Genomic DNA, 144,179 nt, shown 5'->3' with positions numbered 1-144,179 from the left:
TTATGGTATATATTTCAATCTAGGAAGTACAATATAGTGCAATCTATTGATACAGCTATACCGCATTCAATCCAGCCTATAAATACATAGTGCAGGATACTTTTTATGTTACAAACTTATCACTAGATAAAGATCCAGCTTTAACTTGGATCAAATGGCACGTAGGACTTTTTAGGTCCAATTACCCATTCAAGTTTTGCTAACAGCAATGCCATTCTGAATTCTTGCTTTTTGATTTTTATTTTATCTAAATAGCATCTTATAATTAAGCTATATAGCATTCACACCAAATAAGCTTAGTTAACATTGATCACTATAGTTAAAATTAATATATCCTATTTAGAAGAAACATACTAAACCAACCCATTTTTGCTCAAATAACCAATTCACATTTATCCCCGTGCTGTTTATGCGCATTCACACAACTTTTCTACTAATAATATCTTCTTACACTGTATTTTTTTGGGAACAGGGTAGTGTTTATGCAGGGGTAAGATTTGCGCACCAATAACCTTTTTAAAATTAAACTGATATTTTATAGGACCACTCAGTCTCATACCTTACCTCGAGCTCATTAAGATCTAACTTATAGAACCCTGTTGTGCTCATAGATCTGAGGGTCACTACTGTAAGGATACAGTGTGAAGATGTTATTAGAGAAATATAAGGAATGAGTCAATCCTATGATATGGCAAATGAAATAGAATTGTTCTAATTCCAGAAAAAGTAACAATCAGAATAAATGAAAATCTGTTCCCAGAGTAAATTTCAGTCTTCAAATCCAGACATATAAAATATATACAGTTGTTTACACACTCTCATACAGACACACTATCTTCAGCCTTAATTGTGCAGGCTATTAGCACTGTAATTGATTTATCTTCATATGAGCAATATAAGTCTTAAGAGAATTATGCAGGGTTAGTTTCAGGCACAAACATCAAGCTTATGGTTAAATGCTTAAATGTGAGAAGCGTGATAAGTTGTTTGCAATCAAGTAAAAGTCATTCAACAAGCAGCAATAACAAGCAGACAGATTTGTTTACCAGAAGCTGTGTATAAGCATGAGAGGAGTAACATATGAATCCACAGTGATATTGTTATTATACAGACCGGAGTATGCTGTGTGAAGGTGAGTACAGACCGGCATCAGAAACTTGTCTAGCAGTTGTGTGAGCTAATCCGGAGAGACAGGCAAGCTATCTGTAATGAAAGGCAGTGTGTGCGCTGCAGCAGCCGTTTGAGTACACAGAGGAGCTGGGAGTGATGTCAAAGGCCAGGCTGCAGTGCAGAGAGTAGAGATCTGTGAGCAGGCAAAACCAAACGATATCCAGAATTGGAGTTATGTGACAATCTTTCAGAGGAGACTCAGGAGAGATGCTGCAATGTCACAGAATACTAGAGATTCAGATATCCAGGTAAGTGTAATACAAAGAGGAATCCCCACTTAGACAGCAAGGAATGGCTGGGTCAATATCAAACAGCATACACAAAGGTACTGAATTAAATTACCAAGCAAAGGGTAACACTAGGTGGAGCCTTAAATACTGCTGTGGTAATTAGAATTTAAAGACACAGTGAAATATATGATGACAACCCTGACAGAACTCCCCCCTTAAGGAGCCGCTCAGCGGATCAAGGACCAGGACGGTCAGGATTTCGGCTATTGTATTAACAGTGTCATTCACTGTAGGTAATGTAGACTCAGAAGTAAGAGTAGGATAAGAAGGATGAAATCCATAATTGATATAGAATAGTGTGGATTTCATGGAAGAATGAAGAGAATTGTTATGAGCAAATTCAGCAGTAGCCAAAAGTGAGTACCAGTTATCTTGTTCCAAAGTGCAATAACAACGGAGATACTGTTCAAGAGATTGATTAGTTCTCGCTGACTGCCCGTTTGTCTGAGGATGGTAAGCTGAGCTCAATTTACAACTGATATTGAGGGTGCGACATAAATGTGTCCAAAACCTAGATGTAAACTGCGACCCTCTGTCCGTGGTAACTGATTTAGGCAAACCATGAAGTTTGACTATGTGATTTAGGAATAAAGTGGCAGTTTATGAAGCTGTTGGTAAACCACTGTGGGGAATGAAATGGGCCATCTTTGAAAATAAATCAACTTCTACTAGTATAGTGTTATAATTTGCTGATGTAGGTAAATCGACTATATAGTACATAGCAATATCCAACCATGGTCTGTCTGGTATTGGAAGGGAAAGGAGGAAACTGTAGGGGCGCTTGTGTTGATGTTTCTTGGTGGTACATATGGAACAGGTTTGGATATACCGTGTAACAGTGTCAATCATCCTAGGCCACCAGTAATTTCTTTTAAGTAAATGCAAGGTCTTATGTACTCCTGGATGACCTGCAAGGAGAGAATCATGTGCAGTACCAATAATTTCATTTCTGAGAGGATCTGGAATCTATAACTGATTCTCATGGTAATACAAGTCCTCAGTACGTTTACTTAAAGCAAGATGTCATAAAGAAGGGTCATGTGTTAGTTGTTGTTTTAAAGCAGTTGTAAAACCTGTAGTCAAACAGATAATTCTATCTGAGGGTATTATAGACTCAGGGGTGTTTACATTGAGAGGTTTAGGATCCTTTCGAGAGAGAGAGTCTGCTTTAAGATTCTTTGAACCAGGACGGTATGTTATAATGTAATCAAATCGGGAAAAAAAAAGACTCCATCGGACCTGGCGTGAAGTCAGGGTCTTATTAGATTTCAAAAACTCCAGATTCCGATGGTCTGTGTATATAAGAATGGGATGTTGTGTTCCTTCCAAAAGATGCCTCCAGAATTCCAAAGCAGACTTGATAGCCAGGAGTTCCTTATCACCAATACCATAATTTATTTCTGCAGAGTTCATAACCCTGGAGTAGTAAGATATTGGGTGGAGAGGTTCTTTAGGAGATTTTCTTTGAGAAAGAATTGTGCCTAATGCATACTCGGAAGCATCACCCTCAAGCGTATATTGACGACTGGGATCTGGGAATTGCAGAATTGGTGCTGTAATAAATTTATGTTTAAGAGTTTTAAAGGAATCATCAGCTGATTGATTCCAAACATATTTTACGTGCTTACGTGTTAAATAAATGAGAGGTTGAACAATATGTGAAAAACCATTAATGAATTTCCTGTAGAAATTCGCAAATCCTAAAAATCTCTGGATTTCTTTATTGTTTCTGGGGACAGGCAACTTTGTTACAGCATCTACTTTATTAGACTCCATAGAAATACCTAGAGGTGAAATGTGATAACCCAAGAATGAAATGGTATCTGTGTTGAATATACATTTTTCAAGTTTAGCAAAAAGACGGTGGATTCTTAAGCGTGACAAAACTTCTTTAACATGGGACAGATGTCTTTCATAGGAATCTGAAAAACAGAATTTATGCTTACCTGATAAATTACTTTCTCTTACGGTATATCCAGTCCACGGATTCATCCTTACTTGTGGGATATTCTCATTCCCTACAGGAAGTGGCAAAGAGAGCACACAGCAGAGCTGTCCATATAGCTCCCCCTCAGGTTCCGCCCCCCCCAGTCATTCAACCGACGGTTAGGAGAAAAAGGAGAAACCATAGGGTGCAGTGGTGACTGTAGTTTTAAACAAAAAATGTTTTATCCTGACTTAAATGTCAGGGCGGGCCGTGGACTGGATACACCGTAAGAGAAAGTAATTTATCAGGTAAGCATAAATTCTGTTTTCTCTTACATGGTGTATCCAGTCCACGGATTCATCCTTACTTGTGGGATACCAATACCAAAGCTTTAGGACACGGATGAAGGGAGGGAACAAGTCAGGTCGCCTAAACTGAAGGCACCACTGCTTGCAAAACCTTTCTCCCAAAAATAGCCTCCGAAGAAGCAAAAGTATCGAATTTGTAAAATTTGGCAAAAGTATGCAGTGAAGACCACATCGCTGCCTTACAAATCTGTTCAACAGAAGCCTCATTCTTGAAAACCCATGTAGAAGCCACAGCTCTGGTGGAATGAGCTGTAATTTGTTCAGGAGGCTGCTGTCCAGCAGTCTCATAAGCCAATCGGATGATGCTTTTCAGCCAGAAGGAAAGCGAGCAGTTGCTTTCTGACCTCTCCTCTTACCAGAATAGACAACAAACAAGGAAGATGTTTGTCTGAAATCTTTAGTTGCTTTTAAATAGAATTTTAAAGCACGAACCACATCAAGATTGTGTAATAGTCGTTCCTTCTTAGAAGCTGGATTAGGACACAGAGAAGGAACAATGATTTCCTGGTTAATATTCTTATTAGAAACAACTTTCGGAAGAAAACCAGGTTTGGTACGCAAAACAACCTTATCTGCATGGAACACCAGATAGGGTGAATTAAACTGCAAAGCAGACAATTCTGAAACTCTTCGAGCAGAAGAAATAGCTACCAAAAACAAAACCTTCCAAGATAATATCTTAATATCTATGGAATGTAAAGGTTCAAACAGAACCCCTTGAAGAACTGAAAGAACTAAATTAAGACTCCATGGAGAAGCCACAGGTTTATAGACAGGCTTAATTCTGACTAAAGCCCGTGCAAACGCTTGAACGTCAGGTACTGCTGCCAGACGCTTGTGTAACAGGATAGAAAGAGCAGATAACTGTCCCTTTAAGGAACTAGCAGATAAACCTTTCTCCAATCCTTCTTGGAGAAAAGACAATATCCTGGGAATCCTAATCTTACTCCACGAGTAACCCTTGGATTCACACCAACAAAGATATTTCCGCCATATCTTATGGTAAATCTTCCTGGTGACAGGCTTTCTAGCCTGGATCATAGTATCTATAACCGATTCAGAGAACCCACGCTTAGATAGAATTAAGCGTCCAAGCAGTCAGTTGCAGAGAAACTAGATTTGGATGCTTGAATTGACCTTGAATTAGAAGATCCTGCCTCGATGGCAGTGTCCAAGGTGGAACAGATGACATGTCCACTAGGTTTGCATACCAAGTCCTGCGTGGCCACGCAGGCGCTATCAGAATTACTGAAGCCTTCTCCTGTTTGATTCTGGCTACCAGCCGAGGGAGAAGGGGAAACGGTGGAAAGACATAAGCCAGATTGAAGGACCAAGGCGCTACTAGAGCATCTATCAGTGCCGCCTTGGGGTCCCTGGACCTGGATCCGTAAAGAGGAAGTTTGGTGTTCTGATGGGACACCATCAGATCCAATTCTGGAATGCCCCATAGCTGGGTCAGCTGAGCAAAAACCTCCAGGTGGAGTTCCCACTCCCCCGGGTGAAAAGTCTGGCAACTTAGAAAATCCGCCTCCCAGTTGTCTACTCCTGGGATGTGAATGGCAGATAGGTGGCAGGAGTGATCCTCCGCCCATTTGATGATCTTGATTACTTCCTTCATCGCTAGGGAACTCTTTGTTCCTCCCTGATGATTGATGTACGCTACAGTCGTGATGTTGTCCGACTGAAATCTGATGAATTTGGCCGCCACTAATTGAGGCCATGCTTGGAGCGTGTTGAATATCGCTCTCAGTTCCAAAATGTTTATCGGGAGAAGAGACTCTTCCCGAGACCATAGGCCCTGAGCTTTCAGAGGGCCCCAGACCGCGCCCAAGCCTAACAGGCTTGCGTCGGTCGTTACAATGATCCACTCCGGTCTGCGGAAGCACATTCCCTGAGACAGGTGATCCTGAGACAACCACCAGAGAAGAGAATCTCTGGTTTTCTGGTCCAGTTGGATTTGAGGAGACAAATCTGCATAATCCCCATTCCACTGTTTGAGCATGCATAGTTGCAGTGGTCTGAGATGAATTCGGGCAAAAGGGACCACATCCATTGCCGCAACCATTAATCCGATAACCTCCATGCACTGAGCTACAGAAGGCCAAGGAATGGAATGAAGAACTCGGCAAGTAGCTAAAAGCTTTAACTTCCTGACCTCCGTCAGAAATATTATTAGGAAGGGAACCCTTGTGAGCGGGGACAGAGAACTTTTTTTGACGTTCACCTTCCACCCGTGAGACCTTAGAAAGGCCAGAACAATGTCCGTATGAGCCTTGGCTCTGTGAAAATACGACGCCTGTATTAAGATGTCGTCCAGGTAAGGTGCTACTGCAGTGCCCGGCGGCCTTAGTACCGCTAGGAGGGACCCTAGCACCTTTGTAAAAATTCTGGGAACAGTGGCCAACCTGAAAGGAAGGGCCACGAACTGGTAATGCTTGTCCAGAAAGGCGAACCTTAGGAACTGGTGGTGATCTTTGTGGATAGGAATATGTAGGTACGCATCCTTTAGATCCACGGTAGTCATATATTGACCTTCCTGGATCATTGGCAAAATTGTCCGAATGGTTTCCATTTTGAATGATGGAACTCTGAGGAATTTGTTTAGAATTTTTAAATCCAGGATTGGTCTGAAAGTTCCTTCCTTTTTGGGAACCACAAACAGGTTTGAGTAAAAACCCAGTCCTCGTTCTGTAATTGGGACTGGATATATCACTCCCATCTTGAGTAGATCTTCTACACATCGTAAGAACGCCTCTTTCTTTGTCGTGTCTGTAGACAGACGAGAAATGTGGAACCTTCCCCTTGGAGGGGAGTCCTTGAATTCTAGAAGATATCCCTGAGCAACTATCTCTAATGCCCAGGGATCGGGAACATCTCTTGCCCAAGCCTGAGCAAAGAGAGAGAGTCTGCCCCCTACCAGATCCGGTCCCGGATCGGGGGCTACCCCTTCATGCTGTCTTAGTAGCAGCTGCAGGCTTCTTGGCCTGTTTACCCTTGTTCCAGCCCTGCAAGGGTTTCCAGGTTGCCTTGGGCTGTGAAGAGTTACCCTCTTGCTTTGCGGTCGCAGAGGTTGAAGCAGAACCGCTCCTGAAGTTGCGAAAGGAACAAAAATTAGCCTTGTTTTTAGCCTTAAAAGGCCTATCTTGCGGGAGGGCATGGCCCTTTCCCCCAGTGATATCCGAAATAATCTCTTTCAACTCGGGCCCAAAAAGGGTCTTTCCCTTGAAAGGAATATTCAGTAACTTTGTCTTAGACGACACATCGGCCGACCATGATTTAAGCCAAATCGCTCTGCGCGCCATGATGGCAAAACCAGAATTTTTCGCCGCTAACTTAGCTAATTGAAAAGCGGCATCTGTGATAAAAGAATTAGCCAGCTTTAGCGCCTTAATTCTATCCATAATTTTGTCATATGAGGTCTCCGTCTGGAGCGACTCCTCCAGCGCCTCAAACCAAAAAGCCGCTGCAGAAGTTACAGGGATAATGCAGGCAATAGGCTAGAGAAGGAAACCTTGTTGCACAAATATTTTCTTTAGTAAACCTTCCAATTTTTTATCCATAGGATCTTTGAAAGCACAACTGTCTTCAATTGGTATGGTTGTGCGCTTGGCTAGTGTTGAAACTGCCCCCTCTACCTTAGGGACCGTCTGCCATGCGTCCCGCCTGGGGTCAATAATGGGGAACATTTTCTTAAAGATAGGGGGGGAACAAAGGGCACACCTGGTCTCTCCCACTCCCTATCCACAGTATCCGCCACCCTCTTCGGGATCGGAAACGCATCAGTGTATACAGGGACTTCCAGATATTTGTCCATTTTACACAATTTTTCTGGGACCACCATGGAGTCCCAATCATCCAGCGTAGCTAATACCTCCTTAAGCAGCACGCAGAGGTGTTCCAGCTTAACAGGGCCTATGAATACCCAAAAACTCCCCTCGCCCATCGGGCGAGTAAATCACAAAACTTACCAGCCCACAAGAAACTTTAGTCACCCGTGCATATCTGCATGTAGTGTGTATATATCTTATGTAAAAATGCAATATAAATAGTGTTATTGTAATCTCACATGCATTGCAGACAGAGGTCCCAATTTGAATGCTTTGCAAGCTGCTTACTACTTGGGACTTGAGCATTAATAAAAAGGCTTTAACTTTAGAAAATATTTTTCTATCACCAGGTAGAAAAAAAACAGGGATATTATCTTTGAAAAACTGTATGTACAGTCTTGACTTATTTTCTCCTAAGGGAAAAAAAAAGATATAATTGAGCTTTTTTTTAATTTTCCTTCAGCATATGTGGGGTTACGATTGACTAAGCATATTTAATTCTGCCACCCTTTAACCTATAGAGCTTTGAGTGGTACTGCATAAATAGGTGAGATAACGCGCTAGCAGATTTGACTGGGTGCATGGAGATGGTATGTTCTCTACTAATTGGTAAAGTCAGTTTTTGGAGCATTAATAGCATCCAGAAAAATTGTGCACTGCTCTATATTGTTATGGTAGGCAGCTTGATCGTGTACATTGTGCTGAAGTACTGCAGAGGACCCTGGAGTACTTCAGCATAATGTACGTGAGCAAGCTGCCTACCATAACTATATAGTCACTTACTTCATTCATACACACACACACAGAGAAGAAACACTCACCGCTCTAGCAGGATGTCTTCCCGCGCAGATAACCTTAGGGGTGGGAAGTAGACACTGACAAGGAAGAGACCAAGAGCCATGGAGATAAGGGGAGGTCTTTGAATGCATTAAACAGAAAGAACCTCCCCTTTCTTCCCTCTATTCCCGTGTGTGCGCATATGTGGAAGGCAATTTGACATTTTTAGTTATTGCTTCTTATATCTCACTTAAAATGTCAGGTCGCCGTTCGGGCTCGTAACTTAAAAATTTTACTTGCCCACAAGAATTTTTACTCGCCATTGGCGACCGGACCGGTCTATTCATATTCCCTGCTTAAATTTAAACGCTAAGGAATCTGATTCTGCCCGCTGAGAAACCTTTCCAGTGTCAGAAATTTCTCCCTCGGACAGCACATCCCTCACCGACACCTCAGAGTGTTGTGAGGGTACAACAGATAAATCCCCCAAAGCTTCTGATTGCTCACACTCTGTTCTTAAGACCGAGCTATCACGCTTTTGAGGAAAAACTGGCAGTTTGGATAAAAATGCTGCAAGGGAATTATCCATGACTGCTGCTAATTGTTGTAATGTAATAGGGGCCAATGCACTAGAGGTACTAGGCATCGCTTGTGCGGGCGTAACTGGTGTCGACACATGGGGAGAGGAAGGTGGGCTATCCTCATTACCTTCTGTTAAAGAATCATCTTGGGATACATTTATAAGTGAAACATTGTGATCTTTAAAATGCTTAGACACATTAGCACACTTAAAACACAAATGTAAATGAGGTTCCACCATGGCTACTAAACACATAGAGCAACGTCTATTTGTAGGCTCAGACATGTTAAACAGACTTAGACAGCACTCAAATACAGAAAAAAACAATTTTAGAAAAAACAGTACTGTGCCTTTAAATAATAAAAAGCGCACACTTTTTTATTAATCTCCAAAATTAACCCAATCTTTCTGAAATTTTCACCATATGATCCCAATGCTTTGAAATGATTGCACAGTGAATTTCAAGTCAATTAACCCCTTAATGGCCAAACCGGAGAAAAGTAAAGCTGGCAACCGGTTAGCAAACTACAGCACCATGCCACAGCAATCTGCTGTGGCCCTACCTTCCTTGGGGATTAGTTTTGATCGAAAATAAGCCCCTATGAAGTACTCAAGTAATCTTTGGACCCTCCACGTGAAGCTGCATGAAGCTGTCTGCAATAACAACTGCGCAATTGAGGCGCAAAATTTAGGCCCCCTCCCTCTCCACTCTGGAGTTGTGGGGCCTTCACAAGCCTAAATAGGTGTCTAAATATATGCCATGTGGAAAAAAAAAAAAACCATAAAACATTCCCAATGTAATAAAAACTTGTAAAAAGATCAGATTGTTATTATAAAATAATCGATTGCCCCTTAACAGTGTCCACCAGTGTTTTGAGCCCTTTTAAATAAGCCTTCCTTCTATACTAAGTCTCAGAATATGGCTTACCTTTCCCACATGGGGATTCTTGTCAGTCTTCTAGCATTACTAAGTCTTGACTAGAATAAAATGACTGAAACATACCTTATAGCAGTTAAGCCTGCAAACTGTTCCCCCCAACTGAAGTTTTCTGGTACTCCCCAGTCCTGTGTGGGAACAGCAATGGATTTTAGTTACAACATGCTAAAATCGTTTTCCTCTCAGCAGAAATCTTCATCACTTTCTGCCACAGAGTAAATAGTACAAACCGGCACTATTTTAAAAATAACAAACTCTTGATTGAAGAAATAAAAACTACAAATCTAACACCACATTCACTTTACCCTCCCGTCGAGATGCTACTTGTTAGAGCGGCAAAGAGAATGACTGGGGGGCGGAGCCTGAGGGGGAGCTATATGGACAGCTCTGCTGTGTGCTCTCTTTGCCACTTCCTGTAGGGAATGAGAATATCCCACAAGTAAGGATGAATCCGTGGAATGGATACACCATGTAAGAGAAATATGAGAATGTCATCTAAATAAATGACTATACAGACATCCAAAAGATCGTGAAATACATAATTTATGAAACACTGAAATGTCGCCGGGGCGTTGCATAGCCCGAACGGCATAACCGTGTATTCCTAAAGTCCGTAGCGCGTACGGAAAGCTGTCAACCACTCATCCCCTGCTCTCATCCTGATCAAATTGTAGGCTCCTCTAAGATCTAATTTTGTATAAATTTTGGCACCACGTAAACATTCAATTAGTTCAGGGATGAGAGGGTATCTGTTCTTTTTTGTACATTTATTGAGTTGTCTATAATCAATGATAGGTCTTAAACTACCGTCTTTATTTTTGACAAAAACCATAGCTGCTCCAGCTGAAGAAGTGGAAGGCCTAATAAAACCTTTCTTTAAGTTTTCGTCTAAGTAATCTTTCAAATAAACTAATTCTGGCTCGGAGAGTGGGTATACATGGCCATAGGGAATGGTACTGCCCGGTATAAGGTCAATAGGACAGTCATAAGACCTATGAGGTGGCAGAGTTTCCGCCTCAACTTTATCAAACACATCAACAAATTCTTTGTAACAATCAGGCAGGGTATGTACTGATATATGGTTTATGTGATGTATACAGGGAGTGCAGAATTATTAGGCAAGTTGTATTTTTGAGGATTAATTTTATTATTGAACAACAACCATGTTCTCAATGAACCCAAAAAACTTATTAATATCAAAGCTGAATAGTTTTGGAAGTAGTTTTTAGTTTGTTTTTAGTTATAGCTATTTTAGGGGGATATCTGTGTGTGCAGGTGACTATTACTGTGCATAATTATTAGGCAACTTAACAAAAAACAAATATATACCCATTTCAATTATTTATTTTTACCAGTGAAACCAATATAACATCTCAACATTCACAAATATACATTTCTGACATTCAAAAACAAAACAAAAACAAATCAGTGACCAATATAGCCACCTTTCTTTGCAAGGACACTCAAAAGCCTGCCATCTATGGATTCTGTCAGTGTTTTGATCTGTTCACCATCAACATTGCGTGCAGCAGCAACCACAGCCTCCCAGACACTGTTCAGAGAGGTGTACTGTTTTCCCTCCTTGTAAATCTCACATTTGATGATGGACCACAGGTTCTCAATGGGGTTCAGATCAGGTGAACAAGGAGGCCATGTCATTAGATTTTCTTCTTTTATACCCTTTCTTGCCAGCCACGCTGTGGAGTACTTGGACACGTGTGATGGAGCATTGTCCTGCATGAAAATCATGTTTTTCTTGAAGGATGCAGACTTCTTCCTGTACCACTGCTTGAAGAAGGTGTCTTCCAGAAACTGGCAGTAGGACTGGGAGTTGAGCTTGACTCCATCCTCAACCCGAAAAGGCCCCACAAGCTCATCTTTGATGATACCAGCCCAAACCAGTACTCCACCTCCACCTTGCTGGCGTCTGAGTCGGACTGGAGCTCTCTGCCCTTTACCAATCCAGCCACGGGCCCATCCATCTGGCCCATCAAGACTCACTCTCATTTCATCAGTCCATAAAACCTTAGAAAAATCAGTCTTGAGATATTTCTTGGCCCAGTCTTGACGTTTCAGCTTGTGTGTCTTGTTCAGTGGTGGTCGTCTTTCAGCCTTTCTTACCTTGGCCATGTCTCTGAGTATTGCACACCTTGTGCTTTTGGGCACTCCAGTGATGTTGCAGCTCTGAAATATGGCCAAACTGGTGGCAAGTGGCATCTTGGCAGCTGCACGCTTGACTTTTCTCAGTTCATGGGCAGTTATTTTGCGCCTTGGTTTTTCCACACGCTTCTTGCGACCCTGTTGACTATTTTGAATGAAACGCTTGATTGTTCGATGATCACACTTTAGAAGCTTTGCAATTTTAAGAGTGCTGCATCCCTCTGCAAGATATCTCACTATTTTTGACTTTTCTGAGCCTGTCAAGTCCTTCTTTTGACCCATTTTGCCAAAGGAAAGGAAGTTGCCTAATAATTATGCACACCTGATATAGGGTGTTGATGTCATTAGACCACACCCCTTCTCATTACAGAGATGCACATCACCTAATATGCTTAATTGGTAGTAGGCTTTCAAGCCTATACAGCTTGGAGTAAGACAACATGCATAAAGAGGATGATGTGGTCAAAATACTCATTTGCCTAATAATTCTGCACACAGTGTATTGAAACATGACTGTTTACAAAAATCAGAATCAAAGGTCACTGAACCATTACTCCAAGAAATAGAGGGGTTATGTCTTATCAACCAATTTAAGCCAAGTATCATAGGATAAACAGAAGTAGGAAGTACATCAAAAGATAACTGCTCAATATGTCCAGAGGCTGATATTAAAGTAATGGGAATAGTGTGATGCGTTATAGGGCCTGAACTAAACAGAGAACCATCAACCAAACGTATAGCCAGTGAAACTCTTTTTTATTAGTGGAATCTTATTTTTCTTTCAAAAGAAAAATCCAAAAAATTCCCAGATGCGCCAGAGTCAACTACGGCCTGTGCGTCTATCTTCCGACGATGCCACTGTAAGGAGAAAGGAAGTGATAAATGAGAAATTGAATTGTGTACCAAATTTACTATATGATCATTGGAAGGTATCTTACCCTTCTTTTGACGAAGAAGTGATGGGCAATCTTTGACACCATGATCTTTATCAGCGCAATATAAACAAAGATTTAATAATTTGGGCCTGGCATTTTCTTCAGGTTTCAAAGGGCCTCTTATAATTGCCACATCCATTGGTTCATCAGAAGACCTTGTTGGTATAGTTGAAGGGTTTGAATGGAACGTAGGAATTCTCCTGAAACTAGAATCAATAGAGGATTTCTCTGACTTCCTCTCCCTTAATCTTCGATCAATACCAATGCTGAGTGTCATTAGAGCTTCTAAATCATCTGGAATTATACCACGTGTGAGCTCATCCTTTACAGCTTCAATGAGACCTAACCGGTACTGATTCCTCAAAGCTGGCGTGTTCCACTGAGTATCAGGTGCCCAACGCTTGAAATCTGTTATATACTCTTCCACCATTCTTTTTCCCTGACGCAGGGACCTAATAGCTGTTTCTGCTGTGTTCTGTTTATTGTGATCTTCATAAAGCAGAGACATAGCAGCAAAAAATGAATCCAAAGAATTCAAAATAGGATCTTCATTCTCATAAAAAGTGTTAGCCCAAGATCTGGCCTCACTGCGTAAGAATGAAATAACAGTTAGTACCCGAATCTTATCTGTTGGGTATGATTTAGGTTTCAAAGTAAACATTAATGTACAAGAATTTTTGAAGTCTCTGAACATAGCTCTATCACCAGATAATTTTTCAGGAGGACTGATGATAGGTTCAGGAGTGTTTTTCACTACAGGAGGTTTATTAGCAAGATGTTCATTAATACATTTCTTAATGTTTTGATTTTCCAATTGTATCTCCCTTAATCCCTGTATCATGTGGTCCATGCTCTGGGCAAGGGAGCCAACCCTGTTGGAAAGTTCTGTAACAGGATACTAGTAATTTTCTTAGGCTTGGTAATATGTAATGTTCTGGTATAAACTAGTATCCTGATATTTTATAGGACCACTCAGTCTCACACCTTACCTCGGGCTCATTAAGATCTAACTTATAGAACCCTGTTGTGCTCATAGATCTGAGGGTCACTACTGTAAGGATACAGTGTGAAGATGTTATTAGAGAAATATAAGGAATGAGTCAATCCTATGATATGGCAGATGAAATAGGATTGCTCTAATTCCAGAAAAAGTAACAATCAGAATAAATGAAAATCTGTTCCCAGAGTAAATTTCAGTCTTCAAATCCAGACATATAAAATATATACAGTTGTTTACACACTCTCATACAGACACACTATATTCAGCCTTAATTGTGCAGGCTATTAGCACTGTAATTGATTTATCTTCATATGAGCAATATAAGTCTTAAGAGAATTATGCAGGGTTAGTTTCAGGCACAAACAGCAAGCTTATGGTTAAATGCTTAAATGTGAGAAGCGTGATAAGTTGTTTGCAATCAAGTAAAAGTCATTCAACAAGCAGAAATAACAAGCAGACAGATTTGTTTACCAGAAGCTGTGTATAAGCATGAGAGGAGTAACATATGAATCCACAGTGATATTGTTATTATACTGACCGGAGTATGCTGTGTGAAGGTGAGTACAGACCGGCATCAGAAACTTGTCTAGTAGTTGTCCTGTGAGCTAATCCGGAGAGACAGGCAAGCTATCTGTAATGAAAGGCAGTGTGTGAGCTGCAGCAGCCGTTTGAGTACACAGAGGAGTTAGGAGTGATGTCACGGGCCAGGCTGCAGTGCAGAGAGTAGAGATCTGTGAGCAGGCAAAACCAAACGATATCCAGAATTGGAGTAATGTGACAATCTTTCAGAGGAGACTCAGGAGAGATGCTGCAATGTCACAGAATACTAGAGATTCAGATATCCAGTTAAGTGTAATACAAAGAGGAATCCCCACATAGACAGCAAGAAATGGCTGGGTCAATATCAAACAGCATACACAAAGGTACTGAATTAAATTGTATCCAGGCCGAATTATAAAAACAGTCCTTTATTAAAGTTCCACATGGGATAAAAACAGAAAAGACACATGGGGGTCCGGCACAAACAAAGTGAACTGATACTCAAGCTAACATGTTTCCGGTAAAGACCGTAATCATAGCATATATATATATATATATATATATATATATATATATATATATATATATATATATGAATATCTATTTACAAATACATAGACAGTCACACACACACACATATATATATATATATATATATATATATATATATATATATATATACACACACTGTCAGGGTACAGGTAAATGACATATATATATATATATGTAAATAATATAAAAAGGATGTGTGTATATATGAGGCCGTATATTTTATCAGATGTGCTGTAGAATCGCAATTCTGATGTAAAGGATTGATTTAAAACCCAGTCAGTCCTCCCCCACTTCTTTCAATTACACAGTACACTCATAGAAATTATTTCAAAAGAGACATTTCTAGCTAGGGTGTGAAAATGAAGTCCATATCAGATTGTAAATGAAATTTTCTTCTGACACTAAACATTTGGCCACCAACCCCTTTTAAACACTTCAAAATACAACATTTGCTCCTTAATTGGAAGTGCAAACTTCAGAACACTCTTTAAACCCATACAGTGAGTGAAGACGAAGTGTCTGGGATATGTCTTTAAGGCCTAATGAGATGTAAATTAGCATGCTGGAATCTCAAAAGTACATGCCCATATATGTAGCCGCTCTGTCTAGGTAAAAGGCTTGAAAACACAAAACATTCTCAGGGATTATAATGTTAACAGCCATGTGTAAATTATCTCCCATGGAGTTTCCCATGTACCAACAAAACAGCAGAAAGTATGTTGTATTATAACTTTGAAATTCACTGAAAATATAACTGGTATAATTTTGTTTCTTATAGGACAAAATCCGGTGTTGCGATGCAGGTATAACAACCAAAAGATGATTGGTTGTTACAAAGATGCATCTCCTTGACAACATACATTCACAAGGTGAACCAATGGGAAGGGACAAGGTTCCGAAGGGCCGCCCATATTTCTCACCTTAGATTAAACAATATAAGTTGTAGGCAGGATAGGAGATGGACTGACTGGCTGCTAAGGATTTTGCTAAACTGACTGAAAACTGTTGCGTGGGAGACAGTCAAACTATAAGCAAAGTGGGCCATACTTTTTCTTATCAATTGCAATTACACTTATTTTTATATGAGGTCAGATTGTTCCTATTAAGAAATACTGGATATCAATTGGTGTTCATCTTGGTAATGTATTAAAAAATGCTGTAGTAAATAAATTTAAAGAGCACTTTATATTTTAGCTCATATTGATAGTCTATGTATTGTTAAACATATATCCTTAATGCTAAATTGTTTCATCTGTGCAAATATAGAGTTATAATTCAGAGTTTGGCTATTGGCACAAATAATATATACAATTTCTGATGTTTTAATAGAAGTGTATATTGTACTATTGTTTAACTTGTATTGCTGAATATTAGTAGCTGCTATCTTAAGTCTCATTGTGAAATTTTAAATGCAACTCTGAATGAAAGGATATTGTGAATAAGGTAAACGTGTATGAACTCTGCATATTTTAATAGTTTTTAAACGCGTATAATATTGACTCATATTCTGGTTCCCATAAATATATTCCAATGTGTTCATAGATATTAACTAATAATAAAGAATTCAGGAATTTATATTAATCTTATTGTCTTAGTATATGCATATTTGATTGTGGGTTTAGTTTAAAGAAAGATTGTTAAATATATTAAGTTGTAACCCTGCCATATACTCACATATTATTTGGAGAGTACTGCTAAGATTCTTATAAATATACTGACAATACTGTATGTATATATATATATATATATATATATATATATATATATATATATATATATATATATATATATATATATCCCTAGCGCTGCAGAAACTGTTGGCTCACTACAAATACCTGATAATAATAATAATAATATATATATACATATATATATATATACACAGTCATGTGTAATGCACCACTTCGCCCAGAAAATTGTTGCAATTACAAATGTTTAGGCATTCTCAAGTTTATTTCTTTTGTTTGTATTGGTATGACATAAAAAAGAGGAGTAAAAAAAGCCAAAATTTGACACATTCCATGCAAAACTCCAAAATTATTGGCACCCTCAATTTAATATTTGGTAGCACACCCCTTGGAAAAAAATAACTGAAATCAATTGCTTCCTGTAACCATCAATGAGTTTCTCACACTTCTCTACTGGAATTTTGGACCACTCTTCTTTCGCCAACTGCTCCAGGTCTCTCAGATTGGAAGGGTTTCGTTTTTTTTCCCCAACTGCTGTTTTGAGGTTTCTCCACAGGTGCTCTATGGGATATAGATCTGGACTCATTGCTGGACAGTTCAGTACTCTCCAGCGATTTGTCTTTAAACCATTTCTGGGTGCTTTTTGACGTGTGCTTTGGGTCATTGTCCTGCTGTAAGACCCATGACCACTGACGGAGACCCAACTTTCTGACACGTGCACCACAGAATTCTTTGATAGTCTTCCGATTTCATAATGCCATGCACACAGTCAAGACATCCAGTGCCTGAAGCAGCAAAGCAACCCCAAAACATCAGTAAACCTCCACCATGTTTGACTGTAGGGACTGTATTCTTTTCTTTAAAAGCCTCATTTCTTTTTCTGAAAACAGTAGAATGATGGACTTTACAAAAAAAATGTAATTTTGTTTCATCTGTCCACAGCACATTCTCCTAAAAGGATTTTGGCTTCCCCAAGTAAGTTTTGGCAAACTCCAACCTGGCTTTTTTATGTTTCTGTGTCAGCAGTGGGGTCCTCCTGGGTCTCCTACCATAGCATCCTTTTTCATTCAGATGGCGACGTATAGTGCGAGATGACATATTTGTACCCTGTTCCTGAAGGTCAGCTTGAATTTGTCTGGATGTTGATCGAGGTACTTTATTCACCATTTGAACAATTCTTCGTTGCAATCTTTGATCAATTTTTTTCTTTGGTCCACGTCCAGGGAGATTAGCTACAGTGTCACGGGCTGTATACTTCTTGACAATGTTACGGACAAAGGACACAGAAACATGAAGATCTGTGAAGATGGACTTGTAACCTTGAGATTGTCCATGCTTTTCCACAATTTTTGTTCTCAAATCCTCAAAACAATTCTTTGCTGCTCTTTCTCTTCTCCATGCTCAGTGTGGCACACAGAGACACAAAACAGAAAGGTTGGAATATTGATCACTTTCAACAATGGTATAAGTTTTTCCAACTTCAGCACTATATTAACACACACCCTGATAAACAGCAAATTCTTAGAACACGTACACCGTTTGAAAATATATGCTTCTCACAAATGGCAACTAAGGGCCACCTCTCTATGACCTACCAACAACTACTAAGTTATCACTCACGCAAGCTACCATCATATACAGAGAAGTGGGAGAAAGATTTAAACTCCCCTCTTACAGAAAAGGATTGGCTTACCATAATTAAACACATGAACTCTTCTACCACATCTATGAAATTCAGGGAGACAAACATGAAGTTACTAAGTAGATGGTATTTGACACCGCATAGGTTATCCCTGATTTACCCTAACACCCAAGCCTTATGCTGGAGAAATTGCGGCCAGACAGGTACACTGCTTCACGTGTGGTGGCACTGTCCAAAAATACAGGAATTTTGGAGACTGGTGACCTCTGAGATTCGCAAAGCCACACACCATAACATATCCTTAGACCCACAGACGTGTTTATTCCATAAGCCAACCAAGATTAGATGCAGGCTTAGAGCGGTAATACTGAATATGATGCTGAATTGTGCTAAACAGTTAATTCCAAGACGATGGAAAAGTGTTGATGTTCCATCTAGAGAGGAATGGATAAACTCCATCACCTTAACATTAGCCCTAGAGAAATACCATTATGGTTTAGTGAACAAACTGGAGGAATACTATTCTATTGTGTTTCTATGGGAGGAATATTTGAATGCTGAAAAAAGGAAAAGAACTTAGCATGCCTTAGTCACTAACCTGTTTAAGAATACCACCTCTGTAAATAAGCCCAGTTTTGAAGGACTAGAACATTATTGTTAATTTAATGCCTGTGAATTAACTGAGACCTGAACTGCATTATTGTTTTATAACTGTAATTGTTTGATTTCTATTAATAAAGAAAATTTTTAAAAAAACAAAACAAAAAAAAAACAGAAAGGTTGAGTACATTTTTCACCATTTTAACTGGTTGACAGTGTGATTTCTATATTGTCAGCACCTGTTAATTGATACAGGGGAGTTTAAAGGGACACTAAACCCAAAATCTTTCTTTCATGATTCAGATAGAGAATAGAAATTTAAACAACATTACAATTTACTTCCATAATATATTTTGCTTCATTTTTTAAATATCCTTACTTGAAGAAAAAGCAACGCACATGGTGAGCCAATCACATGATGCTTCTATGTGCAGCAACCAATCAGCAGCTAGTGAGCATATCTAGATATGCTTTCCATCAAAGAATATCAAGAGAATAAAACAAATTAGATAATATAAGTAAATTAGAAAGATGTTTAACATTGCATTCTCTTTCTAAATCATAAAAGAAAAATGTGGGTGGAATGTCCCTTTAATTATAAATTACAGGAGCATCACAACTTGGAATGCAATTATTTCTTACAATTTTGAGAAGGTGCCACAATTTTGAGAAGGTGACAATAATTTTGTCCAGTCCATTTTTGGAGTTTTGCGTGGAATGTGTCAGATGTGGCTTTTTTTTCTCCACTTTTTTGTGTGTCATACAAATAAAAGAAATAGACATGAGAATGCTATAACATTTGTAATTGAAACAATTTCCTGGGTGAAGTGGTGCATTATCTGACAGAAATGCAGGGGTGCCAATCGTTTTTGCCATGACTGTGTGTATATATATATATATATATATATATATATGTGTATGTATATATATATATATATATATATATATATATATATATATATATATATATATTATATATATATATATATATATATATATATTATATATATATATATATATATATATATATATATATATATTATATATATATATATTATATATATATATATATATATATATATATATATATACCTACATATATATATATATATATATATATATATATATATATTTATAATTATATACATACATCATCCAAAAAAGAGGTGAAGCAGCGTTAAATATAAAACATAGCATTTATTTAACAAAAGTTAAAATTCCAATGGAGGGCTGGAATCAGGTACAAGAAACGTATACTCGTTTTGGCGTGAAGCCGTACTCTACTACTGCTAAAAATACACAGACATGCTGATTTAAAAAGGGTGTATTCAACACCCATTGGGTAAAAAGAGACACACCCCTGTCATACCCATAATACCTGATGAAATGCTTGTAATTACTATTGCATTAAACATATCATATAATACAAAGTTAAACCTCCTGTAGATACAGAACTGAATGGCATGGATATTATATATACATAAAGTTAAACATGAATTGAAATAAGAAACAAACAAAATACTAATACATACTGAGTGTATCATATTAGAGATATGTAAAATGATATAAGAAACATATCATGATCTGGAGAAGTCAAGATCCTAAACTGAGGCAATGGGTAAAAAAAGAAAAAGAATAATAATAAGGCTGAAATAAAAAGGATAAGGTAGGATCAGTCCATACCTATTCCCAATAATTGATCAAATCATATTTGGCATTCAAACCTAAGGGCACCTTAGTGGATAGCTTAAATATCCACAGCATTTCTAGCTTTTCCAGGAGTCTTTGTCTATCACCACCTAGTTTTGGGTAGGGTTCCTTGTCAATGGCTAGCCACCTAAAGCTAGAAACATTTTTGTCGTGTTTTGTGACAAAGTGTTGCACTATTGGTGAAGTGGACTTGCCCACATTGATTGTGGACAGGTGTTCTCTGATGTCACGAGTCCAACATGTTGGATATTGCACAAAATACAAGTTATTAAATAAATAACAAAATTGGACGTGCAATTCAAACAATACTTTATGTCAAACGTCTGATTGGTGACAGCAGATGTAAACACATACATCAGAGATGACAATGTAGTCATAAACCTTACACCTACTACTACCACACCTAAACATGCCTTTATTGGTAAGCCAGGAACTTGTTGTGGCACAAGGGCTACTCAATACTGTAGGGGACAAGTAGTTGCCCAATGATTTATTTTGGCGATAGGAACACCTAATGCCATTAGCCACACAGTCAGTGAATTTATCCTCTGCCACAAGGTGTTTAAAATGTTTTCTTACAATATTACAGATATGGGAATATTCGGAACTGAAATCAGTTACAAACATAACCTGACTATTGTTTTGTGTACTGTTGATTTTAACCCTGTCAGTCAGAAGGGTATGTCTATCAATTCCCTGTACTTCACGAATTGCTCATTTGAAAAACTTGCTTGGGGTAACCCGTCTTTTCCAAACGATCAACCAAATCTTGTTGATGTTCCAAAAAGGCATTGTGGGTGGAACAGTTCCTTTTAGCCCTAATTAGTTGTCCCTTAGCTATAGAGTAGGTTATATTTTTGGGGTGGCAACTGCTGGCGTGTAGCACCAAATTTCCTGATATGGGCTTTCTGTATATGCTGGTCTCATTCCTACCCTCCAGAGTACCTTTCAGTGTGATATCCAAAAAATTAATAAATTACTCATGTATCGCAGATGTAAATTTGAGGTTGAGGTTGTTTTGATTGATGTAAATTATGAATTCACCCATGCCAGCCTTGTCAAATAAAGAGAAGGTCATCTATAAACAACACAAAATAAATTATATTAGTCCTGAAGGGGTTAGTATCTACATAGATGTGGGACAGCTCCCACCAACTCATGTATAGGTTGGCATAAGAGGGGACAGATTTTGCACACATAGCTGTCTCACACCTCTGGAGATGAAAAAAAACCCCTTGAACTTGAAATAGTTGTGGCATAGGAGAAAACCAGTTACATCAATTACAAATTTTTGGAAGACAGGACTTAAAGTGGAGTAGTGGGTAAGAATATATTCCAGTGCTTGTAGACCTTGGGCATGAGGAATGGAGGAATATAGAGCAGTAACGTCAACTGTCATCCAACTATAAGTAGAATCCCATGGCATACTGTTCTTGACCTTAAAGGGACAGTATACACTCATTTTCATATAACTGCATGTAATAGACACTACTATAAAGAATAAGATGCACAGATACTGATATAAAAATCCAGTATAAAAGGGTTTAAAAACGTACTTAGAAGCTTTCAGTTTAGCTCTGTTGAAAAGGCAGTTGGAAAGCCCACTACAAGTGGGAAATAAGACAGTCCCCCCCTCCCCCTTCTTTTGCATATGAAAAGACCGTTTACACAAACAGGAGCAAGCTGGAGAAGGTAGCTGACGGTATTCAAATAAAACTTTGGGGCTTGGTTAGGAGTCTGAAAATCAGAGCAATGTTATTTAAAAATAAGCAAAATTATACATTTAAAAAAAAAAACTTTATGGGCTTTATAAATAGATGATCTACAAAACATTTATGCAAAGAAAAAATTAGTGTATAATGTCCCTTTAAGCACATGTTTGGTATCTTGAAGATAACTAGCAAGTGCTTGAACCAAATGATGAAGTATTGCATCAAGCCATTCGGAAATGTGCTCAAAGAGCCTATTCCACTCACAATAGGACGACCTTTACCTTGTAACAGGGATTTGTGCACCTTCGGGAAATGGTGAAACACCGGAATCACAGGGTGTTCTACATATAAATATTCAACGGTATTTCTATCCAGAAATCCCTGTTCTAACCCATCATCCAGAAGGTGCACAAGTTCTACCTAGTAGCCATATAGAGGGATTAGCAGGAATGACAGAATACTGCACAGAATCTGTTAGTTGACGAAGAGCCTCTTCCCTGTAAGCCTGTCTATCCAAAACCACAACAGAGCCCCCCTTGTCAGCGGCCCGGATCACTATGTTTTCATTGTTCTGTAGCTCAAAAAGAGTCTGTCTTTCAGATATGGATAAATTATCCATCATCCTTTTCTTATCTTTGTTGAAAGCTAGATCTTTAAGATATTTTTCTACTCTATTGTAGAATTTTTCAATAAGGGGGCACCTGCTGTGGATTGGATAGAAGGTGGAAGTTTTCTTGAAACCCACATACTGTGTATCCCTCTCTAGCCATTTTGTTGAATACTATTACATCACATGTTTCAGAAAAGGATAAGTCGGTATAAAGGTTTATTCTGGCCGCCTTGCTAGCAGTCAACAAGATCAGGTGTGGATTGTTGGTCACAATCAAAAAAATGTTTTTTTAAAGTGATATTACGAACCAAACGATTCACATCTATCATGGTCTTAAATAAGTCAAATCCAGTCATAGATACAAAACCTAAGCCTAAACTCAAAAGTTTTATTTGAGATCCATTTAGCAAAAAGTTAGATAGATTAATTACACTGAGGGTTTGTACTTGATGGCTGGTTTCATTCCTCTGTGAGGATATCTGTTCTGTGATGCTAAAGTACTCCCTCCTCCCTGCAAATTCGTCAGGATTGCTGAAAAAACCTGTTCAAACTGACCACTACTATGCTCATGACTTGTGGCCTGTTGTTCGTCTACAGTGCTGGTACCCAGCATATTAGAGGTACCACTAGCAGTGGTGTGATATTTGCCCTTTTCTTTTGGTCTAACAGTAGGTTGTATTACTGTGTTATGTGCATGTGTTGCCTGAACTGCACTTTCCTGATTGTGTTTCAAGATGCCTGGTCTGTCTTTGTTTAGTGCTTCTCTATCCGAGGAGTAACGATCTTCCCCTGATTCAGCGTCACTATCTGAAAAGGTAACATGGTGACTGCTGTTAGACCTAGGCCCTTGATTTCTGTTACGTGATCTGCCACGGCTTCTATTATGGTATCTACGTGTGTTAAATCTTTGTGTTCTGTTCCAGACATGTACTGTATTAGTGTCATAATCTGCCTGGTCATGCAGATATTTGGTGTGTTTTACATTACTATGGTTTTAGTGTCAGCAACAGATTTTCTAAGTACCTCATCGAATCTGGGATAATCAATTTCATGTCTGCGTTTGTTCAATTCAATCTGTATGTCATTAATATGATCCCTTACAATGTTCAACAATTTAATTTTGTACGTCACTAACAAAACCATCAATATAGCGCTGTAGCTGTGGATGCCAGCAGCTGAAGAGATTCCGTTATCTTCCTATTGCCCATTGAGGGGTCAGGACTGTAACAGGTACCTCTGGCCATTTAACCTACATAGTAGGTCTGTATCTTCCGATGGATTAACTGTTTATAACCTCCTGATCACTATATACAGCAGTTACATAACCCGCCATTCTTTTAGGTTATTGTTTTTTATATATATATATATATATATATATATATATATATATATATACACACATATACACATATACATCTTTAGAGCTGTATATGTATGTATCTCTATGTTAAATCCCTATGCCTGTCTTTTTTTTTTTCTAACACCCGAGACCTCATATCTTTGAGCCCTTATAACTTTTGTGTGCAATATTTTATAATAATTTTTATTAGATAGTGTTATTATGAGTATAACTGTACTCTGTAATGTATTCTTTATGTGTTTTGTGAGCCTTTTTTGTTTTGCGAAACAGTAAAAGAAATAGTCTAGTCAGAATTAAACTTTCATGGTTCAGATAGAGCATACAATTTTAAGCAACTTTCTAATTTACTCCTATTATAAAATTTTCTTCATTCTCTTGGAATCTTTATTTAAAAAAATCAGGAATATAACTATAGGAGCCGGCCCATTTTTGGTTCAACACCTGGTAGCGCTTGCTGTTAGCAAGTGCTAACACAAGTGCTGAGCCAAAAATGGGCTGGCTCCTAAGCTTACATTCCAGCCTTTTCAAATAAAGATACTTGGGGGCATATTTATTATGTGTCTGTCCGACATGATCCGATCAGCGGATCATGTCCGACAGACATTGCTGAATGCGGAGAGCAATACGCTCTCCGCATTCAGCATTGCACCAGCAGCTCTTGTGAACTGCTGGTGCAATGCCGCCCCCTGCAGATTTGGTGCCAATCGGCCGCTAGCAGGGGGTGTCAATCAACCCGATCATAATCGATCGGGTTGAATTGCGGCGATGTCTGTCCGCTTCCTCAGAGCAGGCGGAAAGGTCATGGAGCAGCGGTCTTTAGACCGCTGCTCCATAACTTGTGTTTCTGGAAAGTCTGAAGGCTCGCCAGAAACACTGGGCTTCAAGCTCCATACGGAGCTTGATAGATAGGCCCCCAAGAGTACAAAGAAAAATTGATAATAGGAATAAATTAGAAAGTTGTTTAAAATTGCATGCTCTATCTGAATCATTAAAATGTAATTTTGACAAGACTATCCCTTTTACCACAGTTTTTAAAAACACGTTAACCCGACAAGCGCTAACGTGCACTCAAGCAATCGCGTTTACTTTTAACTTACTATACCCGCGCAATTAAACTTGCGCGCAAAAGGTCGCGAAAACCCAATATCACTTGCGCACAAACTTTTGCTCTCCACTCGTAACTGGACCAATATATATGGCAGAGTTATATTTTATTTTATTATTGTCCTTTTAAGTTCAGTTAAATCAGTGTTCTTATTTATTAGAATTTGAATGCTATAATGGACTTTTTGACATATACTTGTGTCTTGGGACTATGCGACTATAAATTAAGACAGTCATTCATTTAATCTTCGGCTATGCACTTGGACTTATTATATCAAACGTTATTTCTATGTAACTTTGAAACATCTCCAATATGTATTGTATTTTGTTCATCTTTTTGATCATTCAATTAAAAAATGAAAATAATAAAAAAGGGACATAATCTGCTAGGTAGAAACTACAGTAGCAAGGTCACTACTCACTGTTCTAGAAGAGAAATAAAGAAGAGTGCCTCATGGTGCAAGGACTCAAATAAATATGTGTGTATTAAAGGACCAGTAAATACGGTAGATTTGCATAATCAACAAATGCATGATAACAAGGCAATGCAATAGCACTTAGTCTGAACTTCAAATGAGTAGCAGATTTTTTTCTTACAAATTTGAAAGTTATGTCTATTTCCACTCCCAGAGTACCATGTGACAGCCATCAGCAAATCACAAATGCATATACATATATTCTGTGAATTCTTACACATGCTCAGTAGGAGCTGGTGACTCAAAAAGTTTAAATATAAAAAGACTGTGCACTTTTATTTAACCCCTTAATGACCAACGACGTGCAGGGTACCTCCTCAAAAAAAATACAGTTAACGACCAAGGACGTATCCTGTACGTCATCGGTCTGGGAAAGCGATCCTGATCGCTTCCAGCCGCTTTCCGGTTATTGAAGTGATGCCTCGATATCGAGGCATCCTGCAATGACAGTCCTTGGCCATTCGATGCAGAGAGAACCACTCTGTGGGCCTCTCTGCTCCGGACATCGATGGCGGGTATCGTTGGTGGGTGGGAGCCGGTGTGGGAGGCAAGTGGCGGCCATTGATGGGCCTTGTGATGTGGAGGGGGGCGGGATTTGGGTGGGGTAGCTGTGGGTGCGCACGGGGATCGGGGGTGGGAACCGCTACACTACGGAAAAAAATTTAAGTTAAAAGTGGGAAAAAGGGGGGGAATAAATAAAAAAAAAAGATCAGTCAGGGGGTGGGGAAGCTACACTACAATAAAAAAAAATAAAACCCCTTTTTTTTTTTTTGCAAATTGGGTACTGGCAGACAGCTGCCAGTACCCAAGATGGCCCCCATTACGGCAGAGGGGGAGGGTTAGAGAGCTATTTTTGGGGGGATCAGGGAGGTTGGGGGCTAAGGGGGAATCCTAAACAGCAGCATATGTAAATATGCTAAAAAAATGGGGAAAAAAATTCAAAGATACCTTTTATTTTAGTGCTGGCAGACTTTCTGCCAGTACTTAAGATGGCGGGGACAATTGTCGGGTAGGGGAAGGAAGGGGGCTGTTTGGGAGGGATCAGGGGGTGTGATGTGTCAGGTGGGAGGCTGATTTCTACAATAAAGCTAAAATTAACCCTGAAAGCTCCCTACAAACTACCTAATTAACCCCTTCACTGCTAGCCATAATACACGTGTGATGCGCAGCAGCATTTAGCAGCCTTCAAATTACCAAAAAGCAACGCCAAAGCCATATATGTCTGCTATTTCTGAACAAAGGGGATCCCAGAGAAGCATTTACAACCATTTGTGCCATAATTGCACAAGCTGTTTGTAAATAATTTCAGTGAGAAACCTAAAATTGTGAAAAATGTAACTTTTTTTTTTAATTTGATCGCATTTGGCGGTGAAATGGTGGCATTAAATATACCAAAATGGGTCTAGATCAATACTTAGGGTTGTCTACTACACTACACTTAAGCTATAATTAACCATAGAAGCTCCCTACATGCTCCCTAATTAACCCCTTCACTGCTGGGCATAATACACGTGTGGTGCGCAGTGGCATTTAGCGGCCTTCTAATTACCAAAAAGCAACGCCAAAGCCATATATATCTGCTATTTATGAACAAAGGGGATCCCAGAGAAGCATTTACAACCATTTATGCCATAATTGCACAAGTTGTTTGTAAATAATTTCAGTGAGAAACCTAAAGTTTGTGAAAAAAATTGTGAAAAAGTGAACAATTTTTTTTATTTGATCGCATTTGGCGGTGAAATGGTGGCATGAAATATACTAAAATGGACCTAGATCAATACTTTGGGATGTCTTCAAAAAACAAAATATATACATGTAAAGGGATATTCAGGGATTCCTGAAAGATATCAGTGTCCCAATGCAACTAGCGCTAATTTTGAAAAAAAATGGTTTGGAAATAGCAAAGTGCTACTTGTATTTATTGCCCTATAGCTTGCAAAAAAAGCAAAGAACTGCAAACATTGAGTATTTCTAAACTCAGGACAAACTTTAGAAACTATTTAGCATGGGTGTTTTTGGTGGTTGTAGATGTGTAACAGATTTTGGGGGTCAAAGTTAGAAAAAGTGTGTTTTTTTGCATTTTTTCCTCATATTTTATCATTTTTTTATAGTAAATTATAAGATATGATGAAAATAATGGTATCTTTAGAAAGTCCATTTAATGGTGAGAAAAACGGTATATAATATGTGTGGGTACAGTAAATGAGTAAGAGGAAAATTACAGCTAAACACAAACACCGCAAAAATGTAAAAATAGCCTTGGTCCCAAACGGACAGAAAATGGAGAAGTGCTGTGGTCATTAAGGGGTTAATGGAAGTAAATAGGAAAGTTTTTTAAAATGACATGCTGTATCTGAATCATGAAAGTTTAATTTTACCTGAGTGTCCCTTTAAGTGCTGCCAAATGGCTACTCATAGGGAAATGCACTGTAATGTAGTGCAATTAACACAGGCTGGGCTTTGCAGTCTCCAGCTGACTGTTGTAAGTGTTGACTCACAGGATACAGGACAAGACACCAGTCTCAGGGAAGATGTGATTATAAACTCTTCATTATATAAAAAGAGAAAAGGCTTCTTATGGTGCAGATAAAACAAAAACTAGAGACATTTTAGACAGTGATCACAAATGAGTACTCACATTTAAAGGGCCATTATACACTTTTTTCTTTGCATAAATGTTTTGTAGATGATCTATTTATAAAGCCCATAAAGTTTGGGTTTTTTTAAATGTAGAATTTTGCTTATTTTTAAATAACATTGCTCTGATTTTCAGACTCCTAACCAAGCCCCAAAGTTTTATTTGAATACCGTCAGCTACCTTCTCCAGCTTGCTCCTGTTTGGGTAAAGGGTCTTTTCATATGCAAAAGAAGGGGGAGGGGGGAGTGTCTTATTTCCCACTTGTAGTGGGCTTTCCAACTGCCTTTTCAACAGAGCTAAACTGAAAGCTTCTAAGTACGTTTTAAAACCATTTTATACTGGATTTTTATATCAGTATCTGTACATCTTATCCTTTATAGTAGTGTCTATTACATGCAGTTATATGAAAATGAGTGTATACTGTCCCTTTAAGTTTGCACTATGAAGTTGTGCAAACAAAGCAAGCTGGACTTTGTAGACTACAGCTGTTTAGTCACAGTGGGTCTCCCAGGAGTGGTGTTCTAATGTGGTTCCAATAAAAATTGGTGGTGTGCTCCAAATTTGAAAACAAATTGAGTCTGATAGACTGCTTAACCCCTTAATGACAACTGACATACCAGGTACGTCATGCATTAACAAGCAGTTAATGACAATGGACGTACCTGGTACGTCAGTTGTCTAACAGAGTGCTGGAAGTGATCACAATCACTTCCAGCAGCTCTGAGGGTATTGCAGTGATGCCTCAATATTGGAGGCATCCTGCAATACCCCTTTACAAGACTCCAATGCAGAGAGAGCCACTCTGTGGCCCTCTCTGCACCGGTAGTGATGGTGCCGATGGTGCCTTTGACCGGTGGGAGGAGGGAGCGTGTGCGCGCACGTGCACGATGCGCGCACGTGCATGTGCACGATGCGCGCGCGCACATTAGCCACACTGACACCAATGAAAAAGTAAGGGGAAAAAAAGTTATTTTATTTTTTTTATATTTAAAAGGATCTGTGAGGGGGAGGGGGTGGGGGTATTGTGGGGGGGCTGCTACACTACAGAAATAATTAAACACAAATAAAAGTTATAAATACAATTAAAATAAGTTTGGTTTGTGGGGCCAAACTGGGTACTGGCAGACAGCTGCCAGTACCCAAGATGGCGGTAATTAGGTAGGGGAGAGGGTTAGAGAGCTGGAGGGGGGGATCAGGGAGGTTGGTGCTAAGGCAGGGGTCCATCACAACTAAAATATTTTATAATTTTTATTTAAAAAAAAAAAAACTCTTTTATTTAGTACTGGCAGACTTTCTGCCAGTACTTAAGATGGCGGTAACAATTGTGGGGTGGGGGAGGGAAGAGAGCTGTTTGGGAGGGATCAGGGGGTGGGATGTGTCAGGTGGGAGGCTGATCTCTAAAATTAACCCTGCAAGCTCCCTACAAGCTACCTAATTTAACCCCTTCACTGCTGGGCATAATTCACGTGTGGTGCGCAGCAGCATTTATCGGCCTTCTAATTACCAAAAAGCAACGCCAAAGCCATATAAATCTGCTATTTCTGAACAAAGAGGATCCCAGAGAAGCTTTTACAACAATTTCTGCCATAATTGCACAAGCTGTTTGTAAATAATTTCAGTGAGAAACCTAAAATTGTGAAAAATTTTAAGTTTTTTTTTTTATTTGCTCGCATTTGGCGGTGAAATGGTGGCATAAAATATACCAAAATGGGCCTAGATCAATACTTGGGGTTGTCTACTACACTACACTAAAGCTAAAATTAACCCTACAAGCTCCCTACAAGCTCCCTAATTAACCCCTTCACTCCTGGGCATAAAACATGTGTGGTGCGCAGCGGCATTTAGCGGCCTTCTAATTACCAAAAAGCAACCACAACGCCATATAAGTCTGTTATTTCTGAAAAAGGGGATCCCAGAGAAGCATTTACAACCATTTGTGCCATAATTGCAGAAGCTGTTTGTAAATAATTTCAGTGGGAAACCTAAAGTTTGTGACAAAATTTGTGAAAAAGTGAACTTTTTTTTTTTTTTATCGCATTTGGCGGTGAAATGGTGGCATGAAATATACCAAAATGGGCCTAGATCAATACTTTGGGATGTCTTCTAAAACAAAATATATACATGTCAAGGGATATTCAGATATTCCTGACAGATATCAGGGTTCCAAAGTAACTAGCGCTAATTTTGAAAAAAAGTGGTTTGGAAATAGCAAAGTGCTACTTGTATTTATTGCCCCATAAATTGCAAAAAAAGCTAAGAACATGTAAACATTGGGTATTTCTAAACTCAGGACAAAATTTATAAGCTATTTAGCATGGGTGTTTTTTGGTGATTGTAGATGTGTAACAGATTTTGGGGGTCAAAGTTTTTTTTAGTAAATTATAAGATATGATGAAAATAATGGTATCTTTAGAAAGTCCATTTAATGACGACAAAAACGGTATATAATATGTGTGGGTACAGTAAACGAGTAAGAGGAAAATTACAGCTAAACGCAAACACTGCAGAAATGTAAAAATAGCCATTGTCATTAAGGGTAAGAAAATTGAAAAATGGTCCGGTCATTAAGGGGTTAAAAAAACAAATTTATTAAGATAAAAAGTCTAACATACATGGGACACGTTTCTCAGCTATCTAGCTGTTTCTTCAGGCATGTTGTGGAATTAAAATGGGGCGCTTTTTATATGCATCATATAGGTGGTTGCTATGGTGATGAAGGTAAACATAACATATCTATCTATTGTTATGCACGTGTAATTGCATCTAAAACTCATAGATCACAAATGAAGTACAAACAAATTGTCAGTCCAAGTGTTGTAAGAAACCATAATAGGGACATATCATTAAAAAATTACATACATATATATATATGAAAATACTTAATCCCGTTTTTCAGACACTGTGATTTTTCCTGAAACGGTCATGTGACCACAAAGGAAGTAGTAATGGTCATGTGACAGGATCTGTTGATTTTTTTTTCTTTGTTTTGTTGACACATTGAAACATTTAAGTGACTGTTTAAGCTTAGTCTGATTGGTCTCCGGCTAGTCATGTGATAAATCACAAAATTGATTTGATTGGTTTGTGTATCCATTATGGAAAAAAGGGTTAAGGAACAAACAATTGTCAAGACGGATTATTGACCAATCGGTGCGCTATAACAGATGTAAATAAACAGATGTCAATAAACATTTTGTTAGCCAATCAGTGATTCGAAACGGAACTAAAATATAACGGAACTAAAATATATATTCATATCAAGTGACAGCACTGGTAAAGATGATGAGGATGCCCCGGTGGCACATCATTTTACAAGAGCTTCACATAATAAAAACCAGCTTAGATTCCAGATAGTAGATGGGGTACCCCCACTATGTCGCGGAGGAGACAGATAGAAATTATTATTCAGGAAGGAGGCACAATGGATTAGGAGACTAGATACACTGGTACCCAGGGGTCTCAATAGGGATATCTCCTGGGGTAACTTTATTTAAAGAATCTGATAGAATGATTCAAATAAGAAAGATTATTACAATGCATGAGTAAGTCAGTAGCATATGTAAATATTTTTTGTATTGTCCCTTTAAAAATGGTTCCTTAATAAATTTTGCATATATAACTCTAAGATCCCAAAAAATTTTTTTCCAGGAGCACATCAGAGACTACAACTATAGAGACACTAGTGTCTACGGTGCACTATGGATATATGAAGGTGTTGTGTACTGTTCCTTTAAAGATTGTCCTTTGTTAAATCTTGTACATATAATCTTATTTAAAGGGACAGTCAAGTCCAAAAAAACCTTTCATGTTTCAAATAGGGCATGTCATTTTAAACAACTTTCCAATTTACTTTTATCACCAATTTTGCTTTGTTCTTTTGGCATTCTTAGTTGAAAGCTAGACCTAGGAAGGCTCATATGATAATTTCTAAACCCTTGAAGGCCGCCTCTAATCACATGCTTTTGTATTTGCTTTTAACAGCAGGGGAGAGCTAGTTCAAGTAAACCCTATAGATAACATTGTGAGCACGCCCGTGGATTGTGGCAGACACTGCACTAATTGGTTAAAATGAAAGTCAAAAGATAATAAATAAAATGTCATGTGATCAGGGGGCTGTCAGAAGATGTTTAGATACAAGTTAATCACAGAGGTAAAAAGTGTATTATTATAACTGTGTTGTTTATGCAAAACTGGGTAATGGGTAATAAAGGGATTATCTTTTAAAACAACAAAAAAATCTGGTGTTGACTGTCCCTTTAAAGATACTATTGTATTTTTTTTTAAAAAATGCTGTGATAGAGACCTTTATTTCTTAGAAATGTTGCATATCCTAGGCAGAAACCGCTATTATGATATACTTGAGGTTATCCGTTGCAGCAAGTTTACAGATACACTAATTAGGGACATCTAGATGTAAATAACTCTATAGGGTGCTCCTAGAGATTGGTTTATCGTTAATATGTATATGCAGTGGATAGACAATATAATACCCTTCTGGCCCTTTACATAATATGGGAGAGTTATAGTGTGATATATATGCATAGTGTCTATTTTGAACACTCAATCCGAGAGTTAATGAAATGTTGCAAATAAGCAATATATCCTTGGATTGTGAATTGAAAAAGGTTCTTTAATAACCTTTGCATATATAACTTTGATTAGGATCATTATACTCTTTCCAGAAGCACACTAAGGACTACAACTCTAGAGATACAAGTGTCTACAACACACTATTGAGGTATTTGCATATGCGAACACTTTGTGCATTATCCCTTTAAAATTGTATCCTATAAAAATTGTTTCTTGTTAAATTCTGCATACATAAGTTCAATTGAAGATACTATTCCTTTAAAAAAATGCTGTGATAGAAAGTCTGTTAGAAGTTTTGTATGTTATAGGCAGAATATCGCTATTAGGACATTTGGGGTTGTCCGTTGAAGTGAGTTTGTAGATACAAATATTAGGGATCTATAGATATAAGTAACTCTATAGGGTACCCTTAGAGCAGTGTTTTTCAACCAGTGTGCCATGGCACACTAGTGTGCCGTGAGAGATCCTCAGTTGTGCCACGGCAGACTGACAACAGTGTGACATATTTTTGAAACTTTGCTTGTTTTTTACTCCCAGTGAAGGGTAGTTTGTAGGAGGCATGGCATAACAGCACAATACATACAGTATGTGTGTGTTTGTGTGTATGTATATATATATATATATATATATATATATATATATATATATATATATATATATATATATATATATATATGCTGTATTAGGCTACAATGTGTGATTTTTTTAAAACTTTGGGATGGTGGTGTGCCAAAGGATTTTTTTAATGTAAAAAAGTGTGCCACGGCAAAACAAAAAGGTTAAAAATCACTGCCTTAGAGCAGTGATTTTCAACATGTTTTTTTGCCGTGGCACACTTTTTTACATTAAAAAAATCCTGCGGCACACCACCATCCCAAAATTTTACAAAATAACACATTGTAGAATAATACAGCATATATTATACATCATAATGATTGTCTGTGAATGAATGTCAATATGTCATGGTTGTAAATGATGCCTGCCTGTCTGCCTGATGAGCCTGTCACATCAAAACAAGCAAAATTTAAAAAATATGTCACACTGTTCTCAGTCTGTCGCGGCACACCTGAGGATCTCTCACGGCACACTAGTGTGCCGTGGCACACTGGTTGAAAAACACTGCCTTAGAGATTGGTCCTTTGATGATATGCATATACAGTGAATAGATAATATACTGTTCTTCTGGACTTGTATAGATACAATATGGAAGAGTTATAGTGTGATATATATCTGCACAGTTTTTTGAATACCCAATCCGGGAGCTAACGAAATGCTTTAAATAAGTAATATACTCTGGGATTGTGAATATATTATAATGCAGATTAACATTTTCCTTTTTTTATTTTTCTTTGTATGATGTGTGAATGTATGCACTTCACTAATATTTCTTAGCTCAATTGAGCGGATTCGCATGGTGGTTGGGGTTTGTGTGAATAAGAGTTGACGAGCATTTGTACTCTTCAGATTATGTATACTATTTGACACTCTTTTTTGGAGAATAAAAATCATGAAAGATTTCTAAGACTCGATTGCTGGGATTTATTGATTTGATATTTAAAAAATATATTCATCAAACGATATCTAATAAGGACTTAGATTGTTATTTCTAACAATGTCTCTTGCACTTATCAGAAACAGTGGAATTAATTAATTATATAAATTAATAAATAAAATATTAGTGTATACTATACTCTAACCTAATGTTTTCTGAAAGAAAAATTGAACAGATAACTATGGAATTGAGAATAGAAATGAATAATGAAAATTAATCCAGTCATCTCATTGTGGAATTGTAATTAGTCAGAGAAAAAGGAAGGAAGTGAGATTAACGTGGGGGTAGAAAGTGTGGGTAAATGGTTAGTGCAATGTTGTGAATTGGTGAGAGGTGTGTATAGGTATAATTGGTTTTCTGAAATGTGAATGAGAGCTGATATGGATGGGAATGATCCTATGTTTGAAGTGAGGTGAGGATCGTGTGGTGTGAAAATGAGTGTAGACTGTATAAGAGTAAATGGTGTGCTGTAGAAAATGGGGCGTGAGGAGTATTGTTGGGGCGTGAGGAGTATTGTTGGTGGAAGACGTATCATACCACTGTATGATGAGTGTAGAGGGATATGTTCTATCGGTACTGAGATACACTTTGTTTAAGAAAGCATTTTTGTAATATTCCTATAGTGCTCTCCCCATCTAATGTGTAATTTATGGCTAGTGCAACCAATGTATTGGGCCCCACATAAGCACTAAATAAGGAAAATGACAAATGTGCTCTTACAAGTGAGGAAATCTGAGATTACAAACTCTTCCTTTGTGTTATTCTTTGTCCTGTGTCTGCTGCACTGTTCAGACCCGTTCCCTTATTTTATATTGAAATGATTTTTATTGATTATTGAATATACTACAATTGAACATAAACAACTTCATTCACATTTACATAATTGTACAGGTGTCTTCTGAAAATTAGCATTCCACAACAAACACTTTAAAGTTTTCAAATGAAGATATTTCTTGGCATTATAATGGTGTGTGTCCTTAAGCTTATTAAAGAATCATAACTCCCTGTACTCTTATTGCATTCAACTGTTACCTGACCCTAAAACCCCCCCTCCCCAACTAATACCCACCCCATCCCCCCTCCCCACCAGGAGGTGCCATAATTTCTATACTACTTATACCTATCTCCTATTCCTTCTAAACGGCATTCTACCTAAGTTAACTCCCACTATCCACCCGATTCAGATCTTCTCTTGATCTTATCATCTCACTTATTGCCCTATTTCTACCTATCTCTGTTGATGTTCCGCCCTCAACATCCAGTAAAACCAGATCTTATTAAATTGTTCTAGTTGTCCCTGTGACCAAGCTGCTAACTCTGACATAGTGTACGTTTCCGTAATCTTCCCCATAACCTCTTGCCACGATGGTACTCCGACCTTCCAATGCCGGGCTATGCAAATTCTCATACATGTGCAAAGGGTTCTAATGAATTTGTTAATTGTTGTGTTAAATGGTTTCACATTTTCATGAAGTAATGCTTGTGACAATGTAAGGGACACTCTCTCCTTCAACAGATTCCCTATCAATTCTGAAAGTTTTCCCCATAATGTTTGGACATCCTGACATTCCCACCACATATGTTTAAACGTGCCCCTTTCTGGACACCCTCTATAGCAGTTTCCATTATGTGTCACAGAATAGTGAGTGGTCCTTACTGGCGTCAAGTACCATCTGTACATTACTTTTATACAATTTTCTCTCATGTCTGCACTTATCAGACCCTTATAGGAGGTCAACGTCAGCTCATTCCAGTCATCTGTCCCCCAGGTTTCTAATGTGTCTCTTTCCGATCTCTCAGTTACTTCTAATTTGGATTCGTGTTTACTTTTCTGAATTAAGATATAGAGTCGAGATATCATTTTTTTCCCTCTAGTTCCTGTCATTACCATTTTCTCAAGTTCTGTAGGGTGTTGACCCTGTGTGTGCAACGTATATGTTACTATTGCTGACCTAACCTGTAAGTAAATAAACCAATGCAACTGTTCCGGTTCTATTTGATCTCTAATGTGATTGAACGTGAGCATCTTGGAGCCCGGCAGAAAATCAGCCACCCTATATAACCCCTTATTGTCCCATTTATCTACCAATTTTCTTATATTTTTTGGTAACAGGAACCTAACAGCTCTCGCCAGTGATACTGGTCTACACAGATTCAACCCTTTCGTGGTCTTATTCTACAACCGGATTGCTTCCATTGTTATCGGTGACCTATATTCCTCTGGTTTCACTAGTGCCTCCGGGTCCAAAATAATGTCCGTTGCCCTCAAACTACCTGCTATTTCTGCTTCTATTTGTGTCCACACCAATCCACTATGTAATTTACTTAAAGTTACCGTCTGTGCCAGCCTTGCAGCCTGATAATATTCAACTAAGTTCGGGACTCCCACCCCCCCTGCTTGCCTATGCAATGTTAGCAATTTTGACGCTATTTTCGGCCTCCCTGCCCCCCTCAAAAATTTCAAAAGATCCGTTTGCAATGCCTCCAGCTCTGGTAAGGGGATATTGATTGGTATAGCCCTGAACAGGTACATTAATCTAGGGAGAACATTCATTTTGATAGACATTAATCTCCCATACCATGAAAAGTTACCTTTTCTCCACATTCTGAGGTCAGTTCTGATAGCTTTATAAACCGGGATGTAATTTAAATTATACAAATCTGCTAATTTTCCGCCTATCTTAATTCCTAGATAGGTAATAGAGCTTTTTGCCCATTTGAATTAAAAATTCAGCTTGATCGTTTTTTTAGTATGGAGAGGTAAATTGATTGCCAGAGCTTCACATTTATCGGAATTTATCTTGTACCCTGAGATCTCTGCATAGTCATGTAAAGTTTGATAGAGGTGTGGCAGAGAGCTCATTGGTCTAGTGATTGTCAGCAGAACGTCGTCCACAAACAACATAGCTTTATACTCAGAAGAACCAATCTGTACTCCCGAGATATCTCTCGAGTTCCTTATACACGCCGCTAATGGTTCAATACATATTGCGAATATCAACGGTGACAGCGGGCAACCCTGTCTTGTTCCGTTCAGAATGTCTATCTGCCTTGACAAATATCCCGCCGCCCCCACCACTGCCGTCGGTTTCGAATAAATGCTCCCTAACGCCTGCATAAAAGCCCCGCGAAAACCCATGCTCGATAATACCTTAAACATAAAATTCCAGTCCACCCTGTCGAACGCTTTTTCTGCGTGAAGCAACAGGAGTAGAGCTGGAATTCCTTTGGCACTCACATAGTCCACCAAAGAAAGCGTTCTTCTGACATTATCTGGCGCCTCTCTTTCTTGGACAAAACCCACCTGGTCTTGATGGATCAGGGAGGGCAAAATCAGCTTTAATCTATTAGCCATAATTTTGGCAAAATTTTTTATGTTGTGATTAATCAAAGATATAGGCCTATAATTTTGACACAGTTGTCCATTCTTTCCACTCTTCGGTATCACTATAATCTTTGCCTGAAGCATTTCCCTAGGTATTTCCCATCCCTCCAAAATCCCATTGCAAAAGTTAGTCAGATGGGGAAGCAATTCTGTCTTAAAGAGTTTATAATATTCGCCCGTCAACCCATCAGGGCCCGCTGTCTTGCCTATTTTCAAATCTTTAATTACCCCCATTACTTCTATATTTGATATTTTTGAGTTTAGGCTTTCTAAGTCCTCGTTCGAGATAGATTTCAAACTCGCCTTATCTAAAAATTGTGTGATTTGGTCATCCAACTTTCCAGCTTTCACTTTATTCCCATCATATAATTGTTCATAATATTGGGCAAAACTATCTGATATCTCCTGTGGTTTCGAGGTAATCTCCCCCTTTGAGGTCATTAACTTAGGAATGGAGAAAAATTTGTTGTTGTCCCTTAACTTACTTGCCAGATACCTGTCTGGCTTATTCGCAAACACAAAATAATGGGCCTTCAACCTCAGGGCAGCTCTAGTTGATGCCTCGTTCAGTAATTTAGCTAATTCCTTTCTCTTATCGACTAATATTTTATACGTTTTCTCTGAAAGTGTGCGCTGATGCTCCCTCTCAAGCTGTTCCACCTCCCTTTGTAGTGTTCTAGCTAGTGTAGTCGTTTGCTTATTTCTCATTGTCTTTTCCTTTATTAGCAACCCCCTTAACACTGATTTGTGGGCTGCCCACGCCATCAGCGGGTTATCAACTGAACCTGTGTTTATCTCCCAATATTCGGTCAGTGCCTTCTGAATTCTACTAAATATTGCAGGGTTTTTCAGCAAAGTCGGGTTATATGTCCATGATCGCTGTCTAGCGAAATTTATAATTCCCCTGAGTTCTAGATAGATAAGTGAGTGATCAGACCAGACACACGTCTGAGTGTCCACCTTCACTAAGTTCGGTGTTAGGATTTGGCTGACATAGATGTAATCGAGGGTTGTGTAGGTCTCGTGTGCTGGCGAGTAATAAGTAAAGTCATGATCTAAATTACCCAAAGCCTCCCATGCGTCTACTAGCCCATGCTCCTCCAAAGACCTTCAAACAGATTTAATAATACTATTATGTCTATGTTGTTTAGTAGTGACTTTCGAAGTTTCTGAGCCCTTGAAAGAGGACATGTTAACATTAAAGTCCCCAGCTACAATCAGCCTAGTTTTTCCCCAATGTGTGAGTAATGTTGATATTTCGCTAAAGAACAAGTTCTGAGACTCGTTGGGGGCGTATACATTACACAGCGTGACTTTCGTGCCCTGTAGCGTGCCCTGAATTATTACATATCTCCCATTCTTATCCCTAATTACCTTGTCCGTCGCAAAATCTAATGACTTATGTAGCAAGATTGACACCCCTCTCTTTTTGGAGTCAGCTGTGGCATGATAGTGTAATGGGAAATGATGTGACCAGAATTTTGGGATACTGTCTTTCACAAAATGCGTCTCTTGCAGAAATATAATCTTAGCATTTGTTTTTAAATATTGAGACATTGCTGTCTTCCTCTTGATATCTGTATTAAGACCTCTCACATTGTGTGAGAGGAGAATAAAATTATGTGTCATTGGTATAAGTTTCCCCGCATCCGTGTAGCTCTTGTCCCTCCTCTCCCGACCCCACATTTACTGTGTAGTGAAGATAATGCATCCCGCTATATTTTGCTTTCTCAACCCTTTCCTGTCTCTCTCTTATATCATTCCCTCCTTTTCTATCATTAAGTGGCACCTCCTGGTAAAGAACATTGAATAACAAACAATAACATAACAAATAAACTGTACATTTCACAATTTCAACCAAACACTGCCTCATAGCAACCTAACAGGCAGTAATATTAACACATCACAAAATCTTAATAACATTGAAGACTACGTTTGGTATTTAAATGTAGGACCTCCCAGTCATTTTTGAGATAGAATATTCCACAATGTAACCTATTCGCCCTTCCTGCAATGTCTGGCGCCATTATATTTGATCAAATACATCAGTTGACCTTTGTCACATAAGTATGAAAGTCTTTTTTGTGTCCTTCAAAAAGTCTATTCCTACCTCCTTCAAATCAGGAGGAGGGAGCACAACAGCCAAAGAGAAAAGAAATACACAATAAAGCAACAAAACATTTTGGATAACAAAAAACTATACTCATCTATCCGATGATCTGCTTATGTCTCTGGCTTCTTAACTTTTCTTCCTTCAGGCCATGTTGGCCCTAGTCCCGCTAAGGAGTTCTTATCAGCTCCCAAACACCTTTAACACAATTGCTTCTTTGCCTCTTTAGTTTCCTCTCAAAACCTTTTCACGGTTTTTCATGTCTTCCTTCTTTTCTCAGGCACCTTGGCCCATCTTTTCTGTAAAGGCAATCTGAACTGCTCCTCTTTTCCTGTGGGTGAATGTTGCTGTTGTTGATGCACTGGTAAATCTATCTTCAGCTTTCTACATATTTCAGGTATTTCTTCTGGGTCTTTGATGGTTAACAACCTATTTTCCCAAGTAATAAGTAGAGCAAACGGGAAGCCCCATCTATATGGTATTTGAGCTTTCCTTAGTTGCGCCGTTATGGGCCTGAGTGCACCCCGTCTCTGCAAAGTCCTCGTACACAAATCTTAGAAGAATTGCACCACATTTCCTTGATGTTTAAATGTAGGGTTTCTTTGTGCTGCCGCTAAAATTTCCTCCTTTTCCTGATATCTAAGCATCCTGATAATGATGTCACGTGGAGGGTCATCTCCCTTAGGCTTAGGTCGTAGGGCCCTGTGTGCCCTTTCCATTTGAAATCTGTGCGCGTCCTCAGTGCCCGTTATGCCTTGAAACAAGGAGAGTAGATATGTGTTTAACTCTTTCTGGGTCACCGACTCTGGCACTCCTTTCAACCGTATGTTACACCGGCGACTCCGGTTCTCCAAATCCTCCAATTTATCATATATTTCCTCTATATCATGTTGATGAGCACTTGTATGATTCGAGACCACATTTAACCCTTCTGCTAAGGCCTCACCGTTTTCTTCAAGAGAGTTCACTCTGGTTCCTATTTCTCCCAACTCTTGTTTAAATTCTGACAAACTGCTAGCAACCGTGTTCTGCAACATTTCCATTTTTTCAAGAAGCTTTTCAAAATTTATGGATATGTCTTGTTTCGACACCAAGTTATCTAAATCTGCTTTTGTTAATGGCGTCAACCTGTCTGCTTCTTTTGAGTGCCCTGCAGCAACTTCCTGTTCCCTATCTGCTCTAGGTGACTGCTGCTCTGGGGATTTATCTCCTCTACTAGTTTTGAAAAAAATGGGAGCAGTGGTTTGTTTACTTCCTATGCTAGCTTTGGAGCTTCTTTTGGTTGCCATTTTAAACACTGTTGATTCTATAGTCCCCCTCTCTTACAATAGATTGTCTGGAGCTGCTTGGATTCTGTTTATATATTTTACTAAAGTCACTGTCCTTTTATTGTAAGAAAAGGTCCCTTATCAGAATTTTACACTCTTGCTCTTTCTGATTTATGATAATAAAAGTCCTTTGCATAGAACTGTTACCTTACTTTTAGTGTTCTTATAAGCTTGTCTTGACTCAGACAGAGGGTCTTATGTTTTGTTAGAGAAGTTCGATTATACTGCTCTCTCCCCTTGCTCAGGTCTCTGAGTTCAAGCTCTGTTTTCTGATAGAGGTTATCTCTTTTACTATCTGTCGGTGGAGGGATATTACTTCAGGGCCTCTGCTGATATCGTTATTTTTGCACCCCTCTTCACTACCATGTGACCCCTTTAGGCTATGCCACTTATTATCTTCACTTTCATGACCCCTTTAGTGACCTGTCCTAAACTTCATTTGTCCGGTCTTACCCTCTGCTTGCCCCTCTCTGCTGGTGACCTCTCATTTCTGACAATCGGGTAGTCCGCGGTCTGAGCCGCGCCACATGCGCTTCCGGCATTTACTTGCGCTGGCCTTTCTATGCCGCTCCGTCTGTTCCACTCTTTTAGCAGGCGCAACTCCTCCCGGCTTCTTTTAATTTCAGCTCAAATTGCTCCCCATAAACTCCGGTGAGCAGTTTGTAAGTTGGGAATCCTATGTGTTATTCTTAATAGCCCATTGCAGTCTTGATGCTCTTTGTACTGCCTGGAGCTCCGCTATTAAGCAGCCATTTCTTGGCTTCCCCAGGCTCCACCGTTCCCTTATTTTAAAGAGACACTGAACCCAATTTTTTTCTTTTGTGATTCAAATAGACCATGCAATTTTAAGCAACTTTCTAATTTACTCTAATTATCAAATTTTCTTCATTCTCTCTGTATCTTTATTTGAAAAGCAAGAATGTAAGTTTAGATGCCGGCCCATTTTTGATGAACAACCTGGGTTGTTCTTGCTGATTGGTGGATAAATTCACCCATCAATAAACAAGTGCTGTCCAGGGTCTGCACCCAAAAATAGCTTAGATTCCTTCTTTTTCAAATAAAGATAGCAAGAGGACGAAAAAAAATTGAAAATAGGAGTAAATTAGAAAGTTGCTTAAAATTGCTGCTCTATCTGAATCACGTAAGAAAAAATTTGGGTTCAGTGTCCCTTTAACCTTTACAGGTGTTGCTAGGTAAAGCTCTGCATCTTTACACTGGGCGCCGCCATCTTGGAGCTGAGGTATTCTTACCCCCTGTTACAGAAGCACAGATCAGTGATGTTGCTGGCTGTTTTGACAGCTGTATTTATCTACAGTTTTGCAGCTGCTGCATTGCTCTATATTATTAATATGAAATGTATTATATATTATGTAACTTATAAACTGTGTATAAAAACTTCAAAATTGTAAAGCTCACACCCTGTATTGTGTGTGCTAACCTGACGCTCACAATACAGCTGTGAAAAAGCTGCAACATCACTAATCTGTGTATGGTCAACACTTCTGTCACAGGAAGTGACAATGCATGAGTTGTCACAGGAAGTGACAATGCATGAGTTCAAAGATGGCGGCATCTAGTATGAAGATGCAAACTTCCCCAACTGGCACCTCTAAAAGGGTTAAATAAAAGAAAAGCTCTGAAGAGAGCTGCAGATACAGGAGACAAAACAACAGCATGATGTGTAGTGACCGTTGTAGTTGTGGCCAGCATTTCAATGTGCCTGTAACAATAAATGGTAAAGATATATCTGACCATATAAGATGAATTAGTAATGAATCTCTTCTTGAATAATTTCCAATAGCAACACTAGTATTGTATTCATTTAGGATTCTTCTTTCAGAATGTTTGTATTTATGTGTTAGTGTATAGCACCAGCTGAGAACAGTCAAATGGTCACCCAACCACTCTGTGTGTGTATCACTGGCATACAATGGGTTAAATGCATCTGATACATGTCATAAAAGAAGTTTAAGTGGTATATATATATATATATATATCAGGGGAGAACCTTTTTGAGAGCATGTGTTGAAACTGGTGACAATCTTCTAAAAAATGATCTTGCTATCTGTTCACTCATTATATTACACTGCAGTGGGTGGGGAGAAAATAGTCTTTATTATTTTTACCAATGCCTTCTCTGTAGTCGAATCAGATCAGGCTTTATTTATTATTTTGCAGTACATTGTTTAATTGCAGAGCTAAAACTAAAGTCTGAGGTACTGCAGGGGGTAGGATAGATTGGTGCCATGTACAAAACATATAATATTATAGAGAGGTTCCCTATGCCTCACACACACAGCCCCCGCCTCCCCAGTTTCTTATATACAGATATATAATATAGAGAGGTTCCCTCTGCCTCACACAAACATCTCCCTCCCCAGTACCTTATATACAAATATATAATATAGAGAGGTTCCCTCTACCTCACAAACACATCTCTCTCCCCAGTCTTATATACAGATATATAATATCATAGAGAGGCTCTCTCTGCCTCAAACACACAGCCCCCTCCCCAGTACCTTATATTCAGATATATAATAGTATAGAGTCTCCCTCTGCACTGCATCACACACACATCCCCCTCCCAAGTTTCGCTCTGAAAAACACACGTTCATGTGCCTCATAGACACACAGTCTCACACATACAAACAAACTTTCTTTAGTACAGTATGTACAGGTATTTACCAGTATACAAGCGGGGTGCTTTGTTCTTATTTACCGTTGAGCACAGAGACGTAGCATCTAGTTCCTAACCAGTTAAAGGTCCTGCGTTGTCATAAGTTACATGACTTCTATGACCAATAAGATCTGCTGTGACATCACTGGTCCGTTAGCTTATTGGGAACAAGCTGCCACGGTTTTATGTTGGTAATTGTGTGTAAGGAGGGTCATCTCTATTGTTTGTATAATATTTATATGTATATCATTTACTGGGGAGGGGGCTTTTGGTGTGTGTATGAGGCAGAGGGTACCTTTGTATAATAATATATTGTAAGATACTGTTTATAAGTTACTGGAGAGTAGGGATATGTGTATGTGTGGCTGCGCGATCTCTTTATAGTGGTGTGTTCAAGAGGCAGAGGGCACCTTTTTATAATAATATATATCTGTTTATATGGTGCTGGGGAACAGGGCTATGTGTATGTGATGATAAGGAACTTTACTGGTGTGTGTAAGAGGCAGAGGGCACCTATTATAATAATAAAATATATATATATATATATATATATATATATATATATATATATATATATATATATATATATATATATATATAGGGAAGGGGCTGTTTCTGTACAGAGGAGAATGAGGGAACATATCTAGAATATTACCTAGCTTTATATAAGACATTTGTACTTCTGCTTTTCTGTATATGACTGCCCCCCTATAAACCTCCCTCTCACACACAGCACAGCCCCTGCTCACATTCTGAAACTGTTCTCCTTCACTTAAGACAGCCTCAGGCTCCCCTCTCTTCTTGCTTTGGCTAGTATTAAACCAAATCATGTTTCTCATCAGTTTAGTTTTAGTGTCTGGAGTATAAGTAGGTATGTTTGTATATGTTTATGTGATAGATAGAGGTATGGCTGCAAATGTGTATTTGTTGGTGTTTGTATGGCTATTATTCCCATATGTGTAATTTCTGTCATTTATGTGCCACTGTTGTAGGTCTCACTGTAACACAATATTACTGACCATGAACAAGATGAAGAAGTTGCCTGATCGGATCCTGAATCACATCCTAGAGATTCTCTACCTGCTGACAGGAGAGGTGAGAAAACATCATAATGACACCATGGTAACCTCCTGCAGTGAATATGTGTATTAGTTGCTTAGCAACAAGAGGTGGAGACAGTGTTTAAGGTGTTTGTACAAATACAAAAGTGTAGCGTTGTTTTGGTAATGTTGTGTTGCAGAAATTCACCCGAGGAGACATTTATTTCCCAGCAGCCTTTTGTTGTTTGATCCATCACCCCCATACACTGGCCACCAATGGGCAGCTCTTTAGTTTTTCTTCAGCATTTATAAAACATTTATTATGTGAGGAGACCTTTTGCAATGCTTCTATATAAAAAATGACATACTCTAATTCAGTGGTTGTCAAAGTCTTAGGACTTTGACATTGCCCCCTCCCACCCCTATAATAGATTTGACTTTATGTTTTTATTTTTAAAGAAAATTGTAATATTTATTTTTGTTTTAATTTGGGTTAATAACATTTGAACGAGGGTTCAAACACAAGTCTCAAGAGCTGATTCTGTTTGTAACTCCTGTGTTAAACCTAAGTTCCTGATCATGGCAAACGCAACACAGTTTCAGCAATTTTGACCTCGGTGCCTTTCTTACACCTACATCCCTCACTTTGCTTTATTCCATCACAACATGGCAAGTTTCCTTGTTGGCTCTTAAATGACAGTCTACTCCAGAATTTGTATTGTTTAAAAAGATAGATAATCCCTTTTTTACCCATTCCTTAGTTTTGCACAACCAACACTGTAAAATGAATACACTTTTTACCCCTGTAATTACCTTGTATCTAATTATTTATTTTAACAGACTTACATTTTAGCCAATCCGTGCTAACTCCTAGGTAACTCCACAGGAGGGATTGCAATGTTATCTATATGGCACACATGAATTAGCACTTTCTAGCTGTGAAAAAATGTCAAAATGCACTGAGATAAGAGGTGGCCTTCAAGGGTTTAGAAATTAGCATTAAAGGGACAGTCTAGGCCAAAATAAACTTTCATGATTCAGATAGAGCATGTAATTTTAAACAATTTTCCAATTTACTTTTATCACCAATTTTGCTTTGTTCTCTTGGTATTCTTATTTGAAAGCTTAACCTAGGAGGTTCATATGCTAATTTCTTAGACCTTGAAGGCCACCCCTTTCAGATTGCATTTTAACAGTTTTCACCACTAGAGGGTGTTAGTTCACATATTTCATATAGATAACACTGTGCTCGTGCACGTGAAGTAATCTGGGAGCAGGCACTGATTGGCTAGACTGCAAGTCTGTCAAAAGAACTGAAAAAGGGGCAGTTTGCAGAGGCTTAGATACAAGATAATCACAGAGGTTAAAAGTATATTATTATAACTGTGTTGGTTATGCAAAACTGGGGAATGGGTAATAAAGGGATTATCTATCTTTTAAAACAATAAAAATTCTGGTGTAGACTGTCCATTTAAGCCTACCTCGGTTTAGCTTACAAGAAAGAATACCAAGAGAACAAAGCAAATTTGATGATAAAAGTAAATTGCAAAGTTGTTTAAAATTGCATGTTCTATCTGAATCCTGAAAGTTTAATTTTGACTAGACTGTCCCTTTTAAAACTGTTTTGCTCATGGTTTCCATAGGATAGTGTGAAGTGTCACTGCTCCCATGCCTCCCCTTATTTGCTCTAACACCCCCCTGGGATGGTCTGCCTCAAATTTTGAAAACCACTGCTCTAATTTGTTAGATCATGTAATTTTACCATTAGTGACGCTATAAGTCTGTGGTTATCCCCCACAAAGGACTTAATTGTTGTTTTATAATTTACAAATATTATACATATTGGGCTAGATTACAAACGGTGCGGAAATCGGTTTTGTGGGATTTTCGCAATTGTTTGTGCTCCGTTTAAATTGCACTAATATTACACGTTGATCGCAATCATGATTTTTTTTTTTTTTTTTTTTTTTAAATCTCCTTTATTGTTGAAAAAGTGCATAACAATCAGCGGAAAAACAGCACCGCTAGTAACATGACATTAAATAGTAAGTACAAATTGGAAATTGCAATTCTAATACAATTCGTAGCTATCATTGAAATAATAAATCATTTGTTTACTCTGACGCCAAATAGTCCTCCCATATAAACTTCATATTGCCACAGAAGTCCAGTTATTGGGATTGGACATAATGATACCTCTCTAGAATCATTAATTGTGTGATGTGGTCTTTCCATACAGTTATCGTGGGGACATTTTGATTTCTTCCATAATCGTGGTATCAACTGCTTAGCCCCATTTATCATTATGTATAATAGTTTTAATCTCAGTTTACATTTCAGCTTAGGAGGGTAATTAAAAAGTAAAAACAACAGGTCTTTCACAATATTAAAGGATATACATTTTTCTATTTCTCTGCCAATTTCCACCCAATACTGTCTAATGTACGGACAGTTCCACCATATGTGGACCATTGATCCTACTTCACCACAACCCCTCCAGCATGTATTATCAACATTAGTGTATATCTTTGAAATTCTCAGCGGAGTTAGATACCATCTATATAATAGTTTCAGATTCGTTTCAGTAATACTTAGCGAAGAGGGGGACTTTCCCATATTAGTAAAAATTATGGCCCATTCTTTTTGTGAGATTTCTCTTTGCATCTCAGATTCCCATACCTTGCAATAAGCGGGTAAGGATCTAGAGTGATGGTCAATTAACAATTGATACAGTAGTGACAGACCTCCCCTAGTAGGAGATTGGGAGTAGCAGATATTTTCAAACACAGTAAGGGGTCTATGTAGTCTAGACTTCTGTGAGTTGCGAGTTATAAAATGTGACAGTTGTTGTCGTATATACCAATCATTTGCGAGCAGTGGGGTCAGTTCTGATATTTCTTCCTCAGATTTCAATTTACCTTCATGTATGAGTGTGTATATATAGGGATGAGTGAATTAATGGTGGGTAAATCCTCCCTAGCAGGCTGTCGTCCCAAAGGGATCTCAGGATTGTACAGAATCGGTGTTAGTGGGGAGGGATTTGATGAAATACCTGTAGTTTTATTAGAGATGTAATCCCATATTTTTTGTTTCTGTCAAAATTCGGGGGAGCGTCTTATTCATGTTCCTATGTATCTTATTGGTCCAACATATCCCACTCACATTAGGGCAATCAGCTAGTTGTTGTTCCAATTTAACCCATTCCTTATTTTCCCCATGTTTACACCAGTCTATGACTCGGTTAAGAATAGCCGCTTGTCTATAGTAAGCTACATTGGGTACGCTTAGTCCCCCATTTTTTCTGTTTCGATACATAATTTTTTTAGCTATCCGTGGCCTTTTGTTTTGCCAAATATACGTGTACACAACATTTTGTAGGGTGTTCAGATAAGATTGCGAGATTGGAATGGGTACTGTTTGAAACTTGTAAATAATTTTTGGTAGGCTGGTCATTTTGAATGCCTCCATCCTTCCCATCCAGGATAATTTTTTGTGTTCCAGCTATGTAATTCTTGCTGAATTTCGTCCAGGAGGCATTGATAATTTTGTTGGAATAAAAGCTGTTGATTATGTGATATTTGAACCCCTAGTTATTTTATAGATGAGTTTTGTATGTGATAATGGTACTTATGTGCAATCTCTTGCAATTCTGCTCTGGGGATATGTACTCCCAATAGCTCTGATTTAGTGGGATTAATTTTAAAACCGGAGAATTCACTATATATATCTAATTCGGTATTTAATGCTGTGATGGATTGTTGTGGGGACATGAGCGACAATATGACGTCATCGGCATATAATGCCTGTTTATATTGAGTATTTTGGACCAGAATACCTTTTATATTTGGGTTGTTGCGGATCGCTGCAGCTAGAATTTCAATTGTCAATACAAACAAAATGGGTGATAATGGACAGGTTCCGTTATTGATCAGGATCTTATTGAAAAGGGAGTCATTTAATTTGATTTTGGCTGTGGGGGCATTGTATAGTGTAAATATTTTATTTATAAAAACCCTCTCCCGCACCAAATCTCATTAATGTACCTTTTAAAAAGGCCCAGTTTAGTCTATCAAAGGCCTTTTCGGCATCCATGGCCAGGAAGATTGATGGGATGTTGTGGGATTGTGTGTATTCCAGCAGGGTCAATATTTTAATAGTATTGTCCCTCGCTTCTCTGTGGGGGATGAAGCCTACTCGATTTGTATGTATTAGTTGCGGTAGAATTTTATTTATCCGTAGGGCCAGAATCTTTGCAAACAATTTTACGTCCACATTTAAAAGTGAAATGGGTATGTAGTTTTGGGGCGTGTCAGAGGGTTTCCCAGGTTTCGGAAGTGGGTTATGGTCATTTACCTTATTAAAAAATTCGAGTACGTGAGGGATCAATATTGGAGCAAGGGTTTTATAGTATGAGGTGGAAAGACGTCTGGACCAGGGCTTTTGGCGGGGTTGAGATCATGGATTGCGGCTTTTATCTCTTCTGAGGTGAATAGGGGCCTCTAAATCTGCTGCTTGTTCACTCTCTAATATAGAGAGGGGGATCCGCTTCACAAAAGTTTGCATGTCTAGAGCGGTATATGGGAAATCTACTTTGCGAGTAATGTTATGTAGCTGTGTGTAGTATTCTTCAAATTGTGAGAGAATATCTTTATTCGAGTGGACTTTTAAGTTTTTAGATGGTTTTTATTACATGCACAAAAGTTTTTAATTTTTTAATTTTAAGGGCCCATGCTAGCAGTTTGCCTGCCCTATCGCCTTCGTAGAAAAAGCGTTGCTTAAAGTTAAATGTAGTGGCTATATGTTTTTGCAGCAACATATCATGGAGGGCCTTTCTAGTGTTCTGGGGTAGCTGTTTCACGGATTGGTCCTCCTGGTTCTGTCTATGTTTATGTTCTAAATCTGACAATTTTGAGGTGAGATCTAAGTATTTCTGTCTCTCTATTCTTTTAAAGTGTGCTTTTCTTTTTATGAATTCCCCTCTCATGAAGCATTTGTGTGCTTCCCAGACTGTAATGGGATTGGTGTCCCCTGTGGAATTAAATGTAAAGTATTCCTGCAGTGCCTTCTGAGTTTTGGTAAGTTGTATTTCCCCCTTCAGTAAAGAGTCGTCCAATTTCCAAATATATGGGGTGACTGGGGTATGGGGCCATACAATATCAAAGAAGACTGCTGAATGGTCCGACCATACTGTGTGAGTGATCCCAGCATTCTTAATGTATTCCAAACCTATCTGGTTGGTAAGCATGTAGTCAAGTCGGCTATACATCCTATTTGGGGAGGAAAAAAAAGTATATTCTGTCTTATACGGGTTAATGAACCTCCAAATGTCATAAAAATTGTAATTCCTCATCATTTTCCATAAATGCTTGAGCGTGCGTTTAGATGTGCTGGGGTTTGGGTTGGAGCTGTCTACCTCAGGATGTATGGGAATGTTAAGTTCCCCTCCTATAAAAATTAGACCCTTAGCTATGTCCAATATGCGTCAAAATATTTTCTTATAAAAAGGAAGTTGTTGGGTATTGGGCGCATATACATTAATTAAGGTCACCGGCCTACCGTATAACAGTCCAAAAAAACCCAGGAATCGGCCATCTGTATCATTGTGAGTTTGAATGTGTTGGAAGGGAATAGCCTTATGTAAAGGAATGTTTACTCCGCAACTCTTTGAGGTGCCAGAGCTGTGGAAATGTCGATTATAATGGGAGCTCATATATTTTGGCTTGTGGGAGCGCTTAAAGTGCATCTCCTGCAGGAATAAAATATCTCCTTTTCTTTTATGGAAATCTGACATTGCCACAGATCTTTTGGCAGGTGAATTAAGACCTTTAACGTTTTGTGTGATAAATTTAAGTATTCTATTTGGGGTATCCACTGGCGAGTAATATAAAGGATTTCAATAAATCATACCATGTACAATATCCATCTTTATACAGTATCATTTTCCCACCTTGGTATCTAACTTGCAGATAATGCAAACCTTTTAGGAAATTAACACAAAAAAGCAAACATGAACATAACAAATGTATAACAAACGAAAATAATGAATTAATGCCTCTCCTGTATCTGGAGATGGGCATTGGGACCATGTTTAACCACAGAACCATATTCGAGAGGGGGTCAGGCCTAATAAGTGTAGGTTTCAGTGAACCCACTGCATGACTGTATGGTGGGAAGGGCTGCCACCCCTTCTTTTATATTTATATATATATATATATATATATATATATATATATATATATCTCTCTATCAGAACAAACTTTTAAATCTTAGGAATAAAAGCAGGTTAAATCAGAAATATACCAAATAGTCTATGGTTAATTACCCTTTTCCAGTAGAAAGTCCTGCTTGTACCCTTGAATTATGTAAGGTTCAGTCAAGTTCCGTCTCCAATAGTGGACTGTTGCCTTTTTCTTCTTTGGCGGAGCTCCGTGATTAGAGGGTTTTCTGTTTACTCTTGAGGGTGCTGGCAGCCATTTCTCTGATTGTGACCTTTTTTCTTTTCTCATTGAGGGGTATTGTTGGTTATCTGTAGGTGGGAAGTCTAGTGGGTCCATGTCTAGGTCGCTACAGAATTCTGGGACATCTGAGATTTTCCTACACTCCAGTCTTCTCATGTCTCGTAGCACGTACAGATGAAAGGGGAATCCCCACCAATATAAGATTTTCTTGTCTCGTAGCAGCTTTGTCAAAGGTGCCAATTCTCTGCGTCTTTGCAGAGTCCTTGGGGACAGATCAGTATAAAATTGTAATACCGTCCCCCTGAACCTTACTGGTTGGTGTTTCCTAAATAGTGTCAGAATTTCATCCTTGTCCAGAAAACTTTTAAATTTCATGATGACATCCCTGGGTGGTACCGTGTCAGGGGGTTTCGGTCTCAACGCTCTGTGGGCCCTGTCCCATGGCATGTCAACTGTCTGCTCATCTAAAAGGATCACAACAAACAGAGATGCGAAATAGATGTAAAAATCTTTGGGGAGTACTGTTTCGGGAATCCCTCTAATGCGGAGATTCTTTCGTCAACCCCCTATTCTCAAGATCCTCAAGTTTGTCACTAAGGTCCTCGATAACAGATGCCTGTTTGGATACTTGATCTTGTATGTTTGTGATCTCCTCTTTTACTATATCTGACTGGTCTTCCATGGCTTCAACTCTAAAAGAGCTCACTGAGTGTTCTCTCCCTATTGTTTTCAGCTGCTTATTTAGCTTGGTATTTTTCTTTGCAGCCATAATGTCCCAGTTTTTATGTCCTCTTGTGGCAATATGCCCAGGGTAGGTGTTTATTTTATATTAGAATGACCAGCCTTTAATCCTATGTACGAGTGCTGTTATACTTCCCCTTAATATAATTTTTCACATTCCTCTCTCCCTCACTTACGGAGATATATTTTTCTGTGGGATATATGTTCACTATTAGTGTGATCCTCTAAGGCTAATTTGCCTTGTATTTAAAGGGGCAAGAAACTAGTTGTTGGATTATAGTCTCCTAAATCCGTTATGTGACAGTCAGCGCTGTGCTCAAATATGATTTTGCTGCGTGTATTAGGGAAGCGCCATTTTGTGTCTTGCTTTAGGGATCTTGCATCAGCACACTGTGGCGTGTATCACGCAGGGGACCTGACCTCCTGTTAGAACGATCTGCTTTATGGGTAAGCACTACAATTGTATAACTAGTGCTGCAGGGCTTTTTCCCTGTGTAATTGAGGTATTCTTACCGAGTATGTTTATGCTGCTGGCCCAAGCAGTCTCCTGTTCCGCTCCTCTGTATTCCACATTGGTGGGTGAACTGTTAATGTTCGGACAATGTTGTCACCTTGATTCTGGAGGTTTGAGCAGTTGTTGCCACTGAAATTTGTACACTTTGGGTCACTGCTATTTGAAATTATATACTTTGAAAGTGCCTGACACTCCGGAGCTCTGGATTTATGCAGCCATTTTAGCTGCGGACAAACTCCGCCCCCCGAGCGCAATCCTTATTTACTCTAAAATCATTACTGCTATTTCAGAGCTGTGATTAACACATCAAAAATACATTACAAAGTACAGTTACACTCATAATAACACTGTCTAATAAAAATTATTTTAAAAAAAATATTGAACACCAAAGTGATAAGGGCTTGAAGATATGAGATCTCGGGTGTTAGTAAAAAAAAAAGCCTCCAAAGGGCTTTAAAGGGACATGAAACCCAATTGTTTCTTTCATGGTTCAGATAGAGAATACAATTTTAAACAACTTTCTAATTTACTTCTATTATCTAATTTTTTTTCATTCTCTTGGTATCATTTGTTGAAGGAGCAGCAATGCACTAATGGTTTATAACTAAACTCATTGGTGAGCCAATCACAATCGATATATATATATATATATATATATATATATATATACAGGTGGCCCTCGGTTTACGCCGGTTCAATTTGCGCCGTTTCAGAATAACAACCTTTTTTTTCACTCATGTGACTGCTATTGAAAAGCATTGTGTGCATTGATTAAAATAGCCAGTAGGTGGAGCTGTCCTCTTGTGTTGCAGAAAAGATACACACATGCAGGCTGAAATGAATCAGTGTACACAGATCACAGACATTAACTATCGAGCAAAGCTTTCATAGGAACAAGATCTTCCTGTCTATGAATCAGTCCATACTGGAATGCATATAATTGCTACAGACCCAATTTTATCTAACATCCTAACAATACAAAGAACTGTTTGCAGAAAAATGCAAATAAAGTCTGTGTTGTGTGATTTTTTAGTAGGATTATAATGCTGTTCAGCAAAAGTTTTTGTTCATTTAAAGGGACATAATACTCATATGCTAAATCACTAGAAACTGATGCAGTATAACTGTAAAAAGCTGACAGGAAAATATCACCTGAGCATCTCTATGTAAAAAAGGAAGATATTTTACCTCACAATCTCCTCAGCTCAGCAGAGTAAGTTCTGTATAAAAAGTTATACTCAGCTGCTCCCAGCTGCAGGTAAAAAAATAAATAAATGAAGAAATGAACAGCAGCCAATCAGCATCAGCAGTGCTGAGGTCATGAACTCTTACTGTGATCTCATGAGATTTGACTTAACTCTCATGAGATTTCATAGTAAGCTTCCTTTACCTGATTGGTGAAATAATATGAGAGTGCACGAAGCTCATCCTTTCAGTTATCCCGGGACAGACACACTAATATGCTGCTTAGAAATCCTTTACAATGGGAGGTGGCTACTGAGGAACTTTTGAGGTAAAATATCTTTCTTTTTTACATAGAGATGTTCAGAAGATATTTTCTAGTCAGCTTTTTACAGCTATGCTGCATCACTTTCAAGTGTTTAAACATTTGGGTATTATGGCCCTTTAACTTAGTTTGATGATGATACAATCTGTTGTGTAATTATTTTATTAGGTGCTGTTCAGCAAATGTTTGTTCATTTAACTTAGTTTAATTATATATTCTGTGTTGTGTGATTATATTATTAGGTTTATAATGCTGTTTAGCATTTAAAGTCTTTATTTCAAAGCTTTAAAAATAATGTATTAGGTGTTACTTATGACAATTTTGAGAGGGGCCTGGAACCTAACTCCCTTCCCATTGACTTACATTATAAACTGGGTTTCAATTTACAACGGTTTCGATTTACAACCATTCCTTCTGGATCCTAACCCCGGCGTAAACTGAGGGCTACCTGTATGTGTGTATGTATATGTATATATGTATATATGTGTATATATATATATATATATATATATATAATACACATACACACACACACGCCAATCAACAGCTAGAAGCTAGATTCCCTGCTGCTCATGATTGCCTAGATAAACCTTTCAGCAAAGGATAACAAGAGAAGAAGCAAATTAAATAATAGAAGTAAATTGGAAAGTTGTTTAAAATTGTATTCTCTACCGGAATCATGAAAGGAAAAAATGAAAATTTTGGGTTTCATGGCCCTTTAACTTTGAAATACATACATATACATGTCTAATGATGTGTGTGTGTATATATATATATATATATATATGCATTTAACTTGCAGCACTAATATTCTATTAAAAAATAAGCAAGCCTCATAAACTACAGTAATATTCTTATTTCGAGAGTGAGCAATCTCTGTGCCTGTAGAAATATTGCAAGTAATCATGCTCCATAGCATGCAATACTCTGCAGTAATGTCTCTATAGCAAACAATAATAGTGTAAAGTAAGCCAGCAGAGCTCTATAGTTTGCAGTATGATTCTAATGCAGATGAGACAAGCTCTTTATCTTGCAATGGTGACCTATGCCAAGTGAGTCCCACTACACAACACTACCACAGTCACTCACCACCCCCCCCCAAGCAGCATTTTCTTGTCCAGTGCAGCAGCAAGCACAGCGGCTCCCATACACCATGAATAGAAAGCTGCCCAGCAGGATGCACGGTCTGCGCGCGCAAATACATTTTGGCCAGCTTTCTATTCATGGTGGGAGGGAGCTGCTGTGCTTGCTGCTGCACCAGACAAAAAAACGCTGCTAGTCCATTCAGCGCTGCTTGGCTGGCTATCCCTCCAGCTAGATCCGACATGGCTGCCACCGGCCCCCCCTCAGCCTGAGCTCAGTCAGTCACCATGTGCTAGTACAGCACTGGTAAGTCACTGCCACCCCCCTTACCCCCATGTGGCCGCTGCGGAGCCCTCCTGTACGTCATAAGTGACATCATAGTGGACGGGGTTATAAATCGCATACTCTCGCGGTTTTTAAAGCGCGGCGATTAATCGCTGGTTTAAAACCGCATCCGTGATTACACAACCTTAGCTCTCACTGTAAGGTAACAATGGCCGGTGCAGAGTCTCCAAACACACTCCAAAGAAATAACTTACACCTGATTTCTTCAATAAGGATGTTACCACTTTATTCACATATTGTGGTACACTTCACATGTTTTTGGGTGTGAAGTGTACCACAATATCAGCTAGATTACAAGTTTTGAGCGCTATAAGGATTTTAACGACCGCCACAAAAGCGGCATTATTTCACCTCCCTATAGTGCTGGTATTATGAGTTTTAAAAAAGCAGACTTGTTCGGGCGAAATTGTTGCGTTGAGCTCCATACTGCACCGAAAACAAGCGCTGCTTTGACGTGCTTGTGCACGATTTCCCCATAGACATCTATGGGGAGAGCCGGCAAAAAAGAAGCTTAACATCTGCGATCGCGGAAACAAAAGCTCTGTAACGCAGCCCCATTGATGTTTATGGGGAAATAAAAAGTTAAGTTTAAACCTAACACCCTAACATAAACCCTGAGTCTAAACACCCCTAATCTGCTTCCCCCGACATCGCCGCCACCTACATACAGTTATTAACCCCTTATCTGCCACCTCCATTATCGCTGCCACCTACATAAAACTATTAACCCCTAATCTTCTGCTCCCGATGTCGCCGCCACTATACTAAAGTTATTAACCCCTAAACCTCTGGCCTCCCACATCACTGCCACTAAATAAATCTAACGTAACCCTAAGCCTAACACCCACTAACTTTAACATAATTAAAATACAGCTAAACTAAAGTTACAATTATTAACTAAATAATACCTATTTTAAACTAAATTCAAACTTACCTGTAAAATAAAACCTAAGCTAGCTACAATATAACTAATAGTTATATTGTAGCTAGCTTAGGTTTTATTTTTATTTCACAGGCAAGTTTGTATTTATTTTAACTAGGTAGAAAAGTTATTCAATAGTTATTAGCTATTTACTAACTACTTAGTTAAAATAAATACAAACTTACCTGTGAAATAAAACCTAACCTGCCTTACACTAAAACCTAACATTACAAAAAATAATAAACACTAAAATTACTAAAAATAAAAATAACTAAATAACATAAAAAAACAAACACTAAATTTCAAAAAATAAGAAACAAATTATCAAAAATAAAAAAAGAATTACACCTAATCTAATAGCCCTATCAAAATAAAAAGCCCCCTAAAATAAGAAAAAAAAAAACGTAGCCTACAATAGGATGAGAGCTCAATCCTATTGGCTGATTGGAACAGCCAATATGATTTTAGCAGCTCTAATCCTATTGGCTGATTGAAATCTTTCAGCCAATAAGAATGCAAGGGACGCCATCTTGGATGACGTCACTTGCATTGAAGTTCCAGTGTACGGCGGAGACCTATGAAGAGGATGCTCCTCGCTGGATGTCTTCAGGATGGATCCGCTCTGCGCCGGATGAAGATAGAAGATGCCGCCTGGATGAGGACTTCGCCGGCTGGATGGATCCTTCAAGCGGGACTTCAAGAACTGTAAGTGGATCGTCGGGGGTTAGTGTTAGGTTTTATTAAGTATTTTTTGGGTGGGTTTTATTTTTAGTTTAGGGTCTGGGCATGTAAAAGAGCTAAATGCCCTTTTCAGTGCAATGGGGAGCTTAGGTTTTTTAGATAGTGGTGTTGGTTGTGGGGGTGGTGGGTTTTACTGTTGGTGGGGTGTTTGTATTTTTTTTTTACAGGTAAAAGACCTGTTATCTTTGTAATTAGATACTTTTTGTAATTACTTTTTGTAATTTTTAGTAGTAGTGAGTAGTGTTAGGATTTTTTTAATGTGTAGTTTAGTTTAATTTAATTGGTAGTTAGTTTAATTGTAGTTTAAAAATTATCTTAGTTTAATTGTTTAAAATTAATTTATTTAATTTGACAGGTAAGATTTAATTTAAGATAGGGAAATTGTAATTTTAATATAAAGTTAGGGGGGCTTTCGGCTTAGGGGTTAATGGTTTATTTTAGTATATCGTTGTGGGGGGCTTGCGGTTTAGGGGTTAATAGGTTTATTATAGCAGCGGTGTGGGGGACGGCAGATTAGGGGTTCATTATATTTAAATAGTGTTTTCGATGCTGGAGGGTGGCGGTTTAGTGGTTAATAGGTTTATTATATTGGCGACGATGTCAGGGAGCGGCGGAATAGGGGTTAATACATTTTAATAGTGGCGGTGATGTCCGAAGTGGCAGATTTGGGGTTAATAAATTTATTATAGTGTTTGCGATGCGGGAAAGCCTCGGTTTAGGGGTTAATGGGTAGTTTATGGGTGTTAGTGTACTTTTTAACACTTTAGTTATGAGTTTTATGGTACAGCTTTAGATGACGGTACGGATCTTGTGGTTATAGAGTGTACTGCTCACTTTTTGGCCTCCCAGGCAAACTCGTAATACCGGCGCTATGGGAGTCCCATTGAAAAAGGACTTTTTTAAAAATGCGGTACTGACTTTGTGTGGCAGGCTAAAAGCTGAGCGGTACACCTATACTGACAAGACTTGTAATAGCAGCGTTGGGGAAAATGAAGCGTTATGGGCTATAACAATGCTTTTTCACACATAACGCCAAACTCGTAATCTAGCTGTTAGTGAATAAAGTGGTAAGATCCTTATTGAAGAAACCGGGTGCAAGTTATTTCTTTGGAGTGTGTATATATATATATATATATATATATAACATATTCCAGTTTAACCCACCAATTGTCGACAGCCTGGGTGCAAAGATAAGGCAATATTCAGGAACAAACGTTTGCACTCACAGGTCTTTTTTAACTTTTTATTGTGGAACGTTTTCGGGGTATTACAACCCCTTCATCAGCATACAATAGTGAATACAATCAATCCTTTTATAGTGTTTTACAAAATAGTGAAATAAACACAAACCTCACATCTCCCCCAGTTTTTGCGCCAAAAATATTGTCAGTGGAACGCACAATGCGTTCCACCATCATGGCAGAAACCAGAAGTTTAAAAACGTCACTTCCGGTTTTTCGCCGAGATTAGAAAAAATTGCATAAAATAAATAATTGTGTCAAAGAGTCCCAATTGACATATAAATTATACACACAGTGTGAAAATGTAAAAAAAGGAGATGCCACAAACTTATTTAACAAATAACATCAATATAGCAAGCTCAGTGTATCATAGCAAAACTCATGTTTGTATTTGTTTATGTGGTCATGGCAACCGCTGCCATGGAAATAGTGATAGCCAACAGCTCAAATACGTAAGTGCACTGTAGTAAGTGACAGCAACCGTGTTACTGAAAAAGTTGTGAAACCATTCAGACTTATAAATGCTAAAGTGTCATAAAAACGGGATGTGAAATAATTCATTATCCCTAAATATAAACATTGTAATGATTAAAATCAAATTGGGTCACAACTGTGTGCCATTATTAACACTTCCCCAAGATGTATAAGGGGTTAATCTAAACTTAATTGCAGGGATAAAACAGATAGAGATATACTGGGATAGATCTGCACTTGATTGCAGGGATTAGATAGATGGGGTTATAATATGAACAATAGGGCTAATCTGAAAAAGTGTGTACAAAATACAACTTGGTCAAAACCCTATGTCCAACTGTGACAATCACAAATAATACATTATATCCATTGATAAATACATTTTCAGGATCAAAGATAAATATGCTGCATATACACTCGCAGAATAGGTGTCAATATGCCATTAGAGCGACAGATGTATCAGACATAAATTATGAGAAAGTCCCCAAGAGTATCAGGTATTTCAACCCACATTGCCTAGATTGCTAAGGTTTTCAGAGCAGGTACGGGTAACTAACACAGGTAGGCCAGGCTTCCACGTTGTGTGTTGGAATCATATCGATCCCCACCCACAGTGCTGAGAGAATAGTGCGGGCCACCCCCTATACAGGAGGGGCACAACACCATGCAACTCAGAGCCACAATGCCACCCTGACAGTACCCCAAGTATGTAGCACATTAGAGAAGATTTTTAAATTCTGGCATAGTGTTCAAGCCACCAGGTAGAATGGTCCCTAAGCGGAACATCCACTGTGCCTCACATTTGAGGAGCTGTTTGTTGCGATCTCCGCCTCGTTCCAATGGAGGTATGTGATCTATCAATATGTAGCCGATTGAGGAAACCGAATGTCCCTCATTAGCGCAATGGCGCAAATTGCCTACTACATTCGAGCCTGTTAACTGTAGTCCCAGTACTAAAACTTTTTTTAGATTAGTTTCTCAAGATCTTGATACTGAGAGAATTGAAACACCATGGAAACACAATCTATCTAGGGACAAACAAAGGGCTATCCAAACTCTCCAGGCTGACTCCTCTATTGTAATTAGGCTCGCCGATAAGGGCGGGGCCATAGTGTTGCTTAATTACACTGATTATAGGGCTGACATCCTGGACCAGTTGTCTGATGCAAATACATATACACCATTAACTACTGACCCCACCAGTACTTATAAAACACAATTGGATACCCTTTTAAAATTGGGGTTTGAACAAGGTTTTCTATCTGAGCACATTCTAGATTTTTGTACTACCAAATATCCCAAGGTACCCATCCTGTACTCTATCCCCAAAATCCACAAAACTTTGGACCATCCACCGGGCCGTCCGATAGTTTCGGCACGTGATTCATTGACACAACCTGTAGCTCAATTTGTGGATGTGTTACTCCAACCAGTGGTTAAGGGGGATACGCTCTTACATTATGAATACAAATGATTTCATTAGGAAGATATGGTCTGTTGACATCCAACAAGGCGATTTACTCGTGAGTCTGGATGTCAACATTCTATATACCATCATACCCCACCAAGAGGGACTTAAGGCAGTTCAGGAGCATCTCATTGACAACCCCCTGTATGAAGGCCCCCCGATAGAATATCTTTCTTCACTGATTTGAGTACTGTTTATTCAAGAACTATTTCAGATTTGAAAATAGGTTCTACCTGCAGGTAGCTGGTACCGCCATGGGTTCCTCCATGGCCCCCGCCTATGCCAACATCTACATGTCACAATTTGAGAATGTGCACTTGTGGTCACATACGGGCACATCTATTATCTGTTATTACAGGTATATAGATGACATTTTTCTGGTATGGCGGGGGGGGGGGGGGCATGGAGGGACTCCAGGCCTGGTACAACACTTACAATAGCTGCACCAACAACGTAAAATTCAATATGACTGTGGATGAACAATCCATCAATTTTTTGGATCTGACAGTCTTTAAAGACACAGATAAACTTGGCACTACGTTATATCATAAGCCAACTGACCGCAATTCCATACTCAGGGCTGATAGCTGTCATCCCCCTGCATTATTGAAGGGTATTGTCAAATCACAATGTATAAGAACTATGAGAAATAATTCAAATGTAGCAACTGGGGTCTCCAAACTGGTTGGAGTGGGTGAGAGGTTCCGCTCAAGAGGGTATAAGGCATCTGTGATCCAAGAGTCTATAGAAGCTGTGTCTACCTTGACTCAAGCTGAACTGATACAATCCAAGCAGAAACGGGATACCGCAGACAAATTGATTATGTTTACCACCTTTACTCCGGCCACAAAGGGCACTGGTCAAATTCTACGCCAACACTGGCCTATTATGTCCTCCGATCCAAAACTTACATTTACCAATAATCTAAGACCTATGGTGGGCTTCAAGAGAGGTACCAACCTCAAAGATCTATTAATGAGAACAGATCCCAAAGCAAGTTACAACACTGGCACTAAAAGAAACATCAGGGGCTCATACCGGTGCTTAGGTTGCACTACATGCAACGGCCAAATTGGCACGAAGGTCTTTCACCATCCACACACGAACCGGTCCTCCACAATCAGACACTCAATAACATGTACTACGACGCACGTAGTGTATCTTCTGTTTTGCCCTTGCTCAAGGTTCTATGTTGGCAAGACGTCTGGCACGCTATGTGAAAGGATGGCTAACCATCGACATGCCATAAGGACGGCCATTAAGGAAGGAAATTCTGAGCAGCCTGTGGCGCTCCATTGCGCTAATGAGGGACATTCGGTTTCCTCAATCGGCTACATATTGATAGATCACATACCTCCATTGGAACGAGGCGGAGATCGCAACAAACAGCTCCTCAAATGTGAGGCACAGTGGATGTTCCGCTTAGGGACCATTCTACCTGGTGGCTTGAACACTATGCCAGACTTTAAAAATCTTCTCTAATGTGCTACATACTTGGGGTACTGTCAGGGTGGCATTGTGGCTCTGAGTTGCATGGTGTTGTGCCCCTCCTATATAGGGGGTGGCCCGCACTATTCTCTCAGCACTGTGGGTGGGGATCGATATGATTCCAACACACAATGTGGAAGCCTGGCCTACCTGTGTTAGTTACCCGTACCTGCACTGAAAACCTTAGCAATCTAGGCAATGTGGGTTGAAATACCTGATACTCTTGGGGACTTTCTCATAATTTATGTCTGATACATCTGTCGCTCTAATGGCATATTGACACCTATTCTGCGAGTGTATATGCAGCATATTTATCTTTGATCCTGAAAATGTATTTATCAATGGATATAATGTATTATTTGTGATTGTCACAGTTGGACATAGGGTTTTGACCGAGTTGTATTTTGTACACACTTTTTCAGATTAGCCCTATTGTTCATATTATAACCCCATCTATATAATCCCTGCAATCAAGTGCAGATCTATCCCAGTATATCTCTATATGTTTTATCCCTGCAATTAAGTTTAGATTAACCCCTTATACATCTTGGGGAAGTGTTAATAATGGCACACAGTTGTGACCCAATTTGATTTTAATCATTACAATGTTTATATTTAGGGATAATGAATTATTTCACATCCCGTTTTTATGACACTTTAGCATTTATAAGTCTGAATGGTTTCACAACTTTTTCAGTAACAAGGTTGCTGTCACTTACTACAGAGCACTTACGTATTTGAGCTGTTGGCTATCACTATTTCCATGGCAGCGGTTGCCATGACCACATAAACAAATACAAACATGAGTTTTGCTATGATACACTGAGCTTGCTATATTGATGTTATTTGTTAAATAAGTTTGTGGCATCTCCTTTTTTTACACTTTCGCACTGTGTGTATAATTTATATGTCAATTGGGACTCTTTGACACAATTATTTCTTTTATGCAATTTTTTCTAATCTCGGCGAAAAACCGGAAGTGACGTTTTTAAACTTCCGGTTTCGGCCATGATGGTGGAACGCATTGTGCGTTCCACTGACGATATTTTTTGTATTTTTTTTTATATATATATATATTCCAAAGCAATAACTTGCACCCGGTTTCTTCAATAAGGATGTTACACACACATATATATATATATATATATATATATATATATATATATATATATATATATATATATATATATATATATATATATATATATATACCAGGGTGCTCTGTAGGTAATATAAAAATTCATGAATAAAGCACTCGTTGGTCCAACAACATCTGTGGCAACAAAAACCTTTAATGTGTGTGACGTTTCTGGATAGAAAGGAAGGGACTTGTTATATCTATATATATCTCTATCTCTGCACTCTCAATACAATTTGGTCAGCGACCAGGGTGCCCAGTCAATATATCAATAAGTATCTACAATCATGGACTGCACTCACTGGATTCAGATAAATTATAAATTATTTAATAAGTGGTGACGTTTCGGGGTTCGCAGACCCCTTCCTCAGACCCAACACAGTGCAACTGAAACATGGAGATTTTAAACCCAATAAGCCCCTCCCATCTCACAATACAAAAAATTGCGCCAAAAAATGTAACCATGGCAACCAGGTGGTTGCCTGGATACCATTATACACAAAGCTATATAATATAATAAATAAAGCACAACATAAGTGACATATTTTCCATCACAGCAGTTATTTCTATATAAACAAATACTTAAAACCCAATAGTGAAATAAGTGTATATTAAAATCTTGCACAATATCATTCATTCTTGTTCAGTATCATAGTCACCTAGCAAGTCCTATCTTGCATTAGTGTTTATATTAGTAATGTTCAATCAAGTGCAATGAGGCATAACAAGTCCTCTCTCTCAATAGTGATGGCAATTAGAACAGCTTAAAACCAGGGTCTGAACATGTCAAATGACTGGTACTGTTTCCTTTAAACCCAGGACCTATGGGTGAGTAGTATCAAATGTTATATGGGTTGAGAATTCGGACTAGGGTACACACCATGTTATGGTGGGGTATACACTAGATCTGACCCAATAAATCCTATAGCACACACTTGGCTGACTATGCACGCTAGTGGCCCATAATAGTGGCCCACAATAGATGTCAAGCATATTTGACATACTATCCGGACTTAAGACTAACATAAGTGGGGCTGAATAATGTGACAGGTCTCCCATATACCACTGACATGTGTTGCCTGACTGCCACCAATTTACAATCTGACACCTTTAAAGCCATCTGCTTTGGACGCATAGTCATCTTGCTATTATGTATAACAGATGTTTGTCTGTTATACCACTGGTGCACTGAACACTATGAGGGCAAATTAAGAGAGATAGTCCCGGTTTTGGACATATGTTGTGTAATATAATCATATAAACTATACCATGATTGTCACTTGTGATTAGACAGACCAATTATTCTGTTTGAGGTCTGTGACTAAATATCCCCAGCTTTGGGGAGGCGCACATGGTTTAATCATTGCACTAACATGATGCTACAATATGCAGCACTATATATGTTATCTACAATAAGCATGATTTCTAATGGTTTTAAATGATAATGTAGGGTGATACCACACAGTGATTAGTTACACTGCCAGCTTTGTGATGGGAGTGCTACGTAGCATTGGCCAATATATATTCAACATATGCTACAATATACCTATAGTGATCTATATTTATAGTTTGTCTCCACTTTCTCCTCACTATAGTAACAAGTGTGTAGTGCACTTTATAATGCTACCTGAATATCCGATTTGATACTGTTCCCCAATATAATAATATACACACAAGTGAAACATAGTGGGACATATATCCACTAAATGTTTGCTTGCTGCATTGAATAAACCTATAGCAACACGTAAACCAAAGTTGATTTATATCATGGTAATTGTTAAATACTATGTGCCTAGAATGGAACACTCCGTATATGTATATGTAATCCTGATAGTATGTTGCTGCCCTCTGCTCACGCTAATAAGAAACATCTAGTACTGCATACATTTCTGAGCAGCTTCGCCTCTGTAAGCATCACAAGCCTCTTGGGGAACGACCCACACGCATTCAGAATATGCTAATTATCCATGCGTTTTCCAACTGAGCCGCTGACTGGCTGGCTCCTTAATTGCGCCCAAATAACTGAAGGGATTGTTTGCAGTCCTACACCTAACTGAACTATTAGGATCTCACTAAGTAAGTGGCTATATTGACACTCATGCTAGCTTTATATACTTGAGTTCTTACACACTCTGATGAATAGTTTTGCTCTACATATATTACATGATCTATTTGTGACACTAGTTAATACCAGAGCATCCCGACTAGCGTAAAAATCTTAATTCTGGCAGAGTTTTTGCTATAGTGAAAACGCAAAATACAGCTCCACTTGTAATCTAGCCCTTATTGTATGTCCAGACCTTTTGTAATGCTGTGCAGACCTTTTGTAATGTTGCACTTAATTGCTTCATGTACTGTGCATATATAACATTTATTGTGTGTGCAGACATCTTGTAATTTGGCACTTAAAGGTACATCATTTTTATTTTATGATTCAGACAACATACAATTTTAAACAACTTTTCAAATTACTTCTATTATCAAATTTGCTTTATTCTCTTGATTCCCTTTGTTGAAGGAGCACCAATGCTCTACTGGTAGATAGCTGAGCACAGCAGTTGAGCTTATGACAACCAAATATATGCAGCTACCCATCAGCAGCTAGTTCACATGTGCAAATTGCTACTCTTGAGTGTACCTAGGCATGCTTTTCAACAATGGATACCAAGAGAATGAAGCAACTTAGATAACATAAGTAAATTAGAAAGTTGTTTAAAACTGCATGTTCTATCTGAATCATTAATGTTTAATGTTTCTTTAACTAGGACGGTGTTTCAGTCACATTGTGCTGTTTACTGTTGTGCTAAACTCACTAAGTTTTACATAAGCGCTCAGAATGTGACCATGAAAGAGAATATGATGACAGGATACACCCAGGTTATATGAGAGGGGTCAGTGAGTCTGATGTTTTTATGTTTCACTCTTGCAGCGTGTGACTAACTCACTGACAGCGAGTCACATGACCGGGGACAAGATGACAACAGAGAAGATAGTGACCCACACCCTGCAGATTCTGTACCTGCTGACAGGGGAGGTAAGAGCTGATGGAATATGTCATAGTAAGAGCTGCATGTCCCAGCAACCGGCTATATTTGTTTTCTTTTTTTTTAATTTTATTATATATATATATATATATAAATAAAGATAGAAGGCACTCTCTGGTCTTTTTAAGTGTACTTTATTAGAACAAATGTGACGTTTCTGCTGGACACTCCCCTTCCTCGGACAAGAAAACACAAACCCCAGGAGTCTATTTAAACAACATAGGCCCCTCCGACAGTGAAGGGAAATTGCGCCAAAACCGTAGTCATGGCAATCCTCCAAAACAATAATATCAGTGAATGCATATCATACAAATAAACTTATCTAGGTGCACTTTATGCACTTTATGAGATATGGTAGAAAAATAGTCTATGATCCATATAAATGTGTGTAAACATTAAGAATTAAAGTGAAATATCAAAAGCACCTATATCAATAAAACAATAGAACAAAATGAAATAATATGTGCATATAAACTTATATGCATATGAACTTGTAACAGCAGCATCAGGTACCACTAATAAAAGTACCACTAATAAAGTCAAACAAAAAGTGACCGAAGTACAACTACTGGTAGTATATTTAGCATATAGGGTATAGATAACAGTCCTGGCGATATATTCTAATAGGGGAAAAGCAAAACAATGAGACAGCCAAGTATTATCTAATCAAACATGAACTGAAAGTTTCTACTACCTTTTATAGTATAGCATATGTAACAAACACAGATACATGTACTGTATTTATGCACATAATTGACATTTGATTTATTTGGTCGGTATATGGCCCTTTAACATTGTAGGCGATTTATTTACCAGTAGATCTCTTGTCACCTCGAGAGCACGATACCTCTAGACAGTTTCTAATATAATTATTGCCACTGATCAGTTAGTCTGGTAGTAATAGCACGGAATAAATTGAGGCCAAGTACATGTCCTCATATTTATTATGGAGCATCTCCCTTATGTGTGTATAGATTTATTATAGCCCTGGACATGCAGATTATGCGGTGTGCTCTATGTACATATAGCATTCATTTACCTATTCATTTACCATTGAGTAGTTAATGCTTATTCAGTATTTTTCTACCTTGTTATTTTCTTCGATAGCCATTAGTTTGAGCAAGCTATACATAAATCTACTGTAGAGGGCGCAGGATCTCTATGGTAACGGCGTGTAACATCTCAGGAATGTCCCTGTGCACTGACGTCAGCTTCTTGAGCAACAGCAACCGTGTAAGTGGATATGTTGCATGCTGTTGTCATGCAAATTCCAGAACTGCTCCGTCTTTGCCTAAGATGTTTTATAAAGTAATACTTGCCTGTTTCATGTTTGATTAGATCATGCTTGGCTGTCTCATCGTTTTGTTTTTCCCCTATTAGAATATATCGCCAGGTCCGTTATCTATACCCTATAGGCTAAATAGTTGTACTTCGGTCACTTTTTGTTTGACTTTATTAGTGGTACTTTTATTTTTTAGTACCTGATGCTGCTGTTACAAGCTCATATGCACATAAGTCTATATGCACATATCCCTGCACAGCATATTATTTCATTTTGTTCTATTGTTTTATTGATATAGGTGCTTTTTATATTTCACTTTAATTCTTAATGTTTACACACTGAGGAAGTCCAGCACTCACTTGCAAGTACTCAGCTAAGATTAAAAGCAAAACTGGATGATTTAGTTACCACATCTGGCCAAATGGGACAAGCCCAGGTACCACGTCAGGTCTCTCACAAAACTTGAGTCCCTAATACACCCAAAAAATGCAAGCTCTCAATTAAACAGACTGGGAAGAAGTCAATGGTTCACAGACTTATGTAATCACATATACAAAACACGGAAGGGGACTGCACTCTCAGACTAGACTGGGTGCACATCCTTTGACCCTGCAACATGCACAGCCCTGTGTGCTCAATAGCACTCTCAGGTAGCTGTACCGTCCCAGACAGTTAAAGTGATGGTGAACCTTAACTAATCAAATGAAATATATTTAATCTTTAAAAAAGTATATGTGTACCTTTTTATGTTTTTAATCCATCTGTTAAATGGTTAAATTAGTGCATGTAGTAATGCTTCTAATGCGATGTTATGCCGGCCCACTTAGATAAACTTTTTTTTTTTTTTTTTTTTTAATGACAATTCTAGTGAACATCCAATAAGCTTGTGTGTCATTTGACAATTTGAAGTCCACCCCTTTAAAGCCTTTAGAAAACCAATGTAGAGAGTGGATTTGACTGCTCTATACATCACAGCCCAGCCAAAAAAAGGAAATGAAGGGGGCGGAGTAACAGACAATATCAATTAGGATTATAAATCTTTTATTATAAAATATATATACACTTTAAAAAAAAATTATGTGGTTTTTCTTGTAGACTCATTTATTTTTCATTGCAACATTCTTATAGTCTGAAATTTAACATCACTTTAACCCCCAGACAAGTCTGGGTGCAAGGCCCATAGAGAAAATTATAAAACAAATTAATACAAGACATAGCTAAGAAAATATAAATAAATAAATAAATATATATATATATATATATATATATATATATATATATATATATATATATATATATTCCAAAAATACCAAGTGAACAAAGAACATTTTATAATAAAAGTAAATTTGAAAGTTGTTTAAAATCACATGCTCTACCCGAATTATTAAAGAACAAATTTGGGTTTCATATCCATTTTAACTAATGAAAGAACATTAAATTATATTGTACTATATTAAATAACTTTAAAAATATTCAAGAATTTACAAACATTTTTTTAGCATTTCCAGTCACTAATGATGAATAAATTTGTTTATGTTTACAGAAAAAAATTAACTCTACCCCACACACACCTAGCAGCATTCACCGTATGAGCACTGTTAGGGAATGTGACATTATACCATCGTCCGGGCACAGTGACTCCCTTTACCAGATATGTGCATTCGGAAGTTTTGGATATCTCCAAAAGCAGAAGAAGGTGGCTACTTGTGGTGTTCTGCTATGTTCAGAGCCAAATTTATTCTTGTAACAATGCAACACACTAAGATCTATACAAATCCAGATTTTAGTGTGTTGCAGTTTCACAAAAACAAATTCTGTTCCAAAAATAGGCGAACTGCGCGAGTGGCCGCCTTTTTCTTTATTATCCAAAACCTCAGAATGATAAAACAAAAAATGTTAGTGAGGGCGATAAACATCTAAAGATATCAATAATCCAATAGTTTAAATAATAAAAACTGGAATCATTCCTTTAAAAATAGGGATGTCTCCCTTAAAAAACATCTACAATATATCACATAGGGCAATGTACATTTTTTAAACTGTTTCGTATTTATATTGCCATATGTGATACATTGTAGATGTTTTTAAAGGGAGACATCACTATTGTTTAAAGGAATGATTGCAGAGAGATTAATAAATGTTTTTATTATTTAAACTATTCGATTATTGATATCTTTAGCTGTTTAGCGCCCTCACTACCATTTTTTGGTTTATCATTTCATTTAACAATTAGAAGGAATTGTATTTTGTGAGGTGTATGATATCTATAGCCTTAGCACACCACTATACTTTCTAAATATTGTTTGAAAACCTCAGAATGCACATATCTGCCCTTTACTGACCCATCTGGTACTGTATTTTCCTACCTTCTATCTCTGTCTCTGCATCTTCTCAGTAACATTACACACACAGTAGTAGGGCTGCAACTAACGATTTTTTTTCAGAATTGATTAGTTGGCCGATTATTTTTTCGATGAATTGGATAACGGAAAAATAAAATTTTTAGATTACTTAAAGGGACAGTCTTCACCAAAAATGTTATTGTTTAAAAAAAATAGATAATTCCTTCCGGCTAGATTACGAGTTGTGCGTTAGGTTTAAGAGGTCCTAACGCTGCTTTTTAACGCCCGCTGGTACAGGTCTACCGCTCACTTTTTTGGCCAGACTTGGAAATACCTCAAATTTACTTACGTAAATTGCGTATCCTCTTTTTTTCAATGGGACTTGCATAGCGCCGGTATTAAGAGTCTGCCAAAAAGTGAGCGGTTGACCCTCTCCTGTCAAGACTGGTACCGCATTTTAAAGTCAGTAGTTAAAGGGACAGTATACTGTAAAATAGTTTTTCCCTTAATGTGTTTACAATTGCTTTTTTACCAACTGCAGAGTAAAAAAATTATGAAAATTAGCTTTTTAAGGTTTATTTGTGTATATTAAAGCTCTGATTTTGTGTTTTGAAGCCACAGCCTAATAAAATAGGTTGAGCTTGTAGGTATAATCAGATCTCATTACTGTATCACATTGTGCACATATACCTGCTTCTTTATCTTATATCTGTCCATAAAACAATCACCAGTAATTTTAGAGAACAATGGAAAATCCACATTGTATTACCTTATCTCTGCTATAGCCCACTGGGAGTGTAATTTATTCTGCTGGCTGTGTTTACAAAGCTTATCTATAGCTGGGACCTGCGGCCACAAACTTTCAGAATAGGTGGGGATACCACATGCTAAATCAACTATTTCAAATGCCAATATAAGGGTAAAGGAGCTACTTGTAAACAATTTAATACACTCCAGCAGGTAAAGTGGATCATTGGGAACAAATTAAAGGGGAGAAGATTTTTGAGTAAACTGTCCCTTTAAGAGTTTTACACTACAACGCCGTAGCATAAAGCTCTTAACTAAAGTGCTAAAAAGTACACTAAAACCCATAAACTACCTATTAACCCCTAAAACGAGGCCCTCCCGCATCGCAAACACTTAATTAAAATTTTTAACCCCTAATCTGCTGTCCCTAACATCGCTGACACCTACCTACATTTATTAACCCCTAATGTGCCGCCCCCAACGTTGCCGCCACTATACTATACTAAAGTTATTAACCCCTGAATCTAACTCTAACCCTAACACCCCCTAACTTAAATATAATTTAAATAAATCTAAATAAATATTCCTATCATTAACTAAATAATTCCTATTTAAAACTAAATACCTATAAAATAAACCCTAAGCTAGCTACAATATAACTAATAGTTACATTGTAGCTAGCTTAGGGTTTATTTTTATTTTACAGGCACGTTTGTATTTATTTTAACTAGGTAGAATAGTTACTAAATAGTTATTAACTACCTAGCTAAAATAAATACAAAGTTACCTGTAAAATAAAACCTAACCTAAGTTACACTACACTATAATTAAATTAATTCCCTAATTTTTAAACTAATTACATCTAATTTAATCCCCCTAACAAAATAAAAAAGCCCTCCCCCAAAATAAAAAAAAGCCCTACCCTACACTAAGTTAGAAATAGCCCTTAAAAGGGCCTTTTGCGGGGCATTGCCCCAAAGTAATCGGCTCTTTTACCTGTAAAAATAATTACAAATCCCCCCCCAACATTAAAACCCACCACCCACACAACCAACCCTACTCTAAAACCCACCCAATACCCCCATAAAAAAAACAACACTAACCCCTTGAAGATCACCTTACCGGGAGAAGTCTTCATCCAACCGGGCGAAGTGGTCCTCCAGACGGGCAGAAGTCTTCATCCAGACGGCATCTTCTATCTTCATCCATCCGGCGGGGAGCGGGTCCATCTTCAAGACATCCGACGCAGAGCATCCTCTTCATCCGACGGTTAAGACTGAATGAAGGTTCCTTTAAATGACGTCATCCAAGATGGCGTCCCTTCAATTCCGATTGGCTGAATTCTATCAGCCAATCGGAATTAAGGTAGAAAAAATCCTATTGGCTGATGCAATCAGCCAATAGGGTTGAGCTTGCATTCTATTGGCTGATTGTAACAGCCAATAGAATGCCAGCTCAATCCTATTGGGTATTGGGTGGGTTTTAGAGTAGGGTTGGTTGTGTGGGTGGTGGGTTTTAATGTTGGGGGGGGGATTTGTAATTTTTTTTACAGGTAAAAGAGCTGATTACTTTAGGGCAATGCCCTGCAAAAGGCCCTTTTAAGGGCTATTTGTAATTTAGTGTAGGGTAGGGCTTTTTTTTATTTTGAGGGGGCTTTTTTATTTTGTTAGGGGGATTAGATTAGATGTAATTAGTTTAAAAATCTTGTAATTTGTTTATTATTTTCTGTAATTTAGTGTGTTGTTTTTTTTTGTACTTTAGATAATTTTATTTAATTGTATTTAGTTTAGGTAATTAATTTAATTGTAGTGTAGTGTTAGGTGAAATTGTAACTTAGGTTAGGTTTTATTTTACAGGTAACTTTGTATTTATTTTAGCTAGGTAGTTATTAAATAGTTAATAACTATTTAATAACTATTCTACCTAGTTAAGATAAATACAAACTTGCCTGTAAAATAAAAATAAATCCTAAGATAGCTACAATGTAATTATTAGCTATATTGTAGCTAGCTTAGGGTTTATTTTATAGGTAAGTATTTAGTTTTAAATAGGAATTATTTAGTTAATGATAGGATTATTTATTTAGATTTATTTAAATTATATTTAAGTTAGGGGGTGTTAGGGTTAGAGTTAGACTTAGGTTTAGGGGCTAATAAATTTAGTGTAGTGGCGGCGGTGACGTTGGGGGCGGCAGATTTGGGGTTAATAAATGTAGGTAGGTGGCGGCGATGTTAGAGCCGGCAGATTAGGGGTTAATAATATTTAACTAATATTTGCGAAGCGGGAGTACGGCGGTTTAGGGGTTAATATGTTTATTATAGTGGCGGCGACGTTGGGGGCGGCAGATTAGGGGTTAATAAGTGTAGGTAGGTGGCAGCGACATTGGGGGCGGCAGAGTAGGGGTTCATAAGTATAATGTAGGTGGCAGCGGTGTCTGGAGCGGCAGATTAGGGGGTAATAATTATAATGTAGGTGGCGGCGGTGTCCGGAGCAGCAGAATAGGGTTTAATAATTATAATGTAGGTGGCGGCGATGTTGGGGGCGGCAGATTAGGGGTTAATAATTAAATTATAGGTGGCGGCGGTGTCTGGAGCGGCAGATTAGGGGTTAATAATTAATGGATCAATGTTGGTGGGGTGAAGAATCTGGGGCCCGATCCGATTAAAAATCGTCGCCCGCAAAAGCTGGCAACGCCAATATTTGCGCTGGTTTGGTATCCTATATATGGCGTAACTTAGAAGTTACGCGCATATATTTCTTACGTCGCCCGTAGTTTTTTGGGCCATAGACAGGTATACCAAACCAGCGCAGTTTGGTATCCAATATACAGCGTAAGGACTTACGTGGCGAAAATGGAGTAATCTTACTCCATTTTCACCTCGCCACAAAAAGCAGCCGTAAGAAGCCTTACGCTGACTATTGGAGCCCCGTAACTCCCTAAACTACCTGCTGAATAAACCTAACACCTAACGCATGCGCAATGTCTATCTACCTGTCAACCGCGATCCCCCGCCACAATCCCTAATAAAGTTATTAACCCCTAAACCGCTGCTCCCGGACCCCGCCGCCATCTACATAAACTAACCCCCTACTGTGAGCCCCTAAAACCGCCACCATCTAACTGATCTATCCCCTAATGTGAACCCCTTACACCGCCGCCATCTACCTTATCTATCCCCTAACCTGACCCATTACACCGCCGCCACCTATATAAAAATTATTAACCCCTAATTTAATCTACCTACCCCGCCACCAGCTATATTATCTATATTAACCCTAAGTATATTATAGTTAATATAGTTATTATGTTATATATATTAACCCTAATTATATTAGGGTTAATATAGTTACTATAGTATTTATATTAACTATATTAACTCTATCTAACCCTAACACCCCTAACTAAATTCTTATTAAATAAATTTAATTCATATTATAAACTAAAATATTCCTATTTAAATCTAAATACTTACCTATAAAATAAACCCTAAGATAGCTACAATATAATTAATAATTACATTGTAGCTATGTTAGGGTTTATATTTATTTTACAGGTAAATTGTTAATTATTTTAACTAGGTATAATAGCTATTAAATAGTTATTAACTATTTAATAGCTACCTAGTTAAAATAATTACCCAATTACCTGTAAAATAAATCCTAACCTAAGTTACAAATACACCTACACTATCAATAAATTAAATAAACTACAAATATCTATCTAAAAATACAATTAAATAAACTAAACTAAATTACAAAAAAAAAAAGATTACAGCAATTTTAAGCTAATTACACCTATTCTAAGCCCCCTAATAAAATAATAAAGCCCCCAAAATAAAAAATTCCCTACCCTATTCTAAATGATAAAATACCCAGCTCTGTACCAGCCCTTTAAAAGGGCTTTTTGCGGGGTATTTACCCCAAGTTAACAGCTCTTTTGCCTGTAAAAAAAAAAGAACACAACACCCCCCCCAACATTACAACCCACCACCCACATACTCCTATTCTAAACCCACCCAAACCCCCCTTAAAAAAATCTAACACTACCCCCCTGAAATTCTCCCTACCTTGTCTTCACCTAACCGGGCTGAACTCCTCATCCGATCCGGGCGATGTCGTTATCCAAGCGGCAAAGAAGAAGTCTTCATCCCGGCGATGTCTTTATCCAAGCGGCAGCAAAGTCTTCTTCCATCCGGCAGCATCTTCCATCAAGCGGCATCTTCAATCTTCTTTCTTTGCTCCTCCGACGCGGAGCATCCATCCCGGCCGACGACTGAACGAGGAATGAGGTACCTTTAAATGACGTCATCCAAGAGGGCGTCCGTCGAATTCCGATTGGCTGATAGGATTCTATCAGCCAATCGGAATTAAGGTAGAAAAATCTGATTGGCTGATTGAATCAGCCAATCAGATTCAAGTTCAATCCGATTGGCTGATTGGTTCAGCCAATCGGATTGAACTTGAATCTGATTGGCTGATCAGATTTTTCTACCTTAATTCCGATTGGCTGATAGAATCCTATCAGCCAATCGGAATTCGACGGACGCCATCTTGGATGACGTCATTTAAAGGTACCTCATTCCTCGTTCAGTCGTCGGCCGGGATGGATTCTCCGCGTCGGAGGAGCGAAGAAAGAAGATTGAAGATGCCGCTTGATGGAAGATGCTGCCGGATGGAAGAAGACTTTGCTGCCGCTTGGATAAAGACATCGCCGGGATCGGATGAGGAGTTCGTCCCGGTTAGGTGAAGACAAGGTAGGGGGATTTTCAGGGGGGTAGTGTTAGGTTTTTTTAAGGGGGGTTTGGGTGAGTTTAGAATAGGGGTATGTGGGTGGTGGGTTGTAATGTTGGAGGGGGGGTGTTTTTTTTTTTTTTTTTACAGGCAAAAGAGCTGTTAACTTGGGGTAAATACCCCGCAAAAAGCCCTTTTAAGGGCTGGTACAGAGCTGGGTATTTTATAATTTAGAATAGGGTAGGGAATTTTTTATTTTGGGGGGCTTTATTATTTTATTAGGGGGCTTAGAATAGGTGTAATTAGCTTAAAATTGCTGTAATCTTTTTTTTTTTGTAATTTTTTTTTTTTTTTTGTAATTTAGTTTAGTTTATTTAATTGTATTTTTAGATAGATATTTGTAGTTTATTTAATTTATTGATAGTGTAGGTGTATTTGTAACTTAGGTTAGGATTTATTTTACAGGTAATTGGGTAATTATTTTAACTAGGTAGCTATTAAATAGTTAATAACTATTTAATAGCTATTGTACCTAGTTAAAATAAATACCAAGTTACCTGTAAAATAAATATAAACCCTAACATAGCTACAATGTAATTATTAATTACATTGTAGCTATCTTAGGGTTTATTTTATAGGTAAGTATTTAGATTTAAATAGGAATATTTTCATTAATAAGATTAATATTAGATTTATTTTAATAAGAGTTTAGTTAGGGATGTTAGAGTTAGATAGGGTTATTATACTTAATATATATATATATATAATATAATAACGATATTAACTATTTTAACCCTAATATAATTAGGGTTAATATAGTTAATATAGCTGGCGGCGGTGTAGGGGGATTAGATTAGGGGTTAATGTGTTTAATATAGCTGGCGGCGGTGTAGGGGGATTAGATTAGGGGTTAATACATTTATTATAGGTGGCAGCGGTGTAGGGGGATTTAGATTGTAGGCAAAAGAGCTGATTACTTTGTGACAAAGCCCCGCCAAAATCCCTTTTAAGGGCTGGCAAAAGTGCAGTTTACTTTGGGGTAATGCCACGCAAAAAGCCCTTTTCAGGGCTATTTGTAGGGTTAGACTTGGGTTTAGTGGTAGGGATAGTTTAGTATTTTAGGGGTTAAATAATTTAATATAGATGGCGGCGGGGTAGGGGGATTAGATTAGGGGTTAATAATTTTAAAATAGATGGCGGCGGGGTAGGGGCTCACTTTAGTGGGTAGGTAAGGTAGATGGTGGCGGTGTTAGGGGCTCACTTTAGGGTGTTATAGATTTAATATAGCTGGCGGCCGGGTCCGGGAGCGGCAGTTTAGGGGTTAATAACTTTATTAGGTTGCAACGGGGTCCGGGAGCGGCGGTTTAAGGGTTAATACATTTTTTATTGTTAGGATAGTGAGGGGGGTTAGCGGATAGAGGGTTAGACGTGTCGGGCTATGTTTAGGAGGCGTGTTAGACAGTGCGGGTGATTTCATACTTTAGTCAGGTTTTGTAGGCGCCGGCAGTTTCTAACGTGGCGCAAGCCACTGGCGACGCCAGAAATTTGTACTTACGCAGATTTCTGGACATCGCTGGTTTATCCGACTTATGCCAGTTTAGCATCTGACGGCGCCGTATATTGGATAGCTCGAGTTGCGAGCTGAAACTGCGGGCGATGCGGGTTCCCTCGCTTGCGCCGCAAACTACGCCATATATCGGATCGCGCCCCTAATGAGAAACTACTAGTTACCCCTTTCAATGATTGTACATATTAGTTATGAATAACTGGATATATGTAACTATACCATCATAGACATACATATCTATAACACAAATATATGGACAGGGGGGTGCTGACTGATGTGAGATACAAGAAGGACAAGAAGTGGATTACCAGTAACTCAGCACTCAAAGTAGTTAATCTAGGGAACATATGTTACATAAACCAGGGTGGGGAGAGTGCCACAAAAAGGGGGGCAAGGTAAAAAATAAAACTTAACTTTTACTAAACTCTATTAAAAATAATAACCAATGTGTGTAATTCGTAGTGTGTTTAAAACTTAGATTAAGAACTGAAGAGAGAAACTGTCTGTAGCCACCACTAAGTTATAACAATACCAAAATTAGTAAACATAAACAGCCCCACAGCCCAGCTCAGACCACTACAAAGTGGTTCACGGATTGCAGGATAAGCTATCTAAGAAAGGGGATTGACCCCATCACATATTAAACTGCTCTATGCAATACTGGAACCCAGGTCAGTGCTGTTCTGAGACACTGTGTAAAGATCAATCTTGATTAAATAGAGGACATGGCCTCCGATATATCAATTTGCAAGCAAAGTAAACGGTATTGTCATACTATGCAAGGGAGCAGGTTCAGGAGTTGGGAGCTGTTGTGCAGAGGTGTCAGGTTCTGGGGTTAAAGTTGTGTTTTGTCTGCGTGTGTCTTTCCTTTTTGGCATAATTAAACAGGTACAAGGTTTTAGGAAATAAAGGTGATGGTTTTATTTATAGGATAATTAGCAATGCAGATATATGCAATTAGATAAGGCAATGTCTATAGGCTTTAGTATTAAGCAGGAATACAGATCTTTGTAATAACAGGCAGGATACTTGCATATGCTGTAGACTGGAACTGTGTAATAACAAGAAGGAATACAGAGCTTTGTAATAACAGACAGGATACTTGCATATGCTGTAGACTGGAACTGTGTAATAACAGGCAGGAATGCAGGGCTTTGTAATAACATGCAGGATACTTGCATATGCTGTAGACTGGAACTGTGTAATAACAAGAAGGAATGCAGAGCTTTGTAATAACAGACAGGATACTTGCATATGCTGTAGACTGGAACTGTGTAATAACAGGCAGGAATGCAGGCTTCGTATAACAGGCAGGATACTTGCATAAACTGCAAACTGGAACTCGATAGTATCAGGTAACAAGCAAGCAAAAGTACCTGAGTCAGTCTTTAGGAAATAGAGAATTAGGCAAGATCAATTGCCAGGAAATCAGTCCAAAAACGAAACACAGTGCCAAGGGAATATCCAGAAGAGTAGTCAGGAAATGAAGCAGAAATCAGGAACCAGGAAATCCAAACAAATCTGTATTTCACTCAGGAAACAGGACCAGAGGGTCTTTCAGAGTATAACACTCAATGTCAAGGCCTAGAACTGCCAGCAAACCTCCCAGATATAGCAGGCTGCTGATTAAATGATTTGTTTCAGCTGGTAAGCAGGTGGAGCCAGAGAGCCAAAGTTGCAGCGAACAGAAAAACCCAATATTCTTAGCCTGTGATCAATCCATCTGGTGGCAAAGTGGTAAAACAACAGGCTGGGAAGAACAGTAGTAGAAATAGAGACAGGTCCCAGGTTCAATTCTAGGCTGGATCATGACAGGTATACAATAAAAGTGGCTACAGGACACACAAAACACGCCTAATGCGCATTTCGCCGCTAGCACGGCTTTTTCAAAGGGGTTAATAATTATAATGTAGGTGTCGGGGGCGGCAGATTAGGGGTAAATAAGATTATGGGTGTTTAGACTCGGGGTTCATGTTAGGGTGTTAGGTGTAGACATAAAATGTATTTCCCCATTGGAATCAATGGGGCTGCCTTAAGGAGCTTTACTCTGCTTTTTTGCAGGTGTTAGACTTTTTTTCAGCCGGCTCTCCCCGTTGATTCCTATGGGTAAATCGTGCACGAGCACGTTACACCAGCTCACCGCTAACGTAAGCAGCGCTGGTATTGGAGTGCAGTAATGAGCAAAATTTTGATCAACGCTCACTTCTTGTCTGGTTTGTAAAAACACGTAATGCCAGCGCTGTCTGTAAGTGAGCGGTGAGCATAAACTGCTCGTTGGCACCGCACAGCCTCTAAGGCAAAACTCGTAATCTAGGTGATAATTAACCATTTCCCATTTTGGCATAACCAACACTGTTATGTATACTTTTTACCTCTGTGATTACTTTGTGATGTATAAATCTTATAACGTTAAAATGAATCAGGGACCAACTAACTTTGAGCAATACAGTATGTCTAAATGACAAAATAATAATATCTTTTTCACTCATGACTTGGAGATATCCAGAACATGTAACTGAATGGGGTTTAAACAACTTCATGACCAGGTCTTTAACAGGTCAATATTAAAGTCATCATGCATAAAACAATATTATTTATAATCTTGGCAGTACAAACTATTAGATCATCTTAAAGAGACATTAGGTAGCTGGTGCAACACAATGTTAAAAAAACAAAAGCTTGAAAAACCCCCCATAAAAGCTGCTTCTAGAAAATACAAAATATATAAGACATCTAAAGAATGTGGTAGTAGATGCAGACTCTAACCATTAGTAAAATCTCAGACATGGGAAAGTCTTCATAAACATAACAGTTAGTATGCCCTGTAGAAAAAAACCCCTACAAGAATTATCACTCACAAATGGTGTAATATAATTGAAGTAAGCAATGATAAACCTAATTTATAGGTTGTATCCTACTGCAGTAACTTTGATAGATTATAATGCATATGGACCCATACGAGCATTAAGGCGCAATTAGTATATCGGTACCCCTTAGCTGGATAAAGTCTTGCCTTGTTCTGTTCCCACAGTCCAGGGAGAAAAGTCTGCCGGACAAGCATCTCAGAATTTATAGGCAAACTTCATGCGCCGTTTTGGGTATTTCACTGGGGAGGGTGAACAAGCAAGCATCCCTTCAATTTGGCGAGATCTTCTCGTTCTTGTCTGGAGTTAGATGCCTGAATTATCAGTGATTCCATCTGCCGGCTGTTCTCTTTGCTAGTTCAATATAAAAGATGCAAACCGGGGAGTCTGTTTAATTAAAATCCAAATTCTTTATTTCTTTAGCATTTAAAATCCGCTAAACAGCGTTTCCATACTCCAAAATAACCTGGGGAATGTGACATTAAAACAGCATCAGGGCACAGTGTCTTCCTTTTCTGACCCATCTGACCCTGAGTGTATTTCCTACCTGCTGTCTGTGTATCTGCATGTTCTCAGTAACATTACCCTGGCTCTGTCAGTAAAAGTGTGTGACAGAACCAGTCCCCGTGTCAGTGCTGAGTGAGATGGTTTTTTGTTCCAGGCGCCTATAAAGTGTGATGATGTTGCTGTGTATTTCTCTATGGAGGAATGGGCATATATAGAGGGACACAAGGAGCTTTACAAGGACGTCATGATGGAGACTCACCAAGCACCAAGGACTATGGAGATCCCAAGAAACGAGAGCTCAGGTAACGCAGTGCAGTAATAAATATCTCACTCAGGAAATGCACATACACTACTGACGTGACAGAGTAAATCTGAGTATAAACATCTTTTTTACTCAACTTATATATAATACAAAAACACAATTTATGCTTACCTGATAAATTTATTTCTCTAGTGGTGTATCCAGTCCACGGATCATCCATTACTTATGGGATATTCTCATTCCCAACAGGAAATTGCAAGAGGACCCACAGCAAAGCTGTTATATAGCTCCTCCCCTTCCTACCATATCCAGTCATTCGACCAAAAACAAGCAGAGAAAGGAGAAACCATAGGGTGCAGTGGTGACTGTAGTTTAAATTTAAAAATAACCTGCCTTAAAATGACAGGGCGGGCCGTGGACTGGATACACCACTAGAGAAATAAATGTATCAGGTAAGCATAAATTGTGTTTTCTCTAGTGAGGTGTATCCAGTCCACGGATCATCCATTACTTATGGGATACCAATACCAAAGCTAAAGTACACGGATGAAGGGAGGGACAAGGCAGGAACTTAAACGGAAGGTACCACTGCCTGTAAAACCTTTCTCCCAAAAATAGCCTCCGAAGAAGCAAAAGTATCAAATTTGTAAAATTTTGAAAAAGTATGAAGCGAAGACCAAGTCGCCGCCTTGCAAATCTGTTCAACAGAGACCTCATTTTTAAAGGCCCAGGTGGAAGCCACAGCTCTAGTAGAATGAGCTGTAATCCTTTCAGGGGGCTGCTGTCCAGCAGTCTCATAGGCTAAGCGCATTATGCTTCTTAGCCAAAAAGAAAGAGAGGTTGCCGAAGCCTTTTGACCTCTCCTCTGACCAGAGTAAACAACAAACAAAGCAGATGTTTGTCGAAAATCCTTAGTAGCTTGTAAGTAAAACTTTAAAGCACGAACCACGTCCAAATTGTGTAATAGACGTTCCTTCTTTGAAGAAGGATTAGGACACAAGGATGGAACAACAATCTCTTGATTGATATTCTTGTTAGATACCACCTTAGGTAAAAACCCAGGTTTGGTACGCATTACTACCTTATCAGAATGAAAAATTAGATAAGGAGAATCACATTGTAAGGCATTTAACTCGGAGACTCTACGAGCCGAGGAAATAGCTACCAAAAAAAGGACTTTCCAAGATAAAAGTTTTATATCAATGGAATGAAGAGGTTCAAACGGGACACCTTGAAGAACCTTAAGAACCAAATTTAAGCTCCATGGTGGAGCAACAGGTTTAAACACAGGCTTGATTCTGACTAAAGCCTGACAAAAAGCCTGAACGTCTGGAACGTCTGCCAGACGTTTGTGCAAAATAATAGACAGAGCAGAAATATGTCCCTTTAAGGAACTAGCTGACAAACCTTTTTCCAAGCCTTCTTGGAGAAAAGATAATATCCTAGGAATCCTGACCTTACTCCATGAGTAGCCCTTGGATTCACACCAATAAAGATATTTACGCCATATTTTATGGTAAATTTTCCTGGTGACAGGCTTTCGTGCCAGTATTAAGGTATCAATGACTGACTCGGAGAAGCCACGCTTTGATAAAATCAAGCGTTCAATCTCCATGCAGTCAGTCTCAGAGAAATTAGATTTGGATGGAGGAAAGGACCCTGAAGTAGAAGGTCCTGTCTCAGAGGCAGAGTCCATGGTGGAAAGGATGACATGTCCACTAGGTCTGCATACCAGGTCCTGATGCTTTCTCCTGCTTGATCTTGGCAATCAGTCGAGGGAGCAGAGGAAACGGTGGAAACACATAAGCCAGGTTGAAAGACCAGGGCGCTGCTAGAGCATCTATCAGCGTCGCCCTGGGGTCCCTGGACCTGGATCCATAACATGGAAGCTTGGCATTCTGTCGAGACGCCATGAGATCCAGTTCTGGTTTGCCCCAGCGATGAATCACTTGTGCAAACACCTCCGGATGGAGTTTCCACTCCCCCGGATGAAAAGTCTGTCAACTTAGAAAATCCGCCTCCCAGTTCTCTACACCTGGGATATGGATAGCTGATAGATGGCAGGAGTGAAACTCCGCCCAGCGAATTATCTTTGAGACTTCTAACATCGCTTGGGAACTTCTTGTTCCCCCTTGATGGTTGATGTAAGCCACAGTCGTGATGTTGTCCGACTGAAATCTGATGTACCTCAGAGTTGCTAACTGAGGCCAAGCCTGAAGAGCATTGAATATCGCTCTTAGTTCCAGAATATTTATTGGAAGGAGAGACTCCTCCTGAGTCCACAATCCCTGAGCCTTCAGGGAGTTCCAGACTGCACCCCAACCTAGAAGGCTGGCATCTGTTGTTACAATCGTCCAATCTGGCCTGCGAAAGGTCATACCTTTGGACAGATGGACCCGAGATAGCCACCAGAGGAGAGAATCCCTGGTCTCTTGGTCCAGATTCAGTTGAGGGGACAAATCTGTGTAATCCCCATTCCACTGACTGAGCATGCATAGTTGCAGCGGTCTGAGATGTAAGCGTGCAAACAGCACTATGTCCATTGTCGCTACCATTAAGCCGATTACTTCCATACACTGACCCACCGAGGGGTGCGGAATGGAATGAAGAACCCGGCAGGAATTTAGAAGCTTTGATAACCTGGACTCCGTCAGGTAAATTTTCATTTCTACAGAATCTATCAGAGTCCCTAGAAAGGAAACTCTCGTGAGTGGGGATAGAGAACTCTTTTCCTCGTTCACTTTCCACCCATGCGACCTCAGAAATGCCAGTACTACGTCCGTATGAGACCTGGCAATTTGGAAGTTTGACGCCTGAATCAGGATGTCGTCTAAATAAGGTGCTACTGCTATGCCTCGCGGCCTTAGGACCGCTAGAAGCGACCCTAGAACCTTTGTAAAAATTCTTGGGGCTGTAGCTAATCCAAAGGGAAGAGCTACAAACTGGTAATGCCTGTCTAGAAAGGCAAACCTGAGAAACCGATGATGATCTTTGTGTATCGGAATGTGAAGGTAAGCATCCTTTAGATCCACTGTAGTCATATATTGACCCTCCTGGATCATAGGCAGGATAGTACGGATAGTTTCCATCTTGAATGATGGAACCCTGAGGAATTTGTTTAAGATCTTTAGATCCAAAATTGGTCTGAATGTTCCCTCTTTTTTGGGAACCACAAACAGATTTGAGTAAAAACCCTGTCCTTGTTCCTCGTTTGAAACAGGATGGATCACTCCCATAACTAGGAGGTCTCGTACACAGTGTAAGAATGCCTCTCTCTTTATCTGGTTTGCAGATAATTGTGAGAGGTGAAATCTCCATTTTGGGGGAGAAGCTTTGAAGTCCAGAAGTTATCCCTGGGATATAATTTCCAACGCCCAGGGATCCTAAACATCTCTTGCCCACGCCTGGGCGAAGAGTGAAAGTCTGCCCCCCACTAGATCCGTTACCGGATAGGGGGCGTTGCTTCATGCTGTCTTGGAGGGAGCAGCAGGTTTTCTAGCCTGCTTACCCTTGTTCCAGGTCTGGTTTGGTTTCCAGACCGCTTTGGATTGAGCAACAGTTCCCTTTTGTCTTGCATTAGAGGAGGTTGATGCCGCACCTGCCTTGAAGTTTCGAAAGGCACGAAAATTAGACTGTTTGGCCCTGGATTTGGACCTGTCCTGAGGAAGGGCATGACCTTTTCCTCCAGTGATATCAGCAATGATCTCCTTCAAACCAGGCCCGAATAAGGTCTGCCCCTTGAAGGGAATGTTAAGCAGCTTAGATTTGGAAGTCACGTCAGCTGACCATGATTTAAGCCATAATCCTCTAGTGATACATTTTGCAAAGACATAATATGATCTTTATTGCTTAAAGTTAAATCAGTACATTTGGTACACATTCTCAGAGGGGGTTCCACCATGGCTTTTAAACATAATGAACAAGGAGTTTCCTCTATGTCAGACATGTTTATACAGACTAGCAATGAGACTAGCAAGCTTGGAAAACACTTTAATTCAAGTTAACAAGCAATATAAGTAAACGGTACTGTGCCTTTAAGAGAAACAAATTTTGTCAAAATTTGAAAAACAGTGAAAAAAGGCAGTTACACAAACAAAATTTTTACAGTGTATGTAATAGGCTAACAGAGCATTGCACCCACTTGCAAATGGATGATTAACCCCTTAGTTCAAAAAACGGATAAAAAAACGACATAGACGTTTTTTAACAGTCCCAGCAAAGTGCCACAGCTTTACTGTGGCTCCTACCTTCCCCAATAAACGATTTTAGGCTCTTTAGAGATGTCCTGTAGCATTCAGGGGACTCCTAAGGAAAACTGGATGCCTCTGTCTGTAATTTTAACTGCGCAATAAAGCGCTAAAATAGGCCCCTCTCACTCATATTACAACAGTGGAAAGCCGCAGGAAACTGTTTCTAAGCAAATATAAAGCCAGCCATGTGGAAAAAATTAGGCCCCAATAAAGTTTTATCACCAAGCATATATAAAAAACGATTAAACATGCCAGCAAACATTTTATATAGCATATCTATAAGGGAAATACCCCTGAGAGTAAGCATGATACCAGTCGTTATTAAATCACTGTATTCAGGCTTAACTTACATTTATCAGGAATCGGCAGCATTTTCTAGCATTTCCAATCCTAGAAAAAATTATAACTGCACATACCTGATAGCAGAATAAACTGCACGCCATTCTCCCTCTGAAGTTACCTCACTCCTCAGATATGTGTGAGAACAGCAATGGATCTTAGTTACAACCTGCTAAGATCATAGAAAAACTCAGGCAGAATCTTCTTCTATCTCTGCCTGAGAAGAAATAGCACAACTCCGGCACTATTTAAAATAAACTTTGATTGAAGAAATAAACTAACTATTTTTCACCACTCTCCTCTTACTACATCCATGCACGTTGAGAGTTGCAAGAGAATGACTGGATATGGTAGGAAGGGGAGGAGCTATATAACAGCTTTGCTGTGGGTCTTCTTGCAACTTCCTGTTGGGAATGAGAATATCCCATAAGTAATGGATGATCCGTGGACTGGATACACCTTACTAGAGAAAACAATTTTTGAAAGGGTTTGTTCAGAGAAAATTTTGTCATGAATATTAAAGGAATTTATATATTAATATTTTTATATGCAACAATGTATTTATGTAACAAACTATCAGGAAAGGCATGTCACATTCTTAGGTTTTGATGCACTTGTCATTATCTGTAGGATAAGGTAGGTTTATTCAGCAACAAATCATCTTTAACCCTTTCGCTGCTAAGCCTTTTTTCTTCCCAGTGCTGAGCCAATTTTGAGCTTTTTCGATACCTATATTAAAACCCTATTGTTAGTCATATTTCAGTGAGTGACCCACACAAATTTATATATTATTTTTTTCAGCAGGCCCAGCAGATTGACAATATACCATTTTTATATTTATAATTCATGGCATGTGAGATATTTGTGGGAAAAAATCTGTAAATGTTAGTAAATATTATTGAAAATGGCCCAGTAACTGCTGTTACTGTGATCACCTTACTAAATTGTCATCAAAGGTAGCCAAATGGGAAATAGGGGCCCATACAGGCTTTTGGGGCTTATAATATAGATTAAAGAGGCCCCATTGGGTTTTACAGAAATAAAAGCACTTTTTTTCTTGCAAGGTGTTCACTGTTACCTGACTATACAAACAATGTATTTATTTTTTTAAGAGAGGGACTTAGTCCCTACTAGAAAATAACTTTATTAGGGCTCTCTAGAAATACCAGAATTTTTTTGATCACGTGAGTGATATCGGGTTCATCGTGCACATCAGAAGGAGCATGCATATTACAGGTTTAAAGAAAATCTTTTGAGCGCAATTGAATTTAATGCGCACCTGGATAGTGTGTCTTCAGAGCTCTGGTTAACTGTTACATGAGACAAAAAAGTGACACAAACCCCACATTTAAAATTCACTGCAAAGTACAGTTACACTCATAATAGCACTTTCTGATAAATATTATTTAATAAAAAGATTGCATAAAAAAAAGTTATAAAGATATGAGTTCTCAGATGTTAGAAAAATAAGCCAAGCAAAGGGCTTTAGCATAGATATACATGATTAAGTGTGTGTGTGTGCATATGTATTTATATGTCTGTCTGTGTATGTGTGTGTGTGTGTGTGTGTGTATGTATGTATGTATATGTGTGTGTATGTGTATATATATGTGTGTGTATATATATATATATATGTATGTATGTATGTATGTATGTGTGTGTGTTTGTGTCTGTGCGCATTAGAGCCCTTTTCAGTCAAGTAGCTGAAAACATGTAAAATCATATTTATGCAATATTCATATTTAATTAAGTGTTTAGCTATGTATTTACTGTAAATATTTCATATTCCAATGTTATTTACATAGGAGAATTTATGACTTGAGAAAATGCAGTTGGAGTTGGGTGTTTTTTTTAACTAAAACATTTATCTTTTAACTACATTTTAAAGATCATGTGATTTCTCTTCCAAAATGAGGGGTCTTGGAGGTTTGTAGCTGCTAAGGGAGCTGAGAGAGGAAGTTGAAGAACTTCCAGCTTCCTTGCAGCTACACTAAACATCCTATACTACAGCAAAAAGTGTTTCATGATTTATTATCGATTAGTATTAACAGGTAACAGGGATGAAAATCTTGACACAGGATCACAAGGAGAACTTGTACAGAATATTAAGCCAGTGGAGACCCCATCAGACGTTGCTGCAGGTGAGTGATCTATGGCAGAAGCAACTTTTATTTTTTTAAAGGCATCTGTATTAAATTACAATAAATTACAATAACAAGTGTAGTTGTTACAAGTCTTCAGAAGCATAAAATAATAATTAAAAAACAAAACAAGTTTACTTATACATCAATAAAAACTTTAGTAATAATACTACATAAGTAAACAGTGATAACACGTTAGTGAGTTAATACAAAGATTGGTAGATCTCTATTTTTTATTTTTTTTATTTATTTCTAAACATTTAACAAGTAATCAGAAGTGAACCCCCTGTTGCTAAAAATTGGCCACTCTTGGATCCAATGAAAAACAATGCATTATATAATTATATAAGGGTATTATTGAAATAAACAATAAAAACATCATATTAAAATAATGTGAGTTTAACGTAAAAGTTTGTCATTGGTCCCTAAACCATAACCCATAGTAACTATTACCTATATTTCCTGGAAACTCCCAGATATTATGAGTTTCTCTGTAAGAAATTTTCAATAAGGTAAATTGCCTAATAACTTCTGAGTGAATTGAATAAACTTCTATTCTGCTTAAGAGTTTAATATGTAGTGTAATCAAGAGACTCATAATTATGTCTTCAACCCACTGCTAAAATGAAGAAGCTACTTTTTATCTTCTTTGAAAAATCAGATTCTGAAATTATTTAATTCCAGTTGATAATTATGTAACTGATGGACGTCAAGACACACAGATAACAAATAAATTATCAATATTTTATCATTGTAATTTTGCTAACTGGAAACAATGAACAAAAGTTCACTGGATAAAGTGAGAACATATAATGTGAGGCTCAGTTAATTTTGAAGGGGAATTACACACAGTGGTATATTACATGATCTGGGTCAAGAGATTAAAGGACATTATAGAATAAACTATCCTATATTTCTGTATAACACCAGAATAGTTAGCACTATAATGTTCCTTTAAGCCCAGTGCAAAGTCAGCAGGTTATAAAGTTGTACCGACTGGATCTTCCTTTCTTGACAACACACTGTTCTATCACCAGTACTCCTTTATGAAACATCTGTATATTGATTATTCAATTGAAATGCTAGTGCAGTATTGTCCCCATGTCAGGTATAGTAGGGGCTGTTGGAATACTAGTGCAGTATTGTCCACATGTCAGGTATAGGGGCTGTTGGAATACTAGTGCAGTATTGTCCCCATGTCAGGTATAGGGGCTGTTGGAATACTAGTGCTGTATTGTCCCCATGTCAGGTATAGGGGCTGATGGAATACTAGTGCTATATTGTCCCAATGTCAGGTATAGGGTCCTTTGGAATACTAGTGCTGTGTGACATGTCTGAGGAATGCAGGACATATATGAGTGTATGTGTGTGATGAGTCTGAGAGACGTAGGGTACAGGTGTCATGCGTGACAGGTCTGAGGAATGCAGGGCACAGGTGAGTGTGATGTGTGACGGGTCTTAGGGATGCAGAGCACAGGTGTATGTCTGTGACATTCAGATATTACAATCCCCTTGTTCAGTGTTCAAAAGCTAAAAATGTAACTGTGTTTATATGATCTATACAAGTGATGCTAAGACTGAAGTCTCTTTCTCTCTTTCTCTCTTTCTTTCTTTCTTTCTTTCTCTCTTTCTCTCTTTCTCTCTCTTTCTTTCTCTCTCTCTCCTCATAAGATAGCCCATAATGTCCCATTCCATTATTTTTAAATATGTTATTTGTATTACTGCTCCATTTTAAAGAGCAGGTGATTCTCTTTCAAATGAGGGGTATTGAAGGTTTGTAGCTGCTAAGGGAGATGAGATTGAGGGAGTTGAAGAACTTCACCTATCCAGCTCCCTTGCAGCTACACTAAACTTTCTGGTTCTCCCCCCTTTGTGATGTCACCATGAAGCATGGGAGTACCGCCCACAAGGCCACCAATGATCCCCGGCCTTTAGAATACATTGTAAGATACTACAGCAAAAAGTGTTTCATGATTAGCAAAAATAAACTAATTGTATTATCTATTAGTATTAACAGATCACAGTGCTGAAAATCTAGACACAGGATCACAAGGAGAACTTGTACAGAATATTCTGCCAGTGGAGACCACATCAGACGTCGCTGCAGGTGAGTGATCTATGGCAGAAGCTACTTTTTTTTTTTTTTTTTTTTTTTTTTAAGAGAAATCTATATCAAATTACAATAACAAGTGTAGTTGTTACAAGTCTTCAGAAGCATAATAGTTCATAGTTATAAGAAACAAAAATGAAATGATTTCATAAGAGATAAAGTGCATACAATTAAAATGCAGGTGGAGGTGGGGCGTGGTCACATTTTTGTTCTCTATTTCTGTGTTCATGACTGAGTGTCGGTGGAGAGGATTTGTTTCTCTTCTTGTCTGGGTCATAGGAAGTGGTGAGTGCCCCAGCCATTGTGGGGTGTAAGGTGCCAGTTGTTTTTGTCCATAATTTAATAAGTCAAGCTATGGAGGATTCTGATTGTTCGGAGAAGGATTTCTCTAATTCAGATTCTGTTACTTGCGTAGATTGTGGGGAGGCCAGGGTAATCCAGCCCAATCAATTATGTTCTGTATGCCGTAATAGAGTGCTCTATTCTACCTCTGGGGAGAGTTTAGAGCCCGCTGAGCCATCCGCCTCTGAGGATTCTGTGTCCCATGAGGTGTGTTCCCTAGAATATTCTGTTCTTACACAGGCAGTTGTCCCGTATACTGTTACCCCTGGTAACATTAGCTGTAGTCGGTAAGAGGCAGTGAAGGAAAATATATAACTACCTTGTTGTGACCTGCATATATATATATATATATATATATATATATATATATATATATATATATATATATATATATATATATATATATATGTATAGAATTAAGTAGAATGTTACCACTCAGTGTCAGTGAGTAGAAACAAGCGTTACTCTAGTAAATGCGCTAGTCAGAGGTATGAAAATCTCATAGAGCAGCTATAAAGGTACAAATATTGTGTGATAGACTAAGTCTATACAATATAGGAGAATAAGAGTCAAAGGGTAAACAGCGCTTATGGAAATTCTTAAAAACTGAATATATTAAAGTCTCGGCAGTGTTGGTGGGTAAAGAAAACAAAAAAGAGAGAAAAAGTATATGAATATACGTATATATATTAGAGTCTTTGATAGGATATTGGAATCCTAGTGTAGTGAAGGAGTAATAGATACCCTTACCAAAAGTTACCTCAATCCTATGAGGTAAGTTTGCCGCATTGGAGGATGTATCTAGTGGTTAGATGAATCCTGGATGTTCTGGTCTGTATAAAATCGCTGCCTCTTGGAGTAGAATGGGATGTAGGTCCCCTTTGTGCTGGTTTCTTTAGGAAACTTCCTGTATTTATTGCCTCTTGGAGCTTGGTTTTCTTGTCTTGGTATGAACTTTCTTGTCCAGATATATACCCAGAAAGACAGAAAACAGCAAAAATAGTGTAATACCGTTTTATTCAATAATAGTATAAAAAATAACATATATCACACTCACATTTTATGTCCTCACTGATATGAGGTATTATAACAGCACATAGGTTTAGAGGTGAATTCACAGGTAGTTGTGTCCCAAGTCAGTCAGAAATTAAAGTTAGTATTCCTTAGATGTCACAAGTAGTGATTTCAGCCAAGTAAGATTATAGCAAATAACATATCTGGTATATATTGCTAGTTTGGTCAGCAATCAGGGTTGTTAATGCAAATGTTAGCAATGCTGCATGCATAAATGGGTTAATACAGTGACAATCTGGCAGGTCAGGCAGTATATAGAGTTAGTAGCAGAGCAGAAACTCATTTCATACATAAAATGCAAGCTTAAAAAACCAAACAGTTTAAAAGCAGTTTAAAAGTCAATAAAAAGGTAAGTAGTGTTACCCTAATAGTAGTACCCTAATAGTAATACCCTAACGCGTTTCAAAGGTTTATGTATCCTTCTTCCTCAGAGGGGTTTGTTGTGGTTTCAGGCGTGTGTTCTGTCCCTATTCATACCTACGGGGCGGCGGCACGCCCAGATGTAGGATGAATCCTATTGGTTCATGTGACCTACTGTCACGTAAGTGTATTTATAGTCAAAGGAGTATGTCCGTGTATCTCACAGATATTAAAGAGGTGCCTTAGGCTTACGAATTCTTATATACCTAATTTTAGTTGTTTATTTATCCCCGATTGTCCGCTATTTGAATTTTGCGGTTCTGTTCTCAATACGGGTGACGTCATGCGCAGACGTCTTGGCTTCTAAGCGTGTCTCTCTGCATTCTGGGAAATGTAGTTGCTTTTCTATCCCATAGAACTGCATGATAGAGTACTCTGAGCCTAGTTGTCTCGGCTTCTAAGTGCTTTTTTAGGTCTGCTGGGAAATGTAGTCTATTTCAAATCCCATAGCTATATATAGTAATCAGTGCATAGCAGATTATTGAAGAGATCCAAATGTTTTTACATAAAAGTGCTACAGCTATATCTCCACTTTTGATAATATATGACATATTTCATGGCTTATTGTAGTGGATAGATAATGAGTATGTCACAGACACAACACTTTAATGTTGGATATATGTTAGTATACTAAAAAATTAGTATTACTAGTTTTCTGTTTTCCACTAATATGTCTACTGATATATATATAGATTCCACTGTGAATAGTGTATAGATTAATATAGTTATAGTGTTAGTTCCTATATGTTTGATTGGGTAGACTAAATACTGTAAATACTAATGTAATAGTAGATTTTAAGAGTAAGTCTTATAGTGAGTAAACATTATGTATTAATATAATAGAGGTTAATTTATTGGATTTACTGACTTATTAATAATAATATAGCTAGAAGAGGTAAAAATAACAAATAATATGATTTTTACTGTTCAAGGTATGCGGCTATATCTATGTCTCTGTTCAGACCCTTAGGAGTCATGGTCCCTAGTTTGTGAATCCAGAGGGTTTCCCTCCGTCTCAAATATAACTCTTTACTCATACCTTCTGGGGCTTCTCTGACTTGTTCAAGTATAGTGCCTTTGAGGCATGTAGGGTCAAGATTATGTTTTAATCTGAAGTGATTTGATACACTGTGTTTCTTTAACCCATTTTCGATATTTCTAATATGTTCCAGTAGTCTCACCTTATAGGGTCTTATAGTACGACCTATGTATTGTAACTTGCAGTCACATTCTAGTAGGTATACTACATGGTCAGTTCTGCAATTTGTTAGTGTTTCTAAATCCCAAGTTTTGTTATCGACAGATGATGTAATTTGTTTAGTCGGTTTAGTTTTATTGTAATGGTGTTTGCATGATTCGCAATTTAGGCGATTGCATTTAAAAAATCCTTTTTGTTTTATTGTGTAGCCAATTGGTGGTAGTTTTTATTGCTTTATTTTCCTTTAGTTTGCTTGGAGCAATAATTGCCCTTAAATTTGTGCTTTTTCTGAATACTATTTTCGGATTTGTTATAGTTATTTCATTTAGGAGGATGTCCTTTTTGAGTATGTGCCAGTGTTTCTTAAGAATAGTTTTTATTGTATTGGCTCCCTCATTGTATGTTGTTATCATCAATGGTACATTATTTTGTTTCTTATTTTTCTTTTTAATATTCTTAAGCATGTTATTTCTATCCATTTTTTTCACTTTATTAAAGGCTTTTTTCACATTTTCTCTTTTATAGCCCTTACTTAGTAGCTTACATTCTAAGGATTTGGCTTCTTTAATAAAGTCTGCCTCCCTTGAGCAATTTCTTTTAATGCGTTGAAATTGTCCATAGGGGATACTCTGTAGCCACGCTGGGTGATGGCTACTATGTGCATTAAGATAGCTGTTGCTGTCTGTTGCTTTACTATAAAGTTTGGTCTGGATGTTGTTGTTTTCTATATATAGAATGAGATCTAGAAACTCGATCTCTGTATCATTTGTTTTGTCTGTAAATGATAGATTGAATGTATTAGTGTTCATGTATTTGACGAAGTCCTCTATGGAGTGGGTGTTATCTTTCTCCCATATTATTATGATATCGTCAATAAATCTAAGGAAGATCTTGATGTTTTTCATATAAGGATTATTATTCCATATATAGAGATCTTCCCACATGCCCATATAGAGGTTGGCATAGCTGGGGGCGAATTTCGTCCCCATTGCTGTGCCTCCTATTTGTAAATAGAAATCCTCTAAAAATTTAAAATAGTTTTTTTCTAATGTAAATAGTGCTGCACCTTTAATGAAAGTAATTTTATTTGTGTCTAGATTAGTAAGTTTGGTAAGCCAATAGTCTAGGGCCTGAATTCCTTTAGTATGTGGGATGTTGGTATAAAGAGAGCTGACATCTAGAGTTAGCCAGCAGTAGTTCTCTTGCCATTCTGTAACTGTAAGTTTACTTATAGTGTCTGGGGTATCCCTGATGTGTGATTTCAGTGTGGGTACTAACGGTTGGAGATAATAATCTATAAATTCCGATAACTTAGTAGTTAGTGATCCAATACCCGAAATAATTGGTCTTCCGGGAGGGTCAATTACAGATTTATGGATCTTGGGCATATGATAAAAGGTGGCTGTTTTTGGTACGCTTACAGATAAGAAATTAAATTCATTGATGTTAATAATATTGTTATGTTTTGCATTATCCAATAGATCCATGTATTCTTTGAGAAAACGGTCTGTAGGATCTTGTTCTAATAATAGATAGGTTTTGGAGTCTCCTAATAGTCTCTTAGCTTCTTTGATGTAATCTATCTTGTCTTGAATGATTATGCCTCCTCCCTTATCCACCTCCCTTATGACAATATCATTGGTGTCTTTCTCTTTCTTTGTCAGATTATCATTATTGATCCTATATGTTTCGCACATTTTTTGGAGGTCCTCTTGTACTAATTTTTCGAATACCGGTATATAATTCCCCTTTGATTGTGTGGGGAAAAAGGTGGATACTGGTTTAAAGTTAGAATTTGGAGGATATTTTACTGTAGCTGAAGTTGTTATAAACATGCTCTCATTTTGACTTTGTGTGTTGTTCTCCGATAACAATGATTCTAAGTTGATCAGAGTTTCTAAATCTTTATCGTCTACGTAATCTGTATTAAATGTATCTAAATTTGTTATTCTTTCTTTTTGTGCCTTTTGGAAGTGTCTGTTTAATGTTAATTTCCTGATATATTTGTGTAAATCGATGAACAAATTAAATGGATTTGGACCTTTAGTTGGTGCAAATGCCAGTCCTTTTTTTAGGATATTCGATTCTGCTGGTGTCAAATTTATTTTAGTAGAAAGATTGAATATTTTCACTTCAGAAATAGTGTTATCAGGTAGTGTATCTACAATTTTGTTGATCTTATTCTTTTTTGATTGTAGGCGTCTTCCTGCTCTACATCCCCGTCTCCTCCCTCTTCCCTTCTCCTTTTTTGTTGGTTTGTTTTTTTCCTCCAATGTGGAGTTTTTTTCCTCCAATGTGGATACTTTTTCTCTCTTTTTTGTTTTCTTTACCCACCAACACTGCCAAGACTTTAATATATTCAGTTTTTAAGAATTTCCATAAGCGCTGTTTACCCTTTGACTCTTATTCTCCTATATTGTATAGACTTAGTCTATCACACAATATTTGTACCTTTATAGCTGCTCTATGAGATTTTCATACCTCTGACTAGCGCATTTACTAGAGTAACGCTTGTTTCTACTCACTGACACTGAGTGGTAACATTCTACTTAATTCTATACATACATTTCCTATCTTTGCTTTGTTTTGGAATAGGATATTTGTGTTACTCCTTGCAGCTGGACATAGACCCACCATACTCATATTACACATATTTACATAACAACTGCTAGTACTAATTAATATCATTACAGATTTTAGTATGGACCTCGAATATGGGGCATACTTTGATCCTAAAGCCAAAACTAGAAATCTATCCATCAATGAAGAACAACTAGTTCTAGAAACCAATTTAGAACTCACTAATCCTAAAAAACTTTTTGAGAAATTAGAAAAATTAAGCAAAAAGCAACTACAGAATTGGTATGATAGTCTAAATCTGGAGAGGTACATCAAATATAACATAGTACCACAAGGTTTATTACTAGAAAAAACGCCCATATTCGAGGACACTGAAATTGAATTACTTTCACAATGGGACACTGCTCTACATAAATGTTCAATCACATTAATGAACATACTCATAAAATACAGAGATAAAAAAGTAGACACATTAACAGAACAAATCACAGATATTAGACAACGACTTAATAATTTCAAAGGAGATGTCTACTATAATGAATTAGACAGAGAAAATAAAAATAAAATATTAAGACATGAAAAAGTTGTAGAAAATAGAAAAAGGGACAAATTCTTAAAAGATTTAAAGTTACACAATAATAAAATAACAGAAGATGAGCATATCTCACAGAACTTGGGGTTCAACTATGAATTCAAAGACAATGAAATAAACAATGAACCAAAGGAGAGACCAGATGAGGATAATTTTGAAGAAATTTATTCACCCAGCTTCTCAGTAAATTATCCACAAAAAAATAAAAATAAAAATACAATTAAAACACCGTATAAGAATTATGTCTATAAACAACAGTCTTATAAAGCTAATAACAGAAATCACCCCGATCCTTTAAGCAACAGACAACATAATACATATTCTAATACACATTTTTTAGGACAACGCCCACCACCACATACACTACACCAGAATGCATATCACTCAAACAACCAGAGAATACATCACAGGAGACACAACTACGACATACAGAATCAGAACTATGCTCCTCACCCGCATCATTCGCATCAAACATACAACTACCATCCTCACCACTCATACAATCCACAACACATGCTGAATCCACAGCACCCTCACCACCCATACAATCCACAATACATGCAGCATCCACAGCATCCTCAACACAGAGCACCATTACTACCCCTCCCCGAGACAGTAGCCCCAAACACTCCACATTGGAGGAAAAAAACAAACCAACAAAAAAGGAGAAGGGAAGAGGGAGGAGACGGGGATGTAGAGCAGGAAGACGCCTACAATCAAAAAAGAATAAGATCAACAAAATTGTAGATACACTACCTGATAACACTATTTCTGAAGTGAAAATATTCAATCTTTCTACTAAAATAAATTTGACACCAGCAGAATCGAATATCCTAAAAAAAGGACTGGCATTTGCACCAACTAAAGGTCCAAATCCATTTAATTTGTTCATCGATTTACACAAATATATCAGGAAATTAACATTAAACAGACACTTCCAAAAGGCACAAAAAGAAAGAATAACAAATTTAGATACATTTAATACAGATTACGTAGACGATAAAGATTTAGAAACTCTGATCAACTTAGAATCATTGTTATCGGAGAACAACACACAAAGTCAAAATGAGAGCATGTTTATAACAACTTCAGCTACAGTAAAATATCCTCCAAATTCTAACTTTAAACCAGTATCCACCTTTTTCCCCACACAATCAAAGGGGAATTATATACCGGTATTCAAAAAATTAGTACAAGAGGACCTCCAAAAAATGTGCGAAACATATAGGATCAATAATGATAATCTGACAAAGAAAGAGAAAGACACTTTAAAACAGATTAAAGACAACAATGATATTGTCATAAGGGAGGCGGATAAGGGAGGAGGCATAATCATTCAAGACAAGATAGATTACATCAAAGAAGCTAAGAGACTATTAGGAGACTCCAAAACCTATCTATTATTAGAACAAGATCCTACAGACCGTTTTCTCAAAGAATACATGGATCTATTGGATAATGCAAAACATAACAATATTATTAACATCAATGAATTTAATTTCTTATCTGTAAGCGTACCAAAAACAGCCACCTTTTATCATATGCCCAAGATCCATAAATCTGTAATTGACCCTCCCGGAAGACCAATTATTTCGGGTATTGGATCACTAACTACTAAGTTATCGGAATTTATAGATTATTATCTCCAACCGTTAGTACCCACACTGAAATCACACATCAGGGATACCCCAGACACTATAAGTAAACTTACAGTTACAGAATGGCAAGAGAACTACTGCTGGCTAACTCTAGATGTCGGCTCTCTTTATACCAACATCCCACATACTAAAGGAATTCAGGCCCTAGACTATTGGCTTACCAAACTTACTAATCTAGACACAAATAAAATTACTTTCATTAAAGGTGCAGCACTATTTACATTAGAAAAAAACTATTTTAAATTTTTAGAGGATTTCTATTTACAAATAGGAGGCACAGCAATGGGGACAAAATTCGCCCCCAGCTATGCCAACCTCTATATGGGCATGTGGGAAGATCTCTATATATGGAATAATAATCCTTATATGAAAAACATCAAGATCTTCCTTAGATTTATTGACGATATCATAATAATATGGGAGAAAGATAACACCCACTCCATAGAGGACTTCGTCAAATACATGAACACTAATACATTCAATCTATCATTTACAGACAAAACAAATGATACAGAGATCGAGTTTCTAGATCTCATCCTATATATAGAAAACAACAACATCCAGACCAAACTTTATAGTAAAGCAACAGACAGCAAAAGCTATCTTAATGCACATAGTAGCCATCACCCAGCGTGGCTACAGAGTATCCCCTATGGACAATTTCAACGCATTAAAAGAAATTGCTCAAGGGAGGCAGACTTTATTAAAGAAGCCAAATCCTTAGAATGTAAGCTACTAAGTAAGGGCTATAAAAGAGAAAATGTGAAAAAAGCCTTTAATAAAGTGAAAAAAATGGATAGAAATAACATGCTTAAGAATATTAAAAAGAAAAATAAGAAACAAAATAATGTACCATTGATGATAACAACATACAATGAGGGAGCCAATACAATAAAAACTATTCTTAAGAAACACTGGCACATACTCAAAAAGGACATCCTCCTAAATGAAATAACTATAACAAATCCGAAAATAGTATTCAGAAAAAGCACAAATTTAAGGGCAATTATTGCTCCAAACAAACTAAAGGAAAATAAAGCAATAAAAACTACCACCAATTGGCTACACAATAAAACAAAAGGATTTTTTAAATGCAATCGCCTAAATTGCGAATCATGCAAACACCATTACAATAAAACTAAACCGACTAAACAAATTACATCATCTGTCGATAACAAAACTTGGGATTTAGAAACACTAACAAATTGCAGAACTGACCATGTAGTATACCTACTAGAATGTGACTGCAAGTTACAATACATAGGTCGTACTATAAGACCCTATAAGGTGAGACTACTGGAACATATTAGAAATATCGAAAATGGGTTAAAGAAACACAGTGTATCAAATCACTTCAGATTAAAACATAATCTTGACCCTACATGCCTCAAAGGCACTATACTTGAACAAGTCAGAGAAGCCCCAGAAGGTATGAGTAAAGAGTTATATTTGAGACGGAGGGAAACCCTCTGGATTCACAAACTAGGGACCATGACTCCTAAGGGTCTGAACAGAGACATAGATATAGCCGCATACCTTGAACAGTAAAAATCATATTATTTGTTATTTTTACCTCTTCTAGCTATATTATTATTAATGTCAGTAAATCCAATAAATTAACCTCTATTATATTAATACATAATGTTTACTCACTATAAGACTTACTCTTAAAATCTACTATTACATTAGTATTTACAGTATTTAGTCTACCCAATCAAACATATAGGAACTAACACTATAACTATATTAATCTATACACTATTCACAGTGGAATCTATATATATATCAGTAGACATATTAGTGGAAAACAGAAAACTAGTAATACTAATTTTTTAGTATACTAACATATATCCAACATTAAAGTGTTGTGTCTGTGACATACTCATTATCTATCCACTACAATAAGCCATGAAATATGTCATATATTATCAAAAGCGGAGATATAGCTGTAGCACTTTTATGTAAAAACATTTGGATCTCTTCAATAATCTGCTATGCACTGATTACTATATATAGCTATGGGATTTGAAATAGACTACATTTCCCAGCAGACTTAAAAAAGCACTTAGAAGCCGAGACAACTAGGCTCAGAGTACTCTATCATGCAGTTCTATAGGATAGAAAAGCAACTACATTTCCCAGAATGCAGAGAGACACGCTTAGAAGCCAAGACGTCTGCGCATGACGTCACCCGTATTGAGAACAGAACCGTAAAATTCAAATAGCGGACAATCGGGGATAAATAAACAACTAAAATTAGGTATATAAGAATTCGTAAGCCTAAGGCACCTCTTTAATAGAGATACACGGACATACTCCTTTGACTATAAATACACTTACGTGACAGTAGGTCACATGAACCAATAGGATTCATCCTACATCTGGGCGTGCCGCCGCCCCGTAGGTATGAATAGGGACAGAACACACACCTGAAACCACAACAAACCCCTCTGAGGAAGAAGGATACATAAACCTTTGAAACGCGTTAGGGTATTACTATTAGGGTACTACTATTAGGGTAACACTACTTACCTTTTTATTGACTTTTAAACTGCTTTTAAACTGTTTGGTTTTTTAAGCTTGCATTTTATGTATGAACTGAGTTTCTGCTCTGCTACTAACTCTATATACTGCCTGACCTGCCAGATTGTCACTGTATTAACCCATTTATGCATGCAGCATTGCTAACATTTGCATTAACAACCCTGATTGCTGACCAAACTAGCAATATATACCGGATATGTTATTTGCTATAATCTTACTTGGCTGAAATCACTACTTGTGACATCTAAGGAATACTAACTTTAATTTCTGACTGACTTGGGACACAACTACCTGTGAATTCACCTCTAAACCTATGTGCTGTTATAATACCTCATATCAGTGAGGACATAAAATGTGAGTGTGATATATGTTATTTTTTATACTATTATTGAATAAAACGGTATTACACTATTTTTGCTGTTTTCTGTCTTTCTGGGTATATATCTGGACAAGAAAGTTCATACCAAGACAAGAAAACCAAGCTCCAAGAGGCAACAAATACAGGAAGTTTCCTAAAGAAACCAGCACAAAGGGGACCTACATCCCATTCTACTCCAAGAGGCAGCGATTTTATACAGACCAGAACATCCAGGATTCATCTAACCACTAGATACATCCTCCAATGCGGCAAACTTACCTCATAGGATTGAGGTAACTTTTGGTAAGGGTATCTATTACTCCTTCACTACACTAGGATTCCAATATCCTATCAAAGACTCTAATATATATACGTATATTCATATACTTTTTCTCTCTTTTTTGTTTTCTTTACCCACCAACACTGCCGAGACTTTAATATATTCAGTTTTTAAGAATTTCCATAAGCGCTGTTTACCCTTTGACTCATATATATATATATATATATATATATATATATATATATATATATATATATATATAAGTAGATGATCAGTAAAGGACTGCTCAATATATGTATAATTAGGAATCCTGGAGCAGTCTCAAGTAATACAGTAATCTAAGCCAAGCGTACACAAAAATATGTTATATTTAGAGTATAATTGAACCTCTACTCCCCTCCAGTGGTAGAAAATGGTAATTACATCTTCCATCATAAAGATATAAATTTAAGTCTAAATTTCGTAATGTGGTGTATTTTTATGTAAATGGCCCAGATGATTGAGGTCTATGAAGCTAAACAAGGTAGATTGACTACATGTCTATCACAGGCAACCACCATTAAAGGACATATAACATTGTGTAAAACAACTGTAACTATATAACTGCAGAAAATATATAAACATCAAGATTGCCACTCGAGTGTCAAAGGAGACCTAGACCCAAGAGGACTTAAGATATAAATAAACAAACAATTAAAAAGCGCCCCACACTCTGCACAAAAAATTAAATAAAATTGTGTAAGAATATACATCAAATGCTACAAGAAAAGGATATATGTATGTGAATCAACATCCAATTTTCAGGAGAAATTCTCATAAATGAATGAACTTCACTGGGTTGCTGCCACCGTTGTAACACAGTTCTGGTGACTGGAAAAACTAAAAAAGATGAAGAAAGAGAAAAACAGGGCGCAACCCCTCTAAGTGTAATATGTAGGTTACAAAATTTATTAAATTTCACACGATTTTACACTCACAAGATTGAACCTCAAACATATGAGGTATGATAGGCGCACAGGGGAACAACTTAATGGGTCTCTCAGGGCACAAATGTATGCAGCTCTCACATACAGCTCACTCGGTCTGGAGGTATGGTGTTTGTGTCACAGCTTCCGTGTCAAAACATACTCCTCTCACAGTCCCGGTTTAACACATGTCTTGTTATTGTCCCCAAATATAAGATATTCCGTATATACAGTTCAAGTCAAAGATAAAAACAAATAGATACCAATACGCTGGATCCTCAATCAGTCAAACCACAAGTATAAAGCCGGCTCCTTGCGATTACTGTGTCGGGTAGCGTGATGACGTAATGCGGTGGGCTCGTAGGGATTCCCCCTACTTCGTCAGAGGCTGCCCACTCTAACCACCTTACGTCTTAAGTACTGATGCCTCAGACCACTCCTCCATTTTTTCGTGGTCTGCAACATATCTAATTCATTTCATATTGAGGAAAAATAGATTATAATTGATTGCCGAATACCTACTCCATTTAATAACATAACAAAGTATAATGTATATTTAATGTATATTTAAAAAATGTATTGCACTCATAAAATACATTAAATTAAAGTAAAATAAAATTCTATAAGAAGTTAATAAAATTATTAGGAACATTCCTTTCAAAATTTGATCATAATAATTAAAAAGCACCAAACAGCGCTAATGAAACATGCATAAAAAGACTTTTGACCATTATAACAACAGGATTAGAAAGCGTTATTTAACCATTCAATACCCAAATAAAAAACCTTTACTAAATCACATTTGATTCACTTCTCTTTTATATTTCTTAAAAAACATCTCATTTAAAATATTACTTAATAATATATTAAAGTGACATATTAAAATAACAATTTATTGCTCATTGGTTTTTATATTGATAAGGCATCTTTTAGGAAGTCATCTATAAAATAAAATAAAATAAATCTCAAATGATCCTGCTAGTCTTCTGACTCATATTAATGCTGGGTATATCGGTGAGCTCACTCCACTAACATGGAACTGGTCAACATAGATAGAGATCAAATTTAACATTATTGCTTTTGCCCCCCTCTCTATTCACTTGTTTTCTTAAATAGTGAATACCTTTATAAAAATTCATAAGTATAAGTAAAAAGATTTGGTATAAAACATAATATATAATATAAAACTGTAAACCTAAAAGTGGGAAAAAATATATGTGATAACACTAATCTTGTGTCTATTTGATTTTTTTTTTTATTATTTTTTTTTTTTTACTCTTTTTTTTCCCCCTTTCACTTCCCTAAAGAACATACTGACCGTCCCTACAAACTAATGTGAAGACATATGTGAGTTTCTGGTATGGCAGATGTATTTAATTAATGATTTTTTGGGGGAGGGGGAGTTAAATTTATCTTCATTAAAAACTTATTTAAATTTAAAGTTTAAAATTTAAAAAATATACTACATAAAATTGGAGGCTCATCTTTAATCATCTATTAAAAAGGCAGCTAAATCTATCTCTTGATTCATCCCATTCGGTTCAAGAGATCCTAAAGTTCTTATCCAATAGGTTTCTCTTCTCCTTAAGGTTATTAGCCTATTTCCACCTCTTATATCAAGTTTAACCCTTTCTATAGCTTTTACTCATAGGCAGCTTGGATCTTTGTTATGCACTTCAGAAAAATGTGCTGAAACACCATGGGACAGCACTCCTTTTTCAATATTTACTACATGCTCCCTAAAGCGAGATTTCAAGCTTCTTTTCGTCCTGCCTATGTAAATCCTCCCACAGGAACAGGACAAATGATACACTACATGGGTACCTTTACAATTTAGGGACTCCTTAATTAGATGTTTCCTATTGTCTCTTAATGAATGAAACTCTGAATTGTCCTTATCCCAATGTAGGCAGCTCAGACAATTTTTTCTACCACATTTAAAAAAACCAGAGGGTTGTCTATTTAACCAGTTTTTTTGTCTAGATTCTTCTCTTAATTCACTCAGTGCTAAAATGTTTTTCAAATTTTCATTCTTTTTAAAAATTATTTGTGGGTTCTTGGTTAAAATATCCTTTAAAACTGGGTCCTGCAATAAAACTGGCCAATGTTTTTTAAAAGATCTTTCTATTTGCCTAGAGCCTCTATTAAATTTATATTAAATTTAGTTATAAATAAAGGCTGGTCTTTTATTCTCTCTGTATTATCAGACTTTTTTTCATTCTTTGTTTTTAATAGGGTACTTCTGTCAACCTTCTTAGCCCTAGTGTATGCATTCAACACTATTACAGGATCATATCCTTTACTTATAAACCTCTTTTTCAAAATCTCTGATTCTTTTTCATAAGTAATTAGATCTGTACAATTTCTTCTGAGCCGTTGAAATTGCCCAAAGGGTATATTTCGGATCCATTTGGGGTGATGTCCACTAGTGGCATGTAAATATGCATTGGTATCGGTTTGTTTCCTAAATAAACTAGTTACTATTTTATCTCCCCTATGAGTTAGTGTGAGGTCTAAAAACGTGATCTGGTTGGTATCGTGTGACTCAGTGAATCTTAAATTTAAAAGGTTCTGATTCACATATTGTACCAAACTCGCCACTTCTTCTGTAGTACCCTTCCAAATTATTAGGATATCATCAATGAAGCGAAACCACTTCACAACTTTGTCTTTGAAAGGATTATTTGTATATATGTACAAATCCTCCCACCACCCCATATATAAATTTGCGAAGTTGGGGGCGAATTTCATCCCCATTGCTGTACCCATTTTTTGAAGAAAGAATTCCCCTTCAAATAAAAAGAAATTTCTTTTTAAGATAAAATCAATACAATTTAAAATAAATGTTCTTTGTGTTAAGTCTATGTTGCAAAACTCGCCACTTATGAACTATGCAGGAATTGTTATTTAGGCTAATGGTTAAAATGTATGTTAAACTGTATGTTACTGTTTAAACTCCCTGCTGTTTCAGTTGGGAAACCCCTTGTAGAGGAGACTGTTTTTTAAAAAGTGTTTGTTATTTTTGTTCTGTTGAAGAAATAGTTGTTGTTGACTCCCAAGCTATGTGTCGTCTAGTTCTTGGTGGAAAGGGGTTATTATTACAATTACCAAGAGTAGTTACTTGCTTGTCTCTGCTTACCCAAAAGATATTACAGATCCTGCTGCCTCTCTGCTACAGTTACCAAGAGTAGTTACTTGCTTGTCTCTGCCTACCCAAAATATATTACAGATCCTACTGCCTCTCTGCTACAATTGGTGGCAAGCGAGGGGATTCAAACCGCACAGCAAGTCGTAGGACATGTGATGTATATGAACAGACGGTGAATGGGGACAGATTATACCAGACTAAAGAGAACTGCATTGAAGGAATTACTGGAGGCGAGAGGAATTATTGCCAGCAATAAAACCAAAGCAAGGCTGATTGCATAGCTCATGGAGGGAGACCGGGTAGCATGTACGGCCGTACCCATGGCGAACAACGAAACTGAATTCCAAAAAGAGATGCGGACCCGGTTGGCTTTTTTTCCGCTACCCCATTCGGAGGAGCTCCTGACACGGACATCAGCAGACGTACATGAGTACTTGATGGTGACCCGACAAACCACCCCGAGACCAGGAGAGGGGCTACCAGTATACTCCAGTGCTGGTACAGGGAAACCTAAGATTCCCACGCATTCAAGGATCATACCGACACAGAGGATATCGATGGGTACCTACAGGACTTTGAGTGATTATTCCAACTGCATAATATTAGTACCGCTGACCAAGTTCCCCTACTGGCTGGCAAGTTATCCGGGCGGGCTGCTGAAGCCTACCGCACCATACCAGATGAGGACAGCAGGGACTACCAGAAGGTAAAACAGGCCATCCTGACTAGGTATGCTATTACCCCGGAGGCATACCGACAGCAGTTCCTAGACCTGAAGAAGCTGGAGAAAGATACCCACACTGAGTGGGCGCATCGGCTAACAAGGGCCGCTAAAGGCTGGTTGCAGACAGCCCAAGTCACCCAGTTGGAAGACCTTTTACAACTCCTGTTGATGGAGCAATTCTTCCAAGGGGTGTCCACTGAATTGCAAAACTGGCTGAGAGATCGAAAACCGTGCACGGTACATACCGCAGCGACCTTGGCCGACGAATACCAAGACGCTCGGAGAGCTCAACGAACACAGCAACGCTCCAGTATTGGGGTCACCCCAACCCCCACTGCAGCTCCCACACCTCTGCTACCCCATCCTGGAGGGGGAATCTACCCACCCCCTCCCCGATACCAGACTCGATCAGCTATCCGTTGCCATCTTTGTAACCAACAAGGGCACATTCAGAGAGACTGTCCCAGGAACAAGAACCGATCCACCTGGAACAACCAGAACAACTTGTCAAACAACCGGGCAGCTGTACACTGCTACCAAAACGAGCCCCGACTACAGACCCAACCTGCAGTCTTCCACGAGGAACCCTTGGGCATTTTACACAAGGTAAACCCAGTACAGGCCGCTTCAGACAACCTACAAAGCCACCGCCAGGTGGTCTATATAGAGGGCCGACGTGTCCAAGGGCTGCGTGACTCTGGGGCCACCATAACCTTGCTCTGGCAACATTTAGTTTCTACCAATCAACTCACCGGAGACTGTGTAGCTGTCCGGGGGAGCCATTTACAAGATTTCCATGGCCAAAGTACACTTGGATTGGGGAGCAGGGTCGGGGAACGTAGAAGTGGGCCTTATGCAAAATTTGCCCGCAGAAGTTATTTTGGGCAATGACTTAGGGGAGCTGACTTCAGCGTTTGCACCCCGAACCTCCCCACAAGCAGCACTGCCCGTGGTTACCCGACAACAGGCCCACACCAACGCACTGGCTGATCACTCTGAGGCTCAGGTAAGCAATCACCCCCCTAATGTCTCTTGGGCCCCTCCACTAGAGTTTGGTAGCGAAGTTGCCACTGACCCCTCATTGCAAGTATATAGGGATAAGGTAGACCAGAATCAGGCAGGGTTGGAAGGAGAGAGGTATGGTTGGGATAAGGGGTTACTGTACAGGTATGCAGAGAAGATAGTGGCTGGATCTATTCCCCTGTCCCTGTCCGTTCAGCAGTTAATAGTACCTCAGAGGTATAGACGAGAACTGCTACGGGTTGCCCACGATATTCCGCTGTCAGGCCACCTAGGAGTTAGTCGGACGAAGCACCGCCTAACTCAGAATTTCTTTTGGCCAGGGATCACCAAAGATATTAGGCAGTATTGCCAGACGTGTGACACCTGCCAACGAGTAGGGAAAAGAGGAGACCGATATAAGGCGAAGCTACACTCCCTCCCCATAATAGAGGAGCCTTTTAGTCGAGTGGCGGTGGACCTCATTGGCCCCCTAGCCAAGCCTAGCCCCTCGGGGAAGAGGTATATACTCACGGTCGTGGATTATGCCACCCGATATCCCAAGGCAGTGGCTCTGGCTAATATTCATGCCGAGACCGTGGCGGATGCCCTCATCAGAATCTTCTCCCGCATGGGATTTCCCCAGGAGATTATTTCAGACCGGGGCACCCAGTTTACGGCCGAGATTACCCACCAGTTGTGGAGAGCATGTGGGGTGAAACCCATTGTAAATTCCGCTTATCACCCCCAGTCTAATGGGCTCTGTGAATGGTTTAATGGAACACTAAAACAGATGCTACGCACGTTCATGGATACCCAGAAGAACTGGGAGTGGTTTCTACCCCATTTCCTTTTCGCCTACCGGGAGGTACCTCAGGAGTCCACGGGGTTCTCTCCCTTTGAATTATTATTCGGAAGGAGGGTGCGGGGTCCCCTAGACTTAATCCGAGAGCATTGGGAGGGGGAAGTCACTAGTGACGGTACTCCTATCGTACCATACGTGCTGGAGTTTAGGGAGCGCCTGGAGGCCCTGACTCGGACCGTCTGCTCCAACCTTCAGGCGTCTCAAACCCGTCAGCGCCGTTGGTATGATAGGGGCGCCAGGGACCGCAGTTTTCAGACTGGGCAGAAGGTGCTAATCTTAAAACCAGTCAAAAATGATAAACTGCAGGCCTCCTGGCAGGGCCCATACAAGGTAGTGGAACAAATCTGTGACACCACCTATGTGATTGGCCCATGTACTGGAGCAGGTGGTAGACGCATGCTCCATGTAAATATGTTGAAGCCGTACCATGAACGCGCAGAGGAGGTGAATGCTATTTGCGTCCCTGCCGCGGACGACGCAGACAGTTTACCTCTTCCCGACCTCCTAGGAATGAAGAACCGAAACTAAGGTCTGAGAGAGGTACAATTGGGTGAGCGTTTAAGTCCTCGGGAACGAGCTCAAATAGCAGAGCTACTGCAGGAAAAGAGAGACTTGTTCTCCGACGTGCCTGGATATACTCGACTGGCCACTCATAGGGTAGAAACCCCAGGTCACCTCCCCATGCGTCAACCTCCTTACCGCATACCAGAATCAGTGAGAGAACATATGCGGAAGGAGATTGACGAGATGCTACAGTTAGGAGTGATTGAGCACTCGGACAGCCCCTGGGCCTCGCCGGTAGTTCTAGTGCCGAAGCGGGACGGCACGACCCGCTTCTGCGTAGACTACCGGAAACTTAATGATAAAACAGTCTCTGACGCCTACCCTATGCCCCGGATAGATGAGCTCCTAGATAAAATGGCTCGAGGCCAGTACCTCACCACCATAGATCTGTGTAAGGGGTACTGGCAGATCCCACTAGCCGAGGATGCCATTCCCAAATCAGCGTTTGTCACCCCGTTTGGCCTGTACCAATTCAAGGTCATGCCATTCGGGATGAAGAACGCTCCGGCTACTTTCCAGCGAATGGTAGATCGGCTACTGGATGGGTCCCACGAGTACGCATGCGCCTATTTAGACGACATAGCTATATTTAGCTGCTCCTGGGACGAGCATTTGAACCATATAGGGGCAATCCTAGATCGCATTAGGGAGGCAGGATTAACCCTTAAGCCTAGCAAATGTCATATAGGGATGGCGGAGGTCCAGTACCTAGGGCACCGAGTAGGTAGCGGGCAGCAGAAGCCCGAACCGGCCAAGGTAGAGGCCATAGCCAAGTGGCCCACTCCCCGTACCAAGACCCAAGTGCTAGCCTTTCTAGGTACCGCAGGCTATTATAGGAAGTTTGTACCTAATTATAGTACCCTAGCCAAACCCCTCACCGACCTCACCCGTAAAAACCTTCCTAAGATTGTTACCTGGAGGCCAGAGTGTGAACAAGCATTCCAAGAACTGAAAAACGCTCTCGTAAATGCCCCTATCCTTGCTGCCCCGGATCCAACTAAACGCTTTGTCGTCCATACAGACGCTTCTATGCTTGGATTGGGAGCCATGCTGAGCAAAGTTGGGGCTGATGGCAGCGAGCATCCTGTGGCCTACCTAAGCAGGAAACTGTTACCCCGAGAAGTTAGCTACGCCGCCATCGAAAAGGAATGCCTGGCCGTGGTGTGGGCCCTCAAGAAACTTCAGCCATATCTATATGGACAACAATTTTCCCTGCTCACAGATCACAACCCGTTGGTGTGGCTGAACAGGGTATCCGGAGACAATGCCCGGCTGTTGCGCTGGAGTTTGGCGCTGCAGCCGTTTGACTTAACAATCCATTACCGACCTGGGAAGCAAAACGGCAACGCCGACGGGTTGTCCAGACAAACTGAACTTGAACCTTGATCTGTGAACACTCCTCCGGACCTCCCCAAGCCAATCCATTGGGATCAGACTGGGTATGCCGGCTTGGTTCTGGGGGAGCATTGTGGCAAAACTCGCCACTTATGAACTATGCAGGAATTGTTATTTAGGCTAATGGTTAAAATGTATGTTAAACTGTATGTTACTGTTTAAACTCCCTGCTGTTTCATTTGGGAAACCCCTTGTAGAGGAGACTGTTTTTTAAAAAGTGTTTGTTATTTTTGTTCTGTTGAAGAAATAGTTGTTGTTGACTCCCAAGCTATGTGTCGTCTAGTTCTTGGTGGAAAGGGGTTATTATTACAATTACCAAGAGTAGTTACTTGCTTGTCTCTGCTTACCCAAAAGATATTACAGATCCTGCTGCCTCTCTGCTACAATTACCAAGAGTAGTTACTTGCTTGTCTCTGCCTACCCAAAATATATTACAGATCCTACTGCCTCTCTGCTACAGTCTATATAGCCTGTTTGGCGAAAATAATATTCAATAGCTGATTTTCCTAAATCATGCGGAATACAAGTGTATAAAGATGAAACATCATATGTTTGAGGTTCAATCTTGTGAGTGTAAAATCGTGTGATATTTAATAAATTTTGTAACCTACATATTACACTTAGAGGGGTTGCGCCCTGTTTTTCTCTTTCTTCATCTTTCCAAGAGGACTTAAGCCAATTTCTTATTTTGCCAAAGCACAATAGCGGATGGTGTTGGAAAGACGTCCCTTTAGAATGAGTAATAAACTGTTAACCCAAGATGAAGAAAAGGAGAAAGTCTCAGAGTCCTTGAACCTGACACATAGTAATATAAAGGGCTTAAGTGGTAATGCTCTTGTCAGAGTGTTTCTGTGGAATGTTCAGTTTCATTACCCTATTCCAATCGTTGGCAGTATACAGTACATCCCAGGTACGTGAGGGGAAGCACCGGTGTCCCAAATACGTGACCGTGGGTCTGAACAGTGAGGGGACTTTGGCTGCTGCGCAATCAATATCAGATATATCGATTGTGGCCATATTTCTTTCTGCGAGTGGGAGACCTGTGTAGGGCTGGCTTTCTTGAGTGTGTCCCATTTTGCCATCTGAATGGCTGTTGTAGAGGCTGGCCGGGTCTCAGCAGTGGTTGTGTTGCTAGTTGCTAGCGTGGAAATAATGTTTTCAGCAGCACTATGAGTGATCGGTTCTCTAATATCTGCCTTAGACGGCTTATAAGCCAATTCTGGTGTTTTCTGGTTCTCGTTCAGATCTGTGGTTAAGCATCCTGGCTCAGAAGCACTGTCAATGCAGGAGACCTGCACCGAAGTGCTAGTTGCAGTAGATTGTAGCACCATCTTCAATGTATGGGTGAATACAGCTTGGTAGTCATCTAGGAGGTCGCTAATCTCCCTGATGATATAGACCGCATACTCCATTGTAAGAGTACTCAGCAAGGATCAGGTAGTGAGTAAAAAGAAAGATATGTAGCTCAATATGGGCCGTCTCCTATAAGGTCTAGGTTCTCGGAGATGCTATTAAAGTTCCGCTCCAACGGCGCACATGGCCGGCCATGCACCTACTGATAGTCTCTATTTCAGTAAAAATATGTACTTATGAGGTACAGTTAGAGCAATGAAACCATCCAAATTTCTCAGGACATCTTGATCCATCTAGAAGCATATGCTTAAATATATATTGAGGCCATAGGTAATATTATATACATTAAAAAGCTATGTCAGAGCCAGGAGCTCTCCATTAGTGCGTCTTGTTGCTCCGGCTGTTGGCTCCGCCCCCCAAGACTATGTTTAAGCCTCAGGGCTTGTTTGTCTGTCATTTGTCTGTTTGTTTACTCTAGCCCTGCTAGGGTTTAGAACTTTCAGTTGACCCTTGAACAGTTTGGGTACTAGTTCACTCTGTTCTTTTGAGGTTTTATCAGACATATTGTATCCTTGACAACATGCTAGTCCTGTTTGGGTACTAAGTTTGCTTACTTCTTGTTAAGAGGTTCTTTTCTTGTTTTTTACAAGCTATAGGAGGTCCTTCTATCCTAGATGTCGGGCTGGTCCTAGTTTATTTCATCTTGGGGCTTCCGATGTTTGGTCGTACTCAATACTAAGTGTTTTGTCCCTACATAGCTTATGTGGATTACAAATTCTGCTATGGTAATATATTTGTAGTTCCTGAGGTCCTTTGGACCAGATGACAGCATGGAGATCTCCAGTACCTGGTGTAGGGGCGATTATTCCCCCTATTGGTAATCGTGGATTAAATTGTCCGATCTTCAGATCTCTTTTGCAAGTGTTTCCCTCCTCTTTTTTGAGGATTGCTGTACTTCTCACTTCCCCTTGCCTTTGGGGAAGGATTTTCGGTCATCTGGTTAAGGCGTCATGGTTTTTAGGGACCATTTTTTTCCTTGCAGTATCCACCTTTTGAAATAATTGTCTGAAGGAGCACCAACAAGGCAAGGTCCACTCTTAAGAAGAATATTAGATATGCTTATAAAGATTAAAACAGTAATATTTTAATAACATAAATTAAAATAAATCGAGATAGGGGATATATAAAATATCTTAACTACAATCTATTGCATGGATCCATGGCTAAATAAAACAGTAAAATATAAAGGTAAAAGCATGTATGTCACAGAGTTAAGATCTGAGCTAAAACACTGTACAATGGATAGTCTGTGCTAAAAATCAATCTAAATGACAATATTACTAAACAGAAATATACATACAGGTTCAGATAATAAAAGAAAATTGAATCCAAATACAATATATATATGTGTGATAGACTGTTGTGATCAAAGCCCTACTGTGGCTAAGTGCATCCAAAGTGCAAGTGCTATAGTCCTGTGAAAAAGTCCTCCAATGTTGTTAGGTGATGTGAAACTATAATATCCAAATAATGTCCAAAAATTGAATAAAAAAATAATAAAATATGTTAAAAGAAGTGTTACTGTGTGGAATCAAAATCCAAAAAAACTTCCAAAATACATCAAAAAAACAAACAGTGTAATGAAATCCAAAGTGTTAAACAAATGTGATCCAAAGTGTTAAACAAATGTTGCGTTACCATAAAACTTCTAAAAACCTCCAAAAAACTTCCAAATGCAATAAGTGATGATCAGTCAAAAATAGAATAAAAATGATAATAATATAAAAATAACAATAGTAGAAAAAGCAAGATGAAAAATAGTGTGAATCTTCAAATCCTCGTGAATATCCCAGTGGTGTGTGCCAGGCACATAGTATACGTCATCAGAAGCCGCCGTTTGTTGTCAGGCACCACCGCCGGAAATAACTATCACCATGTGTTGCTATCCCAGCACGTATACATCATTAGAGACGCTGTCTGTTGCTAGGAAGCACTTTGCTAGGTGACCACATCTTCCCCTTACTATTGTGACTATCTTTCTCTCACTCTCCCTGTCTGCAGGCAGCACAGCAGGATGTCACATGAGCACTCAGCACACAGGAATGTGGGGGGAGCAAGGTGTTAGTAGCTTTACTATATGGGAAACTCTTATGGTAGGGCTAACAATTTAAACCAAAGCTAAATATGAGCTGCCACGACTGAGCTGCCACTACTGAAAAAAAATTAAAGACCTCTTAAAACGATCCCTTCTCTCTGGGGCAGCTACACACCCACATTCCTGTGTGCTGAGTGCTCATGTGACATCCTGCTGTGCTGCCTGCAGACAGGGAGAGTGAGAGAAAGATAGTCACAATAGTAAGGGGAAGATGTGGTCACCTAGCAAAGTGCTTCCTAGCAACAGACGGCGTCTCTAATGATGTATACGTGCTGGGATAGCAACACATGGTGATAGTTATTTCCGGCGGTGGTGCCTGACAACAAACGGCGGCTTCTGATGACGTATACTATGTGCCTGGCACACACCACTGGGATTTGCACGAGGATTTGAAGATTCACACTATTTTTCATCTTGCTTTTTCTACTATTGTTATTTTTATTTTTATATTATTATCATTTTTATTCTATTTTTGACTGATCATCACTTATTGCATTTGGAAGTTTTTTGGATGTTTTTGGAAGTTTTATGGTAACGCAACATTTGTTTAACACTTTGGATCACATTTGTTTAACACTTTGGATTTCTTTACACCGTTTGTCTTTTTGATGTATTTTGGAAGTTTTTTTGGATTTTGATTCCACACAGTAACACTTCTTTTGACATATTTTTTTTATTTTATTTTTTTTTTATTCAATTTTTGGACATTATTTGGATATTATAGTTTCACATCACCTAACAACATTGGAGGACTTTTTCACAGGACTATAGCACTTGCACTTTGGATGCACTTAGCCACAGTAGGGCTGTGATCACAACAGTCTATCACACATATATATATTGTATTTGGATTCAATTTTCTTTTATTATCTGAACCTGTATGTATATTTCTGTTTAGATTGATTTTTAGCACAGACTATCCAGTGTACAGTGTTTTAGCTCAGATCTTAACTCTGTGACATACATGCTTTTACCTTTATATTTTACTGTTTTATTTAGCCATGGATCCATGCAATAGATTGTAGTTAAGATATTTTATATATCCCCTATCTCGATTTATTTTAATTTATGTTATTAAAATATTACTGTTTTAATCTTTATAAGCATATCTAATATTCTTCTTAAGAGTGGACCTTGCCTTGTTGGCGCTCCTTCAGACAATTATTTCACATATTTTACACTTCGTGGGCAGCTAGGGACCCATCCTGTTAAGGAGCCATAGGTCTTTTCAGCGCTGTGGATATCTGTATTTATCTTTAGTATCCACCTTTTGATCCTATATACTTGGGGATCTGGGGGATTGTTATGCATTCTCTCTTGCCGTTGCCTGATAGGAGTTTTAGGATGCTCATTCATTTGTTGATTCCTTGAGTTTTATAGGTTTTCCGGGGTTGATCCAGACTGGATCTTTAGAGACTGTCATATTCTCTCACTCATGCAGTTCTGATCTCTTTTGGGTCCTTCCTTTGTCTTCCGACTTTGTGGGTGTTATCTTAGCAGCCTTTTGGGATACACTGGGATACATCATGAGAGATCAGAGTTCAAGACCCCTGGGGGTATGGCATGCATCAACATTTGTGCAACTTTCATTTCCCGGTAACTTTGTGGTCGTCCCGCAAGGTTTTTGGTTTTGATCCGGCACCTGGTTTTGCGGATCCATTTTTTTAACCTAGTCCTTGTTGACTTGGCATTTGGTTAATCTGTTTTTCCAGATTTTATTAGTCTTTGATCTTTTCGGCATTCAGTAGTAGGCTTGTTTTCCTGGTCCTGGGGAAATCTCCTTGTTCCTACTGGAGCAGTTCTTTTTCTCTCTTCTGGAAGAGATGGAGGAAGTTTTTCCTGGGAATTTCTTTACTGGAATATTCCTGGGCTTCTTCGTTTTCCTTCTATTTAGAAGGATCTGGTCTACTGCGCCTTGTGGTTATCTATTAATTTAAAATATCTTTACTTTCTACTAAATATAATAACTAATTTAGTCATCTCTATGGTAATACCACTAAACCAATACAAATAAATTGTGAAATAAACTCTATGAGAGGGTCTCCATTATTTGCCAAACAGTTTATTTAGGAATCAATATATGTTAATAATAAGATAAATATTTACAGGTATATATATATATATATATAAATCTATTTTACAGATAAACAGTCCAAATTTTAATTAATACAGGGCAACTCTACTACAACAATCCCAATTTGTCCAATAATGCTAAAATAACAATAGGAATATACTTAGCCACATTTCCCAAAGTGTTCACCATCATCCATCTTTCCAGGATAAAAAAAGAGAGAGAGAGGTTCTGGTGTATTTTATACCCCAATTCAAAAGGGAGTGGCCTTTCAAATGCCACTCAAAAGGCCATTGGGAGTGTCTTTAGTTCAGAGAGAAAGGTGTACCTGGGGGAAGGGATTTTAATAACAGCTAGGGGAATACTCCAGTGATAAAATGTCACCATACGCCTATCGAGTTGGCTCCTCCTGAGGTAGTTTTTCCTCCTCTGACTCTATGAGTTCAGTTGAACGAGGGTTTCTCTTGTCTGCAGTGTACCCTCCCTTCTGAGGGTAATGAGGATAGTTATCCTGGATCCTGAGTTAGTCTCTCTGGGTGTCGGTGCCTCTTTCCTGCTTCCTTTCCTTAGGAACTTGTGGCTGGAGATTCGTTATCTGATCTGTGGGCCTTGTCGATGTTGGGAATTTTTAATCTCGTCCTTTGGGACATGGATCTTTCCTTAGGTTGGGAGGCCTTGCAGTTGATTCTGGAACCTTCCCTTAGCGGGTAGTTGGTTCTTCTTTATTGGTCAGGGTGTTTGTCCTCCTTTATACCATTTTCTAGTAGGGGGGGGAGTTGGTCCGCCATGCTTTCTGAGTTTTTTTTTTCTCTTGTTTCTTTCAAGGAATGTCCTGGTGCAAGTTTCCTAGTTACTTGGTTGGCTAGTTACTATGGTTTGAGGTTTAGTCTGACTGCTTATCCAATGGAAGCCTGTGGTTTTCGTTTGTGCCGTACACGGATGTTACTAGTCCATTCCTGTTCTGTCCTTTTTGTCCTTCTGGGACTTCGGTTCTGGTTAAGGCTTTACTTTGGTTTCGTTTGGATCCATGTAGGAGGTTTTCTGGAATTTTTCCTTTCTTTGCTCTCCTCCGTCGGTAGAATATTCTCTACGGGACTTTGTCCTCTTGCAGCCTGGCAGCCACTCTTTTTCGAGTTATGTTGGGGGCTTCTCTCTCTTTTTTGTCCTTGAATCTTCGGGGATTGTTTCTGGAGGTTCTTTCGGACCTTCTTATCTGATTCTTCCCTTCTTTCGGTTAGGGAGAATGTGGTGTGGGAGTTTGTTTGTTGTTTCCCTTGCCATTGTTCATGGAGAGGTTTTCATTTGTGTGCTTCTAGAGAGTGGGACTTTTGTCTCCTCAGGTTTTTGTGCTCAGTGGAGTCCAGATTTTAGAGTGATCTCTAACTGGGATCCTTATGGTTCTAATTAATGGGCAGTTACCTTGTCCTCTTTCCATGTTTTTGTTCTTCCTGCTTCTGTTGAAGTGTTTTTTTATCAGGTATCTGGGTTGTCAAGCTGTGGTGCCATCACCCGTTTGCATTCAGTGTCCTCTATAAGCTTGGGTATTGATTTCCCAAAAGTAATGAATGCAGCTGTAGACTTTCCCCGTTTTAAGAAGAAAAACTTAAATTATGCTTGCCTGATAATTTTCTTTTCTTCTGTACAGGGAGAGTCCACAGCTCCCCGCTCGTTTTTTTTCTGTGGGCGGCCTTAAATTCTTTATTCGTTCTTCTGGCACCTTTTTTCACCCTGATATTTCTCCTACTGTTCTTTGTTCCCTTGGCAGAATCACTGGGAGAGTGGGGGAGGTATTTAAGCCTTTGGCTAGGGTATCTTTGCCTCCTCCTGGTGGCCAGGTTCTGTATTCCCAAAAGTAATGAATGCAGCTGTGGACTCTACCCGTACAGAAGAAAAGAAAATTATAATTTGCATCATTGTTGCCATAATGGAGCAGCACCATCCTGTCCCTGTAGTTACAATAGGAATTGAGCCTGCTGAACATCTTTCTACCAAAGCCAAGTATGCTTATTGTAAAATAACTGAAGTAGCTTCTTCAGCTCGTTTATGTGGCTCATGTTTAGATTTTTTATCTAATACCGATCAATCTAATTATGTTTCATTATCAACAAATGCACCTACTGTTTCTTCTTTACAGATGGATGCAGATGGCGTACCCCCAGCAATGAAAACATTTATTGAGAAGGCCCTGACTGCACTACCACCTTTAAATAAACGGAAAAAGGTCAGTTCTTGTATTACCTTCTACTAGTAATATATGTACTGATCAACAAAATACTGAAGTTTCTTCTATTGATGAGGATTCCTCTGATTCTAGGGATCCCTCATCAGACAAATAAACTATTAATTCCTCCTTTTTATTTTAAATTGAACATATCTGTTCTCTTTTAAAGGAAGTTTTAGTCACTTTAGGGATTGAAGAATTTAAACCTTCTGATGATAAACCCTGTAATGGTTTAAATTCATTGTATAAAACTGTTGTCAATCGCCCCAAGATTTTCCCTATTCCTGATGCTATCTCTGATATAATTGCTAAATAATGGTCTAAACCTGATACCTCTTTTAACCATTCTTCAAAGTTTTAAAAAAATATATCCTCTTCCTAATTCTAAAGATAGTACTTCTTTTAAAGGACCTATAGATAGGAAACTTGAATCTTATCTAAGAAGGGCATATTGACATACTGGCTATATTCTTAGACCAGCCATATTTATTGCTGACGTAGCTGCTGCCTCTACTTTCTGGTTATCCAGTCTTGCTCAGTAGTTATCTTCTAACCCTGAATGTTCCAACATTCTGAATTTACTTCACATGCAAATAATTTTATTTGCAATGCAGTGTTTGATATCATGAAGATCAACATTAAAACGGTCTAGCTATTCTTACCAGAAAAGCTTTATGTCTTAAATTGTGAAATGCTGATATTGTATCTAAGACCAGATTACTATCTCTCTTTCTCTTGTAAAATGTATCGAGTCCACGGATTCATCCTTACTTGTGGGATATTCTCCTCCCCTACAGGAAGTGGCAAAGAGAGCACCCACAGCAGAGCTGCCTATATAGCTCCCCCCTTAACTCCACCCCCCCAGTTATTCTCTTTGCCTACTCTAAGTAACTAGGAAGTGCAGAGCGAGTGTGGTGACAAAAATGTTAGTTTTTTATTTCTCAAGCAAAAGTTTGTTATTTTAAATGGTGCCGGTGTACTATTTACTCTTTGGCAGAAAAGGAGATGAAGATTTCTGCAAGGAGGATTATGATCTTAGCATTTTGTAACTAAGATCCACTTCTGTTCTCACAAGGGCTGAGGAGTACAGGAAAACTTCAGTTGGGGGAACGGTTTGCAGGCTAAGCTGCATATGCGGTATGTTCAGTCTATGTTTTTCTAGAAAGACTGTGTTTATTCTAGAAAGGGCTGGCAATATCCCCATGGGGAAAGGGTAAGCTGCATTCAGACACTTGGATAAGAATTTCATCCTGCTTGAAGGGCTCATTTGTTACTGGTGACACTGTTAAAAAAAAAAAACGTTTTTTGTTTGTTCAAGTTAATGATGCATTTATAACGTTTTTTGAAGGGACTGAAGGGGTCTTTGTGGCTTTTGTTAGGGTTTTTTAACCCACATGGTTAATTAATAGACACTCAGGTGTTTTTTTAATAGGCCTCAAAACATTGACTGAGGTGGGAGGGGCCTATTTTTGCGCCTCATTTGTGCAGTTTCTTTTCCTTAAAATTCATCCAACTGCTCCTGCTGTGTTTGAGGGCTGTAAAGGAGTTTTTTTTCCCCACAAATCATTCTGAAGGGCAGGTAGGCGCCACAGCAGGGCTGTGGCAAGGTGCTGAAAGTCTTTTTTACCGGTTTTGACGTTTTTTCAATCCGGTTTTGACATTAAGAGGTTAATTGTTTATTTGCATATTTGTGCAAATTTACTAAGGCTGTAAGATAATACTGTAAAAATTTTGTTAAGTTTACTGCTTTTTTACACTGTTTTGCAGAACTTGTGCAGCTTTTTTTCTCTTAAAGGCACAGTACCGTTTTATTTCTAAGTGTTATTTACTTTGATTACAGTGTTTTCCAAGCTTGCTTGTTACATTACTAGCCTGTTTAACATGTCTTATACCAAGGAAAATCCTTGTTCAATATGTTTGGATGCCATTGTGGAACCCCCTCTTAGAATGTGTCCCAAATGTACTGATATGTCTATAAATTATAAAGAACATATATTAGCACTTAAAAATAGAGCAATAGATGATTCTCAGTCAGAAGTAAATGAGGGTTTGCCATCCAGTTCTCCCCAAGTGTCACAACCAGTAACGCCCACACAAGTGACGCCAAGTACCTCTAGTGCGTGACATTCATTTACTTTACAAGACATGGCCACAGTTATGAATACAACCCTCACTGAGGTTTTGTCCAAACTGCCTGGTTTACAAGGAAAGCGGGACAGCTCTGGGTTAAGGAAAAATGCTGAGCAGTCTCACGCTTTAGTAGCCGTTTCTGATATACCCTCACAATGCTCTGAAGGGGCGAGGGATTTGTTATCTAAGGGAGAAATTTCTGATTCAGGAAAAACGCTTCCTCAGACAGATTCTGATATGATGGCCTTTAAATTTAAGCTTGAACACCTCCGCTTATTGCTTAGGGAGGTATTAGCAACTCTAGATGATTGTGACCCTATAGTGGTCCCAGAGAAATTGTGTAAAATGGATAGATACTTAAAGGTTCCTGTTTACACTGATGTTTTTCCAGTCCCTAAGAGGATTGTGAATATTATTGCTAAGGAGTGGGATAGACCAGGTATTCTGTTCACTCCCCCTCCTGTTTTTAAGAAAATGTTTCCCATATCTGATACCATAAGGGACTCATGGCAGACAGTCCCTAAGGTGGAGGGAGCTATTTCTACTCTGTCTAAGCGTACAACTATACCTATCGAGGACAGTTGTGCTTTCAAAGATCCTATGGATAAAAAATTAGAGGGTCTCCTGAAGAAAACTTTTGTTCATCAAGGTTTTACTCTCCAACCTATTGCCTGCATTGTTCCTGTAACGACTGCAGCTGCATTCTGGTTTGAGGCTCTAGAAGAGGCTCTTCAAATGGAGACTCCATTAGAGGAAATTATGGACCGAATTAAGGCACTTAAGTTGGCTAATTCTTTTATTACAGATGCTGCTTTTCAACTGCCTAAATTAGCGGCAAAGAATTCAGGTTTTGCCATTTTAGCATGCAGGGTGTTATGGCTTAAGTCCTGGTCTGCTGATGTGTCATCTAAATCTAAACTTTTGAACATTCCTTTCAAGGGTAAGACCCTATTCGGGCCTGAACTGAAGGAGATTATTTCAGACATCACTGGAGGGAAAGGTCATGCCCTCCCTCAGGATAGATCAAATAAGATGAGGGCCAAACAAAATAATTTTAGTTCCTTTCGGAGCTTTAAGAGTGGTCCCGCTTCAGCTTCCTCTGCTACAAAGCAAGAGGGGAATTTTGCCCAATCCAAGTCAGTCTGTAGACCTAACCAGGCTTGGAACAAGGGTAAACATGCCAAGAAGCCTGCAGCTGCCTCTAAAACATCATGAAGGGGTAGCCCCCGATCCGGGACCAGATCTAATAGGGGGCAGACTTTCTCTCTTCCCTCAGGCTTGGGCGAGAGATGTTCAGGATCCCTGGGCTTTAGAAATTGTGTCCCAGGGATATCTTCTGGAATTCAAGGGCTCCCTTCCAAGGCGGAGATTTCATATTTCTCGATTGTCTGTAAACCAGACAAAGAGACAGGTGTTCTTACGCTGTGTAGAAGACCTACTTACCATGGGGGTGATTTGCCAAGTCCAAAGGAGGAACAGGGGCTAGGGTTTTATTCAAACCTGTTTGTGGTTCCCAAGAAAGAGGGAACTTTCAGACCAATCTTGGATCTCAAAATTCTAAACAAGTTTCTCAAAGTTCCATCATTCAAGATGGAGACTATTCTGACTATTCTGCCTCTGATCCAGGAGGGTCAATATATGACTACCGTGGACTTAAAGAATGCAAATCTACACATCCCTATTCACAGAGATCATCATCAATTTCTCAGATTCACCTTTCTCGACAGGCATTACCAGTTTGTGGCCCTTCCCTTCGGGTTGGCCACGGCTCCTTTTTTGCCCGTCTACACCTCAGACCACTGCAACCATGCATGCTCAAACAGTGGAATGGGGATTATGCAGACTTATCTCCTCAACTGCATATGGACCAGGAGACCAGAGATTCTCTTCTCTGGTGGTTGTCTCAGGACCACCTGTCTCAGGGAATGTGCTTCCGCAGGCCAGAGTGGCTCATTGTAACGACAGATGCCAGCCTGTTAGGCTGGGGCGCAGTCTGGAACTCCCTGAAAGCACAGGGCTTATGGTCTCTGGAGGAAGCTCTCCTCCCGATAAACATTTTAGAACTGAGAGCGATTTTCAATGCGCTTCAGGCGTGGCCTCAGCTTGCTGCGGCCAAATTCATCAGGTTTCAGTCGGACAACATCACGACTGTAGCTTATATCAATCATCAGGGAGGGACAAGGAGTTCTTTAGCGATGGTGGAGGTAACCAAAATAATTCGGTGGGCAGAGGATCACTCTTGTCATCCCTCAGCAATCCACATCCCAGGAGTAGAGAACTGGGACGCGGATTTTCTAAGTCGTCGGACTCTTCATCCGGGGGAGTGGGAACTCCATCCGGAGGTATTCGCCCAGCTGATTCAGCTATGGGGCACTCCAGAATTGGATCTGATGGCGTCTCGTCAGAATGCCAAACTTCCTCGTTACGGGTCCAGGTCCCGGGATCCCAAGGCGGTACTGATAGATGCTCTAGCAGTGCCTTGGTCCTTCAATCTGGCTTATGTATTTCCACCGTTTCCTCTCCTTCCACGTCTGGTTGCCAGAATCAAGCAGGAGAGAGCTTCTGTAATTCTGATAGCTCCTGCGTGGCCACACAGGACTTGGTATGCAGACCTAGTGGACATGTCCTTGGTTCCACCGTGGACTCTGCCAATGAGGCGGGACCTTCTAATTCAAGGCCCGTTCACGCATCCAAATCTAATTTCTCTGCGTCTGACTGCTTGGAGATTGAACGCATGATTTTGTCAAAGCGTGGTTTCTCTGAATCGGTCATTGATACCCTGATTCAGGCTAGAAAGCCTGTCACCAGGAAGATTTATCATAAGATTTGGCGCAAATATCTTTATTGGTGTGAATCCAAAGGTTACTCATGGAGTAAGATTAGGATTCCTAGAATATTGTCTTTTCTCCAAGATGGTTTGGAGAAGGGATTATCTGCTAGTTCTCTTAAGGGTCAAATATCTGCTTTGTCTATTCTACTTCACAAATGTCTGGCAGATGTCCCAGACGTTAAAGCATTTAGTCAGGCTTTGGTCAGAATCAAGCCTGTATTTAAACCTATTACTCCGCCATGGAGCCTAAACTTAGTTCTTAATGTTCTTCAAGGGGATCTGTTTGAACCTATGCATTCCATAGATATTAAGCTTTTATCTTGGAAAGTTTTGTTTTTAGTAGCTATCTCTTCAGCTCGAAGAGTTTCTGAGCTATCTGCTTTACAATGTGATTCCCCTTACCTTGTTTTCCATGCAGATAAGGTGGTTTTACGTACCAAACCTGGGTTTCTTCCTAAGGTTGTTTCTAATAAGAATGTCAATCAAGAGATTGTGGTTCCTTCTTTGTGTCCTAATCCTTCATCTAAGAAGGAACGTCTGTTACACAATCTTGATGTGGTTCGTGCTTTAACATTCTACTTACAAGCAACTAAAGATTTCCGTCAAACATCTTCTTTGTTTGTTGTTTATTCTGGTAAGCAGAGAGGTCAAAGGGCTACGGCTACCTCTCTTTCCTTTTGGCTGAAAAGCATCATCCGTTTAGCCTATGAGACTGCTGGATGGCAGCCTCCTCTACTGCTCATTCTACTAGAGCTGTGGCTTCCACATGGGCTTTTAAAAATGAGGCTTCTGTTAAACAGATTTGTAAGGCGGTGACTTGGTCTTCGCTTCATACTTTTTCCAAATTTTCCAAATTCGATACTTTTGCTTCTTCGGAGGCTATTTTTGGGAGAAAGGTTCTACAAGCAGTGGTGCCTTCCGTTTAAGATCCCTGTCTTGTCCCTCCCTTCATCCGTGTCCTAAAGCTTTGGTATTGGTATCCCACAAGTAAGGATGAATCTGTGGACTCGATACATCTTACAAGAAAAAACATAATTTATGCTTACCTGTTAAATTTATTTCTCTTGTGATGTATCGAGTCCACGGCCCGCCCTGTTTTTTAAGACAGACATATATATTTTTATTTTTAAACTTTCAGTCACCTCTGCACCCTATGGTTTCTCCTTTTTCTTCCTAGCCTTCAGTCGAATGACTGGGGGGTGGAGTTAAGGGGGGAGCTATATAGGCAGCTCTGCTGTGGGTGCTCTCTTTGCCACTTCCTGTAGGGGAGGGGAATATCCCACAAGTAAGGATGAATCCGTGGACTCGATACATCACAAGAGAAATAAATTTATCAGGTAAGCATAAATTATGTTTTTTTCAAGGAAAGTTTATATTTGGATCTCAACTGGATTGTATTATTTCTACTATTACTGGAGGTAAGGGAGTGTTCCTTCCTCAATACAAAAATAGTCTAAGGGGAAATGTAAGGCTCCCAACTGTTTTTGTTCCTTTCATCAGAACAGAGAACAAAAAACTGCCCCCCTTAAAACCCCTGGCTTAGCCTGGAGACCCCCTTCTTCTTGGAATAAGTCCAAGCATTAATAAGAAACCTAATCCAGCCTCTAGGACCTCATGAAGGTGCGGCCCCCAATCTACTATTTCTGGTGGGGGGCAGATTAAAGCTTTTTCAAGAATTTTGGTTAGAATCTGTCCAAAATTCCTGGATTCAGAACATTGTTTCTCTGGGATATTGAATTGGATTCAATTTGACCTCCCATAGGGAGATTTTTTTTTCTCACCCATATTCCAAAGCATCCTATAAAGGCCCAAGCTTTTCTGAAGTCTGTTTTGGACATGGAAAATATGGGAGTAATTATTCCAGTACCTTTTACAGGAACAAGGGATAGGTTTTTATTCAAATCTCTTCATTGTGCCAAAAAAATGAATATTCTTTCAGAACCAATTCTGGATCTGAAAACTCTAAACATGTTTGTAAGAATTCCAGCTTTCAAAATGGAAACTATTCCGACTATTCTGCCTTTTGTTCAGCAAGGTCACTTTATGTCCACAATAGACTAACAGGATGCTTACCTTCACATCCCAATCCACCCAGATCATTATCAGTTTCTGAGGTTCTTTTTTACCAGTTTATTGCTCTTCCATTTGACCTAGCAACAGCTCCAAGAATATTTTCAAAGGTTCTAGGTGCCCTTCGATCTGTAATCAGGGTGCAGGGTATTGCTGTGTTTACTTATTTGGACGATATCTTGGTACTAGCTTAATCTTTTCCTTTAGCAGAATCTCACATGAATCAACTATTGTTTCTTCGAAGACATGGTTGGAGGATCAATTTACCAATGAGTTCCTTGATACCTCAAACTAAAGTAACATTTTTAGGTTTCCAGATAGATTCAGTGTCCATGACTCTTTCCTTAACATAAAAGAGACAAATAAAATTGGTTTCAGCTTGTCTAAACCTTCAGTCTCTTTCGTTCCCTTCAGTGGCTATGTGTATGGAAGTACTAGGTCTCATAATTGCAGCATTGGGCGCGATCCCCTTTGCTTATTTTCATATGAGACATCTCCAACTTTGTGTGCTACGCCAGTGGTGCAAGGATTATACTCCTATATCACAACTGATATTCTTAGATCCCAATATGCACCTTTCTCTGACTTGGTGGTTAAATCACCACTTCATTCTTCAGGGGACTTCCTTTGCTCATCCTACCTGGTCTGTGATCACCACAGATGCAAGTCTCACAGGTTGGGGAGCTGTCTGGGGGTCTCTAACAGCATAAGGAGTTTGGAATTCTCAAGAGGCGAGATAACCTATCGATATCTTTGAACTCTGTGCTCTTTTTAAGGCCTGTCCTCTATTGAAGAAAGACCTCTATCTTTGTTTTCAGACAGACAATATAACGACAGTGGCCTTTGTCAATCATCAAGGGGGAATGCAAAGTTTACTAGCCATGATGGAGATATCTCAAAGGGCAGAAACCAGTTCTTGCTTCATTACTGCGTTTCACATCCCAGGTGTAGACAACTGGGAGGCAAATTACTTCAGTCATCAGTCCCTACATCCGGGAGAGTGGTCTCTCCAACGAGATGTGTTCTATCGTATTGTACAAATATGAGGCCTACCAGAAATAAATCTGGTGGCCTCTCGTTTGAACAAGAATCTTCCCAGGTACCTTGTAAGGTCCAGGGATCCTCAGGCGGAGGTGTTGGATGCCCTAGCAGTGCCCTGGTCTTACCAGTCTGCTTATATATTCCCCCACTCTGGTCCTGCTTTGCAGAGTGGTTTCCAAAATAAAAATGAAACGGTCCTCTGTAATCCTGATAACCCCTGCGTGGCCACACAGGATTTGGTATGCAGGTCTAGTTCGAATGTCCAGTTGCCCGCCGGGGCCACTTCCTCTAAGACCAGACCTTCTGTCTCAAGGTCCCTTTTTCCATCCAGTTTTAAAGTCTCTAAACTTAATAGAATGGAGTTATAGAGGATTCTCTGACTCGATGATGACACCATGATTCAGGCCTGCAAGCCTGTTTCAAGAAAGATCTATCACAAAGTTTGGAAATCTTATATTTCATGGTGTTACTACTGGGATTCTTCATTTTTTTTTTCTCCGGATGGTTTGGATAAAGTTTTGTCTGCCAGTACTTTGAAAGAACTAATCTCTGCTCTTTCTGTAATGTTCACAGAAAATTGCTCATCTACCAGATATTCATTGTTTTGCTCAGGCTTTAATTCAAATTAAACCTATTTCTCCTTCCTGGAGTCTCAATTTAGTACTTGAAATGTTGCAGGCTCCTCCTTTTCAGCCTATGCATTATTTGGACATTAAACTACTTTCTTGGAAAGTGTTGTTTCTTTTGGCTATCTCTTCTGCTAGAAGAGTTTTTTGTGAGTCTCATTTTCTAATTTTCCATCCAGATAAGGCTATTTTGCTGGACTTCATTCAAATTTTTACCTAAGGTTGTTAACTCTCACAACATAATTAGGGAAATTATCGTTCCTTCCTTGTGTCATAATCTGAAAAATGCTTCTGAAAAGACTTTGCAATCTTTGGATGTTGTTAGAGCATTGAAATATTATGTTAATGCTACTACTATTGTTTTCTGGTTCTAAGAAGGGCCAGAAGGCCTCTGCCATTTCTTTAGCCTTTTGGTTAAAACTTTTGATTCACAAAGCATATTTAGAGGTGGATTAGTCTCCACCTCAGAAAATTACAGCTCATTCAACTAGGTCAGTTGCCACATCTTGGGCTTTCAAGACTGAGGATTCAGATGATCAAATTTGTAATGAGGCCACTTGGTCTTCTCTGCATACCTTTTACTAAATTGTACCATTCTGATGTTTTTGCATCATCAGAAGCAGCTTTTGGTAGAAAGGTTCTTCAGGCAGTTGTTTGTTTGATAATGGTGCCTATATTTTGAGTTGTTTGTTTTTTTTTGTCATAAAAGACATTATTTTGTTTTTTTGATTATTTTCTCAGCAAAAAAAACATTTTTTTTTTTTAATTTTATCCCTCACTTTCTTGTTACTTGAGGACTTCCACATCTTGGGTATAATATCCCATACGTAACAGCTTGTAGACTCTCAACACCTATATGAATGAAAACATAATTTATATAAGAATTACCTGATAAATTAATTTCTTTCATGGTGGTAAGAGTCCACGAGGCCCCACCCATTTGGGGTAGTTTTTTGTTTAATGCTCATATTTTATTCCTTAAACTCCTCAATACTTGGCTATTCGTAAAACTGAGGTATGTGTGAGGTGGGAGGGATATTTATAGGCTTTTGAGGTTTGGGAAACTTTGCCTCCTTCTGGTAGGAATGTATATCCCATATGTAACAGCGTGTGGACTCTCGCCACCAGGTCACCATCAGGTAAGTCTTACATAAATAATGTTTTCTAGTTTTTTTCTCTACTTGACCATATGTATGACTGAAAGATTGTGGTAGAGTTGGAGGAATTAAAGCTCTTGTTTGTAGGGATGTTTTTGCTTCCTTCTAGTGGGGAGGAGTGTAACTCCACATGTGATTATAATGTGGACTCTTTCCTTATAAAAGAAATTAATTTGTCAGGTAATAAAAACATAGGTTACAATATGGCACCACCCTGCAGAGGAGACAGGCAGCTTAGCTGGAAATGTCATAATGCTAAATTTCTGATAAAGCTTTGTTTTACCCTCTATTTTTATTATGCACGTGCTTGTTTTAACCCTTTGGTTGCTAAGCCATTTCCCACCTGGGTGCTAAGCTGGTTTTTAACTTTTTAACTTTTTTTTTACAGATCCCCAAGACTCTGTAGCTCCTTAGATGCTTGAGATACAGGCTTCTAAGCAGCATGCCCCCATCTCCCTATACTTGTCATTGTAAACTCTAAATATAGTTGTGTGATTACGTTATCACGTCATTGTGCGTGACGTCGCCACGCGAAACGTCAATCCCCGGCGATGCCTGTCACTATACAGGCCAGATCGCCAGGGTGGAAGTAGGTGAGAGCCCCCAGATTGCCCTTAAGGTGGGTTAGTGCTTGCGACAGGTCAGAGCCATAGTTGGCACTCAAGGGGTTAATTTTCCTTTTTAAATAATGTACAGTACATTTTTCTGAGATTGGTATACAGTTTTTCTATTTAAACTCTTTATGTGGGCAATCAAAAGTTAAAGGGACATGAAAACCAACATTTTTCTTTTATGATTCATATAGATCATAAAGTTTTAAACAACCTTCCAAATTACTTCTATTTTCTAATGTGCTTCATTCTCTTGGTGTCCTTTCTTGAAGGAGCAGTAATGCACTCCTGGGAGCTAATTGAAAGCCAATGACAATAGGCATATATGTGCAGCCACCAATCAACAAATTCAGGGCCTACCTAGGTATACTTTTAAAAAAAGGATACAAAGATAACAAAATAAATTGGATAATATAAATAAATTGGAAAGTTGTTTAAAATTGCATGCTCTATCTGAATCATGAACGGAAAAAAATATATTTTTATGTCCCTTTAAGTCATCACGTGGCCACTTCAAAATTAATGACTTCTAAATGTTCTGGGCTGCCTCCTTTTTTTTTTAAGGGACAGTCAACACCAGATTTTTTGTTGTTTTAAAAGATAGATAATCCCTTTATTATCCATTCCCCAGTTTTGCACAGCCACCACGGTTACATTAATATACTTTTTAACTCTGTGATTATCTTGTATCTAAGCATCTTCTGACAGCCCCCTGATCACATGTCATTTTATTTATTATCTATTGACTTTTGACTTTCATTTTATCCAATTAGTGCAGTGTCTGCCACAATTCATAGGTATGCACACAATGTTATCTATATAGTTTACCTGAACTAGCTCTCCCCTGTTGTGAAAAGCAAATACAAAAGCATGTGATTAGAGGCAGCCTTCAAGGGCTTAGAAATTATCATATGAGCCTTCCTAGGTTTAGCTTTTAACTAAGAATACCAAGAGAACAAAGTTAAATTGGTGATAAAAGTAAATTGGAAAGTTGTTTAAAATTACATGCCCTAGCTAGCTAGAGGTTCCGGTGGAGGTGGAGCTAGGCAAGTGCTGCTCAGCTCACAGCTCCAGTCCCACAGACAACTGGCGGTAGAATTCTTCGCGCCTTGCCCCAGTTTTGGGGCTACTCTCCTGGATAGCTAAGAAAAAGTGCTCTGGAACCCATACCAGTGGTCCTTCATCACACTGGTTTTGCTACCAACCATCTTGTCACCTAGGTCGGATTTCCCCACATCATTTGACTCACTGAGCCTGGTTAAGGTGAATAACAGAGCACCTGCGCTCCAGCCCCAAGGGACTTTGACTACCTTTCCTTGTGCGGCTCTGTTTAAATAACTAATCATCTCCGCTTTTCATATCTCCTCTCGCTGCGCCTGCCGCCCCGCCGGGCTAAAATCCCAAGGTCCCAGATTGGATTGCATCCCAGAAACTATACCTGTTGCCTCGCTGTGGATCCTGCTCTGCTCTCCCGCTGCACGGTGTCTTCCCCCCCTCCCCCACCGGTGCTGCGTGGGAGGGTGTCGGCCCGATCTCGGACCGGAGACCGGGTGCTGGGGCTTCCCTGAGGATCTTTGCTGTGCGCCGGGCTCAAGCTTCAAGGTCCCAGTCTGGGCTGTGCTTTGGTGATCGTGCCCGCTGCCTTGCTGTGGATCCTCCTCTGTTTTCTCTCTGCTCGGCGTCTTCTTTCCCCTCCCCCACCGGTGCTGCGTGGGAGGGTGTCAGACCGGTCTCGGACCGGAGACCAAATGTTGGGGCTTCCCTGAGGATATCTGCTGTACCGACGGCAGCGCTTCTGTTCCTCTCCATTGTGGAGGCTGTGCGAGGGGAGCCGAATCTAGCCTATTGCCAGAGCGGAGAGACAGGGGGAACTACAGGTGGCCTCTACCTGGATTGAGCTGATCAACGAAACTACATAACGCCGAGGACAGACCCGGTGGACGGCCAGGCTGCAGGAGAGAGGGTGAGTTTTTTTTTTCCTCCTGAATGCTCTTACCCCCCCAAAACTGCTGATAAACACTTAAAAGGTAGAACTCTGAGGAAACTCTTCAGAGGAGACTAAGGAAGGGGGGAGGAAGAAGGACAAGGAAAGCGGAGCAAGGGGAAACAAGTGCTATACATAAAGGGCTGCAACTGACCTGCTTAAAGAGACTATCGAGGGGATTACCTCATTGCAGGGGACTGAATAATATGGTTGATCAATGTATGAAGGGGACAATACATAAAGTTCTTTAAATTACTACACTTTCCATCTTTGAACTATTTGCAAAAATCTAAATGTACTTTAAGGGTTAACTACACCTGTGGATGTGTCTATTCTACTTAAACGCATATTTTCGCTACACAGTTTAAAAAGGTTACATTGTACCCTGCACACCATAATGTTACCCTTGTTCTATCAATGAATATGCAAAGTAGATTTTTTGTTTTTCTACGCTATCTCATAGGCAAATATTTAACTGCTACTCATAACAAAAGTTTATGGTTTATATTCCAAAGGCAATATTCGTTATATATCTTGATCTAGAAGGCACAGCCTAAATTAACACAGGTTATTATATCCATATGTATGCATACAAAGGAGCTCTAAATATTTATCTAGGTTTGGTCCAAACTCATTATAGAGGATATGCTTAAAGGTTGATTGCATCTTTTTTTTTTTTTCCTCTCTTTCAAGGATTAACATAGAGAAAAATTTTGAGAGTTGCCTCAGGGGTAACTGAGATAATTAGGGTTAGTACCCCTCTCATCTTTGTTCAATTTCTGCAACACTAGTAGAATACTGTTTTTTGCTCTTTTCATTGAACTATATTATTGGCCTTGGTTAAAGCCAACCTCTATAACACAAGGATAGAAGCTAAACATTTTCTATATTCTCCACTTATCTAAAGTAAAATACTTTTGCTTCTTGTCTTGTCCTCAAGCAAAAGAGTTTATAATTTATCTTGACTGAACCCAAATCTTACATCTTGTAGCAAAAACTAAGGTACATCTTGGCACACAGCCATATATCTCTGATAATTATTGTCTGCATATTCTAAGTGTACCTTACTTGTTGGAAGTGGAGGTAGGCTCCTCGGTATATGTTTGAGCCATCTTTTTTTCAATTGACTCTGTTTTCCTCGGCTGCTACGCCTTGGCTGGTTTAGTGATTCCCATTCACTTTTTCTTTTTTAGGATTAATCCTTGAGCAAAATTTTCCCTTCTTTTTCTTTAATTCTTTTTTCTTTCTTGCTCTAGGTCTTATTTTTCACATCAAATTCACCCTGGTTCTAATTTTATTATCCAGAGTCAGATTGATAACACCCCCTTCCCCCCTCTTTTTGTTCCCCCTTTTTTTTTTTATTCACTTTTTTCACACTATAATAGTAAGAATTCACGATAAAACACGAGGTGTATGCGAGCACGATATCGATCTATTTTCAAATTTGCACGGCACATGGATAAATTCCTTCACTCTCACTCCCGGACTCCTTCACCAGTCATGGCAGCCAAGCAGAGGGAAAGGAGGACAAAGGCCTTGATTGAAGCTCCTTCTGAGCCAGCTATATTCGCAGCTCCTATTCCGGCCATAAATGAACTAACAAATGTACAGGCTTTAGTATCCAGTATATCTGAGGCTTTAACCCCTAAATTCGATGCATTAAAGTCTGAGATCAAACAAGACATCAATTCACTTAGACACGAGATAAAATTATTCTCTAACAGATTAGATGAAGCCGAACAGAGAGTATCTGATTTGGAAGATCTTGCCTCAGCCCAGGGCTCTAACCTTGAAGTTAATAATGCATCTATTGTTAAACTGCAGAATAAAATTGAAGACCTGGAAAACCGATCCAGGCGTAATAATGTCCGTATCATAGGGGTTCCCAAGGGGGGTCAATCTGAAGACCTAAATACATTTATTTCTGAAGTATTAGTACAGCTGCTTAAGATTCCCCCCAATCACCCACAGATAGTAGTAGAGAGGATACACAGAATGGGGAGACGAATAACAGACAGACAGGAAGTTAGTAGACCCAGACCTATAATAGCGAAATTACTCAACTTCCAAGATAAGGTCACATTACTCCAGTATTTTCGTAAAAACCAGCCCATAATCTATAAGGAAAACAAAATCCTTCTATTCCAAGATTACTCAGTTGAGACAGCTACCAAGAGAAGAAATTTAGCCCCAATCTGCACAAAATTTATTCAACAAGGCTATCAGGCCTTAATTATCTACCCTTCTAAATTAAAATTTCATGCGAAAGGTGAGGTTCATTTATTTGATAAACCACAGGAGGCAGAAAAATTGCTGCAACAACTAAATATTCAGGAGAAATAAATAATTAATATGGGCAAGGCTGTGAACATAGATATAAGTTGGTTGTTAGAATGGGTAGAATCCCCCCCCCCTTTTTTTTTCTCTTCTCTCTTCTCCCTCTCCTCCTCTCTCCACTTTTGTTCTCCTTCTTTTCCTCCCCTCCTGATGAATGACTAATCCAATGGCCAATTTTAAGATAATTTCCTGGAACGTGGGGGGCATTTCAACTCCTTTCAAAAGGAAGGCAATCTCAACTCATGCAAGACGGCTTGAGTCTGACATAGTCTTCCTTCAGGAAACACATCTAACTCTGGAGGAAACTCTTAAGCTTAAACAGGGATGGGTAAAAGAAGTATACGCCTCATCAGAAACTGGTAGAAGTAGGGGAGTGGCTATATTGATGGGGAAAAGCTTAAAAGCAGAGACAATTCAGGCTCTGGCAGATCCGGAGGGGAGATATGTATTTTTAAAGATTAAAATTGACAAGGTAACTTTTTCTCTGTGTAATATATATATGCACCTAATACTATTGATCCAGAATTCTGGAATCAGATACAGGCTAAAATTCTTTCCTTTAGGGAAGGCTACTTAATTCTCGGAGGAGATTTTAACATGGCTCCCCATTGCCCTCTGGACAGATTAAGGGAAAAAAAAAGGAAAAAGAATAAAAAGGATAATCTAGAATCTAAATTGTTGGCTAAAATTAAACAAAACTTGAATATCAGAGACATATGGAGGATCCAGAATCCTGACATTCGGGAATTCACGTGCCTATCCAAAGCACATAAGACTATGTCAAGAATTGACTTCTTTTTAATTGATGAAAGGCTGTGCACAGCCAAAATAAGAGCAAAGATACTACCTATTTTTCTCTCAGATCATGGACCAATTTCTCTGAACTTTCAACTGGCAGCCTCAGAAACAAGGTCTTTACGGTTCCACTTTCCCTCCTTCTTAGCCACCAATGTAAAATTCAAAACACAGCTGAAAACTAAATTTGAGGAGTATATTCATTACAATAGGGACCATTGGGAACGCCCCTTAATCCTATGGGAAGCAGCTAAAGCGGTTATGAGAGGCGAAATCATCGCCTATAGTGCAATGAGGAGTAAAAAACTAAGATCCAGAGAAAGAGAGTTAAACAATGCAGTGATTAACTCATATAATCGTCTGCTTTTGACTAGAAACCCGGCCAACTGGGCAAGTTATATTAGGGCTAAAAATGACAAAGATACATTTGCAATTCATAGGGAAACCCAATCCGAGTTAAAACTACAATCTAGATTATACAGATATGGAAACAAATCTGGCAAATTACTTGCTAACTTGGTCAAAAATGATAAAAAGCCATCATTTATTGAAAAACTTTTTGTAGAAGGGAAGCTTTTCACGGAGAATGCAGATATACATAAGGAAATGACCAAATATTATCAAGAGGTATACTCCTCGAGAAAATCTGACGTAATACAGGCAGAGAACTTCTGGAGTAATATTGGTTGCCCCAAGGTATCGGCAGAATCAATAGAGATTCTTAATGCTCCGATACGGGTGGAGGAAATAGAAAAAGTGATTTCTGAAGCTGCCACAAATAAAGCTGCAGGGCCGGATGGCTTACCAAGTGAGTTTTATAAAATTTTGTCCTCAGAGATCGCGCCCCACCTCAACAATCTATATAATGCCATGTATAGTAAAGGAGAAGAGGTGCCGAAAGCTTTTTCAGCATCCTTCACAACTTTAATTCCGAAAGGAGGAAAAGACCCAGCCCAAAGGGAGTCTTATAGACCAATAGCTCTACTTAATGAAGATTACAAGATTTTTATGTCAATTTTGGCTAAAAGATTACAAGGGATATTGCCGAATATCATAAACAAAGATCAAGCAGGCTTTCTAAATTTACGGAATTCCTCAGCAAAAATTAGAGAGGTTTTAGTGGTAACAGAACATTTTTTTAACGTCGAAAGGAAGGAGGGGGGGGAACAAACTCCAGATTTAGCTATCGTCACAATTGATGCGGAAAAAGCATTTGATTTGATACAGCATGATCATCTTTTCGCCTCTCTGGACCAATTTGGGTTTAAAGGGACCTTTTATAAATTTATTTTGAATCTTTCCAATCTTCCTCCTACTAGCATAATTGTCAATAATATTGTCTCTTCACAAATTGTGCTTAGCAGAGGAACCAGGCAAGGATGTCCCCTCTCTCCTCTCCTTTTTAATCTGTGTATTGAACCACTGGCCATCAGGATCAGGTCACAATTGGAAGGTGTTGTCATAGGCAGACAAGAGATGAAACTAGCTCTATATGCTGACGACATCCTGGTTTACCTGTCCAATACCATGGTTAATATACCTAAGCTTCTACAAATCACCAATCAATTTGGGCTATTTTCGGGCTATAAAATAAACTCTACGAAATCGGAAATATACTGGCTCCGAAAAAATAAAGATTCCTTTTTGAATAGTCCCTTTAAAACAGCTAAGGATTCATTTAAGTACCTAGGTATAGTAATACCCACGAACCCCCTCGAACTATATAATTTAAATATCCCCCCAATCTTGACAACAATTAAAGATAAACTTAAATGCTGGGAAAACCTACCTTTATCTATCTCAGGGCGGATAGCCCTCTTTAAAATGGTTCTCCTCCCCAAACTATTATATATATTACAAAATACAGCACTATTACTTTATGATAGGGACATCAGAAGTCTAAAAAGCTGGCTCAGAAGTTTCATTTGGCAGAAGAGAAAACCTAGGATAGCCTTGAATAAATTAATGCAAGCCAAAATATTTGCAGGCTTTGCATTACCTGACCTGCGGCTCTATAACCTTGCCTTTTTAGCACGAATCGCGGCAGACTGGATCTCCCAGAGTAATTATGTTCTGAACAACGCATTGGAAGAAAGCGTCTGCAACCCATATCTCCCATGTGCATTGCTGCATTGCGATCCCAAGGGTCTGCCACTCAGAATTAAGTCACTGAAGATGATCTTTAATCCTTTAAAGGCCTGGTGGAAAATTGGGAAGCTCCTTTCTTTAAACTGTAAGGTCTCTAAACACCTCCCTTTAATGGGGAACCCATTATTCCAAGCCGGATTAGACTCCACGATCTTTAAAAATTGGCAATCAGCTGGACTAAATACGATTATACAATTAATTGATAAAGAGAACAAATGCATCAAAACATTTGAAGAAATTAAACTTAGTTTTAACCTTTCTAATAAGGACTTCTTTGCATTTCTACAAGTAAGGCACTATGCATTGGAGCTAATGAGGGAGGGAAAGTGGCAATGGGAATTAGGAGATCTAGAGGACTGGCTTACGCTAGTTAAGAAGGGTCGTATGTCTATTTCGTATTGTTACTATCTTTTAGGAACTGTAGAAGGGAGACATATGCTAAGGAAAGTTGCTAAAGATTGGAGACTAATCTTGGCTCAGGAACATATTGACCACAAACTTATCCAAAAATCTATACAAAAAGTGGCACAGGCTACCCTCTCAGCGACATGGAGAGAAGCACACCTTAAGTTATTACACAAATTCCACTACACACCAGAAAAAGGTCATAAGTTTCAGAACATAAACTTTTCTAAATGTCCTAAATGTTCCTTGGCTGTGGCCAATCTTATTCATATGCTATTTAACTGCCCTCTGATTAGGCAATTTTGGCGCAAACTTGAATTCTGGATCAATACCTCTCTTAAAATCTCCCCTCTGGAGCTGTCAGTAGACTTGGTTGTGTTCTGTTTCAATAAGTATAAAGAACAACAACTAAATGAAAAGCTTGTCAGTATCTCTATCTTGGCAGCAAGATACTTAATATTAAAAAAATGGAAAACGAAAGAAATACCCAGCGTAGTTGAACTGAAAAATTACCTTAAAAAAACAATGTATCCTAGAACAATGTGACACGAACATCAATAATGAATCTGACATTAAGAAATTCTTTAGTAAATGGGCGCCATTTATTAAATCCCTCTCGACTACAGAAATAGAATATATTATATTTCCCTTTCAAGATACAGAACTGGTCCTACTGGGGATATGGTAACTGGTCAAAACACAAGCGAACGGCAGGGGAGGGGAGGGGAAGAGTGAAGAAAATTCCCTCCCTTTTTTCTCTTCTTTTCTTAATTTTTCCCCCTTTTTTTTTTTTTTTTTTCTTCTCTTTTTTTGCTTTGTTTATTTAGTAGTTGTCTGAATTGGGACAACACAGGAGGAGGAAGAATGAGAAAAAATATTTCAACAGAAAAACCTTAAAGGTGAAGGGTTAACAGATTGAAATGTATTAATTAAGTAAACAGAAATCAGAATAGCTCACAAGATAATTGTAGTATATTTTTTTTCTTTATACCTATATCTATAAGATTTTAGTATTTTGTGGACTGTTTAGGGAAGTCTGATTTTGTAAATGTTTAATTATTTTTTCTATTTGTCTTTCTGAAAATATATGAAAATGTTAAAATGTGTTGAAATATAATAAAAATGATTAAAAAAAAAAAATTACATGCCCTATTTGGAACATGAACTTTTTTTTGGACTTGACTGTCCCTTTAACAAATTTGTCAGCCCTGCAGTATCTGATACAGAAAAGCATATTAATTTATATAAAATATAATAAGGAGATAATCTCTGAGGGATTACTCTACCCTTAAATCAAGGAGACCACCTGATGACATTGAAGTATAAGTGATTATGTAATTTTAGTACATTTTAAAGATTGCATTGTCTGTGCATTAAAGGGACATGTTTTGTATTTTAAAATTAGATCGTAAAAAAAAATAAAAGCTGTAGTTACCTGTCTGAAAAATAGTCTTGCTTCATTTCATGCTTGAAGCCAACCCAGAGCTGATATGCGAGTAATTCCTGGGAGTGGGCTTTTGTGGGGAATGGGCTTTTTGAAGGGCAGTGGAACTCTCCAGAGCGATTCTTGACTTTGGAGTTTTGAAATAATGGAATGGTGAAGCTTTCAGACAAGTGAGTTTTACCTTATTTCAGGTGAAACGTTTTAAAAAAATAAAAAAATAAACTTTCATGCCACTGAATTATTAATCATAAGCTGAGAAAATGTATATTCAACTACAAAGTCAATAAAAGAGGCATTAGAGCATGAAAACTAAAAACACAACACCGATAATAGTTGTAGTTTTGTGACTGATTTTATTAATGAATTTTTACGTGAACGTCATTTTTAAAATCACTATTTTTTAATTGCAATTCAAAAAACAATAGCAAAACAAATACCAGAAATATTTTTTTGTTCATGTTCGCTACATATCGATTTTAAAGTGATGGTAAACTCTCCCCTTTATAGAATCAGATATGTTATGTTAGTGCTATTTTAGATGGAGTTAAATTCATCAATTGTAATGAAGATGCACTGTAAATTACTTTTTAATATAGATATGAAATTCAAATACCATGCTCTCTGCCACCCACTTAAAAAGTCATTTTTTTTGTGAGCTAAAGGTTTGATATGTTCTCCAATCAGAGCTATAGCTACAAAAAAAATTGCCATATCGGGAGAGCGATAATTGGAGAACAATTCAAACCTTTAGCTCACAGAAAAATTGACTTTTTAAGTTTACCATAATATTATACATTTACTTTTTTATATAAAATGATAATCTGATGTGTAGAACATTTTCATTACATATACAGGATGTGGTATAAATACGTTATAAAAAATAAAGCTGAATGCTTTGTACACATAAGCAATAGTTATAAATAGTAGTTTTGGTTCTGAAATAATTGCATTAATAACAATGTCTATGAACACAATTTTAAAAGCTCTACATATATTTAAGAAAATAATAGGTAAAAAATGACATTAATTTCTATTTATTTTAGCGATTGACAAATATGGAATGCAAAGGCATCCTTAAAAATAGTCCCTAATGTCTAGTAAACTGCCCTTAAGACATAGCATGGAGGATTACAAAAAAGGTCTAGTGGTCATAACATGACTTTTACCCTTGTGGCAGACACTTATTCAGAACAGTTAAAATGTTCTCAAAAGAAAATAATTATGCCAATAATAAATAAAATTACTCTCATATTTCCTTTCAACAGGTGAATTCACAAACTGCAGTAATCCTAGTCCTGGTCAGACTGCAAATGCTTCTTTCAGTCTTTTCAAAAATCAAAGAAGCCGCGTGGAAAATATATGTTTTGAATGTGGGAAGTGTTTCCCAGAGAAATCATTTCTTCTTGACCATCTGAAAATTCATACAGGAGATGAAGCATTTTCATGTTCTCACTGTGGGAAATGTTTTACTCGGAAAGCAAATCTTATTCATCATCAGAAAATTCATACAGGAGAGAGAGAATTTTCATGTTCTGACTGTGGGAAATGTTTTACTCGGAAATCAAATCTTATTCATCATCAGAAAATTCATACAGGAGAGAAAGAATTTTCATGTTTTGACTGTGGGAAATGTTTTACTCGGAAATCAAATCTTATTCATCATCAGAAAATTCATACAGGAGAGAGAGAATTTTCATGTTCTGACTGTGGGAAATGTTTTACTCAGAAATCACATCTTATTAAGCATCACAAAATTCACACAGGTGAAAAGGCATTTTCATGTTCTGACTGTGGGAAATGTTTTACTCGGAAATCCAATCTTATTTATCATCAGAAAATTCATACAGGAGAGAGAGAATTTTCATGTTCTGACTGTGGGAAATGTTTTACTCAGAAATCACATCTTATTAAGCATCACAAAATTCACACAGGTGAAAAGGCATTTTCATGTTCTGACTGTGGGAAATGTTTTACTCAGAAATCACATCTTATTATACATCACAAAATTCACACAGGTGAAAAAGCATTTTCATGTTCTGAGTGTGGGAAATGTTTTATTCAGAAATCAGATCTTATTATGCATCACAAAATTCACACAGGTGAAAAGGCATTTTCATGTTCTGACTGTGGGAAATGTTTTACTCGGAAATCAAATCTTATTGATCATCAGAAAATTCATACAGGAGAGAAACAATTTTCATGTTCTGAATGTGGGAAATGTTTTACTCAGAAATCACATCTTATTATGCATCACAAAACTCACACAGGTGAAAAAGCATTTTCATGTTCTGAATGTGGGAAATGTTTTACTCGGAAATCAGATCTTATTATGCATCACAAAATTCACACAGGTAAAAAGGCATTTTCATGTTCTGACTGTGGGAAATGTTTTATTCGGAAATCAGATCTTATTAAGCATCATAAAACTCATACAGGTGAAAAAGCATTTTCATGTTCTGACTGTGGGAAACGTTTTACTCGAAAATCATATCTCATTATGCATCACAAAATTCACACAGGTGAAAGGGCATTTTCATGTTCTGACTGTGGGAAATGTTTTACTCGGAAATCAAATCTTATTGATCATCAGAAAATTCATAAAGATGAGAAAGAATTTTCATGTTCTGACTGTGGGAAATGGTTTACGTTGAAATCACATCTTATAAGGCATCAGAAAATTCATACAGGAGAGAAAGTATTTTCATGTTCTGACTGTGGGAAATGTTTTATTCAGAAATCAACTCTTATTGATCATCAGATAATTAGGCATCAGAAAATTCATACAGGAGAGAAAACATTTTCATGTTCTGACTGTGGGAAATATTTTACTCGGAAACTACATCTTATTAGACATAAAAAAAATCATATCAAAGGAAAATCAGAGCTTATCCTCTTAAAGGGACAGTCTGGTCCAAAATAAACTTTTGTGATTCAGATAGAGAATTTAATTTTAAACAATTTTCAAATTTACTTTTAACACCAATTTTGCTTTGTTCTCTTGGTATTCTTAGTTAAAAGCTAATCCTAGGAGGTTCATATGGTAATTTCTAAGCACTTGAAGGCCGTCTCTTCTCTCAGGACATTTTGACAGTTTTTCACCACTAGAGGGTGTTAGTTTATGTGTTTCATATAGATAGCACTGTGCTCACACACGTGGAGTTCAGATGAGCCAGCTCTGGTTGGCTAAAATGGATGTCTGTCAAAAGAACTGAAATAAGGGGACAGTTTGCAGAGGATTAGATACAAGGTAATCACAGAGGTAAAAAGTGTATTTATATAACTGTGTTGGTTGTGCAAAACTAGGGAATGGGTAATAAAGGGATTATCTATCTTTTTAAACAATAAACATTATGATGTAGACTGTCCCTTTAAGTGCAGAGACACATAGTCATCATCTGTACAATGTTTAGAGTGCTGGTGATGACTACATTTGGTGATCTGTTGAATAAGCTTTTGCAGCTGTTTACAAATATAGAAACATAGATTGTGACGGCAGCTAAGCGCCATAGGCCCAGCAAGTCTGCCCGATATTTCCTAAATGTATAAACTTATGTAGTTTGTAGGATAGTATTATGCTTGTCCCAGGCATAAATTAGTACATAGGATCCCTTTATGCTTATCCCAGGCATTCTTAAAGTCCCCCACAGTGTGTGTCATTACCACCTCTGATGGAAGTTTGTTCCAAAAATTATTCACCCTTTTTGTAAAAAAGCACTTCCTAAAATTACTCTTGAATATACTACCCTTCAGCTTGAGATCATGACCCCTTGTTCTTTATTTTTTATGTAAAACACAGCCTTAGCTTTACTAATCCATTTAATATACTTGAAATTTGCTATCATATCATCTTTTTCCATTCTCTCCTCTCAGCTAGACAGCATAAGGATCCCTCTGCTTCTCAAGTACTTATGAATCTGGGGTCCCTATATAGGTTTGAATAGTCCAGTGATCCTGCACAAATATAATGTGTATTTATTTTAGTTTCAAGGGAGGGAGCCCTTATGTGCAGATCAAAGATATATAAATATACCTAAAGGCCCTTATTTAATGTTAATAAACCCTTCTTTGAAATATAGGTACTGTTGAAATCATTATAGTCAGATGATTTCCCTAGCTGGAAGTTAAATTGACCAGGTGTATTGCTGTACAAGGTGAGCCCCTGTGTTAATATAAAAAGTGCAAGAGGCCTCCAAAGGTTCTTATCTGGATTAGGATAAGCCCCAGGAGTGGAACTACTATTAGTGCAGCAGATGCAATAGCACCAGGGCTCAAGTGCTAGGGGGGCATAGCAGCTGGTTTATTCATAAGTGTTTAAAGAATGTGTACAATTCTAATGCAGATAAGCATTTTATTAGTGCAGATTGTATCTATATGTCCTCAAAATCTTAATACAGAGCAGCATATAACTATTCCTTACTACTGAGTTATCTTTGGGGGACCCCAAAACAATTTTGCACCAGGGCTCTTTGTTGACTAAGTCTGCTGCTGATTAGCCCCTTCCCTGAAAAATAACAAAAGTATATTTATTTATTATTAATTTAGATTTTCTATAGAAAAAACGCATTTTTAATTCTGCTTATTTAAGAAAAATCACCTAATACAATTATAGATCCACAATATTTCTTTCATGTAATTAGCAAGAGTCCATGAGCTAGTGACATATGGGATATACATTCCTACCAGGAGGGGCAAAGTTTCCCAAACCTCAAAATGCCTATAAATACACCCCTCACCACACCCACAATTCAGTTTTACAAACTTTGCCTCCCATGGAGGTGGTGAGGTAAGTTTGTGCTAGATTTCTACGTTGATATGCGCTTCGCAGCAGGCTGAAGCCCAGTTTTCCTCTCAGAGTGCAGTGAATGTCAGAGGGATGTGAAGAGAGTATTGCCTATTTGAATACCATGGTCTTCCTCTAGGGGATCTATTTCATAGGTTCTCTGTTATCGGTCGTAGAGATTTCTTCTCCTACCTCCCTTTTCAGATCGACGATATACTCTTACATAAATTTACCTCTACTGATTCTCGTTTCAGTACTGGTTTGGCTATCTACTATATGTAGATAAGTGTCTTAGGGTAAGTAAGTCTTATTTCTATTTATTACACTCAAAGCTATGGTTGGGCACTTTATATGTAAAGTTCTAAATATATGTGTTTAAACTTATATTTGCCATGATTCAGGATAATCAGTATTCCTTCATTCAGACTGTCAGTTTAATTTTTTTGGGAAAATGCATATAAATTTTATTTTTCTTACCTTTCAATTTTCAATTGACTTTTTTCAAAATTGCGGGCTGTTAGGCTCACGGATGCAGAAAATGCTTCTATTTATTGCGTCATTCTTGGCGCGATACTTTTTTGGCGCAAAAAAATTGTCATTTCCGGCATCATAGTTTTCACGTAATTGCGTCCTTTTTTTGACGTATGTGTATTGCGGACGGGTTTTTTTTGGCGCCAAAATATATGGGCGTCATTCTTGGCGCCAAAATATGTGGGCGTTATACTTGGCGCCAGTTTTTTTCACATTATTTCAGTCTCACTTTTTAGTTGCTTCTGGTTTTCTAGAGGCTTGTTTCATTTTGCATTTTTTCCCATTCCTGAAACTGCCATTTAAGGAATTTGATAATTTTGCTTTATATGTTGTTTTTTCTTTTACATATTGCAAGATGTCACTCACTACCTGACCCTGGATCAGAATCTACTTCTGGAAAAGCGCTGACTGATGTCGGTTCTACCAAAGCTAAGTGCATTTGTTGTAAACTTTTGGTAACTGTTCCTCCGGCTGTAGTTTGTGTTAGTTGTCATGATAAGCTATCCAACGCTAATAATATTTCCATTAGTAATAATCCATTACCTGTTGTTGTCCCTTCAACATCTAATGTTCAGGATGTTCCTGTTAATGTTAAAGAATTTGTTTCTAATTCTATTCAGAAGGCTCTGTCTGTTATTCCTCCTTCTAGTAAACGTAAGAGGTCTTTTAAAACTTCACATATTTCAGATGAATTTTTAAATGACCGCCATCATTCTGACTTATCTATTTCTGATGAGGATCTATCTGGTTTAGAAGATTCTACCTCAGATATTGACACTGATAAATCTTCATATTTGTTTAAGATGGAGTTTGTTCTTTACTTAAAGAAGTGTTGATTGCATTAGATATGGAGGAGTCTAGTCCTCTTGATATTAAAACTACTAAGCGTTTAAATTCAGTTTTTAAACCTCATGTAGTTATTCCAGAAGTTTTTCCAGTTCCTGATGCTATTTCAGAAGTAATTTCTAGGGAATGGAATAGTCTGGGTATTTAATTTACTCCTTCTCCAAGGTTTAAGAAATTGTACCCTTTGTCATCTGATAGATTAGAGTTTTGGGAGAAAATCCCCAAAGTTGATGGGGCAATCTCTACTCTTGCTAAAGGTACTACTATTCCTACGGCAGATAGTACTTCGTTTAAGGATCCTTTAGATAGGAAGCTTTAATCCTTTCTAAGGAAGGCTTATTTATGTTCAGGTAATCTTCTTAGACCTGCTATTTCGTTGGCTGATGTTGCTGCAGCTTCCACCTTCTGGTTGGAGGCTTTAGCGCAACAAGTGTCAGACCATAATGCTTATAGCATTGTTAAACTCCTTCAACATGCTAATAACTTTGTTTGTGATGCCATTTTCGATATCATCAGAATTGATGTCAGGTATATGTTTTTAGCTATTTTAGCTAGAAGAGCTTTATGGCTTAAGTCTTGGAATGCAGATATGACTTCTAAGTCAACTTTGCTTTCTCTTTCTTTCCAAGGTAATAAATTATTTGGTTCTCAGTTAGACTCAATAATTTCAACTGTTACTGGGGGGAAGGGAGCCTTTTTACCTCAGGATAAAAAATCTAAAGGTAAATATAGGGCTGCTAATCATTTTCGTTCCTTTCGTCAGAATAAGGAACAAAAGCCTGACCCTTCCTCTAAAGGAACAGTTTCCGTTTGGAAACCTTCTCCAGTCTGGAATAAATCCAAGCCTTTTAGAAAGTCAAAACCAGCTCCCAAATCCGCATGAAGGTGCGGCCCTCATTCCAGCACAGCTGGTAGGGGGCAGGTTATGATTTTTCAAAGATGTTTGGATCAATTTGATTCAAAGTCTTTGGATTCAGAACATTGTTTCACAAATGTACAGAATAGGTTTCAAGGTAAGACCGCCTCTGAGAAGATTCTTTCTTTCACGCATTCCAGTAAACCCAGTAAAGGCTCAAGCGTTTCTGAAATGTGTTTCAGATCTGGAGTCAGCTGGGGTAATTGTGCCAGTTCCAGTTCTGGAACAGGGCCTGGGGTTTTATTCAAATCTGTTCATTGTTCCAAAGAAAGAGAATTCTTTCAGACCAGTTCTGGATCTAAAAATATTGAATCGTTATGTAAGGATACCAACATTCAAGATGGTGACTATAAGAACTATTCTGCCTTTTGTTCAGCAAGGGCATTATATGTCCACAATAGACTTACAGGATGCATATCTTCATATTCCAA

General features: G+C 38.5%; 2 protein-coding genes across 2 annotated transcripts; both read left to right on the top strand.

The window, feature by feature from the left end:
• The first annotated feature begins 44,419 nt into the window (after positions 1 to 44,419).
• LOC128643361 (gastrula zinc finger protein XlCGF66.1-like) lies at positions 44,420 to 138,056 on the top strand. The gene is made up of 8 exons (XM_053696292.1): positions 44,420 to 44,446; positions 45,238 to 45,340; positions 66,335 to 66,439; positions 80,644 to 80,791; positions 87,383 to 87,481; positions 89,490 to 89,588; positions 117,011 to 117,097; positions 137,941 to 138,056. Exons 2-7 carry the CDS (start codon positions 45,266 to 45,268, stop codon positions 117,052 to 117,054), a joined length of 570 nt encoding a protein of 189 aa, XP_053552267.1. The 5' UTR covers positions 44,420 to 44,446; positions 45,238 to 45,265; the 3' UTR covers positions 117,055 to 117,097; positions 137,941 to 138,056.
• LOC128643360 (oocyte zinc finger protein XlCOF6-like) lies at positions 132,661 to 140,430 on the top strand. Its single transcript, XM_053696291.1, has 2 exons — positions 132,661 to 133,486; positions 137,941 to 140,430. The coding sequence occupies exons 1-2, from the start codon at positions 132,661 to 132,663 to the stop codon at positions 139,593 to 139,595; spliced, it is 2,481 nt and encodes an 826-aa protein (XP_053552266.1). The 3' UTR covers positions 139,596 to 140,430.
• The last annotated feature ends 3,749 nt before the right edge of the window (positions 140,431 to 144,179 follow it).

The sequence above is a fragment of the Bombina bombina genome, unplaced genomic scaffold, assembly GCF_027579735.1.
Source record: "Bombina bombina isolate aBomBom1 unplaced genomic scaffold, aBomBom1.pri scaffold_543, whole genome shotgun sequence".
Classification (NCBI taxonomy): Eukaryota; Metazoa; Chordata; class Amphibia; order Anura; family Bombinatoridae; genus Bombina; species Bombina bombina.
The sequence above is the reverse complement of the archived record's forward strand: the minus strand, read 5'-3'. Positions and strand labels throughout refer to the sequence as shown.

Coding starts and splice junctions, on each gene's coding strand:
- LOC128643361 (XM_053696292.1), top strand. CDS start 45,266: ATGAACAAGATGAAGAAGTTGCCTGATCGGATCCTGAATCACATCCTA. Junction 80,792..87,382: donor CCCAAGAAACGAGAGCTCAG/GTAACGCAGTGC, acceptor ATTATCGATTAG/TATTAACAGGTAACAGGGAT. Junction 89,589..117,010: donor CACATCAGACGTCGCTGCAG/GTGAGTGATCTA, acceptor TCTTCTTTACAG/ATGGATGCAGATGGCGTACC.
- LOC128643360 (XM_053696291.1), top strand. CDS start 132,661: ATGTCAAGAATTGACTTCTTTTTAATTGATGAAAGGCTGTGCACAGCC. Junction 133,487..137,940: donor AGGGCCGGATGGCTTACCAA/GTGAGTTTTATA, acceptor TCCTTTCAACAG/GTGAATTCACAAACTGCAGT.